We start from the raw sequence: 144,179 nt of genomic DNA on the forward strand, positions 1-144,179 counted from the left end.
CTTCTAAAAATATGTATATTTTAAAATAATAACTTAAGTGAGAAAAAGAGACAGGAATCCCATTTTCCTTCACAAATGGTCTGAGGGCTTCTCTCCCTATATAGTATATTTAATATGGAGGGATAACTGCAAAGTGGGGACACCACGATTCCCCACAGCTTCCATGGGGCACCCCAGGCCCAGCAGGGATGGGACAGAGCTTGGGGCCCTGATTTTGCTCCCTTGGCTTTTTTCTCATGAGCATCAGGACTTGCTTTCCCAGCATCTTGCAGCTGGCTCTTGCCACGCTCTCCTTGTTTGATTTGCTAAATCTCTGTTTCAGTTCACTGTTTCACACCCACACTGACAATCTGCCATCCCCCCAAGGCCCTGGGACATCTGCCAGGTAGTGAAATCAAATGTGAAGTTAAATACAACTCGGCTCCACGTCATATTCTCAGTTTCCCTCTTCCCTCCTCCTTCCTTCACAAGAATGCAGAGGCCCCAGGCAGTGGAGGGGAACCCCAGGCGGAGGGAGCCTTCCCCAAAATATTTATTCTGGAAATTTTACCCAAAAGTAGGGGACCTGATATAATGAACTCTTGTGTACCTGTCATCTGGCTTTAACAATGATCAGCGTTGTGTTGATTTTGTTTAACAAAATATATATATTTAATAATATATATATTTTCTCTGAAGTATTTTCAGACAAATCCCAGATATCATCGCATGTCACCCTAAACTACTTCAGTTTGAATGTCTAATGAATATGGAAGCATTTAAAAATAATTCATCACTAAGCCATTACCACAGCTAATACAATTGATGATAATTCCTTATCACAATCTAAAACAGAATCTATATTCAGTTTCCATCATTGTCTCAAAGCTGTCTGTTCAGTTGGTTTGGACCTATAGCTTTGATCTCAAAAAGAAAAAGTTTGTTGAGCAAATTAAGAGTGAGTAGAGCTGTGTTTACCTTCTCTCACAACCACATCAAAATTACAACTTATCTACAAAACAACCATTATTGAGAATCGCCTAAAATCAAGCTGAACTGAAGCCTTTCAACTAAGAACTTGCAGAAGTCACCTCCAGACTGGAAGGAAGGTCAGAGACATGGAATGGGCTGGTCCCACACCTGCGTGGGACCATTAACGATCAGGAGGGCTATTTCAGCTGCAGGGGTCCCCCCATCCCTTAAAGGAGCAAGAGATCCCAACCCCACCCCAGCCCAGGGCTCCAGTGCCGGGGAGAGAAGTCCCCATAATATTTGGCTGTGGAAACCAGTGGATATTATGACTGAGTGAGACTGAGTGCGGCTGCACTCCCAGGGACTCCTCTTAAAGGGACTGCGCGCGGACTTACCCACCAGTGGAATCACTCACTCCGAGCTCCAGTATTGGGGCAGCACTTGAAAGGCAGCAGGGACAAACGGTGGGGAATTGAGTTGTCTGGCTTGGGATGGGGGCTGGAGAGGCAGCTTTCTCCTGGATGGGGAAGCTGGTGGAGGCCAAAGTGTCTTTGTTGAGCCCTCCCCTTTCCCAGCGTGCAAACATAGGTGGCCTTCATTTCTGAGTCTCTGCTGTGCATTCGCCATGCCCTGGTGGTTTGAGACCTGGCCCCGCCCAACTTTCGGGCACACCCAGGAAGATTGTGCAGGCACCAGAGTCCTGCTGAGGCAGATCCTGCTCCGTAGGGTCAGCCCCTGCACAACAACTCTTCCACTGTAGTCAAGGCCAGTCCTCACAACCAGTGAGCCCAAGGGTCAGCCCCTCACACTGATGTGCAATTATTAACAAGGCTCAACTACAGAAGGAGGGCACACACAGCCCACACAAGGGATGCACCTGGAGCACGTGACTCAGGTGACCAGAAAGACTGTGCCACTGAACCCCACAGCACACCTACTACATAAGGCCACTCTACTAAGACCAGAAGACATAGCAGCCCTACCTAATACATAGAAACAAACACAGGAAGGCAGCCAAAATGGGGAGACAAAGAAACATCTCCTAAATAAAAGAACAGAACAAAGCTCCAGAAAAAGAACTAAGCAAAAAGGAGATAAGCAATCTGTCAGATGCAGAGTTCCAAACACTGGTTATAAGAATGTTCAATGATCTCAGGGAGAACTTCAACAGAGAGATAGGAAGCATAAAAATGGAGATGGAAACCATGAAAAAGAACCAGTCAGAAATAAAGGATACAATAATGGAAACAAAGAATATATTACAGGGAATCAACAGTAGATTAGATGAAGCAGAGGATCCAACAAGTGATGTAGAAGATAAGGTAGCAGAAAACACCCAATCAGAACAGCAAAAATAAAAAAGAATCCAAAAACTTGAGGAGAGTTTAAGGGGGCCTCTGGGACAATATCAAGCATTCCAACATTCACATTATAGGGGTACCAGAAGGAGAAGAGACAGAGCAAAGAATTGAAAGCCTATTTGAAGAAATAATGACAGAAAACTTCCCTAACCTGGTGAAGGAAATGGACATACTAGCCCAGGAAGCACAGAGAGTCCCAAACAAGATAAACCCAAAGAGGTCAATGTCAAGACACATTATAATTAAAATGTCAAAGGTTAAATACAAAGAGAGAATCTTAAAAGCAGCAAGAGAAAAGCAATTCGTTACCTACAAGGGAGCCCCCATAAGACTGTCAACTGATTTCTCAACAGAAACTTTGCAGGAAAGAAAGGAGTGGCAGGAAATATTCCAAGTGAAGAAAAGAAACGGCATACAACCAAGATTGCTCTACCCAGCAAGGCTGTCATTTACAATTGAAGGACTGATAAGGAGCTTCCCAGACAAGAAAAAGCTGAAGGAGTTCATCACCACCAAACCAGTACTACAAGGACTCTTAGAGGGAGTTCTTTAAGATGGGAGGGGGGTTAAGGATGGGTGAAAGGGGAAGGCATTAAGAAATATAAATTAATAGTTAATATAGTATGGGGAATATAATCAACAATGTTGTAAAGATCATGTAATGTGCCAGATGGACACTGGACTTATCAGGGGGATTATGTCATAGACTGTGTAGATGCCTGACCACTGCCCTACACACCTGAAGAGCTAAAGTACAATCATATTGAATGTCAACTCTAACTAAATATATAGGTAGATATAGTCACAGGATGTAAAGCACAGCATAGGGAAGACAGTCGATAGTATTGTAACAGCTACATAAGATGTCAGAGGGGTAGTGGATTGCGGGGTGGGTTATCACTTTATGAGGGGTTTAAATGTCTATTACGTTGCTTTGTACACCTGAAACTAATTTTAAAAAATAAATTAAAAAAAAACTCACCAGTTAAAAAAAAACAGTGCAATTTAAAAAAAATAGACTAGAAATTTGAACATACACTTCATCAAGGAAGTTATACAGATGGCAAAAAGCATATTAAAGAGTTCACCAAGAGAATGAAAAGACAAGCCACGAACTGGAGAAAATGTTTGTAAGAGACATCTAAAGGACTGTATTTCAGTCTGTTCAGGATGCTGTAACAAAAATACTATAACCTGGTGACTTATCAATAAACATTTTTCACAGTTGAAAAAAAAAAAGAGTGAGCAGAATTCTAACACGAAGTTTACCCTTTAATGGTTAGCATTGTTTTCAGGCTTTTCCCAGAATTTGCTTACATATAAATAATGGGCTTGTTGTACAAGAGTCTCAATTCCTTTGCTCACCAAATAAGAACAAAGGGCCTGCGTCGTGCCAGACACTGCAGCCAGGCGACACTACTGGTCGAGGTGACCCTGCCTGCAGAGGCTCACCGCCCAGGGTGGGAGGGGTGTGGTGGTGAAACCCCAACAGAAATGATTGCCTGTGAGCTCGTGCGCAGGAGCAAACAGGGGCTATGGGAGCTCAGTGGAAGGAAGAACTGCCAACATCAGGTCCCGTTATGGTAAAAAAAAAAATTTATGAGGAAAATATTCAATAAATGAGATTCCCTTTATTTGGCCTGAGCTTTTCTCCTGCCAGTTATCATAAGGTGAAGCCACAGGATGAATGTTTGTGTTCTTCCCAAATTCCTCGGTTAAATCCTAACATCCAGTGTGACCGTATTAGGAGGTGGGGCCTTTGGGAGGTGCTTAGGTCATGAGGGTGACGCCCTCCTTCTGCCATGTGAGGACACAACGCAAGATGTGGTGTATGAACAAGAAGTGGGGCCTCACCAGACATGGCATCTTCCTCTGGGACTTCCAACCTCCAGACTCTGAGAAAGAAATTTATGTTGTTTATAAGCCACCCAGAATACGGTATTCAATTATAGCAGCACGAACGCACTAAGATAGGTGATGTTTATATATGTTTTCTCTTTCACTTCCCTTTTCTTTTCTCTCTCCCTCCCTCCTTTTCCCCTTCCTTCCTTCTTTCCTTCCTAATCTTGTCATTCTTCCATTTTAATAGATTCTCTTCCTATTCTTCCTCTTTCCCACATCAAGCTTTCCTGAAGTGAATCCTCTTCCTCCTAAAGACCCGTCTTCTATTGTCTCTTAGGCCTCATTCCTTGGACGGGCCAGGGGTTCTCTGAGTTTTGGTGTGTGGCTCCTGCACCTCTCTAGAACCTTCCTTCACAGTTCTCCCAGCACCCAAATCCGTCTCATTTGCTTTGCAGTTGTCTTACTTTGGGTTCCTCCAAGAATAGCACCTGAGAAGAAGGTTCTGGTGTGGAAGGTATATTTAGGAGGTGACCCTAGGAAGCAGGAGTGAGCAGGGGGGAGAGTGAGACAGGGAAGGAGGAAACGCTACATTGATGTGGTTGCAGGTGTGGGCTCCTGGGGCTCAATCCAGGTAGAATGCACCTCAGACTTGCCCCTATGGAGTCTGGAAGGCTGGGGCATTTGCCCGCAGTGCCTTGTTCCCTACTGGTTGAGATTTGTTCCTTTGAGGCCTTCACCCTCCCCCTTGCTTTCAGGCTGCCCCCTGCGGGCTGAGGGGGCTCCGTGAGGCATCAGTGTGGCGAGATGCAGGGAGCACCGTGAAAGGGAACTGCATATCCCAGCTGCAGCTGACCTCAGAGGTGGTCGGGGCATCAGAGCATCTGCTACAGCAATTCCCATTCCTTTTGCTTCCTGACTTGTTAATACTAATAACGAAACATGATTTATCGAGTGCCTTTGTATATCAGTTATTGGGCTAACTGCTTCCTAAATGTTTTGTCATCGAATCTAAAGGCCTATGAAGAAGATACTATTATTATTCCTCCAGAGTACAGATGACAAACTGAGGCTAAGAGAGGTTACATAACCCGCCTAAGGGTTAAGCACCTCTGGGCTGGGAGCTGGGACTGAGGTGAGGGCTGGGCCTGGGGACTCCATTACCTTCTGTGCGTCCTTGAGTCTACCATTCTCGGGCCAGAGATGGTGAGTTCCTGGAGCGAGGACCGCCTGGGGCTGAGGACCACAGTGAATTTAGTCCAGCTGGATGGGTGCTGAGGAACCACCAGACATGGATCCTGATGGTGAAAGCATGGAATAAATGGCTCTGTCCTTTTGGAAAAATAGGGTGTAATTGGTTTTGTTGTTGTATGCTGTTATGCAGCAAGCTTCTGGGGTAGGGTCTTCTGAAAGGTCCTGCTAGGTTGACCTGATGCTTTTCTCACTAGATTCTGCAAAAGTCCTGACTTTGCAGGTTGAACGGGGACAGATGCTTCCCCCCAGACTGTGCCAGCTGTCAGGCAGATGGGAGCTGGTGCCTCAGGGGAGTGCCAGAGAATGCCTAAGGGTGGAAAAAGATCTGGAAGGACAATTTGAAGAACATGCCCTTCCATGCTGACCCTGGGAGTCACCTTCCAAAGGAGGCAATGACATGTGCAGGTCTCTTCTCAGAGACCCCTGTTACTGTGGGCTGGCCTCCCAAACCCCTTGGGGTGTGGTGGGGGGGCTTCTCAGGCTCATGACCGCTCAGAAACAAGACAGCTCAGACAGTCCCAGGTGACCACCAAAGGGGCAAACACGTCCTCCCCAAACCCCCGTTACCCACCTCAGGCAGATGGGAACTGGGCTGCACCATGGCACCAGCCCCTCCCAGGTCGCTGAGTACGAGTGCAGAGCAAAGTATTGTGAGACGGATCATGGCTTGGACTTCTCAGCAACGTGGGCCAATAAATCCTCTCTTTTTGAATTTAAGTTGGTTTCCTTGGGTTTCTGTCCCTGGCAACTAAAGGAGAATTGACAGGTACAGAGGCCAGCCACTTCCCCGAGCTGCCAAGTGACCCATGTAGGCTGCCCCAGCCACGTCTGACTTTCCCCCTTCTTGAGTCTCCCATCATTCAGGAGCTCGGTCCCTTCCTCCCTCCCCTACCTGAGCTAGCACACAGGAAAGGCTCTGCTGTCACCTACACCACAGGTGAGTCTGGGCCCATGTGTTCCTGGCCCTGGACCACTGATATGTAATGCCTGTTGCTAATTGAGGTGAAGGAAGGAGGTCCACTTATAGCTACGGTGAAACAGACGCTGTGCTAGGTCATTATCTCATTTAATCTCTAGAACAATGAGCAAGACTTTTTTTTCTGGGGGGTGTGAGGGGCGGGTCCTTGAAATCACCCCTAGAAATGATTTCCTTTGATGTGCACCCCCACCCTCCCCAGGACATGGGTTGAAACTGTTCAGTTCCTGCCAAAGAACAGCCCTGTGTCTTCCAGTCTGTGCACCTGTGTCATGCAGGGTGGCCTGCGGGGTCTCAGTTCCCGCTCCCCACATAAGAACGCAGGATGTGGCTAGGCCAAAAAGGAACACCCACGGAGTCATAGGTAGGGGAGTCATATCGCTATAGTCTCGCTGGCAGCTGGGTTGGAGACACAGGAAGCAGGAGCCACCTATCCGCAACCTGCTGTCCACTTCTCTGCAATCTGCAACCCGCACTCTGCCGTGCTAACTGCAATCCGCGCTTGCCAGCCCAGTCACCATCTTCTTGCTAGCCCCCATTTACTGCTAGCGTAGCCACGGCAGTTATATTAGTGGCCAATGGCTCACTGGTTACAGCTGACAGCCAACTAGCCACAGCTGATGACCATCCAATCACAGCTGATGGCCATTTACTACCTGAGCCAGCATCTTTCCACGTGAGGCCGAGAGCCTGGAAACTGCACTCCTGGTTCTGTCCCCACAACCTGGCTGGGTCTGTTATTGGGTTGCATGTTTTTGTTTGTTCGCTCACTTTTCTTTGGTTATTTATCTTTAATAACTTGGTGCTTCTCGAGGCTGATTTGCAGACCCACCCTGACTCTGGGGCCCCATGTGCTAGCATTGTCAGCCCTGTGCTTTGAGGGGGTCCTTTAACCTGAATACGTGGCGGCTGGCTGTGACCAAGCCCGGGCAGAACGGACACCCAGTGCTGGAGGGAGGCCAGCCTGGCCTGGCTGCATCAAACACAAACCGCTCTTCTGAAACCCCTCCACAAAAGGCAACAGAAAACAAAGACTAGGATGCAAAGGTTATTTATTTGGATTGTTTTAAGTTACAAAAAAATCCAATCATGTACATTTTGGAAGTTTCACACTCTGGGAATGAGTCATAATGCCAGGTCTTGTGAGTGAAAGGCTTTAAAACACCCCAGAATTATCTAGGTCATATTTTTCAGAGCAGGTCGGACTCTATCCAACACCAAATGAGTCTCTGCTCTAGAACTTGACGCTGAACCCTTTCAATAGCAAACTTCTTGGCCTCTTCAACATGTCCCTTTTCCTCCCATCTTTCCTTTCTCTGTGTTTTTTTGTAACTTGCTGTTCAGACCTTCATCTTGGTGTCCCAGCACACAAAGCTACAAACAAAAGTCTCCTCTTTCCAGGCAATTCACTTCCCTGACCTGCAAATCGGCCTCGAATCTCCTCTTCCAGGGAGCACTCCTGGCCTGCCCTGCCCAACGCTGTTTGCACCTCCAGAGAGCATTGCTTGGCTCAGGAGGCACTCTGGAATCAGAGGATCTGGGCTCTAGTCTGGTCCTGGCCACCTGTCCGCTCTTAGGATCTTAGGTGTTTTCTTATTTTTTAATTCTTAGCTGTCCTGCTTAAAAGAGATGTGGTACATAGTAATAGAGGCTGACATGCCCCCAAAAGTGAAAATGCTACCAAGTGCAAGCAGGGTGAGTCTGGGGGCCCCTGGGCACTGCCACCCTCAGCTCAGCATTTCCCACCTGCTGAGGGCTGCACTGTGTTGCCATGGTGAGACACCCGCCTCTGCGTGCAGGTGAGTGGGATTTTTACCATCTGGAATGTCAGGTCCCTGAAGGCAGGATTCTAGTGTGTATTTGGTGAGCTTCTGTAGCCCATAGCACCAGTCAGGTCTGAGTATGAAGCAGGCGCTCAGTCTTCAAGTTGGTGGCTTTGATCCAAATTCCCTCAGGCAGGTCTACCATCTGTAATGTCATGGCAGCATCATGGTGGCAGGATGGTGAAAAACACACGCCTCTTTGTCCTCCTGAATGTGACCTCTAGTGGGAAGGGTGCACCTAGCAGCCTCACCTGGGTTCCTGGCACTCAGTCAGCAGTGCTGGCCCAGGTCTTGGGACCATGCATTGAAGCCCACAGAGCCCCTATGAATTTCGCCTTCCCACTGGAATAAAAATCCTCCCCGAATGGGTGGGAAACAGAGCCTTTCTCTGGGTGAGAGGCAAACCCCAAAAAGGGACACTGCCATGTTGTAAATCCAGTGTGGGATCAACCCGGACCATTCAGAGGGCCACACCAAGAACTCCTGCTCTGGAGTCACTGTCCCCAGGGCCAGCCCCTCACTCCCTGATGAGACCTCTCTCTAGCAGAGAAGGCCAGAGCTCACCATGGCCCCAACAAACAGCTTTCATCTCCCTCCCTCTGTGAGTGGCTGGCACAATCCCACAATCTGACTGAAGGAGTCACCTCTTTTGTTATTTTCATGAAAACCACACTAAGTGGTTGCAGATGAGAAAATGAGCCCATACAGAGAGTGCATCAAACAAATTTATTCAGAAAATGCGTATTCTGGATCCTTCCCCCTCCCACCAACACATTCCCCACCTCCGGGTGCATACACTGTATATTACACTTGACAAAATTCATCTTCTTCTTTTAAAAATAACCTGACCCTTGGAGATCTGCTCAGAGCAATGCCATTGCAAACACTGTAATTTAAAAATCAGTCACAGCAGGAACAAAGCCAGTTACAAGAGAGGTAACTGGAGTGCCCTCAAGTCACTCGAAATGGGTTTGCCTCGGCCAGGCCCATCGATGGGACTGGAAACAGAGATTCCTGGAGCTCATCCAGCAAATAGAGCGATGATGGGACCTGGGCTTCTCACAGGAGCATCCCTGGCCCCAGATGACCCCAAAGAGCCTGGAACAGTCCATGTTTTGCCTGAAATCCATGCAGAATAAAAGGGGTAATAAATAAATAAGTGCTTCTGACTTGTGTTGCTGGGAGCTTCCAGCTGTGTGTGGATGTAGCCTTCATGATGCTCCCCAGAATTCTCAGATGGAACCTTGATCTGATGGTCCAAGGGCTTTGCGACCCGCCTCCTGAAATCACCCCGGGTCACACTAAAACATGCAGTGAGAGGGGAGACAGAACAGGGACGGAGATTCGTGAGAAGCCCAGATCCAGTCCTCCCTGTTTGCTGGATGGGCCCCATTCCCAGTGAGCATGGACTCGTGTATTTCTATCTTTGGTTTTGTGCCTTGGAGTTGCATGCCTTTGGAAGGGTAGCGTGGAGGTGTGAGAGACAGTGGACCAGAGGCCTGGATAAAGTATGTACACACAACCTCTCTTCTCCTGGAGACTCCTGGAAGCCCAGGTTTCTTCTCTCGACTTTGAAGAGAGGCATCCAAGGCTTCAGCACTCAGGGTTGAACTCCAGCTGCCGCAGCATGGTCTGCAGGAACGCCTTCAGCCCGTTCAGGACCACCACCTCTGTGGAGTAGAGCGAAGCTTCCAGGATGCTGCCCTTCAGGGACTGCAAGCCCTCGGCCTGGTGGAAGTGACAGCCCTTGGAGGAGGCCAGCAGTTGGAGAAGGTGTTGGAGGTTCTCCATGTCATTAGATATTTGCATCAAATTTCTGGAAGGCAGATTGATGAGGATCTTTTGGTAGGTCTCCAATAGCTCGTTCATCATGGACAAACCCAGGACAGACTGGAACCCAGGCAGGAAGTCCAAACCAGTAACCATGTATTTGGAGACCGACTGCTGTGTAGAAAGAAGAGGGAGATCAAGAGCTCAGCAAGATGGGAGAGATGTCAATTCTCTAAAGCCCTCTGCCTGTCCACTGAGTGTGGTGGTTTGTTCCTTTCGTTGCTTCTTTTTCCCTTTCCGCACCATCCTGACTGAGGCCCTTATTTCTCGAGCCTAGGTGGCAGCCCAGCCGCTAAGCTGGTCTGTTGGATTTCTGTCCTCCTGCACTTCCCAAACCACCCTGCCCTCCACTGCTACACCAACCTTTGCAGGTTGTTCCCTTCTCCCAGTGGCCTCTACTATAGAACCAGCCACAACTCCCTAGTTCTTAATTGGTTAAGTCAGACCCCAGGCACTGAGGTCCTCCGTATGCGTCCTCCCCCCAGCCATCCTCATTCCCTTCCATCCTCAGCGACTCCGTCCCAGTCAAGTTCTCCACAGTCTCACCGACATAGGGATCAAGGCTGTCCCCAATGGGTGTCCTGCCTCCCTCCTCTTCTCCAGTAACTCTGGTTACCAGGAGGAGTTCCCTTTCCTGACTGCCCACGGCACTCACCCCCTGCACCACACAAGCGGGACACTCTGGGTCTGTCATGTGCAGCCTTGTGAAACGACTATTTTGAAAGCAATGAGACTTAAGGATTTCTCTTTATGAAACGCCTAAGACTCTATGTAGTTCTGAGCTATTCCTGCTTCTGGCCACCTAACTTCTCCCTGCCCGAGGCCAATGTCAGACCTCCACAAGAGACATGGAGGTCTCCAGATTGCTCCACGCAGGGCGAACGAGCAGGCTTTTAAGGCTGGGGGCCACCAAACCCCACAGCTGCGAACCTTTAATGAAGGCACACTTGGTTTTGGTTCTGCGGGGAGGGTGGGAAGGTCACTTGCTTTCCCTAATTTAATCTCATAATGACCTTGTGAAGACTACATGATAGTCCCGTTACCTACATGATAAAACCAAGGCTTAAAGACATTGAGCAACTAGCTTAAGATTTTAGAGATAGAGAACAAAAGTGAGAAGGTTCATATTTAGTCTTCCTAATTCCAAATATAGGCCTCATCCGGGCAATGGCTGGAGGTCCAGGCCGGAGCAAAGACCCAGGGGGCATTGATAGTTGTTTGCAAATATGTAGAGGGTTGTGTGTAAAAGAGGGTAGCCTCGCTCTTCTGTGTGGCCTTGGCAGGCAGGCCTAGCAGTAACACAAGGCCAGAGCTCAGCTACACCTAGGAAGAACGCTCACTGAAGAGCAGATTCTGGAGATAGACGGAGGCCCAGAGGGGATGCCGCTGGGGTATGGACACCTGCCAAGCCTCCCTCTTGTCCTAGGCACTAGGATTCCAGACAGGGAGGAAGGACAGTAAGGAGGCGGGAGACGGACGGGAGAAGGGAAGAGGCAGCTGTTGGTGCAGAGGGAGGAGTCAAGACCACCGGGCCCGCTGAGGTCCCAGCTTCCCCATGGCCGGCCCCCCTTCTCTTCCTTCTCCCCAGACCGTCACTACCATGTGCGAGATGCCATTGATCCTGGTGATAATCGTCTTGATGAGCACTTTGGTGTCATCCTGGATTTTTTGCATGGGCACAGCTTCAACGCAGGACAGACAGAGCCAAAGGCACAGGAACTGGCACAGGGGTCCGCCACGCATCTTGCTTCCCAGGTGTGCTTCTTGGGCCTGAAAATGAAAGGAACCACACACTTCAGGTTGCTGGTAGCTCAGGAAACATCATACGCCCTGTTAGCAACCATCTTACCGGATGCGGGTAAAAATGAGATTTGCTTTCTGCCCCGGCTAGCGTCTCAGCGTCAAAGACAATTCATTATATAGAAATATATTCATAAAATGCATTCCCTTGGGGAGAGGCAAGGCCCGGTCAATAAAAACACAAGGAGGTGTGCTGCAGGCTGCAGAGCAATAGGCCAGGGCTTGAGCAAATGGACATGGAGGTGACGATGTGACTTCATGTGCTTCAAGGAAGAGGGTGGGCTTTTAAGGTCCGGCTTAAATCCCACCATGTACTAGCTTCAGGACTTCAGGCAAATCACATAAGTGCTATAAACTCTACCTTTTATCCCCTGCAATATACCTATCTCCAAGCTTTAATAGGATCAAATTAGATAATGCATGCGAAAGAGCTTTAAAGGTATCGTGAAATGCACTTTATTACTACCCCGTTATTAGCGATGATGTTACTTGTCCTCCCATTATTCTCACAGCAGCCTCCTGATAACTCTGGGAAGGCATTTATCACTGGCTTTATTACTTCCTCTCTCTCCCACTGGGATCCTGAATCCAACCAGCACTTACAGAAGGTCTGATGATATGTTACAGGCAATTCTAGGCACCAATGCTACAATACTGAGTGACAGATGTTCTCTACCCTCAAGTTGCTTGCAGTTTGATAAACAGATAAACAGGCCATTCCAATTTAGGAAGAGCTTTGCAAGACGGACAAATACAAGATATCACAGCAGTGAAAAGGGGCTTCCTGGAAGAGGTGTCAGCTGAGCAGGATATTAAAGGCCGAGCAGGGGTTAGTAAGAGTAGAAAGTGGCTCTTACTTTCTTACAAGAAAGCACCAGGTGCAAAGCTAGGGAGGCAGGAGAGAATACATAACACGTTCCCCTAGAATATTTGAAACTTTCAACATCATGGAACCATGAATTCTAAAATTAACAATATACAGATCCTTGATTAAGCCACAAGTTTTAATGAGATGCATGAGGCAAAAACTAATAAAGTTAAATGTTTTGCGAGTATGTAGCCAATGACCCATGCAAAGTATATGTGGATGAGCCTGAAATAATAATTAAACGTAAATAAATTTTACATGAAGTTTCTGGAGATGGCAAAAAAGTTAATCTCCATTTTCAGTGTTCTGCCTCATCTGGGTCTTGATAAAAACAGATAATACATTTTCTGTCCATAGGTGGCATTATTAGTAAAATTCATGTCTTGGCAATGTAATAGAAATCAGTTTATATGCTATTCATAATGCTTGATCAAATGTATGGGTTTTTTTAATCTGAATTTTATAGTAGGGGAAAAAATGAGGCTCAAGGAGATGCATTCACTTGCCCAAAATCAAACAGGTAAGTGGCAGAGCCAGGATACACACTCAGGGCTGCCTCCTCCAGAAAGGCTGGGGTCCTTTCTACCCCACTCCCCAGTTTCTCCAGCCTTTAAAGAAAAGCCCAAATAACAAACCACCCCAATTCCCAGCCAAGGGCAGCTCCTGGGACCTTGGCACTCGGGAACAAATAGCCTGCTCTAGGATGAAGCTCTGAGATTGTACTGTTATATCAACTTCAAATATGAAAAATACTAAGTAATTTGGGAGGGGGCACTCCAGATATTTTTGTGCTTGTTTTGTCTCTTAAAAAGTTAAAATTCCCTCTACTAACTACTTATTAGCTGAGTAAACATTTCCATCAAATCTTTGTGGAACAGTTAAATAGTGCTAATCTCCCCGTATGAGTCCATGGGACCCTTGCACAGGTGGACAGCGTCGTGTTCAGGCCCTGCGACTTCAGCTGTGGGCTCTGCCCCGATAGCCGTGCATCTCTGGGCAAGATACTTAACCTCTCTAAAGCATCCGTTCCCATCTGTAAAATGGAACTAACACCACCTGGCTCAAAGGGTAAATGAGATGAACCTGTAAAGCTCGTGTGTGTGTGTGTGTGTGTGTGTGTGTGTGTGTGTGGTGAAGGGTGAGGGGTGGGGGAGCAAATGCCAACTTTTCTGAATTGTGTAATTATTGAGCAGGGTTTGAAATGCTTGGGCAACACTACCTATAGCCAACCCTGAATCAAGCATTTGGCCTGTTGCCTCCCCTGGGCCACCTCAACAGGCTGCCTGGTGATTCTGGGTCTTTCTCCTGCTGCACAAGATTGACTCCTATCCTTTTCTATGGTTTATGTCATAATGACACCCTCCTTCCCAAGAGAATTTATTGCCAGATTAATCTGGTCATCGTCACTCTCACATGATGGCCAGCCTGTAATACCTGGGTAGGAAAACAGTTTTACAAGCTCCCTCTATCACCACTGGTAATATGTTTCAGTGGATGCTGAAAATAAATTACAGTTCCTTGAAACGTGGAATTGAGAAGCTGCTGCTAAGTCTGCCTAAGAGGAGAGGCCTGATTTAGGGGAGCTGCATAGGGACTGCAGAGAAAACTGGTAACAGGTCCATCTGAGATCAAAGTGATGGAGAGAACCTGGCCTGCTAGCACACAACACATAACACACATGCTCGCACACCACACACACACACACACACACACACACACACACACACACGAGCCCAGCCAGTAGACAAGAGACCTAGAATGCTCTTCTCTGCTCCCTTTCCTCTTCCAACCCCCGATTGGGTCAATTAGTGCCTCTCCCAGGAATTTAAAACAGGGCTTCGGAGGGCCCCGTTTATCTCAGAAGCTGTGGGGAAGCCACGGTTGTCCTCGAGTGCATGGAGTAGCTGAGAAAGACCAGGTCCAGCCAGCCACGGACAGGTGGCTGTGGTCACTGCCTACGCTCTCTCCTGACCTTCCTCCTGGTGTCTGACTGTTGGTTCTGGGCCCTCACAAGGCTCGCTGGCCTTCCCTGTTCTTGGTCTCCCGTATGAGATACTCTTTTCCACATAAACTCACTTGAGTAACTTCCAACTTTCTGAATATATTTTTCATCCAGGAGACATATAGATACACACATATAAGAGAAACAAGTATCAAGAAATAAAATTCACCCGTATTCTGGGTGTACTGTCGAGAGTCTCTGTTGTTGTTTTTTAAATGTTTGTGGCAATATAGAATTTGAAAAGCACTGAGCTAGCCTGAGTGGTTTTCTCTTATTTGTAACCAAGAGCCTCATTTGAGAAATCATGTTAACATCATTAGCGAGTAGACAGGGTGTGGGTGAGGGTATATGCTTCCTATTCGTCAGGAGCTGCCCTTAGATCTGATCCCACCAGGGGTAACAAATAATGTTAATTCCTGTGTTAACTCTGATCAATTGTTAGTGGCTCCCTTGGAGCACTGTGTGGAGCGGGATCTGAAGCTCTATCCAGACTCAGAGGGAGAGGGTGCCACGATCAATCAGGGATATTTGCCAGGCACCAGAGTGGTGGGCATGCCACTTGTTCCAGCATCTCCCAAGGGCCTGGCACAGAGCAGATGCTCATTACATATTTGTTGAATGAATAAATATTTCCCAGCCCTGATCTTCATTGTCTAACCAGGTGAACCTCCCTCTACAGTGGTTCACCTGTCCCCATCTAAGTGTCACATCCTAGAATTCACTTTTTCCCAGCAGGAATTCCTAAAGGCTTTCTTCATGAAGACAGGAACTAGCACCACGTGGGCCTTCAGCTTTCTGAGTTCTGCTCCACCTTGACTGTCACCCCAGGTGCTCCCTGCCTTGGTCACCATCATCAGCCCGGCTCCGGCTCCCGTGCTCTGGGCCTCTCGCCCTTCTCAGAGACCTCTGCTCTGCCCTGTGGCTTCTCCCCTCTTCTTGGCACTCCCAACCTGGGGCTCCTGAGTACAAATGCAATACGTGCACAGATGGGAACGAAAGTTTCTATGGGGTGAGATGTTGGCATCGACACTAATCATGGATTCAGTTCCTGAGAGCTGATAAACTGAGTAGGAAAGCCTGTAAAATGCAGTCTTTTGCAGTTTGCTGAGAAGCAAATGAAGTAAGTGTGAAGGATTGTTACACATGAAGTAAGAGCAAAGGATTCCATGGGCCCAGGCACCACGTATGTTGCTTTTAAGCCCAAACAACCTCTCTTTCTATTCTCTGAGACAACTGTGTAGACAAAAGAATGTCAAGGCTCTTGGCTGGCAGTCCAGGACTGAGCTGCTGCCACTGGAATCCTACCACTGGCGGGGATAGGGCCTACTGATTGCCTGATTGCAGGAAAATGTGGCTCATTTTTCTTTAAATCACAGGCATGCTGTTCAGGATGCATACACCACGCGATTCTACCTCCCTGGAGCCCCTTCTCTCTCCCTGACCCCTATGCTCCCCTGGGTGGCATCTAGGCTGGCGTGGGGACAATGACCCAGGTTCTGCGAGGCAAGCTCTCCCATGTGGCCACTTCCACACCCTGCATGGGGCCCTCAGACACAGCAGGCATCTGCCTGGGGCAGACTGGCAGAAATTAATTGCAATTTCCCTGGCTCTGTCCTTGGTGCTTGGAGCCGTTTCCTGGAACAGAGGGGGAGGAAAATATTTCCCCCAAATACCAAGAAGAGTTATTTTGGGCATGAGAGATACAAAATATGAGAAGGACTCCTTTGGCCAACATGGAAACATTCCCCTCAGCCTAATGTCCTCAATTGCTTGAAAAAGAAAGAACCTAAAAGCATCCACTGTTTTTCTGTTGCCTTCTCCCCCTACCGAAGAGAGAAATGGTCAGCTTGGCCATTCTGTTCCCTGGACTTTAGAATGGGAATGACAATGGTTCTGCAGACTAAGGAGATTGGGTCCCTTCTCTCCCACCAGTCCCAGAGGCCTGCTGCTCACCGCAGAACTCTATAGAACAAACACAAGGGAGCTGAGACAGGTCAATTCCGACAATGGGGCATCATGGAACCAGTGCTCCTGGGGTGGTGCCGTCAAGGGGCTGCCCTCGGCCCCACCTCCCCCGAAGACCACCTTTCCAGCAGAAAGTAGTCATCTTGTCTCTATAAGCTGCCATTCTCACATGACACCCAGGCCGCTCGTCACACTCAGGTCTACTATAACTATATTTAAGGAGTTACTTTTCCAAAGTGCCAACATCTTTAAGCTATAGAACTAGAGTGCAAAGGCGACCATACCCACAGTGAAATCTCACCCGAGCCAGGAGAGAAGGCAGGTTATAGGAGGACCTGGTAGGTCTCATCTGGGGCCCACCTGCCAGGAGTGTGTATTTGGCGATTTTGGCTGGAGAAGTGGTAATGGTGAGAAACGTGAGTAACAGACCTTTCCCATGACTTGTTGTTCTGTCTCCCCAGAGAAACCCTATTTTATACATCATGGAGACGGTCATTTGCACAGCTTTGAGAGCAGAAGTGGTGAGTCCCAGCACAATTTCTCTGGGAGATTTGGGTTCTTCCTGATTCTTATTCTCCCCACCTCTACTCCACCACAGTCCTGAGCCTGGGCCTGGGCCTTGTATGGCCCCTCCAATTCAGAGGTCAGGACTCCTGCTGGAAAAGTATGCCTGATTTCTTATTCACAGAGCAAGGCTATATCTAGTTTTCAGAAACTGAACCTGGTTTCTGTGTCCCCTGACCTTCAACTTTATCTCCCTACCCCCAAATAGGAGCAGGGTACCCTGATCTTTGGTAAAGTGTTGAAAGCAATTTGCAAAGCATCTCAACAGCGAGCTGGCGGCTCTGTCTCCTGGGGCCCTGGCTGGCTCCCTGAGCAAAGATTCCTGCCCCGTGGGCACAGGCACAGCCCAGCCCAGCCCAGCTCAGCCCAGTCCAGTTCCCGGCCCACCAACAGCTTTCCCTCTGGTTAGATAGATCACTGTGCAAAGCTATCACGGTCCAGAATCAAGCCCTCCAGCCTGCCCTTCTCCTGTCTCAGTTTCCCCAAGGGCCCGGGGTGAGGTGGGCAGCTGCGGCCTGCCAGAGCGAGCTGTAGAGAAGGAAAAAGGAGAGTGCTGGGGGCTTACCTCGAAACTGCTCCACCGCAATCGCTGCGGAGCTCCATGCCTGCTCGCCTGTCTTATAGTCTCGCAGGCACAACTTGCGCAACTGCCGGGCAGGCCTGGGCGCACCCAGAGCGCCAGCTCCCGCCCCACCCCGTGGGCAGCGCTGAGCCGGGCAGATGCGGGCTCCGGGCCTCGAGAGAGGGCTTCTGCTGTGCCAGGAGTCACGCGCACACCCTCGGGTATGCCAGCAAGTTTGGGGACCGCTGGCAGGAGCGAGAAATCCTCGAGGTCCCGACAGAAGCTCAGGCATGGCTTCGCACCGGCCTCTCGGGACGGGTGTCTGTGGGGGGGCTTCTGTCAGCTAGTTGGGGCGCGGACCGCACCCTCGCTGGCCCGTGGAGCAGATAGCAAGGCCCGCATAGCCAGCTCTGCCGGGCGCAGGGCTGCGCTACCCCCAACGGGTCTCTGCAGCCAACGCGGTGCTCAGACCCGACGGCCGTGGGCGCCTGGAGAGCCGTGAGCCCAGCGCCCCCACCTGGAATGAAAGGGTTTGCTTTCTTTCCCTCTACCCTGTTGTGGTTCGCCCGGAAGCCAGCTTCCACGGCTCAGGGCAGGTGGTCTTAGGCTGGCATGCCCTGGAGACAGCGTCCCCTGGATATGAGGAGTCTGCCCCAAGGTGCGTTCGCTTTGGAGGCCTGATACTCTGGGTGTGCAGTCCTTCCCCAATCCAGGGTTTCCTGTGTGGAAAGGACAGTGTCCCAGACAGCAATATGTTCCTCAGCCTGTGAGTTGGGTGGTATCATCCCCGGGCTTCAGGGACGAGGATACTGAGGTCCAGGGAAATTAAGTGACTTTTCTCGGAACTCCCAGCTGGTATGGAGTGGCAACCCAGGAATGCAGCGTTCCCAGGAACCCAGATGCCAACAAGTACATCAGGCCCATTTCGATCACCACAGCAAAAAGCAGCTCTGAAAAGAACCTGTTCAGTTAAGAACCAGCCCATTATATAAGGTGGGGTGGAGGTGGCAGACTCTACAGGGGGCCAAATCCTACCACCCACTGTTTTGGTATGGTCCAAGACCATTTTTAAATAATTTTTAAAAATCAAAAGAAGAAAAAGCTAAGACATGAAAAATGTAGGAAATTTACATTTCGGTGTCCACAAATAAAGTTTTAAATTTTGTCCAAAGAATTGTGGGAATTTTCCTCTCTTATACTTACATGACAGCCCTGATGTTGCCCCTTGGCCTGCAAAGTCTAAAGTTACTATCTGGCCCTTTAAAAAGAAAGTTTGCCAACCCCTGAACTAGGGAATACATTGGCATTGGCCCCTCTGGGTCTTTATTCCTGCCAGTCCTGGATGGGCACGGGGGACTTCCATCCGTTTCCCGCATTCCACTGGGGTCTCTCTCTCTCTCTCTCTCTCTCTCATTGAAGAAGCTTGTCCTGTTCTCCCTTCCAGGCAACTCCCCTCCCTCCAGCTGGCTTGGGGGACCTGTTCTACTTCCTCCCCTAGGTTGTAAGGGGAAGACGGGGGCTGGGCCACCCATTTTTAAAGTCCTGGTACCTTCACAGCGCCAGGCACACATGAGTGCCCAGGAAAAGTTTGCTGAAATGAAGTTTGCTATGCGTCACATAGCTGATTTTGGACATGTGCTATCATTGCACCAGCATTTGGGGATACCTATAGACTCAAGGCCATTGGGAGTGTAGATTTTCAAAACTTGTGAAAACATCCCTGCGGTGCTGGTGGTGTGTAGGGGACAACGAAAGCCTGACTCACACAGGTCCTCACCAGTCACATTGCACTGGAGATTCCCTGATGTAAACATGCTCCCCAATGGCTATGTATTCATCCAGGATGGCAGGGTCTGTTTTGTTCACTGCTATGACCTCCATTCATAGCCCAGTGCCTCGCACAAAGTATTTCATTTTTAAGATATATTTTTAAGTGGAAATTTCAAACATATGGAAAAGTAGGTAACATATCCATGGTTTAGATTGAACAATTATTAGTTTTCCATATTTGCCTCATTTATTTTTTGGCTATAATATTTTAAAGCACATTACAAACACCATAACATTTTCTCTTCAGTGTGTAGCTCTGAAAAATAAGGAAGCATTTCTACATAACTGCAATATCACACAACAGTAATTCCTTAACATCACGAAAGAGCCAATTTATATATTCAAATTTCCCAAAATATCTCAAAAATGTCTTTTATAGTTGCTTTGTCTGAGCCTCGTTGTTTTGCTTCTAATTAATAACTATTTATTGAAGGAAGGAAGAAAGGAAATTGAGCTATATATCTGTGGAAGTCAGAAAATGTTAGCATTGACTATGATTTATAATTATACTGCTACCAAAAATGTGGGAAACCAACTAAATGTCCAACATAAGAAATTGGTAAGATGATTGAAAAGACATATGAAAGCGATAAGCACACATTTAAAAAAAAATCTGTTGTAAAATAATATTTAATGAGGTAGGAAAATAATTATATTTTATGAACTAAAAAGTCAGATTACAAAATGGTATGTGTTTTCAGATTATAATACATATGTTGACACACACACATTCACACCAAGATATATTGTCACTACAGGAGTGAGATTAGGAATTATTTTTAAGCTCTTTGTGCTTTTCTGCTTTTCAAAAGTGTCTGCAATGGAATTACGTGTTAAAGAGAAATCTTGTACCTCCCACGGAAATGGGGTTTTGTGTTGTTTTTCACATACAGGCGGTAGCACTCACTACAATCAAGTTTTCCTTGTCCCCAACATCTTTGTAACTTGGTTATAAGTAAGGACTTAGCTTATTTGCAGAGACCTTGGCAGCCTCGGGTTAATTGTGGCAGCATCAGCTTTTTTAGGGTCGTGGGGTGGATTTGGACCAGAGTTATTGCAAGAACATCAAGCAGTGCTTGAGACCACATTGTGGACATACATACTGCTCTCTATCCATCACCTACCTAGTTTTGCATTTGGTTGACTAATAAATTATTATTTTATTTTTAAAGAAAATATTATTGTATAATAAAATATTCTATTTTTAAGAAAATTCAGAAGGGACAAAAAGACATGAAAATTCAAGTCTCCACCCCCCTTCTCTTCCTAGATGTAATAGTTGTTACCAGTTTCTGGTGTGTTCGTCCATGGATATTCCTTTTCTAGTCTTCATATATCTATTTTCTTTAAACACACACACACACACACACACACACACACACACACAAATGATATCATACTAGTCACACTACTGTTCCTGCCCCTTGCCTTTAATTTCTTTTTATTTTGGAAATTTTCAAATCTCCAAAATACATTTAGAAGAAAAAGCGGCATAACAAATCTCCATGCACCCATCATCCAGCTTCAGCCATTATTGAGCTCTTCTTTCACTAACTGTACCTAGAATACAATTTCTTACCAATATACATAGAGCTGTGCCAATCTTTTAAAAGTCAGCTTATTTCACTTTATGGATGCACCACAATCAATCTAACCAGATTGTTACATACATAATGTTGTAATTAATAAGTTTAAATCTACTCATTTGAGCATTGTGTGACTACTGTGTTTCCCCGAAAATAAGACCTAGCCGGACAATCAGCTTTAATGTGTCTTTTGGAGCAAAAATTAATATAAGATCTGGTCTTATTTTACTGTAATATAAGGCCAAGTCTATAATATAATATAATATAATATAGTATAGTATAGTATAGTATAGTATAGTATTATAATATAATATAATATAATAATATAATATAATATAATATAATATAATATAATACAGGGTCTTATTTTACTATAATATAAGACCGGGTCTTATATTAATTTTTGCTCCAAAAGACACATTAGAGCTGATTGTCCGGCTAGGTCTTATTTTCAGGGAAACAGGATATATCTGTGGGAGAAATTCTGATAAATAGAATTGTTGAGTCAGAAGATAGGCACTTTCAAAATAGAAATATACTGCCAAATTACATTCCTTAGAGATTGCGCCAATTACATGCACAGTTGGCTACAAGTGACAGTGACTTAAGCATTAACAGTGCTTAGTTACCCAGAAGCCTGGAGGAAGGCAGGGGCAATACTTGGTGGCATCACTGAGAATCCTCCTCCTTCTGATCTTATTTTCTTCCGTTGTGTACTGTGCTTATTACCTCACAGTTGCAACATGGATGCTATCCCTTCAGTCATCATGTCCTTACACCAGTGCCCAGTAGGAAAGGCAGGGAAGAAGCAAAAGGTTGTGTCTTCTTGAAATTCTGGGTCAAGTTGAGGAAGGGAAGTCAGATTTCCCCTTATTTCTCATTGACCAGAACTGGGACATGTGCCCGCCCCTAGACCAATCACTGGCAAAAATGGAATGTGATTGCCATGACTGATTTAGACCAATCATAATCCTTCCTCTGGGGCTGGGGTAGATCAAGGTAGATGAAGCAAACTCTGTCCTTACCAGAAAGAATTGGGGTTCCGTAAGATTGGAAGAAGGTGAGAAGAAATAGCTCTTTGGTGACATTCCCCAGGAAGGATCCATGTTGGTTATGTAACGTTGTCTTTTCTTTTTCTCCTTTCCTCTCTTGTCTTTTCCTTGTCTCCTTTTCTCCTACCCCCTTTCCTTCCTCCACTTAAACAGAATAATAAAAAATAAACTAAAATTTTTAGGGTGTGTTTTCAAACTCCCATCAGGATGTGTGTAGTTACATCTGAGGAGTGTCAAAAGGTGGTCTTCACAGTCTATTCAATAAATGGTGCTGGGAAATCTGGACAGACATATGCAAAAAAATGAGGCTAGACAACCTCCTCACGCCATATACAAGAATAAATTCAAAATGGGTTAAAGACTTAAATGTAAGATCTGCAATCACAAAACTCCTAGAAGAAAATATAGGAAGTAAGCTTGCAGACATTACCCTTAGTAATATTTTTACTGATATATAGCCTTGGGCAAGGGAAGTAAGAGAAAAAATAAACATGGGATTATATCAAACTAAAAAGTTTTTTTACAACAAAGGAAATCATCAACAAAACAAAAAGGCATCCTACTGAATAGGAGAAGATATTTGTCAATGATACATCTAATAAGGGGTTAATATCCAAAATTTATATAAAAAAAACCAAACCCTCATTCAACTCAACACCAAAAAAACAAACAACCTAATTAGAAAATGGGCAGAGGACATGAAGAGACATTTTTCTCAATAGCCAACAGACATATGAAAAAATGCTCAATCTCACTAAGCATTAGAGAAATGCAAATAAAAAGCACAATGAGATACCACCTCACTCTGGTCAGAATGGCTATCATCAATAAATCAACAAACAACAAGTGCAGGCGAAGATGTGGAGAAAAGGGAACCCTTGTGCACTATTGGTGGGATTGCAGATTGGTGCAGCCACTATGGAAAACAGTATGGAGGTATCTCAAAAAACTGGAAAGGGAACTACCTTATGACCCAGCAATTCCACTCTTAGGTATCTATCCAGAGAAATCCAAAATACTAATTCAAAAAAATATATGTTTATTGCAGCGCTATTCACAATAGCCAAGACATGGAAACAACCGAAATGCACATCGGTAGACGACTGGATTAAGAAACTGTGGTACATTTATACAATGGAGTATTACACAGCCATAAAGAAGAAAGAAATCTTACCATTTGCAACAACATGGATGGACCTAGAGAACATTATGTTAAGTGAAATAAGTCAGACAGAGAAAGACAAATACCATATGATCTCACTTATTTGTGTAATCTAAAGAATAGAATAAATGAGCAAACTAATCAGAAACAGTCTCAGGGATACAGAGAAAAAACTGAGGGTTGCTAGATGAGAGGGGGGTAGGGATGAGGGAGAAGGTGAGGGGATTAGAAAGCACAAATTGGTAACCACAAGATTGCCACGGGGATACAAAAGACAGTTTGGGGAATATAATCAATACATGTTGTAAAGATTTTGTAAGGTATCCGATGGACACTTGTCTTATTAGGGAGACCACTTCTGGGATGGTATAGGTGCCTGACCACTGCAGTGTATACCTGAGGCTGAAGCTGAACAATAATGAATGTCAACTATATAAATATATAGTCACAGGATGTGGAGTACAGCATAGGGAATAGAATCAATGGAATTGTAACAGCTGCATATGATGTCACAGGGTAGTAGATTGGGGGAGGGGGTATCACTTTGTGGAGGTGTAAATGTCTAACTATTACATTGTTTTGTAAACCTGTAACTAATACAAAAAATTTTTTAAAAAAAAGAACATTGGGAAAAAAAAAAGGTGATCTTCATAGCATGCTTCCTCCAGTCAACAGACACAGTCTTACAGATTCAGTGAGCATACGCCAAACTATCCCTAAAACTTAGTGGCTTAAAGCAACAACCATTTATTTAGCTCATAATTCTGTGGGACAGCAGTTTGGGCTGGGTTCAGCTGGGTGGTTCTTCTGCTAGTCTTGGTGGGGCTCCCTCATTGCACAGTCAGCTGGAGGTCAGTGGGGGCCTGTGGCCTGGCTATGTCTGGTGGGTGACTGGCTGTCAGCTGAAATGATGAGGGTAACTGGGTTAGCCCTGGTTAGTTTACCTGGTGACAGTTGCTGGGTTCCCAACTTGCAAGCCCTTTTCAAGTCTCTGCCAATGCATGTTTACTGTTTTCTCCTTGATCAAAGTAAGTCACATGGCCATGCCCAGAGTCACTGTGGGAGAAGATTATAATAAAGAGAGGCATGAACACATTAGAACCGTTACTGCAATTGGTCCATCATAGGAGAGGACACCACTCTGAACTCATGAAAAAAAACTAGTCAATAGTAAGCATCAACATAGGAGGCCAAGCTGTCAAGCAGAGAAGAACACGGGGTGACTAGACAGGGCCACAGGAGAGGGTGTCCTGCACAAGGTCCATGAGAGGGTCCTGAGAGGCCAGGTCAGCTGGCGGTGGGGTCCTCAGGGAGCAAGAGAATAAATTCTTTACAAGGTAAAGTAAAGAGGGGGGACTTTTGAAGGTTTTGACAGAAAATAAGTGCCATTCAAGAAGGGATTCACATGGTCAAATCACCATTTTGGGATATTCAACTAGCAGAGAAACATAGGGAGGATTGCAGCGAAAAACAAAACCATCAAGGAGACAAATTGTAAAAGATTGTTTTTTCACCCATTTGTTCATTCATTTCCTGAATCAAGAAGCATAGAGTGTGGGCATACTGTGTGCTGGGCACTGTGCTAGACCCTGGAGACACAAAAAAGAAAGCTAGTCCTGGACCTCAGCGATGGTTCAGGAGCAAGAGTGAGGGGCTAGTGGAGAGACAAAGGAAGACCCAGGAGGCATTTTGAAGAAAAGAATACCTGCCTTGTTAACTGAATGGCCGACCCTAGGAGGAAAAAGCAGTCATAGTTTATCGAAAAAGTCATTCCATAAACTTCCCTGCCTAGAACTCAATGGTCGCGCTGCTGGCTAAGAGAAGACACTGGGAGGTGACTGATGTGGAAAGGAGTGAGAAGGGTGGGACTAAGATACTTGCTGTCAATATGGTTGTTTTGGGTTACACTGTCCAGCAGCTCATTGAGGCTGAAATCCAGGTGACGGACCAAGGATAGAGAAGCGGTTCCAGGCATCATCTTCCAAGACAGGAAAGATGACATCTCATGAAATCAGGCTTGTGGGGACCAGCCGGCTCAGGCCTGTGAAACACTGTGAAATGTGCAAGGTTTTGAGTAGATTAGTGTGTAGTGGAGGGTGTGAAAGAAGAGGGTGGGGATGAAGATTTGCTGGTGTGACGGTCAGAAGGAGCTGTGGGAAAGCCACATGAAATCGAGGGCAGCTTGGAGCTTAGCGGTCTACAGGAGGCTGGGGAAGGAGCCGTGGGAAGAATAGCGCAAGAACAGTGACTTCCCCTCCGTTTAGTTATTTAATTGCCCAAATATTATGTTCACTGCAGAAAATTAGAAAACGCCAAGAAGCGAAACCATGAAGAAAGTCATCTCTAATCCCACCACGCTGCGATAACCGCTGGTAACGTGGTTGTGCTGCTTTGCCCAGACTTGGTAACAGCCTCTTACATCCTGGGCTGGAATGCAGCCTGGAAACTCTGAAGAAAGAAATGACAGCCAAGAGGTTAACACCAACAGGCTCACCCTCTGGGCTGCATGCTGTTCTGTCCCCTAATCTCCCTTCCCTGTTGGAGTGGAAGGACTTGGGGCACGATCCTTGGTGGAGCTGGACCCCCCCCAGGTACCTGGGGGCTGAACAGGTCTTTGGGAAGACACTGTGGAGAAGCAGCAAGAAGCCTTCAATCCCACAGTAAGGCTGAGATGTAACATCCTGAGGCTTCCAGAGTCTCCAGCCCAGTATCTGTCCATAACAGAGGTGTTTTACCAGACTGTTTGCTGGAATCACCTGTAGACGCGCCTCACCACAGGATACACCCATTTCTCCTGCAGTCAGAGGAGTAAAGAAGGTGGGCCTCGGGTTCCTAGGCCTCACGTCACCCAGGACGTGCTGTATACCCAGCACTGTACTGGATGCTGTGTGGCACCAAAGAAGTGAAAGGCACAACTCCTACTCTCGAGGAATTCATAGTCTTCCAGGAAAATGCTGGGGAACAACAAAATCACCATGGAAACATGACGGTGACATCAACTGTCTGCCAGAGAGGCTGTGTGGCATGGTGTCTCTGTGGGTTGGCCTTGGGGCCGCACTGACTGGGTTTGAATCCCCGCGGTGCCATTGATTAGTATGTGATTTTGTGTGAGTTACTCACGCTCTCTCTGCCTCAGTTTCCTTATTTGTAATGAGAGCATTACTGTACCACCTCACAGGGTTGTTGTGAGGATAATTTGGGTTATTACAAGTACAGCACTCGGTAGCCACTCGACCAATGTTAATTATTAATTAGAGCAAAGGCATTCAGAGCGCAATGCATGGTGGGGTGAGTCTGGAAGGCTCCTTGAAGAAGGTGTCTGGTCTGTGTGTGCTGAGCAGTCAGGGAGGGAAGGAGTTCAAAGGGGCCTGCTCAGCTGAGTGCAACCAGAAAAGCCACTCGTCCTGTTTTTATGTACCCATAGGACCCGAATCCTGGCTTGTCCCATCATGGCCTGGAATGGGGCAGAGGAATGGGAAGATCTGTATACTCAGGGCTGAGGCAGGGCGGCCAAGGGCATTTCTCGGTGGCACGTTGCATAACCGGGGTTGCGGCATGGCTGCCTGCATGGCGGAGCAGCGTGACCCAGCCCCCAGGGGCTCTGCAGACCTTCCTGGGCCAGGCCTGCTCCCAGCAGCATGGTTTTCCAGCACCCAGCACCCAGCACCCAGCTCCTGCCCAGGTATGTCTCAGATTTCACTTAAAAAATATATAGTATTTTTTATTCTGACTAGACTGGTAATGAATATTTCTTGTAAAAAAAATCCGAAGAAGAAAATTTAAATTTCTTATGATGCCACTACCCTGAAATAATTAATGCTTTATTTAATATAATCACTTATTTTTTATGCACAACTTTTGTCTCTTCCTGTGTCTGCCTATGGGTGTATGTACTTTTTTTCTATCATAAATAGGGTCAAACAGTACTTACTGTTTTGCAATGTGGTATTTCCAATTGTTTCCAACTTTCTTGTCATGTTATCAAATATTCTTCCATGATGTAATTTATAATGCCGGCATTGTACGATCATGCCATTAATTATTTAACTAATCCCTACGGTTGAAAATTTAGATCATTTTCAATGACTTTTTCTTTTTCTCATAAACAATATTCTTACACATAATCTTGTAGATAAATCTGCAAATATTTATGCTTACTTCCTTCAGATCATTTCTAAAAGCATATTGAAGGCCTGGCTGCCTCTTGCAAAGGCGTCCTGGATAAGACCCCCCAGGGCCCACCTTCCTGCCTGCAAGCCTGAGAAGGCCCAGCTATACCATTTGGAGGAAGCTGGGCAGATACCCGACCAAGCACCTTGGGAAGTCCCTCAAGGTTGAAGGACAGGGGCTGCGACAGGGATTGTGGCAGCAAGTGGAGTGAGCTGACGTGCAGCTGGGAAATTTCGCTTTCCCTTGGAGAGCCAGGTAACCTGGGGAGAACTGGAGGAACCATGTAAATACCTCTCCTCGGAGGAGGTGAGTGACGTGCCTCCAAGAGGAAGAACCTAGAAAGGACAGACTCTTTGGAGCTCAAAAACCTACCTGCTTGTAGCTTTCAGGGAGCCCCGGTTTACCCACGGCGCTGCACTGTGGGCTGTCTGTCCCACCAGACGGAGTGCCCCGAGGGCAGGGCTGTGTCTGTTCATCTCGGCACCCCACACCCAGCCCAGGGACGAGTACATATTTGTTGAACTGACACAACAACCTTCACCCCAATTCACTGTCCCCGCACTTCCTCATTCTGCATTTTTAAGTCCAGGCTGCTGGCATCTTACTGCCCTCATAGTACCTGCACGATGGAGCGTCCTTTCGAGAGGCCACTTGAACAATAAACACCAAAGGCCTTAATATATGCATCCCTTTCGACCAGTGATTTCACCTCTAGGAATAGCCTAAAGCAATCCAAGACCCCCAGGAACGGCCTGTCTCTCCCATCTGCTTCCCATAGCTTCCTTTTATGCCCCCTTCCCTCAAAGCACTTCATTCACATCCTGGGCTCTTTGGCATCCTTGCCACTGGGGCAAAGGTATTTCCTGCTCCATTACCTTGACTCTGCTTCTCCTCAAAGCACAGTCAATACACCACGTCTTCTAGCAAGCCCTCCCCGACAACCGCTGGACCTTGTTTTGACTGTATGTTTAGTTAGTTACATGCATGACTTACCTGAACCTCCAGACCATGATCTACTTGAGGGCAGGCTGGCAGTCTTTCCACCTGGCAGAAGGCAATGCAAACAACAGCGTGAGAATGTTTGGCAGCTGGGTACAGTAGGGAAAAGGGGGTCCTTTCAATCCCTCTGGACCACCCCCTGCAGCGTGAAGCTGCCTCCTTCTGTCTGCGTGACTGAATCAATTACTGCATCCGGCATGAGCTATAGAATCCCACACCCTCCGTAGGAGCAGCAGCATTTTCAACCCCATTTGTCAGAATCTCCATCTAAAATTCAGTTGAGCAAATTGTCCGGGACCCATGCGATGAGATTTCCGTCCGAGGCTCATTTCCTGAGGCAAGTTGCTACGAATTTATATTGTGATACCAGTGTGATTATTTCTAACAGAAAAGAATTTGTTTCTTCACAATGAGATCTAGTATGCAGGACATTAAATATATACAAAGAGTTCCCCTAAGTCAACTTCAGAGAGGGTTTAATGAACTGAAATTTGAATCAAAAGTGTCAGAGCCCTGAAATGGGGTTTCACGAGATAAGGAGCGGCTGCCACTACACTTCCCAAAGATTGGCAGGATGGCATCCTCTTTTCCTCATGCCCCAAAGCAGCACCTTTTTATTGACAAAACCCGAACTTTTATTGGTTGCACAGTTAATTATTGATCATAAATGTGCACGGGGAGAGTGATTGAGATGTTTAAGCCACCCATGCTGTGCAGGGAGGATGGAGGAAGTCCTCGTGCGTTGACTGCAGTCAACCCTGCAAGGTGGGTAACAACACCATTCCAATGTTGGAAATAAAGTTGAGGCTCAGAGAGATTAATTAACCGGCTCAAAGTCACCCAGCAGAGCCCTGATTCTAGTCCTGGTCAGTCTGGCTGAAAAGTCAGGGCTTTCCCCTCTCCAGGGGTCCTCACCCTGGCTGGCCACCAGAGGTGCCCAGGCCTCACCCCAGACTAATAAAATCAGAATTGCTAGCCATCAGAATTGTGCCAGGCATCAGTATTTTTTAAGAGCTCCCCAGGTGTTTAATGAGCAGCCTGGTAGAGAAGGTCTGAGCTGTGCTGCGCTGCCTCTCAGCCATCACGCCGAGTGAGGCTTCTGAACTCACTGGAGGGACCTGATAGAAGGGACACAGGCTCCCACCCCACTCACCTTCGAATCGCCCGGGTGTTTTTAAGACCCAACAGCTGCCCTGGATGCTGCCACAGATGAAGTGAGGCAGAAACTCTGGGGGCCAGATATGCACATTAGCATAAATACTTTTAAAGCTGCCAGGTGATAAAGCGCAGCCAGTGTGGAGAATTAGACCCCAGAGGCTTGAACCAAATGGCCTCTCCAGGCCATGCCCTCAGGCAGCTGATGGCCTCAACCTGACTGGGGCAGAGTCCAGGTGTCTGGGGCCTGTCCTTTGCTGGCTTCTCAGCTATCTGTGGGGAGGGAGGATGAAGGAGAAAGAGAATTACCATCCAATAATCCAGTATGCAAAGATGTCATTAAATGCTCAAAAACAATTCCTGCTCTCAAGTCAATGAAACGCTTCCCAGCAAATTCGTTAACGAATTTGCTTGACATAATCTGTCTTCAGAAAAAGCAAAGCACTTGAGTCTTTGCTTAGAAAAGTGATGAAAAAAATTGTCACGAACGAGGCTCCCTGTGGGAAAAAAAGGGGACTGGCAGACAGGGAGAAACTGAACCTTCTCGAACCTCTGCACCTCTCCGCTGTGCATCTATTATTGGCGGGTTTTGTATGCAAAGTGGAAAAGAACTGCAGAATAGTTCTACCCTGAAGGGAAACAAAAGAAGTTTAATAATGAAAGCAAGAAAGAGAGCAAGGTGGGGTGCCGGAGGGGCGAATCCCTGGGAGTGGGGAACTCTAGCTCTGGACCAAGAAGGTCCTAAGATTCACGAAGGAAAGAATTCAAACCTGAACCTATAGAGAGTTTAAAGTGAAAATCAGTTTATTTAGCAGAGAGTAAGTAAGAAAAGGCCACCCCACAGACAGAATGGCGGTCTCTAATCGCTAATGGAAGAGAGACCCCCTCCGCCCTTTCGGGTAGGGTTCACATGTGTATGTGGTTTTTTTCGCCATGGAAAATTTCTTGGTATGAGGAAAGGAGGGAAGAAGCAAGGTACAAGAAGAATAGGGGCAGGTTTATCTCTAACTTTTGTAAGGTACAGCCTGTGGCTAGTTGGTAAGAGGTTTAATTACAGGAATGGTCTTTACAGATGGAATCTCTGCTCAAAAGGCTGCGGATGGCCTGTTCTGTGTGATGGATTAACATCTGCCTAAGTGCTGTACCTTGGGGCACGTAGGAAGCAGGCTTGGAATCCAACCTGCTGGTTCTTTCTTTTGTACAAAAAAACAACAACAAAAAAAGTCCTCATGCCCCTTCCCTATATTATCCAGGGCAGAGAGCTCTCTGAGGAGGGCAGGCTGGGGGCTGGGGGACCCGGGCCAGCTGCTGAGGGCCCCCCAGTTCAGGGTGGAGAAGAGTCTTCTTCCTCCAGGTGACACACAGGCTCCGCGATCCCTGCAGGATCTGACCTTGACAGGACCTGAAAATTACCCGCCTCTCCCCCCACACACACACACTCTGAGGCCTCCCTCCTCTTGAAGGGTCTGGGTAAGGCATTGCCACGTACTCTTTTTAGGAAAGGGTGGGAATAGCTGGGGAAATAGAATTTAAAACAAAATCTTCTCCCAACCCAGCAAATTTCTCCACAGAAGAAGAGAAGGAAAACAGTTTGCTACTGAAAGCATAATAACCCTTTTCTACAGACCAGCAGCTATGACTCACCAGGTAAGAGAAACTGACAACATCATTTGTCATGCATCGTTCATTCTACAGTCACCTGGTTATTGGGGTGGCCATCTGTGTTTGCTAATTGCCTTTATCCAAAGGAAAAACAAACTTCTCAACTCTTTAGGATAACTTGAGCAGAAGTTAGGGTCTCACCCTCCCTCAGAAGCAAGGCACGGATGATTACATTTCAAAGAAATGGTTGTGTGGGGGGGGGGTCCTTGAGGAAGACTCACCTGGGGTGTAAAGCTGGCCAGGGGCTTAGTTAGCGTCTGAAAAGATTGACATACATTTTAAAGAGACAGAGAAAGTACTTCCAATGACAAGTTTTCTAAGGTAAAAGCTCTAAGAAGGCAGTGGGATGGGGTGAGGGTGGGGAAGTCTCTCCCGTTATTTTCCACCACAGGGAGAATCAGTCTCTTATTTTTCATTGTTGGCCCTTACAGAACTCCACTTTGGCCCTCAAGTAGTGCCTGCTGGGGAAGGGATGTGAATGTGTGGCTCCTGGGTGGGCATTTGTCCTTGATATGAGACAGTCTGAGGGGTGGAGTAGACTTAGGCTGTATTTGATCTTGCAACCTGGGTTGATGCAGGATGGATGGAGCTCCTTTAAAAGTCTCCATTGCTTGGGGAGTTTTTGAATTTGCCTAGGATGTTAGCAGTGCTGTGTGGTCACTGGAACCAGATGCTCTCACCCCTGGGTCTTCCTGTGCCCTGTGTCACACCCTTCCATCCTTCCCTCACCGCCCCCCCACCTCGGTGTCGCTCAGCTCCCTGACAGGAGGAAGGGGTTTGGGGACCCTGACCTGGCATAGCTCCTGCCTTCCCTGGCCCTCCCCTGCACAGCTCCTGGCTTCTGCTCCACTCGAATTAGACTCTAACCCACTAGAAGCTACAGCCAATTCTGCGGAAAGTTCAAATCTTCAGGGACTTCATAAATTATCCTTTACAGCTAAGTGTTCTCCAGAAAAATAATTGGAGAGTTGGGGGTGGGGTGCAAAGCACAGCACTGCAGCTGCTGCTTCTTCCCAGACTCCTCGTGCTCATGTTGTGAACAACCCAGCAGATTGTTAGGGTCAGTGCAGGGAGAACAGACTGGCTGAGGGGGCATTAGGTGGCCCTTGGTGGGTGTGGGGGGGGATGGTGGGGGGAGGGGGATGGTGAGGCACAGGTGCTATGACAGCACTTGTACTGTGTTTAGCAAATTCTGAGTAAGACCTTGCATTCTCAGGGCAGGCACCCATGTATGTCTCTGAGCATGTTTTGCTATGTATCCGTGCCTGAGTGTCGCGTGCATGTGTGTGTCCTTGCATGCAGTGCAGACGGAAGAAGTTTCCATGGAGGCCAAGTCCCGCAGTTTCTTCGTCATAGGCAATGTCAGCAGAGAGCGAGGGCCTCTGTGGCTGGGATGATGTGACAGAGCCTGGCCCTCACAGAACCAAGGAGCAGGCTCCACCTGCCCCCCACATCTTCTGGGATGAACCCCTGTCCACTGTTCCTCATGCTCCCGGCCCAAAACTTTGCTGCCAGTGGCTGTGAGCCACAGCTCCAAACTCTCTCATACCCCTGTGCCTTTGAACCTGCTGGTCGCTCTGCTGGAACCCCCCTCTCCCCGTCCCATTTCTCCATCTGGCTAGGTTCTGCTCATCCTTCAGAGAAGTCCCCTCCTGCAGGAATCCCCCACCCCTCTAACATGAGGAAGGAGCCCCTCTCCCGTGCTCCTGCCTCACTCACCCTGGACAGGCCTCTATTACAGCACTCACCACACCCTCTTAGAATCGCGGGTTTCTTTAGCTGTCGTCCTCTCTAGACTGACAACTCCTTGAGAACAGATTGCATCTTTCATCCCTGGCTTTCTACCCCCAGCACAGTTCTGGGCAGAAAGTGTGCTTGTGAAATGAATGACTGTTGGGTCACAGCACCGCATATCTATCTGCACAGCACTTTCCACTCAGCAGGCACTTTTGCGTGCATTGTTCTCTCCATCAGCCCAATGTGGCGGGAGAGGCAGACAGGAGGACCCTGAGGTTAGACTGGGGTTAGACTGGCTAACAACTTGCCCACGTCGCCCAGTCACCTAAGTCCCTGCTTCCCAGGCCAGGAGCAGTCGTCACTGTGGGGTCAGGGTCACAGAGCAAAGATGGTTGTGACTTGGGGTCAGCAGGCTGGGGTTGCGAGCGATGGAGGAGGGGTGAAGAGGGGAGAGAATAGTGTTGTAGAAAGTGGATGGAGAGGCCAGCACATGGATCTGGATTCCTGGTTCCTTTGAGATGCTCCGGGCTTGCTTCCCAACCCCTCCCCACACTCGGGCTCAGGGCTCCCCTCTACTTTTCCCAGGGCAAGTGTATTAATCAGGGTTCTCCAGAGAAACACAACCAATAGGATACATTAAGGAATTGGCTCATGTGGTTTTAGAGGCTGACAAACCCAGAACCTGCAGGGTGGGCTGGCAGGCTGGAGACCCGGAAGGGGGATGATCCTGTTCAAGTTCAAGGACGCCTGCTGGAGAATTCTGTCTCATTCAGGGAAGGACAGGTCTTTTTGTTCTATCAATGTCTTCACCTGATTAGACGAGGACCACCCACATTATAGAGGGCGATCTGTTTTACTCAAAGCCCACTCATTTAAATGTTAATCTCATCTAAAAACACCCTCACAGAAATGCCCAGCGTAAGATCTGACCAATTATCTGGGAACCGTGACCCACTCCAGTAGACATATAAAATTAGCCATCACAAGAAAGGATAGCAGGAATCTGTGAGGGCCTTTTCAGGATGCAGAGACGGGGAGGCAAACTGCTGAGTCCCAAACACTATTCCAACTGTCCCTGCTCCCTTTATAATGAAACAGGAGTAAAATGGGAGGATAGATGGATAAATAGGTAGATAGATGGGCAAATGGAGAGGCAGCTAGGTAGGGGAACAGGGAAAGACAGACACTAGTACTGGTAACTAGCTACTTTTGAGTCTGTATTAGACTGAAATTTTCAAAAATGCAAAACTCGAGAATGACAGAGTAGAAAGATCAACTTATGTAACTTTTAAATTTCCATCTGAGGAAAATGATACTCAGAGAAGAACAGTGACATCCTCAAGGTCCCACATGAGTCACTGCTAGAGGTTCTGTGGCCTCTCGATTGCGTGACACAGGAGTGGGTATGTATAATGTATCCACTGGATCAGACTAGGCTAAACTGCCGGGAAACAACAACTCTGAAATCTCAGGCTTTCCACCTCCCAGGCTCATCGTGTGCTCACGCAGTGTGCCCGACTCAGGGTGGCTGAGCAGCTCTGTTCCACGTCCTGTCCTGACTCCTCCACATGTGACCTCTGCGGCCCCTGAGGGAAGGAGAGAGTCTGCGTGTCAGGGCCAGTTTGCAGGGGCAGCTCTTCCATGCTCAGCTCAGAGCTGCACTTCCTGTCACTTCTGCTGTCAGCCACATGGCCCCCCACTGAGAAGAGGGCTGGCGATGTGGGATATTTAGTGAGAAATAAGTGTTTCTACCACAGGGTACTTTGCCACCTCTTTGTTGGGATCTCAGTGTTTCCTCCTTTTCTAAATCTTTGAGCTAAAGGATATCTCAGAACCCCAAAGATCTCCCTCGGGCTCTTGGAACCTCCAAGGTGTCTGACGTTACATTGCCCAGAATGCCTCCGCCTTCACTTTGAAGTGGCGCGTGTGTGTGCGTGCGCGTACACGGGGACCATTCCTTTCATCGCTTCCATTCCTTTCATCGCTTCCATTCCTTTCATCGCTTCCATCTACACAAATGAAGCCCGGGAGCAGGGTCTGCAGAAGTCCTGGGTCTCCCTCTGGCTGTACGTCCTCAACTGTTTGCTGCTGCTTTTGCCTAAAGCACAGCAGCATCTCCCCAGGGAAATGCCGAGTCTGAGCCCTCTCTCCGTTGTTCACTTATCATTGGGACATTGGCTTTTCGTCTTTTCAGGCTTTTAAATCATGTCCCTTCCAGGTTAGAGCTTACTAACAAGTACTGATCAAGCATCAGGACAATTACAAGTGCTTTATAGCTTCACATTGCTAGTCCCCCACAGACTGTTTATTTCCTGTGAGGTTGCTGCGAACAAACTGCCACCAGACAGCTGGGCTTGAACTACTTGGTTCCCCAGAGGCATTAGTCACCGAAGCACACTTTTCTAGTGGCACTGGTATTCTTTAAGTACATCAAAATAAAGAGTTTTATTAAAATAGCCAAGAACAAGGAATTAAAAATATTAATTTGCAATAGGACATGTAGTTGGAGTTAAGATCCAGAGACATGCAAGCACCTAAGTATAAACCAGTATCTTCATTGCCAGCGCTGTTGTTCTTTATTTAGTCTGATCATCCGGGTCCTCCTTAGGCTTGGGGAGAATTGAGTCTGAATCTTTCAGCCGTCTCAGGTGTGTGCCTAATCTGCTCAGATTTGTCAAGAGTCCTGCTCGGTAGCTGTTGTCCAGCCCTGACTGCCTATGTTTAATTAAGAATCTCCTCCTGATTCCTTCCAACTTCTCAGAAGAAGGCTTTCGTTCTTCTGGGTTTGTCTCAGCCTTGCTGCCTCTTGGTCTGCAGAGAGAAAGAGTAAATAATGATAGGAAGCTGTGATGTTTCCAGAAACTTGTGACTTTTTCTGAACCAGCAGGAGCAATTTCCTCCCCTGATTCTATTTCTCAGCCTCAGCTCTTTGCTGAGTTTGTTATTACTAATCTCCATTGAAAGGTCCCTTGGCAACCAGGTCCCTGATAAGGTTAGATTGTAAACTGGCCTCTCATGTCGCCTGACTCTGCAAAGCCCGCTGTCTTGCAGGTACAAAGCAGGCCATCCCAGAACATGGCCTTCAGTGTACTTTTAAGCAGAGGTGGCACAGAAACGCCAAGTGACTTCTATCTGAGCACCCTGTGTGGTCAGCGCGATCCCAGGGGAAGCAAAACTGGAAAGGTGCGGAAGGAGCTTTAGTCACTTTAGGGGGAACCCCTGGGGAGTCAGATAGGAAGCACCACATGGTCCAAATGTCACTGAGCTCATTGAGTTTCACTGGGTGAGGCAAACGTCCCTGGGCTCAGACCACCTATAAGTGGGGCCGTTTCCTACAGCTGAAGTCGAGGCTGCAGGTCTACCTCTCCTGGCCGGAGTCAGGGCAGGCGTTGGTTTCTGTTCCCTCCCAGGTCACAAGTGCTCATGCTCATGGTGGAGACACGAAAGCTGGGAGGAGAGTGTTGGAGTTCAGTGCAACCACAGCGCTGAGCCGACGTGGTGAGGAAGACCCGGACATGAGGAAGGCCCACCGCTGCGCTTTACTGCGTTCTGGTGTGTGTGTGTGGGGGGGTCTTTCTGGGGGGTGTTCAGCCTGCCCAATTCCGGGTGTTTGGGAAGGAGTTGGAGAAGCCCTGGGTATGAATGGGGCTCTTCCCCTTGGTAAAGCTGAACCCAGTTGGTTAATACAGTTACCCAATGCCGTTCCCATCTAAAGGGTCCAAATTATGTCTCAGTCCCATGGTCACAGCTGCACTGGGGGGAGGGGAACGAAAACTGCTCGGGGGAGGTGTGTAGATAGAAATTGTTAGCTTGCCGAAAGCCAGGCTCACTGTGAAACCTTTATTCATTTCCTTATTTCTTAAGACGCACATCTTTTCCAGAGCAAGACGGTCTCATCCTGTTTGGGAACAATCAGGAGAGAGAAGCATTCAACTGGGGGCAGGTCTTGGTGTCAAGAGGGGCTGTCCTCGGAAGATGACTTACTCCCCCATATTACAGGTCACCTGGAGAGGAAAGAACCTGCCTCTCAGGCACCCACCCCACCCACCACTGGTCCCCCCCCCCCCACCCCCAGCGCAGGCAGATTTGTCTCTGGCCCAGGTTGTACCTGGGCTGCCTTTGCTTCAGGGAGGAGCTAGCTGAGCACTATGCTGTGTACTTACCGTTATAGCCTCTAGTTTCAGCCTCACCAGAGTTCTGTGAGGGAGGGTAGTATTTTTGCCCCCATTTTACAGATGAGGACACTGAGGCACAGAAGGGATGAGGATTTACCTACAACGCAACAGCTGGGGGCTGACAGAGCAGAGTTCTCCCCATGTTCAAGCTTAGTCTCCCCGCTATGGTGACCTGCCAAGGTTCTGACTCAGTCTACATGGTTCCATCTGTTGGCTTCCCAGTTGGGTGACTGGGGCTATTGAGAAACTTAGGCAGAGTCAACAGGGTCTGTAGAATTGTGGGGAGGTGGTGTCTTATCCTGCAAAACTGATCAATAAACAGACAAAAACAGAAAACAAGCCATCTGCATCGTAGATTGTATTATTTGGCTCGGCCTGTCATAACAGAATAACCACAGACTGGGTGGCTTACATAACAGGAATGGATATTCTCACAATTCTGGAGGCTGGAAGTCTGAGATCAAGGTGCCAGCAGGGTAGGTGTCTGGCGAGAATCACAGATGGGTGCTTTTGCCCCGCGTCCTCACATTGCTTGGACTCTGTATGCGCATGTCCCTGGTGTCTCTTCCTCTTCTTGTAAGGACACAAATCCTGTTGGATTAGGCCTTTATTACCTTATTTGACTTCAATTACTTCCTTAAAGGCCCTGTCTCCAAATACAGTCGCATTGGGGGTTGGGGCTTCAACCTCTGGGTTTTGAGGGGAGACAATTCAGTCTCAGCATAGATTATTCGAAGCTCTGTGTCCCTCCGACAGCAGCCCCCACGGCATGGGGCACAGTTGGCGGAGTCCCAGGTGTACCTTCTCTGCAGGACTTCGGGGCCAGAGGCTGCTCCTGGAAGTCCTGTCAATGAGAGACCCCTGCTCCACTTAGAATTCAGTGATGGCTTTTCACGGAACATTATTACAGATGGCTGCAGTGCTCTAAAACCCAGCATTTACATGGAATTCTCACTTCAGCTGAAGCTTTACATTTATCATCTCAGCACAAGGACTAAAGCCATAGCACCCTGTCTGGTAAAAGTTTCTACCAGTATTACATTTTTCTTTCAGAGTCCTCATTGCTGTCTAAGGTTCCAGAGGGCTATGTGCTTCCCATGTGCAACACTGATTCCTCGGATCCTGGAATAGTATTTTCAATGAAATGAATGGCTTTGCAAGAAGCCATGCAAACCTTGGTAATGTAGCTTTACACAGACACACACACACACACACACACACACGCACACACACCCCCTGATGTGTAGAGTTTGCCAATTTCCACGGTGTAAATATCCCACCATAATAGACTTCAAGCTACCAATGGTTTAAAAGCTGGCTCAGAGTTCCTGAATATTTCACACTTGGTTCTCACGTGCCAGTATGAGTCTGTCCTGCAGACCACTGCTCGTCCCGATCATGCTCACGGAAGCCATTTAGTAGATTTTAACCTGGATTAGAGATACAATCTGAGGTCCTGATCAAAATTAGGTTGACGGGCCCCTCTTGCACGCAATCCCACAGGCTCATTGCTATTCTCAGCATCCTGTGCACCCTTGAGCACAAATCCAAGTACCTCTAACACATACTTCTGTTAAACCTTCCTAACTTGAAAGAGTCACCCATTTGCGGGAGATCAGCCGTGCCTCTGGCCATGGGAATTCTCATCGGGAATTGTCAAAACTTACAAGGAAAAGTAAAACATCAATCAAGAGCAAGTCAGGGTCTGATTGATGGCAGGTGTCAAAGCTGCACAAGCAAGCGGTGCTTTGTCTGGAACTGGACATTTCTTTATTGTCCATTCAACAGAGGCTGTGGATGTCTCCACCAGCATCTTCTTCCTGACCTACTACTGATGACAGGGTGGTCATGTTCTCCTTGGGCCCCAAGTAACTGCCTGCCCTGCATGTGTGTAAATATGACCAGGGAGTTTCCATCTCTCAGGTGGAATTGAGGAGCTCCATGGGGCAGGCCATCGAATGTTCCCAATTCCAAATTCATGGCCAAGATGTGGCATTTCAGAGGGAAACAGATCTGGGAGTAGGCCTTGGAGAAAACTGGGCTTGGAGGTAACATACTCCCCCAAATTAAATATAAGTGGAAATTGCAGCAAGCTTTGGCCCTGGAATGTGCTGGCTTCCAGAGGGATTGGTGTGGGGAGAGAGAGATGGGTCCCCTACTGCCTTCTGGGCAGTGTCCCCGCTGCTCTAGCCGGCCAGGCTTGGTGGGGAGGGAAGAAGATGCGGTGGGGAGCAGGAGGAGGGAAAGTCCCCCCTATGCCAGGCACGTTCTCCTCCTCTCTCCCTTCCTCTGTAGTTGCTCTCCACATTATTCCTGGGTCCCGGTGAGCCAACTGAAGTGGATGTGAGAATACTAATAAGCTGATTCGAGAGGAGAGTTTACCTCATGGGACCTTTGGGAAAAGCCTCGGCTGGCACTTTGCTTGATAAGATAACAAGCTTCAGTGGAACGAACCCACTCCACTGCCATGTTCGTATTTTATAAGCTGAAGGTGTCAATAATCACTCCTGTAAGTGGAGTCTGCCTTTCCTCCAGCAATAGAAAGACTAAATTATAAATGGTATCCTTGGGCCCTCCTCTCTGTCTAGAGCTTCTCTGAGCTCAGGGAGGGTGGGCTCAGATGGCTTCACATGTCCACTTACCCTTGGGTCTCTGGCCAGTGTATAATGGCATTTGAAACATCAATAATGAATTATCCTTTCTCTTATACTTTTAGGATCTCTGTTTATTCATGGGCCTATTTTAAGGAATAAGTGAAATTAAAATAATTGCAATTGAACATCTACTATGTGCCAAATCCTGTGCTAAGTATTTTATAAATACTGTTTCCAAACCTAATAACAATATCATGAGATAGGAATCATAACTATCATTTTATAGACGAAGAAGTTGAGACCCAGAGAAGTTACAAATTGCCCAAGGTCAGTAACTGTTAAGATTCCAGCCTTGGTCTTTTTGCCTCTAAAGTTCACATTTCCCCACTATGTTACTATGCTATGTAAAACTTTGCATCAGTCAGCACAAAATTAGGTTGTGCTGCAGTAATGAGCGACCCCAAAATCTAAGTGGCTTATAACAACCAAGTTTTCCTTCCTCCTCACATGCGATGTGATATTCACATGCATCACAGTTGACTGGGGGCTCTGCTCCATAGTCCCCCCAAATTCCAGCTCACGATGGAACAGCCACTGGACTGTGGCCAGTCCCCGTGGTGGAGGGAGAGGGAACTCTGGAAGATCCCAAACTAGTGATTACATTCCCTGGTACTGAACTGACACACGTCGCTTCTATTCACAACTCACTGGCCAAAATATTACATGAATTTTCCAAACCACAAAGGGGAGAAAGTAGGATCCCACTGGACAGCTGAGAACAGAAAGTACATGAAGAGTAGCATTCAAACCTGCCACAAGTGTCTGGCATAGGACTTGGCACCTAAGTGCTCAATCAACCCTATTTCCTGCCCCCTCCTCTTCTTCAACTATGGACAAATTACGGTGAAATAATGTTTTTTAGACCAAGAGACAGACATAATGACAGGCCCCTCATGTTGTACCCTGTTCAATACCTTCCTTCATTGGCTTGTGGCTGGATCATAGGAGGTCGGCAGCAGTCCACATTTGGATCAGATTGTTCCAGGGTGTCTGTCACTCATCCTCAGATGCCATGTTGCAGCTGACATTCACACGCATGACTCATGACACCCTCCCATGGGCATCCCCGGTAGGCTCAGGGTTACAGGCAATCCTGCCTGGCGGCTGTAACTCCACCCTTCTTCTGTACAGGGAGGCACATGGGAATGCAAGTGAGTGACAGGGCATTATAACAGGGATACACTGACTCTGTTCTGACTGATAAAAAGTTCATCAATCATTTGAAATCCTCAATAGCTTGTTATTGATAGTAAATTGCCTATGACACACCTTATAATTGCTCCCGACATGCTGCATGTCCGACACCCCTGTGGAGGAAGAACTGCTGTTCAAGATGATGCCAGAGCAGCCAGTTGTGAAATGAAGCATTGTGCCAGTGAGCGGGTGGTTTTATCTCCTCTGTGCCAAAGAATTGATTGGGGAGAACATTTTGTCCGCACTAACTGAACTGGCTAGTGGTCTTGGTGTTGTGTAGACCCAGCCTGGGTATTAAGACTGGGAGCATAGTCTCAGAATGTTAGACTGGAAAGAATCCCCAGAGACACTTTCCATACATTCCTGTCATGTCACGGATGGGGAAACTAAGATACAGGCGGGTTAAACGATGGGCTCAGGGACACGCACCACAGTGGTTAACTATTATGTTAGGAGAAGGGCCAGTGCAGGCTCATCTTTACCCGCAGCATTTTTAACATTTTCTGTCGCTATTTCAGAATCCAGATGCTCAACGGAAGGGCACTGCATACTTTCCAAAAGTAGACAAGAATTTGAGAAACATCCTATGGTGCAAGTGTTTGTTGCTTAAACTTGCTGCTGACTCATTTGCTTGCCACCAGCATGGTCGTGGCACCCCGTCACTTACATTGGCTCTTTTCCCCAACTGGCCCCGTCCTCCCGGCTGGGCTGGGAAAGCAGTGACGCCAGCCCCGCTCGTCCTCGTTGGCTCCGAGTGGGGCTCAGAGGTGAGGTCTCTGTTGGGACACCCTTGGCACGCGGGAGGCCTCCCGTCCTCCAGCCAGAGGTGGGTCACCTGTGGTCCATGAGGTCAGACTGTTCAGGGCCAAAAAGAGATTGTGGAACAAGGAAGTCAAAGGTTTCAGGCTTCATCTTTTTGAGAAAAGACAATCAATCAACGCCTGTTAGCCATACTTAAGGTGTTGGGGGGGAAAACGTCCCATCCAAAAATCGTCCTTGGATCAGAGCCTTCCATCCTCCCACTTGACTGTGAACTGTACTTTTTCATTCACTTTGGGTTCCTGCCTCTAGAAACGTCTTTAGTTTGAGACAGGCAATTTTGTGGTGGTCCTTTTCACGTACCCCCCTTTCTCAAATCTACTTCAGAAGACAGGAAGGCTCCTTGCTTCAGGGCCTAGAAAGGAAGGAACTCAGGGCAATTCTGCATGGTCCTGGGACAGGGTCAATGGCCGAACTCTAGGTTGTCCGCGGTCACTGCCTAGCCTCGGATTTTGGCCGCTCTCCCAACCCTACAGGGCCAGATGCAGGAGGCAGCCCTTGGCATGCACAGAGAGCTCTTAGGCTCAGGGCCCAAAAGTCAGCCCTTTCCCCCAGATGGAGCACGTGGGACAGCCCCCGCCCCCACCAGCACACCTCTTTCCTTCTCCTACCGGGTTAAGTGGCTTAGAGAAGGGTTTCGAGTTTGGTTGGGTAGGGGAGCTGAGAAGATGGAGCTGGGTGACATTCTGGGACAATTCTTCCCCTAACCCACACTAGAGAAGAGAAGGGGAGGAAAGGGACGAAAGCATGAGAGGGGTTCTGGGGCACACCGGCTACCTCCTGCTTTCCTGGTTTCGATGCACTGTAGAAAAGACATTGTAGAGAGGTTGTGCTTTCCAGCCTTTCTTCTCGCTGGCTTTGGTACAAAGTCACAGGCATAGACAGGACACAGAGGCACAGACACACAACACACATACCACTCACCTTATGACACACTGGTCATTCCTTCTTGGCCACTAGGTTCAGATTCTGGAAAACCTAACTGGTAGAAGAATTCATTGCTGAAGAATTTAAGGCTTTAAGGGAAAGGAGAGTTAGAAGAAAGGTCAGGAATGAACTGAAGAAAACCCTCAGAACTGGTTTACATTCAGGAAAGAACACAACCCAAGAGCACACTGAACAAAGGATCCTTTAGTACATATCATACCCACGCTGGTGGAGACGAGACCTGCTTCAGCCAAGCTAGTGAGCAATCTGGCAAAGTGTATAGAGCTGGAGACGCACTCTTTCAAGGACGGACAGCCCTACTTCTTGGCTACACGCTCGAGAAACACGTTCAGGGATGTCCACTGCAGTCATTTGTGACAGTGAAAAACTGGGAACAACTTAAACGTCTTCGGTAGATGAATGGATGGATTGTGATCCATTTGTACAATTTCATGTCATTTATCAGTTAAAGTGAATGGCCTGAATCTCTACCCATCGACATCGGTAGATCTCAGAAACACCGTTAGGAGAAAACCAGCAAATTCCAGAGTAACCCCACTTACGTAAATTCAGAAACACCCAAAGCACTGCTGGTATACTTCACAAGTAATTCCTACGTGGTGAAGTATGAACACATGTAGGAGAAGACGATCCATCCATTTCAGGATCGCTGCTGCATTTTGGAGGGAAGAAAGGGGGTACAAAGGGTCTTCCCATGTCTGTAAGGTTTTATTTAAAAATAATCACGATCTGACAAAAATGTGGCACCATGTTGACATTTGCTATTTCTGGTGGTGGGTACAAAGCTTTCGTTATATTACTCCTTGTATGTTTCTGTACGTTGGAAATATTTCAAAATTGGACAAAGGAAAAGAACATTGCCATGGCATTTTGCACACATTTACGTGAGTAGTCACGGGTATGAAACTGATTTTCCATTTTCATCTTGTTCCTGAAAGAAACTTTTCAGGATTTCCCTTCCTTGTAGCTCCAATGAAATGCTTGTAAATGTGTTTTGTTGTTGTTGCAGAAACATCATCGAAAGAAGCATTTTTCTAGCCAGTTAATCTGTGCCTTCCTGATCTCAGGAGTAATTGACTTTGTCTCTCTCATCAAGATACCTGGAAAAACCGAACACCAAGCAGGGTTCACTCAACCCCTCGGCACCTTTTCCCAGCCCTTGGAGCGGACCGTCCAGAGAGCTCCCTGCCAAATGCCTGCTGCCCCCGCTGCCCAGATGGAAGGCCAGGCTCTGGTTTACTTTCTCTCTCCTTTCTTTCCCAAAGTTTCTTTATACAACCCTACTTTTTGGCCACCCAAACGTCTCCCTTTTCTATCCCAACCCTTAGATGTCTTTCTTTCTTATGCCTCCAACACAGGTTCTTAAACTTGCATGTGAATCAGACTCACCTGGAAAGCTTATCAAAACACATTGCTGGGCCCCACCTCTAGAGCTGCGGATTCAAGAGGTCTAGATGGGGCCTGGTGATGAGCTGGAATCCGTTCTCCAAAAGAAAAATAAGCACTGATTTGTAGTGTTTGCCAATTTCCATGATGTAAATATTCCCACCAGGGCTGATTTCAAGCCCCCAACCTGTCAGTAAATGTGGAGTTGGGGTGGGGCTGTGCACAGTTTGCTCCCTCGAGGGGATGTAAACCATCTCAGTACCCCCTTGGCACTGGGACCTGAGAGTGTGCATTTCTAATACTATCTCAGGTGATGCTGAAGCTGCTGGTCCAGGGACCACAACCAGTGTCCTAGAAGGAGGGTGGAGTTGGGAAGGGATTCCTGGATGGTGAGAATGACCCTGCAACCTTGACCTTAAAAATCCCACTTCCTTAAAGGCCCCAGACGGAGACCTCTTGCTCCAACAACAAAGGCAACTTTCCATCCTGGGGACTAGCATGGGCTGTGCTGTAGAGAACCCAAGCCAGCGTCCACCCTCACATGGTGTGCTCGCCCCTCTCCTGAAAGCCCCCCGTCCACAGACCACCAACCATGCTGCTCCCACCTTCTGCTCCTACCTCCCACCTTCCCAGCCCCAGGCCCTGTTTCTGAGGAGCACAGCTCAGCAGGATGGGTACCACACTAACACCTGGGTCTCTCCAAGGAAAGAACCACGTCTGAGGGCATCCCTGGCAGATCAAGGCATAGATGCTGGGAAAGAAAGAAGGGAAGGAAATGGGAAAGGAGAAATGAGAGAAGGAAAGGCTAGAAAGGGAGGGTGGAAGGGAAGAGTGTGTGGAACAGAGAGATAGGGCTCAGCAACTTCCAGGGGACTTAGGCTACCCCCCAGATTAGGCAAAAATGAAAGTACCCATGACAACTGTCTATTCCTCTACGGGTGACATAACAGCTCTCTTCAGAGAGTGCTTTGGGCTCCCACTGTCACTTCCCCAGGCCCAGCCCAGATGAGGCCACCTGTGGGAAGGACAGAGAAGGCTCCGTGGGCTCTGCTGGGATGGGAAAGACCATCTCCCGGGAGGAGACAGGAGTCACTTGTGGCAGCGTGGCCATGTACACCTGTGATATTATCAAGTGGGTATACAGGATCGTATGTCATACAGACTATCATAACTCCAGGGGTGTTTGACATTTCTATTCAAATTGTACTTTGGGGAAACCTATAGGCTTTCACTGCTGGTAATTTCTCCGATTCCTTCCTCCCAGAGCCTGGCATTCCCATCTCAGCCTGCCCCTCCCCCTGCCTGGCAGGCCCACACCTTCCCTGCACCCTCACAGCTCCCGCCCTCAAGCACAGCTGCTGGGGTCAGTCCTCACATGCCTGGGAGGTTGGCCTGGGGGGAGGGGAGCAGCTGGCAGCTGGGAGAAGGAATCCAGCACATTCCACTCATGGCGCACGTGCAGAATCCCAGGGAAGGAAGGAGAGACTAGTACAAGGACACTGCATCTGCTTGGCCCAGCGTGGAGCAGAACACCTGGCTTAGGTGCTGCTGGGGGACGTCAGGGACCTGGAGAGACTCCCCACTTTGCCGTGCACTCTCCCTCGCTCTCCCCTTCCCTTCTAGGCTTCTCTTCATGCTGTCTGTGCCACCTGCCCCTCTCCCAAACAGCCCTCACTCCTCCAACTCGCTGTGCCCCCCTCCCTCTTTCCCCTCTTACTCCTGGGTCCTCATTGACTTGCTTCAACCCTCAGTGCTGACCACAGGAGCTCGGTCTCTCAGCACACCTCCGGTCTGTTTGGGTGGGTCAGGTAGGGGGCGTGGCTGGATTCAGGCAGACGACTCATTGCCCAATGGACACACACACACAAATGCAGAAAGACACAGCCACTCACAGGCAAGCAAGCAGATCCCTCCGCAGAGCCGACACCCTTAGACTTGGAGGCGAGGCCTTTCTTTCTGTAGTGATGACCACCCCTTGTACCGACTGTGACTCGTCTCCATGCTCCTGCAAGGCCAGCATTCTCATCCCGCTTTACAGATGGGGACACGGAAGTGCCGAGGGAAGGACGTTCCTGAGGTCACACAATCCAGGGAGGACGTGAGATTTGAGTCTAGATCTCATTGTTTCTGAAGTGCAGGCTCTTTCCATTAACATCGGAAACAGGAGCCTTTTCTGAGTCATGCCCTCTCCCCGGCCCCCTTTCCTTTCCTGAGAATAGGTCCCTTGGATTTGAACCATTGCAGGGACAAAAGTGAAGGACTAGGGGCAGTCAAATGCCTGGGACATGGACCCAGAGCCTACTCTGAAAGGGGACCTAGACCCAGGAGAGCGGGCTGGGGGGCAGACACCCTCACTGGGGGAAACTGCCCTCTAGCAACATTTCCCTCCCACTTTTAGCCCTTGAGCTCTCTCTAGCGCCTCACCACCATTCCTCTGAGGCTCTGCGCCCCTCAGGACTGTCCCTCACAGAAACTCTGGTTCCGGTAGGAAGATCTGCAGGCTTTGCCCTCCTAAAACAGTGCAGCACACAAATGTCTCAGCACTCGGGAAGTGACCTGTGAATGGAGCGCTTCAGAGGTTGTGGGGTGCACTACCCCACTATGACCACATGATGCCACCCTTGAGCTGCATGCACATACCCCACCAGGACGCCGCTGAGTGCGCAGGTGGCCTAGCAAGGCCAGCTTTGCAGCTGGGTGGTCGGGAGGTCACGGTAGCCGCAGGGGAAGGAGCTCCTGCAGTTAGTCAGCCCTTCAGCCTTTGTCTGTCACCATCCTGCCTCTCCCATTGATGTCTGGCTGCGTCCAGGTGGGGGCTCCATTTACTTCAGACATCTACAGTAATTGCTCCCAGCCCTCTTTCCTGAACCCCCACAGTGAACCCCACCCCACTCAGGATCCCTCAGCACTTTTGAAATCCATGTGGGCCACACACCAGCACCAGCGGCTTCTGCAGGGGCCTTGTTTCTTGCAGGCCGAGGCGCTGGTGTAGCTTGTAACAGGTAACAGGCTTGGGGAGGCCGGACACCTCGCCCCCACCTCGGGCAGCTCAGGCCCAGCTGCCCTCCAGGGCCAGATAAGGAGGGGCGCTGGAGCCTGGCCTATCCTGGGAGGAGAGCAGGGGCCGCTTTCAGTGGTAGAAAAGGAGAGGGAGACCTGTGTGGCCATCCCTGCCCTGCCGTGGCCTTGCTGCAGTTCCAGAAGCCAATTCCAGGCTTGTCCTGGGCAGGGGAAGGCAAAATGCCTGGAGTGACATTCCCGCGAGGAGTGCCACCGGGTGGGAAAGGCAATTCCCCACAAGGAGCCCAGAGGGAGACTGTCTGCAGCTAGAGGACAGGAAGCTGGAAGCCAAGCCGCCAACACAACGCCCAGCACATCTTTAATTGAGCTACTCCTGTTTTCTTCTCACGTTGTGGACCTTCCCACTAGACACTGCACACCAGTAAATGATTAAAAGGCACAGAGAGGTGCAGCACTTGTCCTAAAGCCACTCAGCAACTCTAAGGGAAAGTCAAGTTGATGGCTCCACTCCTTGCCCGTGGGTGTGGTGTTTGACTCACCTGGAGCCCTCGGGGTGACTCTCCTGTAGAGCAGGCCTCCCGCAGATACTTTTTGGGGTAAGGGCTTCCTGACTACTGTTGAGAGGAACAGCAAGCCCAGACCGCAAAAAGATCCAAAGGAGACAGCAGCCCTCCTTGGGCAGGAGGGAGGGTGCACCCCTCCAGGGCTGGCTTCCAGGGGCCAGGGCCTGGGGAGCGGGGAGGGGAGGAGGGAGCCCAGAGCCCCAGGAAGCAGGCAGGCAGCAGGAATCTAGTGTAACCACTCCCTCCACCCATCACACCACAATTCTTACCCGGTTCTTTTTGGTCCGGTTCTCTTTGGTCTGTTTTGGAGGGCAGGCGGGCAGAGCTGGGAGAACCGTGGTATGTGCACTCCTAGGCAAGGGGCTGTTTGAATCTGCATGTCTCCCCTTCGTGGTCCACAGCTCCCTGTTCTCTTTGACTTGGGAGTTTCTTAGTCTCCTGCTGTGCCTGGAGTCCAGTCAGACAGTCTGGTTTTGGGTGGGGTCTTCATGAGGCCTCTGTGCTTGCTGAGCTGGGGAGCTGGGCCCACATGGACCAGACCGCTGTCCTTGGTTCCACAGCTGAGTTGGCACTGGAGACTCTCCCAGTCCCAAAATGTCAAGAGCACCAAGAGGATGTGATTGGATGAGACTTCTGTGGACAGCGCCTTTGAACTTGGAGTCGAGGGCCCCTGGTCTGCTCTGACAATGCCCTCTGTCTGCAGCAGATGCAGTTGTTCTGGTGAAGGCAGGGCTCAAGTGCAAGGTGGGCTTAGCCTGATGAAACCTCTCCTGCTCATGTCAAATGAGCCGCTTCACAAAGGTGGCAGCTAAGCCCCCGTGCCGCAGTGGCCTCCTGCTTCCATAACGAGGCAAGGCAGCAACGCGTCCCAGAAGTCCCTGACTAGCCTGGCCCAGCTTTTACCTGCCTTACCTGGAGGACCCTCCAGAGGCCACAGCCCAGAGAAGTGAAGTAGACTGGTCAATGTGGCAGGTCTGCGGACTCGATGGCAATGCTTGCCGTCCACTGTGGAGCTCAGGATGGGATGGTTTGCCCTGTGATTTTCCTGAATGAGTCCAGCAGGCATCCGGGTCCTGCCGGAGAGAATGGGCCCTCGCTCTTCCCCAACCTCCAACACAGGCTTCTTAGCAAGGGCTGCCGAGAGACAGTGGCCCTGCTCTGTAGGCTGGTCCAGGGAAGAGACCAGAATGTGGGACCTGTAGCCGTAGCTGAGAGTGTGTGGCCACGGGGCAGGCTGCCGTGGAGAGCATAGGGCGGCACACACTCTCGGGATGTCCGTGAGGGAAATGCGTCCATGTTGACCCTACCCGGCTGGGCCTGGGCCTCACAGCAGCTCAGGACCTGAGCTTTCTCTCAGGAGGAAGAGGAAGAAGTCCATTCCTGCCCAGGGAGCAGGCCTCCCTTCCTAAATGCTTGTTCCCAGCCTGGGGAATCTGTACCTGGTGGTGACTCCAGGTGGGGGCAGCTGCATCGTGAAGATGGGCCTGCTGCCTGCTTCACGGTCTTCAGGAGGGGAGGATCACCCACAGCGGCTGCCAGGGTCCTGCTGGGGTCATCCCACCAGGATGGTTCCTTGGGATCTCATGGGACTCCATGCTCACATACCCCTCCTGCCCCTCTTTCCTGGCTGCAGCCTGGGCCAGAACCAGCATGGGGACGACATTGGGGGAAGTGCACTTGGTGGGTTTGTGCTCAGCCACACAGGCCTTGGTGCCTGGTCTCCAAGGCGGGGCTGGTGAGGGCCACCAGGGTGTAAGCTGGGCCCCTCCCCACTGGCACAGGGTCTCCCCCCCACACACACACACCCTCCAACCCCTGTGCTCTCTGTGGCATCAGCATGGCCTGCTCTGCGAAGGCTCCTCCCTCTGATGTCTGCACTCTCTGCAGCCAGCACAGCGCTGTCACTTTTCCTCACAGGCCCCACGGAGTAGGTACTGTTAACATCCTTCTTCCGGGGAGGGAGCTGAGACAACCTAGGCCACCTCCCGACTCTTGCTTTCTCCCACTCCCTGGCCAGGGGTGTTTCTGTTGCCTTTCACTCTCAGGCCAAGTTCCAGTTCCACCTAAAAGTGGGGACTTGACTTCCCTGCACTTCAGTTTCCTCATCTCTAAGGGGGCATCACATCCGGTGTCTGGGTAAAACAGAAATATCCTGTGCTCCTGCTACCAAGTCTGCACAGCTATACACACCTGCACCCACCCACCTGTACTCACCTGCATCCACCCACCTGTACTCACCTGCACCCACCCACCTGTACCTACCTGCACCCACCCACCTGTGCTCACCTGCACCCACCCACCTGTACTCACCTGCACCCACCCACCTGTACCCACCTGCACCCACCCACCTGTACTCACCTGCACCCACCCACCTGTACTCACCTGCACCCACCCACCTGTACCTACCTGCACCCACCCACCTGTGCTCACCTGCACCCACCCACCTGTGCTCACCTGCACCCACCCACCTGTACTCACCTGCACCCACCCACCTGTACCTACCTGCACCCACCCACCTGTGCTCACCTGCACCCACATACCTGTACTCACCTGCACCCACCCACCTGTACCCACCTGCACCCACCCACCTGTACCCACCTGCACCCACCCACCTGTACACACCTGCACCCACCCACCTGTACTCACCTGCACCCACCCACCTGTACTCACCTGCACCCACATACCTGTGCCCACCTGCACCCACCCACTTGTACCCACCTGCACCCACCCACCTGTACTCACCTGCACCCACCCACTTGTACCCACCTGCACCCACCCACCTGTACCCACCTGCACCCACCCACCTGTACTCACCTGCACCCACCCACCTGTGCCCACCTGCACCCACCCACCTGTGCTCACCTGCACCCACCCACCTGTACTCACCTGCACCCACCCACCTGTACTCACCTGCACCCACCCACCTGTGCTCACCTGCATCCACCCACCTGTACCCATCTGTACCCACCCACCTGTACCCACCTGCACCCTTGGACCGCTTCCCCTTCTGGTCTGTAGTGAGCAGTCCTGCTCTGATCTAAGGCCCACCCCTCCTCTGTGCCTGGATCCCACCGCTCTGGCCACCTCAGGGACAGAGGCCAGCATGCTCGCGCTCGCTCCTGAATGGTCAGTCCTCCCCTCCCATCATCCCACCCTATTAAGAACCGGGCCCTGGCCACCAAGCTACAGGGCTCTAGCGGCTGCCCATCTTGCAAGCAAAACTCAAGTCTATTTGCTACTCCACTTGCCCCTGTCCCAGTCTCTCCTGAATCCCCTACAGTCACTTTGGTCCCCAAAACCACTCCTGTCAAGGTCACCACGATATCCATGCTGCTAAGTCCAGTAGTTGGTTCTTAAAACTCATCTCACTCAACCTGTCAGCAGCCGTGGGCACAGGTGGGCACCCTGTGCGCAGGGAAACGCCTCCTTCCCTCGCTGGGCTCCAGGCCCACAGCTCCCCATTGCCCCTCCTCCCCCTGGGCTGTGCCTTCCCTCCCTTGAGGGCTGCATCCCGAGTGCCGACCCCCCAGTGCCAGAGTGACCCTGATGCAGTCCCGGAGCCTCCTCTCCTTTCCCTCTGCTCTCAGCCCTTCGTGGTCTCATCCAAGTCAATGTGATTCGCCGTCTGCACCTCCATTTCTGGTCTGTCCCAGGTTCCACCTCTAAAAGCCTTGCTGATTCCCACATCCTGAGCCCCCTCCCCCACCAGGATTGGCCCAGCTCTTCTGATCCGGGCCCCTCACCCCTCTGGTAACAAGCTGTGTACTTTGCCGAGCTGCTCACCATCCCAACGTCCCTCCTGGGATTTGGCAAAGCATGACAAATGAGATGGCGCACAGGAAGAGGTCCTCAGCTGCCCTCTCCTGCTGCAGCTCCTGGACCAGGTTCTCAGAAATGCTTTCCTCAGGCTACTCCCTGCTGATGGGAGGGGTGAGGGACCCACGTAGCATCTCTGAGGCTGGAGGTCTCTCTGTCCCCCAGCACTTCTGCCTGGCACATTGTCTGCCCTGACAGACCCCTTCATCGTCCAAGCCCAGCCCCAGACCTCTGCTTGTCCCAAGGAGGCTGCCCTCCCTCCCCCAGGATTGTCTCCTCTCCGTCTCCCAGGTGATCTTCACCATCACCCTCCCTCTTTTCCTGTCTGAACAATTCCCCACCCAGTCTCCGTCTGTTCCATCTCCTTCATGGGATTTCCCTTGGATTCCTTAACTCCGTTCCTGAATTCCTACAGTATGTTCCTCTGGACCAGTTTGCCCCCTCAATTGTTTACTTGGCAGATGTTAACTGAGGGCCTGCCACATACCAAGCCCTGTGCCAGGTACTGAGGATGCTGAGACACTGCCCTCCAGGAGCCCCTTCTTAGAAGGGAAGTGTAGACATGGCCCCCTAGACACCCCAAGCCCCTCAGACAAAACGCATCCTACACTAAGCTCATCATCCCCCCCAGGGCGCCCGATCCCCCTCCTGGGACCTCCAATGGCAAAAGCACAAACAAGGACGGGCAAGGAAGGCCTTGATGGGTGTGGAGAAGTGCCGCAGGGGTGCCCAGGAGAGGGAGACTCTTCCAGGCTGGGTGGGGGTGAGAATGGGGGCGCCTTGTGAGAGTTGCACTGGGCAAAGTGGGAGGGATTTGAACTTCTGGGACTGGGAGGCAGAGAGAAAGACTGGCAGAGCAAAGGCTCCACGTGGAAACCTGCTGGGGGTGGGGGCACTGGTTTCTAGGTGCAGGAAGGGGAGAAGTGAGAAATGGTGAGAGTCTACGGCCAAAGCTTGGCCTCTGGTGCCAGGTTGGGTTCCTCCACGGAGCAGTGAGCAACCTCTGAAGGTTTGTGAGCTGGAAAAATTTGTGAATTGACTGTAGGAGGGAGAAGCTGTGGTTGGGTAGGTGGGTGGGGGGAAGTTAGAGGCTTTGCAACAATTCTGATGAGAGTTAATGGGGGGACCTGACCTAGAAAGATGGAAAGAGGGCATGGATGCAGCAAATTTATGAGGGTATAACAGACAGGAGAGAACAGTGCACGGGGTCAGGGAGGCTGGGAGAGGGGCCCTAGAGGGGAGAACAGGGGGAAAGTGAAGCAGTGGGACCACATACAACATGCAGTCCAATTTAATAAACAGATGTGGAAGACTGACCACAGACAGGATTGCTTTCAGCTCGCATGGTGTAGGATTTGATAGTGACCATATGTGAAAGGCTGAAGGGACAGAGGGAGGCAGAAATAGAAGCTGGAGGCTGCGCACTGAGTTGAGACCAAGCAGGAGGAAGGGAGGCACCCATGTGGACACCCTCACTGGCTCCAGGCCTTGTGTGGAGGCCTCCCTGGCCCTGTCCCAGCAGGCCTGGCGGGGTGGAGGGGAGTCACCCGGCCAGCAGGGCTGGGGCTGCGGGACCTCCATTCCAGGAGGGAGCCCAGGCTGTGCAGGGCAGGTTGGACTGGGCGGTAGGTGGGATCCCCTGAGATGCAGGGTTCTGGATGCCCCCGCTCTAGAGCAGGGGAACTCAGGTAAAATCGGAGGTGAGCACCGCCCAGCAGTGGACACCTGGCACAGACAGAGCCCCTGGGTGCCAGTCCCAGCTCTGCCAATTGGCTGGGTGACCTTGAGGGTCTCACTGCCCCTCTAGCAAAGGCCAGCACTCATGCTTTTTACTTGTAAAACAGGAGAGTTTCAGACACACAAAGGAGCGTGCTAACACCTCAGTGGGCAGAACCTCCATCCTTCTCCTGGCTGCTCTGTCCAAGGGGCCACCTCAGGCCCCTCCACTTCTTCACCCCTCATTCTGAATATATCTCAAGTTCAAAGTTCTAAATGCATTTTGAACCCAGGCACTTGCTCCTCCCAGTCTACTGCCTCTGCTCTATAGAAGACCCCCCCCCACCCTCAAGGGCAAACTTGTACCACAGTGGTCTCCCACCTGGTCACTCCATAACCACTTGGCTCTTTGCAGCCACAATAATTAAAAAAAACACGCAAATCTGCTCATGTCCCACCCCTGCTAAAAAAAAAAAATCCTTAAATGGTTCTTACAACGCTTAAAATTAAATCCACGCGTGACCACCTGCCCCTGCCTAGCTCCCTGGGCTCCTCCAGCGTCAATCTTTCCTGACCTCCTGACACTCCAGCCATCTGGCATTCTTCCAGCTCTGGAACATACCCAGCTCACCTCGGGAACTTTGCCCTTGCTGTCCCCTCCGCCAGGAATGCCACCCTCCCCGCTCCACCTGGATTCCTCCCACTCAGCCTGCAGCAGGGGGCTTCGTTATCACCCCCTCAAAGAGACCTTCCCTGAGCACCCAAGTCAAATCCACTCTGTTAGTCTGTTGCATAGCACCCGGTACATCTTCCCAGCACTTAATCTCCTTTTGCAAATAGGTGTTTATTAGTGTGGCTTTTTTGTTTGCTTGTTTAATGGCTGCCTGTCCCCCTGGACTGTAAATCCATGAGGACAGAAATCTTGTCTGTTTTGTTAGCTGCTGTATACCCAGCAGCCATAGCTAGTGTTCACAGAAGAAAGAGAGGGAGGGAGGGAGAGAGGGAGGAAGGAGCCCATGTTTTCATGTTATCACTGTTACTACTCAGATGACCCCCCCCCTTCCCAGAGAGCGCAGGAAGCTAGATGGTCTCTTCCAATGTGCATCTAATCTATTCCTGTGTAATAGAACTCATGTGAACATTGGGTAATTTTGCATTGTGACTTCATCACCTGCTGAATCACCTTTGATATCTCTTTCTTCACTTTAGCTTCCGCGTTCTTGATTTGTGACATGTTGTGCCTTGTAATTTTTTCCACTTAGTATTCACATTTTCCTTTTTCATGTTAAAATAGAAATATTACTTATTCAAGTTTTACTCATTAAATTACAGGGCATTCTTTTTTTATCAGCTCAGTAATCATATTTTCCGGAGCTACTATAAGTTTTTATTGTTCTCATAGTTTCATTAACTACAAATTGACACTAAATAGAGTAACAGTTGTTTAACATCTGAATCTTGTTCTTGTTCAGGAAATAATTTAGATAAAAATAACCATTGTATACCCTGAATGGTGTTGTGAATGGAGGTACCACAGTTTATAGAATTTCATTTTATTAATAACTTCAAAGTTTCCTGATTTGTTTCTTTCTGATGCTAACAGAAATCCAACCTCCCACTCCCATCCACCCATCTGAACTCGCTGTATCTGGGAACTTGGATTCCGAGGAGAGGGCCTCAACATCTGAAAGCTGCCGTAATTCCCAGGGGCCCTCCAGGACCTTACCTCAAGGAGAAAGAGCCCTTCCCAAAGGTTAGATATTTATGTTTGCAGGGAGAACTCTCCTCCCATTTAAAGTGGACACCAGGTCTGAAAGCATCACCCTCTGAACTTAGGGGGAGCGAGAAGCAACATGAATGGCACAGCGGGGAGCATACTGCACCCCAGGAGGGGTTCATGGAGTTGTGCTACTGGCCCTGCCTGGAGAGAAGGTCTGGGGCCCAGAACTGTGGGCAAGGGCATGTCCAAGGAGCTGGGAGGCGGTTCTCAGCAAGTACCAGCAGAGCTGGTCCGGAGGGAGCCTGGGGACAGCGAAGCAGAGGCTTTGGGCAGGTTTTCCAGGCCTGTCCGGGGGGCAGCCCGGGGCTAGAGGAGGGAGGCCCATGCCTGCCTCACCTTCAGTCTCTGCCTGCCCTACTGTGACCTCATCCTGGGCTCCTGAGAAGTCCTCTGGGGACCAGCACAGCTTTCTGGGCTATGGCTCCTGATTCGGGGGCAGCTGCTGGGCAACAGTGTGCCAGGCCCCGGAAAGTTACCCCCAACCCCCTTCTTCCCACAGTCAAGGAATAAACCTGCCCCTGGTTTTCTCCACTAGCAGTGAGTCAGGCCCCTTGGCTCTGGCACCACCTGGAAGAATGGATGGCAAGTGGTGATCCTGACCCTGCAAAGATCGTATCCAGACTCAGGACCCAAAGCACAGGCCCTGTGAAGCCTGGAAGGAAAGCCAGCCACCACTCCTCCCTGCTCTGCTTCCTTTCCCTCCCTCCCACCTCTTCTGCTCTTTTCCTCCCTCCTTGCTTGTCTTCCCTTGGAGGATCCCTTCTCGAGGCCTCTGTCTTCCTCCTCTGTCCCCACCGTTCTCTGTCTTTCTGCCTGTTGCCCCATCCAATCTGCTTCCTGTGGAAATTTGGTTTTCCTCTTCCTGGGGCAATAAATAAAACCAAGGGAGAAAAAGGCAGGGAGAAAGGTGAAGGGGCAGGTGTGGGCCACCCAATCCCCATCCCAGGCCTACAGGGTGCAGAGACCAGGCAGTCCTGAGAAGGACGGTTGGGTGAGCAAAGCCAGCTACACCCGTCGTTGGCTGAGAGCCACAGCGTGACTGTGGATGAAGGAAAGGACACGGATTCTCCTAAACATGGGTAAGGGAAGTCTATTTGGCTTCATGAGTAATTTTGACCACGGACCTGAGGCAGAGAGGTTAAAAGCTGGTGCTGGACTTTTGCTGTCAGCCATGAGGACGAGACTTACCCTCCTGACTGGAACAACAAAACATATGAAGTGACTGTTTTCAGTCATTGGGTAACAGGCAGCATAGAACTGTGATTATTGAGAGAAAGGAAATATGTGATGTGAGGCCCACATTTACCTCAGATTTCTACCCAGGCACTTTCCAGATGGCAGACATCAGAGTCCTGGGCTGCTGAAGTGACCAAAATGTGAGAGGCAAGATAGCTGTTATGGGCCGAATTGTGTCTCCTCCCCCCACCCCAAATTCACATGTTGAAGCTCTAACCCCCAGTACCTCAGAATGTGACCGGCTGTATTTAGACATAGGCCCTTTAAAGAGGTGATTACATTAAAATAAGCCCATGCAGGTGGCTCCCTAATCCAATCTGACTGGTGTCCTTACAAGAAAAGGAAGTTTGGACACACAGACACCTTGATCTTATACTTCCAGACTCCATAACGATGAGAAATAATGGTGCTGTTAAAGCTGAACGAAGACTGTGGCTTCTCCAAGGGCTCCCATGGGTGCCTGGCTGAGTGCTGGGCTACTAGACTCCACAAATGCCCAGCAGAAAAGGCTGCGGTACAGAGTCACCATTGCAGGGCTTAGAGACAGAGTTCCATTCCAGCCAAAAGGAGGAAGACCTCAGTAAGGCCTCTGAGTATTCAGGAGTGATTTTACGCGTACTAACCATGGCTTTGAGTAAGTGCCATACTCTAAGGCCAAGAAAAAAAAAAAAAAAACCACAGCAAAGAAGAAAACTAGCCTGCCAGGATCAAAATGACCCACTTGTAATTTAATGTCTACCCAAACTCAGCACTGTTTAAAGGAAGAAAACACAAACTAGACTCCCTATGATGTCTCTTCCATAATGTCCAACACGCAACGACAAAAAAACATTTTAAACATGAGAAGAAGGAGGATAGTATGACCCGTAATCCAGAAAAATAGACCTGCAATAGTTTATTGTAAGCCAATACAAACAGGTCCTTAAATTACAGAAATATTAGAATTAGTAGATAGGAACTTTTAAACAGCTTTCATAAATATGTATGTTTAATGAACAGACGTAGAATTTTCAGCGGAAGAATGAAAACTATAGAAAAGAACCAAATGGAAATTTAAAAACTGAAAGCTAGAAGATCTAAAGCAAAAAATTCACTGGATAAACTTAACACCAGATTGGCGTCTGCAGAAAAAAGGGTCATTGTACTTGAGAATAGATCAATAGAAATTATCCAACCCGAAGACCACAGAGAAAAATGATTAAAAAAAAAAAAATGAACAGACTCACTGACCCATGGGACAATATCAGGTAATTTAACGTAAAAAGCGTAAGAAGGCAAGGGGGTAGAGAATTGAGCAGAAAAGAATATTTTCAGGAATAAAGGCTAAAAATTCCCCAAATTTGGTGAGAAACATCAACCGACCATTTAAGAAGCTACATATCTAAGAGCAATGCCCTGACTGGGGGCTGCGGACGAAGAGGAACTGGGCAGAAGTCAGAGAGGCGGAGAAGGCTGGTAATCTGGGGGTGGGAGACAGAGTGCAATGGACCCCAGGCAGGAAAGTGTGAGGGCAGAAAGGAAGGGGAGGGAGGAGAGGGGTTAGGGAGAGAAGAGGAGGGGGGGAAAAGGGGAAGGGGAGAAGGGGAGGGAGAGGGGAGAAGGGACTAGAGAGGGAGAGGATCAGCTGTGCCAGCCTGAGTTCAAAATGGTCTGTGAGGAAGGACACAAGCGGCCATGCCTGACCACCGAGAGCAGCTTCAGGGAAATGAACCCTGCAGAGCCCACAGTCGGCTGGCGCTGAGGAGTGGTTGGGAAAGGGGAAAGCTGGAAGGCAATGAGCCATAGGCATTTTATTGTTTCAAAGTTTCCTGGTCAACAGGAAGGGATGAAGACACAGGGTCACAGCTAAGGAGGGTGGTGGGTGAGGAAACCTGTGGTTTACAGGTTGTGGGAAGCAGGCGGCATAGGAGGAAATATTTAAAGACAGGAGACAAAGCAAGTAAGATTTTTCAGAGTCCAGTAGGTTTGGGGCCTAAGGCCTCAGGTGAATACCCTTGAAAATACCAACACATTTTGAGGAGACACAGAGAATATGGAGAGTGATGCTTCACATGGTGACAAAGGAGGTTGAAGGCGCTCAATTCCGAGAAGATGTGGTACAATCCATGATCCAGTCACACGACAGCTCACATTTACACAGCAGCAGGCACTGTTCCACACACATACATTAGCCCCACGGCTGCCTATGAGAGAGCGACTGTTATTTTGCCTGTTGGTACTGATAAACAAATGGAGCTAAATCACCCAAGCTTCCCCAGCTAGCAAGGGGCAGGGCTAGGATTTGAACCCAGGCAGGGAGGCTGGCACCCAAGCCTCCCTCTTAGCATTACACTGATAGCCAGGAAGGAATCTAGCTTGGCCACTGGCGAACTCTGTGGCCTCAGGGAGTTGGATTTGCCTGGAGGAATGCAGTCCCTGCTCTGCCCACCATCCAGCCTTGCTGTGAGAGCAGGGTGGGAACACCCTTTATGCACGAATGCCTAAGGCTTCCTCAGAGCTAACTTGGGGTCCTTATTGATCAGGAGTTTTCCTTAGGAGCAGGGAACCTGCGGAGGCCTCCAGCCTCTGTGTGGGCACCAGGAATGGCAGGGACAGAGGGAGACATCCAGCTGTGAGGCCCTGTGAGGGGAGCCCTTAAGTTGGAACCATCCTGGGTTTGAGGCATCAACCGCTGATGCTCAGAAATGCTAGGAAAGGCAGACTAGAACGGCAAAAGTCTGCTCGAATCACAGAAAGAAAATAATGATTTTGTTATGGATTACCTACTCTGTTCTACACATCAAGCAGAGCACTCCCCTAAACCATCTCATTTGATCCATCTTCAGAAGGTAGCTGTGGAGTAAGTGTAATTATTCCCATTCCGTTGGTGAGGAAGGTAAGGCTCACAGAGGTCAGGAAACTTGCTTGAGGTCATGCAGATGGTGAGCGGCAAGGGTAGGGTTTAAATCCAGATGTTTAATAACAGAGCCCATTTTAGGACTGGTATGACAGTTACAGGATTGGAGGACGGGGTTAGAGGAAGGGAATTGTGAGGTCGAGAGGGGCTTCCCAGGCTGAACAGCTGGGGAGAGGCAGGCTGTAGAATGGGGAGGTAAAGGAAACCCCTTCTGCACTTGGAATGTGACTCTAAAGTGATGGTTCCAAAAAACTGGGCTCATAGACCCCTTTGGGAAGCTGATCAAAGCGAGACTCTCACCTCAGAAAGGATGTCCACATTTTTCCATGATATTAAGGGTTCACCCAAATCAACTGACCCAGGTGGGGGCTGAGCCAAGACCTGGCTCTGCTGGCTGATGCTTTGGCCAGTCCACTCAGAGCCAAGCTCACGCTCATCTGCTTGAAGCCGTGATGACAATCAACATAGTTTGATAAATGCATTAGACGCACAGACCAGTTCTCTCTTTATAATGGAGGACTTATTCCCTCAGCTGCTGGGAATGCTGCCATCCTCACAGTTCCCATCGCTCTTCCAGAACTGTGCTTGACTGAAGAGGATCACCTTGCCCAGTCATGTCTCCTTCCCAAGGTAAAGAACATCAGTGAGACTGGGAACAACTCTGAAGGGCTCCCCCCTCCCCAGGTGTTGATCTTGGGAGCACTCCCTAAGACACCGCCCATATGCTGCTGTCCCTCGCAGGGCCAGCTTCTCCAAGAACCTGACCAGTGAGACATGGACTCTCTGCTTTAGTCACAACAGCAACTGACAAGGGTCCCGTAGGCTACAGATTCCCCTTTTTTTTGGCAGGTGAGAAGTCTAAAATTCAGAGAGACGATCACGTGCCCACGGTCACAGAGCTAACAATATTAGTCAGGATTTGAACCCCATTCATCAGAAGCCAAACTCCATTCTCATTACATCCCTCTTTCATCCGTAAGGTGGGGGCAGCCCCAAAAGAACAGGCCAGGAAGAGGAGGCAGGGCTTGGGCCACAGAGACATGGAGGCAGAACCCCTTGGTGCTAGAAGGGTGCTCCATCCCCGTGCTCCCCGGCTGTGTGGGCCTGTTCAGGGTTGGACACTTTCCCAAGCCACCTGAGGCTGCCTTCAGCAGGGAGGGGACAGATGGAGACCTCTGGGCTCACCTCTGACCAGGCCTCACAGGATGGGGAAGGCAGTGGCTGCAGCTCACACCTTCACCTGAAAGGCCATCTGCTGCCCCTCAGGCCGCCATGGACCTGCGTGTATATCCTAACCGTGGTGCTGTTGGCCAGGCGATCTGAATGGGTCACTCCCCTCCCTGGGCCTCATTCTTCTCCACAGGGCTGGTCTCGGGTTCAATGACAGGGCCCCGGGGTGGGGGTGGGGGTGGGGTGTCTGCATTCTTCTGGCTCCCCATTACAACTCTTAAAACATGCCTATCCATCCTCTGCAGGGCCTGCTTTCCAGCCACCCCCACGTCCCCCTCCTCAGGGCTGTCACCTTCCAACTCCCTGGACACTCCCTACACTCTCCAAGACTTACATCCCAGCTCGCTGTCTCCCCGTCCACTCGTGGCATCATTTGGAATGACCTCAAGATCCATGTAAAAGGCCTGTTCAACGAGCCAGCCTCGTGGACCTTGGACTTCCTCATCTCATGCCTTTCACCTCTAGCTCCCCTCAGGCTTGGCTCACTCCCAGCTGCCCTGTCCCCTCAAGTCCCCTTTCTCCCAGTCTGTCAGGAGCATCTTCACTCCCCTGCCCAGCCAGGCCTGCGTGCCTGACTCCCTGAACCACTCCCGTCAATGCCCAAACAGCCCAAAGTACCGAGCAGGGGCTCAGGTGGCCCTCACCCCCAATCCCAGTGTTTCCCTCGCATCAGAACACACTTCCTATTGTCCCAACATAATGTTCCAGGAGCACAGACTTTTTTTTTTGTATCTGACAAGAACGTGGCAGAGCATGAAATCAGTGATGGAAGTTATCTGGCTTAAGCCATAGCACATTCTGTTCGGTTAATGACAGGGCAAAAATGGAAAATTTTGCCTTGACGTGGAAATTAAAACAAACTATGAGAGCCATCTTACAGCGGGGCTGGCTGTGTCGTGTGTGTCTTCCCTGCTCATTACCATCACCATTGCCGACACGCGAGACCTGCTCAGCTCCTGCCCCACTGTCTGCTTTCCTCACTCACCCATCAAAGCCCCAGCCCTGCATTGGCCCACTGTTCTCTTCTGTTCCCACAGGGCTCCCAGAAGAAGGCTTGGAGACTGATGCCACAAAAAATCAAGGTCTTTTACCACAGCAGGACCTCAGCATCCGATGACAAGCCATTGATTTGTCCCCATTCCTCTCAGCAACTCTTCTCAACTTTTACGAGTTGTCTCAAGCCCTCACCCACCAACCCAGGAAGACAACCTTGCTTCCTAGACCTCATGACCTCTGAGGACTCCAACCATAATCCTCTCTTACCTGACCGGTCTCAGCAAGGGCTGACCCCCTTCCTGCTCATGGCCACCTGGCCACTGGTGTACAGACCCCTCCACTGGCACCTTGTTCCGTCAGCGACTCCCCCTTTCTCTTACATCTTCAAGTGCTTCCTTTCTCCTGGCTATGTCCCCAAAGCCTACTCAAAACACTTCCTTAATTCTGAGTCTCTCTAAAGCCTCGGTTCTCTCTTTCCTCTTCTTCCCAGTTAAGCTTTTTGAAAGAGTAATCTGTAGTCTCATACACCAACGCTAATGGGGAAAAAATGAGGTATTACCAATAGGATCCAGTAGAAGAGTAATAAAAGTAATAGTGTAAATGACAAAGGGAAGTTTATTCTAGGAATTTTATGACTGTCAACATTAAGAAATAGACTACTGCAATTTAGTTTATGAATAGATTGAAGGAGAAAATCATATGATCATTTGATAGAGGCCCAAAAAGCATTTGAGAAAAATCTAATATACATTTTTTAAAAACCCTCTTAGAAAACTAGGAATAGAGGGATAATTTCAAAGTGGGATAAAGAACAAATCAAACCAGGAGCTAATGTCATGCTTAAAGATGAAACATGACTCCATAAGTGCACAAGGATATTCTTGATTAGAGCTATCATAAAATATCATGTGGAAGTAAGTCCAGTCAAAGCAATCATAAAAGAAAAAGAAAAAGTGGTATAATTATTGGAAATGGAAAGTCAAAACCTAATGGACTCTATAGAAAACCTGAAGAGCAAGTGAAAATTATTATGACTAATCAGAGAATTTAATAGGGCAGGTAGTTACAAAAGAAATATTAAAAAAATGCATTAGCTTTTCTATGTAGTGCTAACAACCAGGTAAGAAACTATAATGGGAAAATGGATTACATTCACGGTAACAACCAAAATATAAACTATCAGGGGAGAATCTTAACAAGGAGAATGCAGGACCTCCTTAAGAAAAGCTCTCACATTCTACTGAACAATTCAAATAAATAGAGGGCCATACTTGGTTTCAAGATAAGAATCCTCGATATTATAAAAATGTCAATCTTCCCCAAATTCATCTACACATTTCCCATAATTGCAATCAAAATCTCAGTTGAGTTTTTGAGTTGAAATTGACAAAATAAATCTAACATTAACTGGGATGAATAAATGTGAGGAAATACATAAGAAAAACTTGGAGGAAAAAAGACAGATTTGGAGCTCCCCTGATGCTTATCATATGAAATATGAACAAATATATTTTAAACCTACCATAATTGCAGCAGTAAGGTATTGGTGTCTGACTATGCAGACAGATCAAAGGAACAGAGTAGAAAATCCAGCTGGCATTTCAAGTCAGTGGGAGAAAGAATGTGCTACTCAAGAAATGGTGCTGGGATTTCATGAAGACTATTTTCTGATTGGATTGGATTTCCTGAAACATTGAATATTTCTACATGTCAAAGACACTGTATAGCAAGTATTTACAGATAAAATGATGTGACGTCTGGGATTTGCTTCAAAATAAATGGGGGAAGGTGGTAGGGATATAGATGAAACAAAATTGTTATGTGCTGGTAATGTTTGAAGCTGGGTGATAGATATCCAGAGGTTTATAGTACTATTCTGCCTTCTTTTCTATATGTTTGAAATTTTCCATAATAAAAAACTTTAAACAGCTCATGAATTTAAAATCCAAACTGGGAAACTATTTGCAATATGATACACAAAGATAAATGTTTTTAATATGTAAATTGCTCTTAGAAAGCAATACAAATTTTGACCATTCCAATAGGAAAGTAAGCAAGGTTTATACATAGGCAATGATTGTATAAAAAGAAACTCAATTCTTCTTTTGTAGATGAGATATATTTTTCAACCTATGAAAATAGTAAAGAGAAAAAGTGATAATGCTTAGGGCAAGTGAAGGTTGGGAAATGGGCCCTCTCATATATGGGATGAAAGGTAAACTGTTTCAACTATTCTAAGAGCAATCTGACCACATATAACAGGGGCCTTCTATATACACTTATGCTTTGACTCAGCAATTCAATTTTTAAAGAATTTTTCTTATACATATACTCAAACAGGTTCACAAATATATTTTATACCTGTGTGTTTATCACATTATTGCTTATAACAGTGAAACATTAGAAATGTCTCAAAGGTTAGTCATTGGAGAACTTAAATGAATTATGATGCATCCACATATTAAAAATGATGATGTAGCTCTATATTTATGATGTGAAAAAAAGATGTTGTTGAGTGAGGAAAATCAGAATAAAAATAGTTGTACAAGATAAACTACCGTTTCAAAAAAAATGTATCAAGAAAAATATCTGGAAGAATGTATACCAAAATGTTAAGTGATTTTTCTAAGTGATGAGGCTAAAGGTGGTTTTGCTTTCTTTTCAACATCTTTCTATATTTCCAATAGGAAGGATCTTTTTATAAGAAACATATATTACTTTTATAATTAGAAAGACAAAATTAGTTCTACTTTTTAAAAAAAAGAAGGAAGAAAACAAGAAAGAAAGGAAGAGATGAGGGAAGGAAGAAAGGATTCCTGCATCTTGTGTGTTATTCCAAAGATGCTCTATATCTATACAAAATATATGTGCTTTTTAAAAAAAAAAAATGCAAGTGGTAGGTAGCGTGCCCTACACCTTGTTCTGGGCTTGCCTTTCCACTTGACAATTGATCTCAGTTATACCAACTTAGTCTCCCATCAGTGATGGATCTTGCCAATACACTATGCTATTTTTTTTTTTTACTGAGTTTTGATTGATGAAAAATGACATCTTATTGTGATTTTAATTTGCACTTCCCTCATTACAAGTGAGGTTGAACATCTTTTCATACCTGCAAGAGCAATGGATTTTTCTGTGAACTTTATTCACATCCTTTGCTAATTTTTCAGTTGAATTTTTCTTATTGCTTTGTAGTGGCTCTCTATATAGAAAAAAGTGGGCATTTGTCTGCCATATATGTTTGCAATATCTTTTCATAATTTATCATTTGCTGTTTGGTCTTGTTTATTTCTATGTTATTTTTGTATGGTTGATTTAATCAGTCTTGAAGTGTGGCTTCATGAGCAAACAGTGTTCCCCTACTCCAAGATTTTATATATAGATAGATATGTAAATGATATATATATAAATAGAATTTATAAATTTATATAATTTATAGATATATTATTTTTATATGTAAATTATATCCACCAACTTATCTATCTATATACACTTTTTAAAATGCTCCATGTTTTCTTCTAGTACTTTTATGGCTTCAGTTTCAACTTTAATATATTTGCTCCATTATTTTGATGTAAAGAGTGAACTAGGAATCAACTTTTCCCCCAGATATGTCCCCAGCCCTATTTATTGAATAATTTATCTTTTTCTCTCTGATAGGAAATGTCATTTTACGACATACTAAATTCCCATTTATGGTATACTAAACATGGGCCTATTTCTGAGCTCTTGATTCTGTTCTATTGATCTGACTAAACACTCTTGGTGTCTCTCCACTTTAATGGTGTTTTCACATGGGATAGAGCTGATCTTGTTTCATGACTCCTCTTTATGAGAATTTCCTGGCTATTCATGCAGGTTTATTTTCCATATGAGCTTGAGAATAAGCTGGTCTGGTTTCAAGAAAAAAAATTGTCAAGATCTTACCTAGGTATTTAGGTGTAAAGCATAATTTAGGAAGAATGAACGTCTTCATAATACTTAGGGTCAACATTTTCCAATCCAATCTCTATCTGGTGAGTTCAACTATTGTGTCCCTCAACAATGTTTTAAAATTCTTCATATAGACTTTGTCCTTTATTGCTATTACAATTGTGTTTTCCTTTCCATTGCATTTTAAACCTTCTGGTTGTTTTATATAGGAATGCTATTAACTTGCCATATTCTTTTTGCATCAGCAATCCCATAGAATTCTTACTATTTGTATTTTGTTCCATTGATTTTTTTAGGTTTTCAAGTTATGCAATCACACCATTTTACATCAATGATACAATTTTGCTTCCAGTTCTCTAATTTGGTGCCTCATTTCTTTCTCTTATTGAACTGCTTTAGTTAATACTTGCTTTAACTGAGCCTTAGTCTACTGGGATTCATTCTATAGTTTTGTCATCAAGCGAGTTGATGGATTTGATTTGAAATAAATAGAAAAATAATCGACACATAAAATAGGTATTTCACAGAAGAGGAAATAAGAACGGCTCATGCATATCGAAAAAGATGCCCAACCTTATTTAGAGCATTATCAGCCTGTCCTTTAAATACTAAAACCCAGATTTTTGTCCCTGGTCCACTGCTTTTCTCACTGGATGCTTTCTTTGGGCCATCGCCCCTATAGTCCACCACACGCTGATGTCCCCTAAGTCCTTGTCCCAGAGCATTCTATGGAATATTCAGTGGCTTCTTAGACACCCCACTTGGGTTTCCTGCAAGCCCCTCAAATCAACACATTCAAAACTGAACCAATCATCTGGACCACCAAACCTCAGCCCCGTCTTAGCAAGAAGAGCCATCATTTGCCCACTTCTCCCTCGTAAAGCCTCCTCCTTCTTCCTCAACCTGCCCTTCAGTCACATTTACTTTCTAAACATTTGTTTTGATTTGCCTCCCCCTGCCCCCACCCACCGTCCTGGTTCAGGTCCCCATATATTCCTCACCTGGGCTACCGCTGTGGCCTCCTAAAGGGATTTTCCTTCTCCATTCCTCACTCTCTTAGACCCAGCTTCCAGAGTTATTGCTGTCAAGGTGTGCTTCCAAAACACAAATTCAACCATGTCACTGTCCTTCTTAAAATAAATGGCTCTCCATTGCTACCAAGATGAAGTTCAAGGTCCTGATGGCGTCTCTAGGGCTCCTGTTGCCTGGCCCCACCCAGCCTTCCTCAGTTTCCCCACAGCTCATCTTGGACGCTCTGTTCTCTTTACCTGGTGTTTTACTTTCATGGTTTCAGTTTCCCACAGTCAACTGTGGTCCAAAAATATTAAATGGAAAATTCCAGAAATAAACAATTGATCAATTTTAAATTGTGTGCTGTTCTGAGAAGTGTGATGAAATGTCTCACTGTCCCACTTTGGTCTGCCTGGGACATGAATCATCCCTTTGTCCAGCGTCTCTGCACTATATACGTTACCTGCCTGTTAGTCACTCAGTAGCCATCTTGGTTATCAGACGCTCTGTCATAGCTTTACAGAGCTTGTGTACAAGTCACCCTTATTTTACCTAATAATGCCAGATTCACGTAACTTGTATTACAGTATATTGTTACAATTGTTCTACTTTATTATTAGTTATTATTGTTACTCTCTTACTGTGCCTAATTTACAAGTTAAACATTATAATAAATATCATAGGTATGTATGAGTATGTACAGAAAAAAATAGTATATATAGGGCTCGAGACTATCCAAGTTTCAGGCATTCATGGGGGGTCTTGGAACGTATTCCCCTTGGATAAGGGGGGGACTACCTGGTCATCCTAACCACCCCAAACCTCCGGGTCTAGCTTGCGTGCATCTTCACTCAAGCATGCTGCTTACCACATTTTTATTTGAGGTTTTGGATGGATAGATATAGAGTGTGTGTTTATCAAACCAATATATGCACATGGTTAAAAAAATCAAATTCTATCAAAAGGCTGATAATGAATAAAAACCAGCCCACGGCCACCTCTCACATCCCGTCTCACTTCCTCACTACCTCTTTCAGCCATTTCTTCTGGTAGTGCCTTTCATATCTCTACATACATATTTATAAAATCAGTTTTTAATAAAGTCATTTTTTGATTTATCAAATTTATACATCATTTTTACTTCTTCGATAACAGAAGAAGGTTCATTCTATTATATTGCCCACAATCTGTCTCTCCCATTCTATCACCCTTCTTGGTTAAATAGTGTTTACATGATTGTGACCATGGAAACATGGCCATTGAAGTGTTAATTAGGGTACAAGGATTAAATTTTATTTGTATGTGTAGATTTTTGGTTTTCCAGGCATTTCTGTCTTTATTTTATTTTTGTCACCATCCCCTTTAAATACTTCTCCAAGCTTGATTCAGAAGCTCTGGCAGTTCAGGTACTTTATTGTGTCTCCCTTCTTTCAGGAGACCCCTGGCCATGGGTCTTCTGTCCCTGGGCTCAGTGCACAGCTATCAGCCTGGGACTTCTCCCCACTACTCTCCAGATTGGAGTCACTGTTTCTGGATTTTTCTGTCTGTCTTTCTTGGCTTACGCCTTTATTTTGCTGGAGCACAATATTAATTACTTCCTTAAATGGGGTGTGGCATCCTTACTTATCTCAAAAATGTTTTTATTCTACTCTGATGGTTGATGATAATTTATCTGGGTATTGAATTCTGGGTTGAAATTACTTTCCTTCTGAATTTTGAAGGTCTGTTACCTCTGCAATCCAGGGTCTGGTGTTGCCATTCAGAATTCTCATGCCCCTGGAACGTTCAGTTGGATTTTCTCTCTCAACAGTTTTTTGGTTATTCTCTTTGTCCCTGATATATTTTAGGTTGACATGCACTGCTGTGGATCTATTTTTATTGTTTGTCCTGGGATGGACTCAGTGAACTCTGTGAAGACCTCTAAACTTCAGGGTCATGAATTTTCCTGCGTTATTGATGTAATAGCTTCCTCCACTCAATGTTCTCTGTTCTCTCTCTCTGGAACTCCTATTACCCTGTTTCCCTGAAAATAAGACTTAGCCGGACAATCAGCTCTAATGTGTCTTTTGGAGCAAAAATTAATATAAGACATATTATATTATATTATATTGTATTATATTATAATTATATAAGACCCGGTCTTATATTATAGTAAAATAAGACTGGGTCTTATATTAATTTTTGCTCCAAAAGACGCATTAGAGCTGATTGTCCTGCTAGGTCTTATTTTCGGGGAAACACGGTAGTGCAATTTGGACCTACCAAATTGACTCTCTTTTCATTTTTACCGTTTTTTCCATTGGTCTTGTTATTCTGCTTCCTGGGGCATTTTTAAAACTTCATTTTCCAATTCTATTGAATGTTTATGTTCTATTTTCTGGGAGATCTCCTTAATCTTAGTTAGCGTCAATTCTATTGAATGTTTTATTTTGGCAGCCATTTTTAAATTGTTTAAATTTCCGAAGAGCACTCTCTTGTCCTCTGAGTTTTCCATTTTGGTGCTGTCTCCGTGGACATTAATTAGAGGATGTGTTTGTTTTGTTTGAATTTTTTTCTGTTCCTTCCATTATTTCCGTGTCCTTAGGGGTCTTTTTGCTCTCTGTGTTTCCCTCAGTCTCATTACGTTGGAGACTTGCCTTGGGGTGGATTAGCTTTGGCTCTATTCATTCACATATTTAAGAATAAGACACGGAAATGTCATTTGGAAGCTGTGTGTCTGTGGATGGGGTTTTCTCAGTGGCTGAGTTTGGCTTTCGGGTTCTTAGTGGGAGCTGGTTGTTATGTGGGGACCCTTACATGTCTGTTTTCTGGGACTACTCAATTTTCCTGAGAAGAACTACATCTTCAATCTCCTGGTTGGGGGTAGAGTCCTGGCTGTAAATATTTTGTTTGGTCGTAGGGGTCGACTCTTATTTAAGTGGACTTCCAAATAATCTCTATATTCTGGTACAGGTCTCATTCTTGCCTGCTACCACACCCAGCTCTTTGGGGGCCAGTTCTCAGGGGTGCTCCAGGGGCAAATAAGCCCCTTCTCTCTTACCTCCTCTTCTTTGAACACTAAACTGCTGCTTTCTGCACTCTTCTATCTAACTATTCCATACTTCAACCAGCTTTTAATTTTCTGGAATTTTGTGGAAACCTCTCAGATGCTGATGGCCTCTCCTCATCGTGTGTTAATGTTTTTTTAAAGAAAATCCCCTTCCCATAAGTCTAGAGGGGTCCTGGGAGAGAAGGGAGATACAACTATGTTCAAACTGCCATTTCTGGTGACTGTGTTTCCACTGGCTGAGCTCCCAGGGACAACAGCTGTTTCTCAATCATGTCTGTGTCCCCAGAGCTGCACACAGTGAATGGCATAGGTCAGCAGTCTGTAAAATAGCCAATGAATGAAATGGAACCTACTGGTCTCTCTGAATCCCTCATGCTTAGTACAGTACCTCTTGGCCAGGATAACAAAGGGGCACAAAAATCGTGTCACATTCAGGGGGGTGAGGGGCCTGCAGACATTTTGTCTGGAGAAGAGAAGACAACGTGTGGGGGGCAGGGTGGATAGAGGACGTGTATGGGGTTTCTAGCCACCTACAAATATCAGAGAAGAGATATATTTTCAAGCAGAAGGATTGACGCCTTTGATGTGGCCTCAGAGGACATGAATAGGGCTACGAGAGGGTGAAAGATACTCAGTGACAGCTCAGCTCCTTACATGCAATCACTTCACCTCTTAGCTCAGCCAGCTCCCAGGTGATCACGCAGACTACTCATAGAGGTAATGAGTTCCCTACCCTGGAAATATTTAAGAAGAGCTGGACACCAGCTATTGGAGCTGCTGTAGAGAGAGTTCAACTAACTGGCTGAGAAATTAGAGCGGATTCTTTTTTTAACTCCTACTAGAGTTAAAACACCTCCTTTTATAATAAAAGTTTGATAACATCCATTTTATTATTATACTGAAATAAAATAATAGAAAGTAAAACCTACTTAAAAACAAACACATTTTGGGGCAGCCGAATGGCTCAGTTGGTTAGAGCGCGAGCTCTCAACAAGGTTGCCAGTTCAATTCCCACAAAGGATGGTGGGCTGCGCCCCCTACAACTAAAGAGATTGAAAACGGCGACTGGACTTGGAGCTGAGCTGCGCGCTCCACAACTAGATTGAAGGACAACAACTTGGAGCTGATGGGCCCTGGAGAAACACACTGCTCCCCAATATTCCCCAATAAAAAACAAACAAACCAACAAAACCCCCACATTTTTAAAAACAATACAATTCCCTAAGAGATATATAAAAACAAAAATGACAATTATAATATAAGAATATGTGTCTTAACATATAAACGTTCAGCCATGATGACGTCTAATAGAATGAAATAATGAGAAGTTGCACCCATATGTACAAAAAGCGTGAACGCAATGGTGCAAATGCAGATTGGTACAGGTATGTTGTGTCAACGACTCAAATTCTGGGGGGAGCTCTGCCTTCAGAGACGTGGTTTTCCAAAGTAACACACAATCTTAATGAAGTTCTGAAGTACGCACAAGTTCTCCTCGATTTATATACAGAAGCGTTCCTAGCAAACTCAACTGTGTTTGTGGGTAAGCCTGAGTTCAAAGATAATTATGAGGCGAGACAACCAAGATGGCGCAGTAGGTAAACGCTGTGCTTACCTTCTCTCACAACCACGTCAAAACTACAACCAATCTACAAAACAACCATTATTGAGAATCGCCTAAAGTCAAGCTGAACTTTCAACTAAGGACACGCAGAAGCAGCAACCTCCAGACCGGGGTACCAGCGGGAGGAGAGAGAGAACAAGGAACTGAAAACCTGTTTGAAGAAATAATGACAGAAAACTTCCCTAACCTGGTGAAGGAAATGGACATGCAAGCCCAGGAAGCACAGAGAGTCCCAAACAAGATGAAGCCCAAGAGGCCAACACCAAGACACATCATAATTAAAATGCCAAAGGTTAAAGACAAAGAGAGAATCTTAAAAGTAGCAAGAGAAAAGCAGTTAGTTACCTGCAAGGGAGCCCCCATAAAACTGGCAGCTCATTTCTCAACACAAACTTTGCAGGCAAGAAGGGACTGGCAGGAAATATTCCAAGTAATGAAAAGCAACGACATACAACCAACATTACTCTATCCAGCAAGGTTGTCGTTTAGAATTGAAGGACAGACAAGGTGATTCCCAGACAAGAAAAAGCTGAAGGAGTTCATCACCACCAAACAATTATTACAAGGAATCACAGAGGGAGTTCTTTAAGATGAGAGGGGGGTTAAGGATGGGTGAAAGGGGAAGGGATTAAGAAGTACAAATTGGGTGTCACACAGTAGTCATGGGGATGTAGGGTATAGAGTAAGGAATATAGTCAATAATATTGGTACTAGACCTATCAGCGTGATAGATGGGAGTGGGGTTGGGGGCAGGGTGAAAAGGTGAAGGCATTAAGAAACACAAATTGATAGTTAATACAGTCTGAGGAATATAATCAACAATGTTGTAAAGATCATGTAAGGTGCCAGATGGGCACTGGACTTATCAAGGGGATCATGTCATAGACTATGTAGATGTCTGACCAATGTGCTGTACATCTGAAGCTGAAGTAGGATAATACTGAATGTCAACTGTAACTAATATATAGGTAGATATAGTCACGGGATGTGGAGTACAGCATAGGGAAGATGATCGATGGTATTGTAACAGCTATATAAGATGTCAGACAGGTAGTAGCTTGGGGGGTGGGTTATCACTTTATGAGGGGTTTAAATGTCTAATTATTACGATGCTTTGTACACATGAAACTAATTTTTTTTTAAAAACCTAAATAAAAAACAAAAACAAAAAAACAAACAAAAAAGATAATTATGAACAGGTTTCTACTGCTTGACAGACATTTGAAAGCCACTGAGATGTGGGATAAACCTTTTCTGTGCAGGACTGTCTTGTGATTGCATGAGGACAGGCATAGTTGTCCTTTACCTACTAAGTGACACTTAGTAGGACACTAGAGGAATACTTAGTAGCATTCCTCTAATCATTGTGACAATAAAAAACGCCTCCCCTTCCATATTTCCAAAATGCCCCCAGGAGTCACTGCTGCTGCGCCACTGGATTAGATGATCGCTAAGGTTCCTTCTAATCCTAGGATCCCCTGATTCCCTCAGGAGCTGGAGATGCAGCAGGAGGGCAGGTAAGTGTGGCATTCCGCCGTCCCTAGAGCCACCTGGACCGGCGGACACAGAGCAGCTCCTGCCTTTGGCATCTGTGGGGGCGTCCTCTTTCCAAATCAATCCGGCTCAAACAAGGTATCCTCAGCCACGTTAGCCCCACCCCCATGAAGGAGGTTCACTGAATGGGTGTGACTGCCCCTGCACTTGAGCTTCCTGAGAAGGGCAAGCAAATCTGACCCTTAAAATGACGGCATCAACAGTGTTCTCCACAGCGCCCTGGAGGCTCTTCCTTACTTGCTCTCAGGCTAACCAATCCAGATCTGAAGGCAACCAGCCACTCTTATTCTTCTCACCTCCTGAGCCACTGTGATTGGAACAACAACGCAGAGCTGTGCAGGGTGCTGGCGCCATAGCAGGCGCGGATCTCCTACCTGGCTGGATCCATCTCTTCTCTCCTGCTCTCCAGGACCTCTCGTGTCTCCTGAGGCTGCCCACCACTTCCTCCAAGCTGTCAGCAGATGACGTGCCCCTGGTCAGAGAACCGTAGACAACACTGATGGGAACTACTTTAACACCCCTCTTCTCCCCAAGATGAATTCTCTCTGTTCCGAATCACACCTCCTCCCAGTGCCTCGGAGATCCACTCTGTAGTTGTTTTCTCTTCCTCTGAACCTTTAACCACTTTTAATTCTTTCCTCTCAGCTCAGAAACGGGCTCGTCTTCTCCAACTTAAGCAGGAAACAGAAAGCCCTTTGCCCTACTTCTCTTTCAAATGACCGCTACTTCTCCCCCTCGCTCTTTCCACCAATGCTGGAGATTAATCGACACTTTCTGTGTCCTCTTTCTCAATAACCTTGACCCACTGCAATCTGGGTCCTCTTCCCACCACAACACGGCAACTGCTGGCTCACGAATGACCTAATTATCAAATCCTGTCTGTCTTCATCTAAATTCTCTGTAGCATTTTGCTCTGTGAACTATGCTTTTTCCTGAGGGTTCTTTTCCTGTTTCTGATCCATTCTTTCCAGTCTGCCTTTGCTGGATCCTTCCCACTTCTCCACCTTCTTTCCTTCCTCTCTTTCTTTTCTCCTCCCCCAATCTCGCCTTAAATAGTAGGGCCCCGGTGTCCTATCCCCCTCCTCTTCCTGTCTGTCTCTAAATCACCTCACCCACGATCGTGGCTTCAACAAGCCTTGGATGTTGACTCCTAGATCTATAGTCAGCCTGGAATTCTCTCCTTAGCTCCAGTCCCACACACACACAGCTGCTTCACAGCCGGACCAAACTTGCTCTGTGTCCCAGGTTCTTTATCCCACTGAATGGTGCCACCTCCACCTGGTTGCCTAGACTGCACACCTGAGAGTCATACTCAACTTCTCTGCTTCTCACCGCTTATGCATCTGCTCCTGAATCCTGTGGCTTGTCTCACAGAACCATCTCCCAAACCTGGCCGCCCTCTCCATCTCCTCTGCCACGCCCCTCATCATTAAGCCTCTTTCTAAGAGTCCCGTGACCACCAGGTCTCTCTATTCCAGTTCTTCTGCTTAATCTTCTATAGTTCTCTTTGGAAGACTCATCAGAGTCATGACATCCTTCTCCGTCTTACCTGAAGCCTCCATAGGCATCTCATGATCCACAGCTAAAGCGGAGGCTTCTCAGAAGGGCACAGAACACCCTTCCCCACCCTGCCTGCCCACCTCTACAACAGCTGTCCTGAGCCTCTGTAACCCCTGAACACACCTGCCCTGCAAGACGAGCCCTTCCCCCGCAACAGTGATGGACACCATTCCCTGTATACGCTTCTAGAGGTGGTCTTGCCCCTGGGATCTGACAGCTGTGTTCTTGCCTCACCCTTCACCTTATCATCTTTGAATAAGCAGTACTAGCATAATGCGAGCAAACATAATAGCAGTGCTCTGTGATTATTAGTCTAATGACCAAATAAGTGATGAGCAGATTGATTGATTAAAAAATTATACCCTTGTCTGCCTCTTCATCGTATCTTCCCTTCGGCCAAACTTAAACATGCATCCCAATTACCTGGAAACCTTGTTAAAAACGCAGATTCTGATTCAACAGGTCCAGAGCGTGGCCTGAGATTCTGCATTTCCAACACACTCCCAGGTTCTTGATGCTGGAAGACCACACTGGAAGAGCAAGGCCTTATCCCATGCCAATGGTTTCCAAACTTTACTGAATATTAGAATCACCTGGAGAGCTTTAAAAAAACCCCAATGCCCAGGGTGCATTCTATACTAAATCAGAATATCTGGGGGAAGGAGCCTAGCAGCAGTATTTTTAAAGATTCCCAGATGATTCCATGTGCAGTAAAGTTGGGGAACCCCTGCCTTATGCCATCTCTTCTTTCATCAGTAATGATGCTCAACCCTCGTTAAAATCACCTGGGGGAGTTTTAACAACTACTGATGCTTGGGACCCACCCAGATCAATTAAAGCAGAATCTCTGGGCTTTGGACCTATGTGTTTTAAAGCTCCTGGGTGATCCTAATAATGCAGCCGAGGTTGAGAACTATCATTTTCAGGCTCTGACTCCAAGGAATGGCTGCAGATTTGAAGAATCATGAGTCCAGGGAATCATGAGAGCAGGTGTGACGTCAAACCCAGGCCTGGCTTTTCAGTTACACACTGTATAATCTTGGAGAAGTGAAGTTAGCCTCATCACTAAAATGAGATTGCAAATACATGCCTTCCCTACCCCAATTTTAGTAAAGTCTTCTAGAATGGAATTGGGAAAAGCATTCGCACAGGAGCCTGTCTTCACCTCTCTAATATGAGGTCACCACTTGTGTCCCCACCTATCTATCAGGTTGGCTTCCGAGCCCCATCACGGGGAGAAGTCTGTCATTCATGAGCCCCCAGCTGCAGGCCCAGCTAGGGAGCAGATGGTTCAGGAGCGGCCCAGGCCACCAGAGGGGAAGTCACGAGGAATTGCATTTGTAGGCAGACTGAGAGGTGGAATCAAACACAGCCCCTGCCAAGCAGTCTGGCCCACAGCCTGGATGCTGCACGGTGGGCTGGTCGGCCCCAAGCTGGGACAGGGCACACCCGCTGTGCTCTGCACACACCGCAATGCTGCCACCTGACCCACAGCAAGGAGCCCACGGGTTTGCACCAGATTCCTCTTTTATGAGCAATCTCTGCAAATCTGTGCTGCTGGTGCTGTGGGAAAGGCACAAAATAAACACAAAACACAGCTTCAAATCGTTCCTGCTCGCCCAGCTGCATGAGCTTAGACTCGGTTTCCTTGGCTGCTGTTACTAATATTTTCCATTTTCTTAGCAGCATCTATACATATACAAAGACCCAGGACCAAGCTGGCTCACTGCTGTCCCTGGAGGCAGCACAAACCCAGAGCCTTGAGGCTGGGGGCCGGTTCTGGGTCCTCAGCACCAGGGAAATCCTGAGACATATTTATTTTTGAACACTTTCTGTATTTTTCTGAAATTAAAATGTAACTGGGTATCCTGTATAATTATTTGCTAAATCAGCAACCCTTCAGGAGGCGAAGGGAGGAGTTAAAAGGAGTAGGATGTGCTCCTGGGAGGAGACAGGCCTGGGGTGGGGGGTCTGCCTGGCCTGAGCTGGGTCTGGGCTCTGGGTGTCGGGGCTCTCAGACGGCAAAACTATATAAACTTTTGTGTCCCCAGAGCCTCTTCTGGAAACTCAGCCAGCAAAGCCCAGCCAATTCCTGGAGGCAGGTAAGGAAATGGCTGGGCTGGGGGCTGGGGGAGGGTCTTGACTCATATTCCCAGCATCCTACTGTCTCATCCCAAGGGACTAAGTCGATAGGACTCTCCCCAGCTCTACAAGAACAAAAATGTCCCTGCCACCTGCCTTCAGATGTCTCCACCTGAGTGAAGGAGGCCCTGCATCCCGCACTTAGTCCTTAAGGGTCACAGAGCAGCAGAGCAGAGAGAGCCTTCCACTTCAACCAGCCCCTCCAGTTCCTGCTGAGAAGTCTGAGCCCAGAGAAGCATGAGTTTGCCCAAAGCCACACAGCGAGTGAGGAGCTGGGCTGGGATGCAGGTCTCCTGCCAGTCTGCTTGGCTCATCCCATGCCCTGTCCCTACCCAGACCATCAGAATAGAAATGCCTATGACTCCATTTGCAGGCCCACTCACCAACTCCACAATCTAGCGTCAAGAGGAGCCAAAGAGGGCCTTTGGTTCTCTCTAGTTACAACCCAACTAGAAGCAAAACTGCAGAGAATCTTGTCCTGAAAAGGGAAAAAGAATTTCCCGGGGTATCTGGAGATGGTCAGCTGCCTGGGGCCAGCCCCACTCACTGTGTCTGCTTTGAGAAGGTGCCTCATTGAAGGTCAGCATAGAGAGCATGACCCCATGGAGCCAGGAGGTCTGGCACAAAGCCTGATCTGATTGGTTTTGGCTAATTACCCAGCTTCGTTTTTCATCTGTGAAATGTAACTATATCACGAGGTGTTGTGAAGATGACCTGGAATCAGGCACAGGACCTAAGGCATTTTATTTTATTATAAGGCCTAAAATTTCAGGTGCTGCCCTGACGTCTTTGAGTTCCAAAGGCCTAACTGAATTGTCCGGCTCTTTCTAGATCTGCTCCCCACTCAGCCAGAAAGGGTCCCCACTCAGCTAGTTCCCGTAGCTGCACCCCACTGGTCTTCAACCTAATGGGGTTCAACACCCTGCCAGCCCAAGAACTTATTGAAACGAACCAATCAAACTCTCCCACCCTCTTGTCACTACAAAGCCTGTTCTCACAGCCCCTGCTGGCTCACTCTGTCCCAAGTGCAACTCCTGAGTGCTACCCCCATGGGGTCCTGTACGGCATGTGGTGTCCTCCTCCCCCAGGCTGCGAGTGTATGTGACTAATAAACTGCTGCCAATCTCATCTGTCCGTTGTCAGGTGTCGTATGTTCAACCATCTAGTGCTGCTTGGGGCAGGGAGCTCTCTTTCACCAACAAGGTCAATAGGAAGTGGCCAGAACAGGGAGCTTGGTAAGACAGTGGACAGTGATGCCTGACGGACACTCTACATCTCTCTCCTTCTGGGAGAGAGGTTTATTTCTTCCTAGATGGTGGTGCTGGGCTCCCATGCACAGGGAGAGCCTGAGACCCTGACAACAGACGTCAGCCAGACCGCATTTGGGGACACAGTACTTTGGGGTCTTCTCAGGCTTTTAGGGTCAACAGTCCCCTACCCCCCGGGCACACTGGTCTTCCCTGTATCTTGTCAGACTAACTGCTGGCTGTGAAGGGTCATGGCAGATGTTGCATCTCTGTTTTTATACTATGTAGAGAAACAACTAGTCCAAGGTCACACAGACAGGAGAGCTAGGACTCAGTCAACCCCTCCCCCCAGCCCACCGTCTGCACCAACCCGGGGACCCACAGCCTCTAAGGAAGCAAAGCCCTGTGTGGTGTTTATTCCCTGTGTGGAGGCAACACCCGCCCGGTCTCACCTCTGTGAGGGCTGCAGAATGAATTGCACAGGTTGGCCTTGGTAATGAGACACGTGTCCCCTGGGAAGCTCTGCCTGGGGAAGACATCACAGTGACCTTGTCTCAGTCCCCACTGGACCCAGGGGTCCCACTGATGGACAGAGAGGTGATCAGGAGGCTTCTATGTGATGCCTTGCAGGTGGGAATACCCTGAGCTTCTTGGCCTTGAGAGCAAACTTGAGGACTATTTCCATTTAGCTCTCCTGTCCTTTGTCTGGGGGAACAGGAGCTGCTGGCTGGAGCCCTGAGCTGGGGGTGACAGCAGCATGGCTTTGGCCAGCCTGGAGCTGTTTCTCAAACATGCTTACCTTGGGCACCTTTCTAAGAGCAGTGAGTCCCTGATTTCAGAATGATGGACCCTGGGCTTCCATCTAAAGGCAGAGGCTGAGACCCTGGCCAGGACGCAGTGAAGTTAGCATTGGACCTGTGGTCGGCCTTGCCCATGCCCCAAATTACCCTGGGCATCTCAGGAACCCAGATCATTTAGGAGCTAGCTCCCTTGGCTATCATTGATTTCAGGTGCTAATGGATGCTCAGGCACCCTCAGAACAAGTTCACTCTCAAGCTGTCAGGACCGTCCACACTTCAGCTAATCCCATTATGCAGATGGAGAAAACGAGGCTCCTTAAAAGGACTTGCTTAAACAATCAGCATGGGACTGAAAGAAGAATTTTCCCCCTGGTGCTGGGAATGGGTGCTGAGCCAGGACAGCTCCCTGTTGAGCACCTGACCTGGGGGAGTGGGACCGGAAGCTCTTTTGGCCCATGGTACCTGTGGTCAGGCAAGGACAACTTCCGAGACCTGGGCTCTCCCCCATAAGCAGTGCAATGTCACATGCGGGCTTCCTGCATGATGGGGCCCTCACCTTCCCTGGCTCTCCTCCCCGGGTCCCTGCTCTGCACAATCAGAGGAGAAGCCAGGCTCTACTGAGCAAACAGCCCTCTATCTGCCTGACCTTGGCCAGCCTTCCTGTGAGGCCATAGACAGATGTTACCCAGATGAGCACAGAAGGAGGCCAGGGAGTAAGGGAAGCTTAGAAAGCAGCCAGGAGTGGGGCTAGGCGATGGTAGAAGCTTTACTGCTCCCGGAGGACCAAATTTTGGCTGCAAAGACCCTGGGGGCCACTGTCCTTTAGTGGAAGGCACATCCCCTCGCTGTTCGCATGTTTCGCCCACACCGCTACCTCCTTAAGCAAGTTACACAGAGCTCGGGCATGAAAATTAATTCTTTTGGGAGAACAGCCGTTTTCTGACTCCCCTTGAGACTTGTGAACACTCCAAGGTTATCACAGTATCTGGGCTTTGGCTTCTACCCTGTGAGAAGGAAGTGTCACCAGACTGTGGTGACTGTCTCTCTTTCGCTTATCCCCAGCCTGGGAGCTTTTTCTGTCCTCCCTCTGATATCTCAGCAGCAAGCAGAACAATGGATTTTTCAGTGAAAAAGCCATTTCCTGCTGACTGACAGTGTGTATGCCTCACTCCAGGTGCCAGAGCCTCTGTAAAGAGGCTCTTTCCTCCCCAAGCCCAGACCTCCTCTAGCTCTGTGGGCTCATAGGACAAAGACAACACCTGGCTCTGCCCCTAGATCAGATATGACAAGTCTGAGAGGAGAATATCTAGGGAGGGACAATGTTCTGATTCCTGGGGAGAGAAAGGGGCCCATGGCCTCCAGCTTGCCGAAGGTTCTACAAGAGTAGGGCAGGATGGAGACAGGTGACCTCTTGGTTTCCTTCACCCACTCCTGAATCAGCTAGGACATCATGCAGACCCTTTCTGCTTTTCCTGGAGGAGCTGGGATGACAGTAAGTTCTAGAGGGGTGTCTGGGACAATATTCCAGCACCATCTCTGGTGCTCTCATCAGCCGAAAGAACCCAGGAGTGGAAAGAGCCACAGATAGATCTACTGTGTCCTGGATTCAATTTGGGGTGGGGTACAGGGTAGGGGCTATCTCAGAGGTCTCTGTGTGACTGTAGCCCAATGAGTCACCACAAAAATTACCTCTGGGGGCCTCTTGGGCAGACCAGGGCACAGTTCCGGTGAGAACTCACGCAGATATTACCCCATCCAGAGCCCAGAAAGCCACGACGTTCACTGAACCCTCTCTGACTGCTGGGGGAGGTAGAGAAGTGGACAGGATTCTTACCCACCCTACTCCCTCCACTACATGAGGCCTGGATTTAGGAAAAGAGGAATGGGCGGGGCTGCGAGGATGCCTGCAAGGGGACATCAGGGGCCACTCACTGCGTTTCTAGAATGCAGAAAATTCTGGACCCCTCCAACGCCTTCTGAAGGCTGGCTTGCCTTTTGGGGAAGGAATCTGGCTTTATTTACTTATTTTAATGAACTGAGATAGAAAGAGGAGATTGTGGCAGGGCCTTAGCAGCCTCTGTTCAGAGTCACAACCTCTTTCAGGAAGCCAGGCCCCAACACTGTGACCCCGGCCATTCAGCTTCAGAAATTTCCAAGGCTTGTTTTGCCCCTCCAAGCTCCAGGCCGCCCGACAGAGGTCTGGGATGAAAAGGAAAGGACTGCCCTTGTGTGTGTGTGTTGGGAGTCTGGGTGGGGAGGGTCTAGGATCAGATTCAGGAGTTAGTTAGAAGCCAGAAAGGCTGGGGCATGGGGTGCTCACTCCCAGGCCCGGTGGAGGGGCGGGACAGGCATGGAGCTGTCCGGACCCTAGTGCTGAAAGTGGAGCCGGGGTGCGGCAGAGCTGAGCCTTTGCCCCTGGTGAGAGGGGGCATATGGAAAGGGATTCTCTTCTACTCAAGTTGCAAGGAGGGAAGGGCACAAGTGAGTTGGGGCGAGAAGGCAGGTTGAGCTTTGAGAACTGTGCAGCCCCTGGAAGCTGCGGCCAGCATGGTGAAAGCAGGCCACCACCCAGCTGGGGGTAGGTTGAATCTGGGCCAGCTGTGGGAGACGAGCAAAGCAAAGACCCTGGACCTGGGTTGGTACTCTGGCTACAGGTCAAGGAGGGGTGCATGAGGTGTTCTCGTATGTATGACACTGACACACCCGCACAGCAGACTTCCATGAGTGCACACATACACACTCCATGAACACATGGGGTAGGCACACATCAAGGACACGCGAGCAGTCCCATACGCACACTCTGAAAACGGGCACCGGTTCCCCGTCCAGGTCGCTCAGGCTCGCACTCCAGCCTCGCATCCCCACAGCCGGTCTGGCCTGGATGTCCCTTCCACTTAGCTTCCCTTCGTCAGATGGCGCCTCAAAGGGAGGCACAGCCAGTAGGAAGCCCCAGTTCTAGTATGCGACCCGCGAAGGTGTCGGAGAGGGGCAGACAGGCAACTCTTAGCCTCAAAAAAGGGGTGGGTAGACAGGCAGAGTGGACAAATCTCAGAAACCACTTCTCCTTTCCCCAAACTCCCAGTCATGGTGCCAGAATACGAGAGGAGTGTGGACAGGGGCGAGTGTCTCCCTCCCCCATGCTGGGGACACCCCGAGAACCTGAGCGTACCTGTGAGTGGGGGGCCCCGCGTGGAGTCCCCTCAGCGATCCCGGACCTGCTGGCTCCTCTGGCTCTCCCTGAATAAAAGTGGGGTGGGTGGGAGTGGGGGTTACCCCGCTTGCCCTCCACGCCGCCTCATATCCGTGGGCAACGGAGAAACTCCGTCCCGGGAGGCGGGAAGTTACCTGGGTCCCGGCGCTGGGAAGGGACGCTCTCTGGTCCTCGGGCCTTGCCGGGGTTCCCGCGCCCCCAGGCCCGCCGCCCCCGCCACCTCGCCTGCGCCCTCCCGCCAGTAGACTGCGCGGAGCCTGAAAGCCGGGAGGCTGCCCGCCCTCCCGGAGAGTCTGCCGCTGACCTGCATTGACGTCATTGCGTCATTAGGTTTCCCCTGGAAACACTGGCGCGCCCAAAATAGTAACATATTAATTCAGGCCGGGGGAGCAGGGAGAGACTGTTTGTAACCCTGCAGCTAACTCAGCGTGCGCCAGCCAGCGCGCAAGGCCCCCACCCCTTCTGAGCGCAGCGCGCTCGCCGACTATTTTGAGAACAAAGGGAGGCAAAATATAGAACCTCGGAGACAGGGTGCGGGGGACGCCGAGACCCTCTCGCCTTGCACGCTCGCACACCCACACACACCCACACATACACACACGTGCGCGCGCTTGTGAACATCACACCTGGGTCTGTCTACCTTCTGGCAGGCGCTCCCTGCATTCGGGCTCTTTCAGGGACTAGATCCTCGGGCACAAGGACAGGTCCAGGTGAGGCCCTTCTGCCCTGCTGGGGTTGAAGGAGGAATCCTCCCCACTTGGACCCCGCTTGGTGGGCAGGCAGGGCGCCCTCCCTCCACGCGCCCATCCCTACCCACCCATGGGAACCCCAACAAGAGGGGCTCCTCTCGCAGGCGGCAGGTGCAGCCCTGCGCTTTCTCCTGCGGCGGTGCCGGATCCCGCTTGTAGGGGAAACCCTGCAGGGATCCAGCCAGCTGCCAGTGGCTGCCCCTGCCCGCGGAGTGGCGGGGTGGCGGGGTGGCGGGGTGGGGGATGGTCCAAGCCACACTTCCGTGCCCGCTTACTGTCTGGCATCCAGGGAGAACTGCTTTCGGACAGAAGGACTGGGGGCCAGGGTTTCTGTCACAGACTCCATAATCGTTTGTGCTGGAGAGTGACCGACTTGCCCTCCCGCTCTCTGCGCTCCGCGCAAAGATGGATGTTGCTGAAACGCGAGCACGGGCTTCAGAGGCTCTTTACTCGTTCCCGTCCTGCCTAGCCTGGGTCCTTGACTCGCCTCTCTGAGCGCGAGGAGAACGCTTCTCCGGATCAAACTAGCAAGTGCTTAGCCTTGGGCTGTCGGACGAGGAGCGGAGGTGGCGCTCGAAACTCTGAGCCAAGAGAAGGGTGCTGTGCGGGCTGAGCGGAGCGGCTCCCGCGCGCACGTGAGTGGAAGTGCAGGGAGCAGGGGGTGGGGGTGTCATATGAGAGGGCTCAGCCTTCCCCTTCCTCCCAGAGGCCGCTCAGCAGCCCAGGGAAGGGTACAGAGAGGTCTCACCTTCATCCCGCCCTGGGCCAGGGAGGGGACGTGCCTGGGATTTGGGAACATGTCTCTGTGAGTGTGCGCAGAGCTCACGGCCGTGACTCGGTTCACACAGCACCCACTCCCGTAGCAAGGAAAAAGGATGCTTGTCACACAGGGCCCTGACCACAGGTATTGCCTCTTGGCCTTTGTTCCTGTTAACCAAGCACAGAGGTGATAAGCAAGCAACCACGTGCTGACCTTCCTGGACAAACCCAGCTGTCCCCATCAGGCAGGGAGCAGACCAAAGAGCAGGCTTGGGAGAAGACAAGCCCGTCCTTCCCATGTCTGAGCTGTGTGACCTCTCTGCATGTGCCTTTCCCTCCCTGAGCTGCAGTGGCCTCCTCTGTATAACTGGGTCATGAAGCCCACTCCACAGGCTGTTGTGAAGATGATAAAAGATGGTCCCTAGAATGTACTAGAGAAATGACATGCCCTAGTCCTGCCCCTGCCCCCCTGTAGGTGGTTGTCTCAGCAGTGAGGGAACCCACACTCCTCCACATATACACACTCCCTAGCGACATCTCTGGAGAACACTGAGGAGATACTGGGGAAACAGTGACAAGTGTCCTAGACCCAAGAGGATGGCATCTGTGCTCATTTCCTCCACATCACTGGCCTCTGATCTAATGCCTTCAGATTCAAGTTCAGTCCAGTGGTAGAGGTAGTGGGGCCCGTGGTCGGGCTCTTCGTCCCTCTGTAGGCTTATTTCCCAACAGGACATGCATCCAGGCTACATGGTCTGGGCTCCCATCACTACAGCTCCTGTCCCACTGAGCCACCACCATCATCTACCTGCCTGTCTCCTCTCTGGACCATGGCAGGGATCGTGTGGCATTCTGTTCCCCCAGCAACTCCCAGCACCGTGCTTGGCAGAGCAGCTGACATTCACTGTTGGCAAACCAAAGACTGACAGTCCCTCTTTTGGTAACCTCTTGCCCCAGTGCCACTATTGCCACCAATGTCTGCATGTCAATGTCCATGCAGTCCCTGGGTCACATGTGACTGCTCCACACAGGCCTTCCTGGTCCCCAGTGAGACGAGCTCACTCACCCTTAGTCCCCGGGTCACTTGGAAGAGCTCTCACGGTTTCATCAAGTTCTGCCCTGAATTGCCGTTCTCTGTATAAGTTGTACATCTCCCTGCTGGGTTGTAACTTCTCAGAGCTGCCATTGGGCCTTGCCCATCTCTGTGTGCCCCACATAGCTCTGGCATGCGGCGGATGCTTAGGAGATGTTTCCTGAACTGAACTCTGCAGGTCTGCTCACCATCTCTCAGTCAAGGACCTGGCCTTAGATGGGCAGTGATGCCGACGTGATTTCTGTGGACCTGGGCTAAGAGAGACTGTGGCAATGTCAGTCTAGAAATGCCCCTCTCCACTCTGCCCTGGGGGAGCATCCTTCCAACTGGGCCAAAGTGCAGAGTATGCCTGGCTGCTTGGGAAGATGAGGGAAGGAATAGACCCATCAGGGTCAAAGCCATGATCTGCTCAGTCAGCTGTTTGGCAGGAAAGCCAACATCTTATAATCAAGGGACAGACCCTGGTCTCATCCTGGCCCACAGCAGCGTCTGTTACTCAATGAACAACAAATAGCTGGAGACTCAGAGCAAGGCAGGGGCTCTGTCCCAGCCAGTAAAAACGTGGCAGCCACCAGTCCCTCCACAGACCGTCTCAGCTAAGCATCCCAGGCCTGTCAGCACAGCGATGTCAGCCTGTGGGTCCCAAGGGGCCTGCTGGGTCTCCTACTGTAACACTCTGTCTTCAACGTGGGGCGTAGAGGACTTCTCTGTGCAGGGAGGGGTCAGTGACACCCCACTTTGCTCCCAAGATGCACTTCCCTATGAGCGTGTCTTTATGGCCACTGCAGGGGCCTTTTGATAACAGAGACTCACTCAACCTGCCGCAGGTCACTGGTTGTGAGGGCACAGGCAGTCAGGATATTCTGGGTACGTTCATACTTGATGGAGGGGGATGCAAGGGGGTCCTGGAAGTCTGTTTGGGACCCAGGGGCTCTGTTGGCTGCCTGGCTGTCCTACAGCCCTGAGGCAGCAGAAGCTGCAAGGTTCCAGGCTGGCATGCTGCCTCAAAGTCTGCTCAGCAACTCACTTGTCCCTGCTTCCTTCTGGCTTTCTTCCCACAGCTCCAGTTCAAATGACTAAGGAGAGAATCTGATGATCCAGCTAAGTCCCAGGGTCCCTGGTTAGCCAGAGCCACCTCTACATTCCTGGGACATCCAGAGATCTAGGTCAGACGTCCCCCATTGGCTGGGTCAGCGGGGCTGCAGTGGGAGCCCCTGGGGGTGGGGAATGACCAGAGCGGGAGAGGTCATGGCTCCTCTCAGCAGAGCTACAGGAATGGCAAGTTCCTTGGAAAGATTCCTTTGATGTGTTGAGCACCTTGGCTGGCCTGTCCAATGCAATCATACTCTGGAATTGACCTTGACCTCTCCTTGCAACCCCAGCCTGGGAAGGTCAGGATATTGTTGATTACATGGGCAGCAGGTTCCATTACTGAACTGATCTTCATGCCAGGCCCCCCATGGGGCCCAGAAGGCAGTAGCTGATGTCACTGTGTGACGCTGATGGCAATGGGACCAGAAGAGCAGTGAATGAGGGAGGAGTCCCCAGAGGTGGCTCAGAGTCCCACTCAGCCCCACTTAGTTTGCAAGAACAGGCACAGTCAGAAGAGACCTGGGATCTCCCACTGAACACAGATCGGCCAGGAGGAGAGCCCCCAGCACCCCTACCACCGCGGGAGGCATTGTTCTGAGCCCTACAAAAGCAGTGACTAACCTGGCAACACAATCAAGGAAAAAGAGCCCTGGGCTGGGAATGAGGAGACTGGCTTCTAATCCAAGTATGGCCATTAGGTCACCATGTAACTCAAGACAAGTGAAAGCCCTTCTTTTCATCGCCTGCTTCGTATACTGGTGGAATGATACAACAAGCAGATTTATCAGCACAGACATGGAGACTCTGTCACACCCTTGACTTCAGTGGAAATCGGCCTGCCCAACAGGAGTCTTGTGACCCTTGAACCTGGGGGCAGTCGGTAGGCAGGTAGCAGGGTAGGCTGCTCTCGGGACCGGGCCTCTGGCGGCCGTAGCCCTCTCCTCCCCAGTAGGCCCTCCAAGTGACAACTTCTTAGTCTCGCTTGTCTGGCAGCCTCCTGTACCAAAAAAGGATGCCACAGCCCCCTAAACTCTTCCTAACAACGCAGGTGGAGACCCACTTATTCAGTCATTCCACAGCTTCAGTTGGTCCAATGCTACTTTTGCTGGAATTGTTCCCCTCTCAGTTCCTGTTCCTTGACCACCAAATTTTATCGCAGGCCTTGCCTAAGCTTTGCTCTCAGCATTTCCCAGTCTGCACGTCTAACCTGTCTCCTGGAGACGCCATTACCCCTATCATCATCCCGCCAACCTCCAGATCTGCAGCTGAGAGTTCTGGAAAGCCCTCGTCCACCTTCCTCTCGTCCACTGCCTACACTCCTGGCTTCCAGTCCCTGGGAGGGGAGTGCTGAGCCAAGGTTATGACCCAGACGAACCCTAAGTTCAGGTCTTGCTTCTGATAGAGGCGCAGTTGTGTTTTTGCTCTTGTGGGCAGAGGTGGAGGTAGCTGAGCAGCAAAGGATTAAATGTGGAAAATCTGCCAAGGATCCAGTGGCATTAAGCCAAGAGCTGGTTTCAAACTGAGAGGTACAATAGGTGCCAGCTCAGCTGGTGTGGACAAGTTTTGCAACCAACGTTCAGAAACAGGAGCACTCAGGCTGGCAAAAGCTGGCCAGCTCCACAAAGGGAGGTGACACTTAGATTGAACCCCAAAAGATACGTAGGACCTGGGGTGTGGAGAGGGCATGAGAGGAAGACAGCTAGGTGGGAGCGTCTGTGTAACCAGGGGTCTCAGCCCCTGTTGCCCCTTAGAATTACCTTGGGAGAAACCTGAGCTCTTCCTAAAGATGATACAAAGATGCTCAGACCCCACGCCCAAGACATTCAGATTCCACTGGTCTGGAGTGAGGACCAGGCACCGTATTCTTAAATTTTTCATTTGTACTCTGTGATTTATTAACAATTAATTATGTGCCATGCTACTGGAAATTATCTTTAATTTGTAATAATCTGTGATTTAGTTTAAGGGATGACACAGTAGTAGTTTGGAGGCAGCGCTTTCTGTTGGAATCCTCGCTGCCACTCACTGACCAGGCATGACGCCCTGAGCTTGCAAGGTTCTCAGTTTTCTCATCTGTAGAATGGCAACAACGGGAGTGCCTGCGTTGCAGGGGGCGGCCTTGTGGCCGACATGACGTAATGCCTTTGTGTGTTGAGCACTAACACACTGGGCACTGGTCATGTTCGCTGGTTCTAGATGATTCTATCATGCAGCTAGGGCAGACGACCTCTGTCATAAAGTGAAGGACAAAATGAGCTGCTTGGGGGGCTCTCCTAGAGATTGGGGAAGATCTGAATCAGAGGGGGGAGAAGCAGAAAAGGTTGGGCTCTGTTACGGTTTAATGGTTTAATGACGGGGTGAAATGTTGGGGTTCCCTCCAATTAAGCACAACAGGATCCCAGGTTTGGGGTTTGAGGCTAAGGAGTGACATGATGAATGTGAGACCTCGGGAATCTGGGGGTTGTGTAGCCTCGAACAGAAGCAGGGAGATGGAGTCAAGAGCATAGTTTAGGATCAAAACAGGCAGAGGAAATTGAAAAGAGAGGATGAGTGTGAGGTGAAGCGCAAAGGAAGAATCAACAGGATTTAGGACCTTGTTGGACAAAAGAGCTTAGAGGGATTGAGGGGAGAAAAATAAATTTAAGCTTTCAAGTCTAGTGGGACTAAGGAAATAACCCCTGTGTTGGTTAGGATTATATTTAACTCTGAGTATCAGACAATGCAAATCAATAAGGGCTTAAACAAAATAGAAGTGTATTTCTCTACCATTTGCAAGTCCAGAGGTATAAAGTTCAAAGCTGGGAAGGCATCTCTCTCTGTTCCCAGAATCCTTGGAGGACCAGGCTCCAGACAGCTCATTCATCTGCCATTCTCATGGTCTTTGTTCCCATGGTACATGCTGGCAGACCTTGGGTTTCAGCATCCATACGGAGAAAGGAATGAAAAACTGGCAAAAGGCAAAGAGCCTCAATGTCTTGCAGGAGAGTCCTTGTGCTGTCACTTATATTCTATTGTCCAAAAATTGGTCTCCTGGCCACACCTAGTTGCAAGGAAGCTAAGAAGTGCTGCCTTTATTTCCTAAGTGGCTTGTACCCAGCTGAAAATTCTACGACATCCCTATGGTAGAAGTGGATTCTGTTTCTGTAAAAAAAGAATTCGGATACTGGAGGAAAGCTAACAGTCTCTACCATTGCCTCATTTCCTTCAGCGGTGAAGTTGAGACACGGAGTCAATTTGGGAAAATACTTAATTTCGAATATATAGAATTTGAAAGAGGGGATAGTAGGGTACAGATTTATGGGCTGTGGTAAGCAGAATTCTAAGATGCCCCAAGATTTCTGACCCCTCTGGAATACACACCCCAAATATATACCCCCCTCCCCACGGATGGGACTTGTGTATATGATGGCAGCTTCTAAGAGAAAATTTAGAGTGGCATGAGGGATGCAAGTCAAGCTGTGGGAAGTTACTGAGGAAATGGCTGATGAGAAAGGGGAGGCAGCGTGCACACTGAAAAGCTTTAGCACAGCACACAAAATCCTCCGTGAGCCAGCCACCATCTCCCCCTCCAGACTCTTCTTCTACCAGTCTCTTCAGAGGATGACCCTTAGGCTTCTGATTCAAGAAACTAGGTGGACACAATAGAAAACACTGGCAAAAGCATGAATTTGAGCAAGCCAAGGAGGTTAGTTTGAGTTTGAGGTGTCCATGAGAATACCAAACGGAGAGACCCAGAAATAGCTGGAACATTCAGAGAGATGGGAAGAGACAAATGCTGATGGACTTGAAGGATCGTTTTCCTTTTTTTTTGGGTAAATGAGCAGTTTGCTGACTCAGCAGGTCTGAACCAGCTCATGGGAAGAAGGGGTGTGTCCCAGCACTGAGCCCGAAGTGCCCCTGCCTTGACCAGGGAGCTGCCACTGTCGTGGGTTGCATGGATGTGTCTGTCCTCCCCATCTCTATAAATAGGTAGAGTTAAGAGAACAGAGGCCCTCTCCACCAAGTGGTTCCAGTTTCATCTTTAGATGTCACCATTAATATCTGTGAAACAGACTCTAGGAAAAAGACTAAAAAAGCGATCTTTATTTAGCCTGGAGAAGAGAGGGAGGGAGAGCTGTGATGTTGCTAGGAATAAACTGCTGCTTTTAGCTTTTTGTCCTCAAGGAGGCCAGAGGAGGTGGACTTGGGATACAGTTACAGCATTTATTCTCAAGGGGGTGGCGAATGGAGATTTCTGCCTCCTCTCACCCCCAACAACCAAGGGACATTTGACAAAGTCTGGAGACATTTTTGGTTATCATAATGGGTGGGGGGTGGGGGGACAGTGCTACTGGCATCTAATGGGTAGAAGCCAGGGATTCTGCTCAATATCCTACAACACATAGGACAGGCTCCTCCCCCACAACAGAAAATTGTCTGGCCCCAAATGTCAATAGTGCCCAGACTGAGAAACTCTGAATTAGAGGAATTTTAGTATTTAATTTCTTTCGAAGCAAAGAACAAATAGTCACTCAGTCAACCTTAAAGAAAAGGGTACTTTATTTGCTTGTTCGTTTAAGGATATACCAGGGTGCCCAAAAATGTATACAAGTGGACACTTTGGTCAGCATTGCTCAAGCAGTAGTTCGTCGTTATCAGAAGTGTCTGGATGCTGATGGTAACCACTCTGAGCCCCTCTTGTCATTGCAGAAGTCAAACGGACTTGTATTCATCTTTTGTTATCGGTATATATCGAGTATTACAATTTTAATAGCTTTTTCCTTTCTTAAAATGTGTGTACATGTTTTTTGCACCCTCTGTATATGGTTGGGAAGTGGGATCAGAACAGGACAACTGTCAGGAATCATAGTGCCTTTGTTTCCCTCTGTTTGCCTGCTCCCGCCTCCTCTCACTGCTGATTGGCCAAAACTTAAAATTCCAAGGGAAGCAGCCTGATATGCTTAGCCAATCACCACTGCTGCTTCAGAGACTCCACACAGGCCAACTTCCTGGGCTCTGGCCAGTCTGTGGATGGAGAATGCCTTTTGGTCAGTGGTCCACCCCCTACTCTCATCCAATCAGAGGCCTCTCTTATACATGGAACAGTCTAGACATCTTCCCCGAATAGGAGACTGTGAGCAGGGCCCTATGAGTCAGAAGGAGATATGGGAATCAAACACACCATGACTGCCATTTATATGGCTGTTTTTTCCGGTTGTTCTTTTGACACACTGCTGTCTTTTTCTTGGTGTAGCAAAGGTAGGGGCTGAACACAAAGCTGCGCTGTCCAATGCAGCAGGTCACTAGCCACGTGTGGCCATTCAAATTTAAATTATTAAAATTATTCAGTGAAATAAGTCAGACAGAGAAAGACAAATACCATATGATCTCACTACAGGTGGACTCTAAAGAACAAAATGAATGAAGAAACAAAACAGAAAGAGACTCAGATACAGAGAACAAACAGATGGTTACCAGATGGGAGGGGGCTGAGTGAAAAAGGGGAAGGGATTAAGAAGTATAAACTGGTAGTTATAAAACAGTCATGGGGATGTAAAGTACAGCATAGGGAATATAGTCAATAATATGGTAATAACTATGTACAGTGCCAGGTGGGTACTAGACTTACCCGGGATCACTTCATGAATTCTATAAATGTCTAACCACTATGTTGTACACCTGAAACTAATACAATATTGAATGTCAGCTGTAATTGAAAAATAAATAAATAAACAAATCATTTTCAATTTCATAAAGCAAAAAGTCCAGTGCCTCAGACGTATTAGCCACACTTCCGGGGCTCAGTAGCCACATGTAGCTGATGGCTACCATAATGGACAGCGCAGACAGAAAGCATTTCCGTCCATGCAGAAAGTTCTGTCGGACACCACTGCTCCCAAGGAAGATTCTGACTGAACTAAAAAGGGTGGGATCTAAATGGAAAACACATTTTAGGGTCTGCCCTAAAGAGAAATCTGAGTCATCTTTTATCAATTCGTCCTGACTGTGAGGTGTGTGTGAAATACTGCGTGGAACTGTGCTGGTGACACATGCTTGGGTTTGGTGTGTCCCCCACGGGTTATAAGGCTCTGCTCACAGAAGCGAGAGCTTGGAGAATAATTCCACCTGAGGAGGATTGCTGGAACTCACCCATTCGGAAAGGTGCTATAAATGCTTAAGAGTAAAGACGAGTTGAAACGCTCTGAATAGTGCATCACCAGCTTTTCAAACACCACGACAAAAGGTGACACGCAGAAATGTGCAGCTCAGCTGAACGAGGAAGTGTGAGCAGAGATGTTTGGCTCACTGACATGCCTTGAGGACCTCTGAGGCCTTTTCTGCTCGGCTCCCATTTTTCTTGTCCTCTCCCCTCTGCCCCGGGTCTGATGTGGCCTCTAAAGAGAACAAATTTTCTTCCCCCCAAGTTGTCGTCATTACTGCTGTTCATCAGATACTCCCAAACCTCTGCCCTCCAGGTGCGGGAGAGGATTGTACTTCCTGCCTCTAGTGACTGGGGATGGAGCCCATGGGATTAGTTTTGGCCGGTGCGTGGAAGAGCATTTGAGCTCTCTTTTTGGCACTGCAACCAGCAGCCTTCAAGCTGGCAGCTGCTCCACCATCCTGGTTCCCTGAGTGACCACCATGTGCCATGGTCCCTGTCATCCCATGGTGGGGGTGCAATGTGAGCAGGGCATAAAACTGTGTGGTTTTCAGACTCTGAGATTTGAGGATGTTTTTAAATTGTGGCATAACCTAGTCAATCCATCTTGGTCACTGTACTTTTCATATATTCATACCTTCAGGCTGTGCATGACATTGCAATTTGCTGCAGTCATTAGCTGAAGTTGTTTCCAGTTACTTAGGAAAAAAAAGTGAGTTGCAACTTTTTATACCAACATTTTGTGCCAATCACCAAACTCGGATGTTTACATGACTAATCTTTTCTATGGATTAGGGCTCTTTAGAGTAGAAGAAGAGGCCTCCTTACCTACTGAAAAGGGAAGACATTTCTTCCTTAAACTGGTTAACACGTTGCGTACGGCGGGGTTTAAATCCCTCATACACCTCTGTTCCAGCAGGTTTTTAAAAGAAACTACTTTAAAATGCACTCTTCTCTTTAAAGTGTACATGCTTCTATGTCATTTATTATTTTTCTATGGAATTTTTTAGGATTTACTCACCTATGATGTTAGTAATCCCTCCTGGTGTGATACTGCAGAAAGCAGCTTCCTTTGTTATTAACGAAACACAAATAATTCAATAAAATGTGCAAAGTAAAAAGAGTCAACAGTAAAAACAAGAATTCTCGTTATCCGTCCTTAACGCATGGCTCAGAAAAAAACGAAGATTCTCGTGATCCGTACGCAACGTGTTAAGTACCAGCTCTCTGAAGAAACCAGCTGTGGTTCCTTACATGATAACCTTACGGCTAACAAATTCTTTGAAAAAGAGACTCAAGTGTCTAATAACAGCAATGGGTCCAAGAAGAAAATAAAACACTGAGAGGAGTTGATAGGAATGACTTCAACCCAGGAGACAGAAGTCACCCGCTAGGGAAATGGACACACAGCTCCTGGAACAAGAAAGGCCTCACATTCATTCATTCATTCATTCACTCATTCATTCATTAGCAAATAATCATTGAACATCTGATATGTGCTCTGCTCCGATGAAGCTTATTTCCTGGTGGTGGTGGGGGTGGTGGTGACAAGAAAATAAACAAGTAGACAAAAGAGCCATGAAAGAAATGAACAGGAATGAGATGGACTAATGAGGGCAAGTGTGGATAGGGAAGGCCTTTCTGAAGACGTGACTCTTAAGCTGACACCCAGAGAAAAAGGAGTCAGTCATGCAATGGGCAGAAGAGCATTCCAGACAGAGGAAGGGCAGTGAAGACCATAGACAACATGAGTGGGGTGTGATGATGGTGAGAGGAGATGAGTCAGAGAGGCAGGGAGGGGCCTTTGGGCCCGAGTAAGTGCTTTGGGTTTCACTCTGAGAGAACAAGGAAGCCCGTGAGGAGATTGGGAAAGGGATGAGGTTCAGCAAACTTTTTCTGAAGTCCCTGATAGTAAATATTTTATTCTTTGTAGGCCATACAATCTCTGTTGCAACGATTCAGCTCTGTGAAAGCAGCCACAGACAATATATAAACGAATGAGGGTGGCTGAATTCCAGTAACACTGCTTATGGACAATAAAATCTGAATTTTACATTTTCATGTGTCACAAAATATTATTCGTTGGATTTTTTCTGACCACTTAATAATGTAAAAATCATTTTTAGCTTATGGACCATACAAAACTAGGCAGCAGCCCCGATGTGGCCTGTGGGCCCATAGTTGGCCGACCCTTGGTTTGGATCAGTCAGGCTGGATGACCGCTGAAGCAGAGAAACTGTTTCAGTCTTTTATGAAATGATCCATCAGTAAGTGACGAAGGCTTGACTTGGATGGTGATGGTCGTGATCGGAAGGATTCGAGATGTATTTGGGGGGTTGGGGCACAGGATGTGCTGACGTACAAGGTGTGGGGGTGAGAGAAAGACTGGTCAGCAGTTCCCCAGTTGGTTAGATACCTATTAATATCACTCGCTTATCCAGTGTCTGGAGGAAAGCATTTTTGCTCTAATCTAGTGGACACCTGCTATGTGCTAGAAAGTGCATGGTCTCAGTTCCTTTTGCTGCACGTGTGAGAGTTCAGACCCTCTTCCTTTTCTTTGCTGCTCTGGAAGGGTAGGAGGCCTCGGCATTCCCAGAGAGGGAACTATTTTTAGGTTGACTCATGCTCTAGGTTAATGAGCGATCAAATGTTATTATGAAATAAAAGAGGAGGGAGGAGTGTTCTGAGGACAGTTTCCTAAAAAGAGGCAGGGCCTTGCCTGAAGAGCTCAGGGGTTACACTTGGCCAAAGACCCCTGCAAGGAGGTTATTTGAAACCCCAGCACCCAATGGAAGCTGAGTCATTGCCTGGGAGCACCTCCTCTTCATTCTAACAGATTTGCCTCCACCTACGTCCAGGAATCCTGTCGCCGTCCTTTCTGCCAGTGTTCAGCTTGGCCTGATGACTGCCAACAGGGGCAATGCTCTGTGCAAGCCACCGTTTGGCTTTCTGCGTTGAGAAACACAGCCCCTCCCCATCCGCCAACATTTTCTGGTTTTGTGTTTTTTTTTTAATTTATTGGGGTGACAATTGTTATTAAATTACATAGATTTCAGGTGTACAATTCTGTATTGCATCATCTATAAATCCCATTGTGTTCACCACCCAGAGTCAGTTCTCCTTCCATCACCATATATTTGATCCCCCTTACCCTCATCTCCCATCCCCCATCCCCCTTACCCTCTGGTAACCACTAAACTATTGTCTGTGTCTATGAGTTTTTGTTTCTCATTTGTTTGTCTTGTTCTTTTGTTGTTTTTGGTTTATATACCACATATCAGTGAAATCATATGGTTCTCTGCTTTTTCTGTCTGACTTATTTTGCTTAGCATTATACTCTCAAGATCCATCCATGTTGTCACAAATGTTCCTATATCATCTTTTCTTACCGCCGAATAGTATTCCATTGTGTATATATACCACAACTTCTTTATCCATTCATCTATCGAAGGACATTTTGGTTGTTTCCATGTCTTGGCCACCGTAAATAAAGCTGCAATGAACATTGGAGCACATGTGTCTTTATGGATAAATGTTTTCAGATTTTTTGGGTAGATACCCAGGAGAGGGATTGCTGGGTCATATGGTAATTCTATTCGTAATTTTTTGAGGAACCTCCACACTGCCTTCCATAGCGGCTGCACCAGTCTGCATTCCCACCAACAGTGTATGAGGGTTCCTTTTTCTCCACAGCCTCTCCAACACTTGTTACTACTTGTCTTGTTGATGATAGCCATTCAAAATGGGGTGAGGTGATATCTCATTGTGGTTTTTATTTGCATTTCTCTGATGATTAGTAATGTTGAGCATTTTTTCATATGTCTATTTGCCATTTGTATGTCCTCTTTGGAGAAATGTCTCTTCAGGTCGTCTGCCCATTTTTCAATTGGGTTGTTTGTTTTTTTGTTGTTGAGTTTCATGAGTTCCTTGTATATTTTAGATATTAGCCCCTTATCGGGGGCACTGTTTGCAAATATCTTCTCCCTGCCAACTTTTTCATGCTACCCAAACCCCAGAAAAGAGGGGTGGGATACTGAAGTCTTAATGGGATGGGAATGGGAGGGGTGGGTATTTGGAGGACCGAACTCAAGGTCTGTAGGGCTGAGTCTGTGATTACTAGCACCTATGCAAGGTAAGCATTATTACCCCTTTTCACAGAGGAGAAAACTGAGGCTCAGGCAGCTTAAGTGAGATGCCTGACATGTATATAGTTACTTGGAGGCAGAGTAAGAAATTGAACCCAAGTGGGTCTTACTCAAAAGTCTGGGTTTTTGACAACAGTCAACCCCATTCCTACCCCACTGAGGTGCCAGCACCCACCTCCCCAGCAGGACCAGTGTGTGCTCCACTTGTCAGCAAGACCTCTGCGAAACAGTTGTCACAGCTTCTTTATCACCAAATCAGCAAGTTTGTATTGGGCCTTTAGTCTTATCATGCACTACGCAGTCCACAGGACAGCTTCTATGTAATACTTCCTTTGCTCTTCATAACCTCCCTGAATGGCAAACAGTTAAAGTTTTGAAGTAAAATAATACCAAAAAAAAGTACAAAGATAAAGATGCCTTTGTCTATACTGAGAACCCCAAGAAATAAGCTCTGTGTAACAGTTTGGCATTTTTTGCTTTGCTGCCTCGCATTTCAAGTTTACGCTTTTAAAAAGTATAGAAATAATATACGAGTACAGTGTCCCTTACCAAAAAACTTTGGGCATAATGAATAAGGCTAACGTCTCCCATAACCTCCATCACTGCCCCATCCTAATCCCCTTCCACCACCAGGAGAAACACTTTATGAATTTGGTGAGTCCTTCTGATTGTTAAAGATGCATTTGTTGTACAGAATTGTGTCCACGGAAAATACGGAACTTTGTTTTACGGTTTTTATTTAGAGAAACCAGTGTTGTGCTGCACGTATCATTCAGTGCCTCGCTTTCTTAACTCACTATTATTATTTGAGATCTACTCATGTTGATACATATTGGTCCAACTCGTTTCTTCTTCTTTTTTTCTTTTTTAGCCATGGGAGAAGTTTTAATAACCTCAAAGTGAAGAAGGGCTTTTAAAGTACGAAACAAAACCTAGATGCCATTTTAAAAAGTTGATAAATTCATCTATGTAGAGATAAAAAAAAAAAAATGTCTGTAAGGCAAGAGCCACCATAAGCAGAGTCAAGTGACAAATGACTATACACAGGTATTTGCATTTCATATCATAGGAAAAAGGATAATTTTTTCAGCTTCGTTGACGTGCAATTGACAAAACTGTAATTTAAAGTGTACATCATGGTTTAACGTACGTACACATTGTGAAAGGATTGCTCTCATCTAGTTAATTAACATATCCTTGCCTCACATACTTATCTTTTCTGTGTGTGAGAGAACATTTAAGTTCTACTCTCTTAGCAAATTTCAATTATGCAACACAGTGTTAGCAACTATTGTCACCATGTTTTACATTAGATCTTCAGACCTCCTTATTCATCTTTTAGCTGAAAGTTTGTGCCCTGTTACCAACCTCTCTCTATTTCTCCACCCCCCAGCTCCTGGGAACCACTTTTCTACTCTCCATTTCTATCTTTTTTTTTCAGATTCCACATATATGTGAAATCATATGGTATTTGTCTTTCTCTGTCTGACTTATTTTACTTAGCATAATGCTTTCGAGGTCCATCCATGCTGTTGAAAATGGCTGGGTAACAGACTATTTATTGTATGAATACACCACATCTCCTTTACTCATTCATCTGTTGATGGACACTTAGGTTGTCTCCTTATCGTGGCTATTGTGAATAATGCTGCAATAAACATGGAGTGCACATAGTGCTTTGATAACCTGCTTTCATTTCCTTTGGATAAATACCTAGAAGTGGGATTGCTGGATCATATGATAGTTCTATTTGTAATTTTGTGGAGGAACCTCCATACTGTTTGCCATAGTGGCTGCACCAATTTACATTCCCACCAACTTACATTCCCACCAACAGTGCACAAGCCTACCCTTTTCTCCACATCATCACCAATACTAATGTTGTCTTTTTAATGATGGCCATCCTCACAGGTATGAGGTGATACCCATTGTGGTTTTGATTTGCATTTCCCTGACGACTGGTGGTGTTGAGCACCTTTTCATGAACCTGTTGGCCACTGGTATATCTTCTTTGGAAAAATGTCTATGTCTGCCCATTTTTTAATTTGATATTTTTGGCTGTTAAGTTGTATGAGTTCTTTATATGTTTTGGATATTAACCCCTTATCAGATATATGATTTGCAAATATTTCCTCCCATTCTGTAGGTTGCCTTTTTGTTTTGTTGATGGTTTCCTGTGCTGTGCAGAACTCCTCAAGATTTCAAGCCATCAGTCTAGCAAAGACCTAAGGCAGGTATCATAAGATTCCAGCCAATATATTTACACTGCCTACTTCTCCATCCTTCTCTGGTGGGACACTGGGATTACTGCCATATTGAATGCCCTTGCACGGATCTCCCTGCACAGGGGTTTGACCCACCTGATTGTCAACAAAGCCACTGAACCAATTTACACCCAGGCCAGCACTGTGTGAGGCACTATTCCCCATCTTCAGTGACAACCCTCGAAATTGTCAGACTTTAAAATTTTTACTTAGTCTCCCCCATTCACATACTTGTTCAAAACAAAGCAACAACAAAACCACATGCAGAAGGAGAAATCTAAAACCCATCCTTTCGCCCCATCTCTCCACAGCCCCTTCACCCAGCCACCACCACCTCATTCCCACCACTGCAAAGACTACCAACAGGTCTTGCCACCTTCTAACCCATCCCCCACACAGCTGTGAGTGCTTTTTTAAAAAATGAAATATTTCAAAAATTGAGATGAGAATAAAACACCCATGTACCCATGTGCCCATTTTATCAAATACTCAGCTTTATCACTTTTTAAAATTTTGTTGTATTTACTTCCCATCCATGTTTTTATACTTTTCCTACAAATTTATGTAGTAACTATAATCATAACCAATCAATAGAATTGTTTTGTATGTTTTGAAATGTTTTATAAACGGCATCAGACAGTATGCATCCTTCTGCAAGTTGCTTGATTGGGACGCTGTGATTTTTAAAGGCATCACGTTGATATATGGAGTTCCTGCTCATTTAATCCAACTGCTGCACTGTATTTTGTTATAGCGCTACATCACAATTTAGCCATTCTCCTGTGATTCTGGGTTTTCATTATTACACAGTATGCATTCAGTGAGCATGCCCGTGAATTGTCTCCTTAGACATACGCATAATAACATCCCCAAGGAATATGCCTGTGAGTAGAATTGTTGGGTATAAGGATATACTCCTCAGCTCTAGATTTTGCCAAAGTTCTCTTAAACTGATTAAACTAGTAGACACTCCCCAAAGTGTAAATATGTATTAATATTAAATGTTTACTATGTAACAATGTCTTGATGTGTATTTAATGTGCAAATTCCCGATTACTTTTGATAGCAACCAGTTTTTCGGATTAGTTTATTGACCATTTGGTCTTCCATGTCTCTAAAATGACTGTTTGCAACATTTGCCATTTTAAAATATTGTGTCTTTAAAAAAAGATTGATTTGTAAGGCTTTTTAATGTATTCTAGATGCTAACTCATGGTTGCTTATTTGCATTGCAAGTAATTTCTTCAATCTATGTCTTGTCTTTAACTGTGTTCATTGTATCTTTTGTTGTACAAAAGTTCTACATTTTAATGAGGTCAAATTTATCAATTGTGTTCTATAATTGGGAGGTTTTGTGTCTGGTTTAAGAAATCCTTCCGCTCACTGCAGTGCACACCTGAAGCTGAAGCTGAATAATAATGAATGTCAATTTACATATATATATATGTATATATATTCACAGGATGTGGAATACAGCATAAGAAATAGAATCAATGGAATTGTAACAGCTGTATATATGATGTCAGAGGGATAATAGATTGGGGGAGGGTTATCACTTTGTGAGGGGTATAAATGTCTAACTACTACATTGTTTTGTACACCTGAAACTAATTAAAAAAAAAAAATCCTTCCTGTCCCAACTTGAGATTACAAAGATACTCTACTATATTTTCTTTTAAGAATTATAAAATTTTGCTTTTCACTTTAAAGTCTTTAATCCACATAGTATTTCTGTGGTATCTATGAAAATTGATTATTGCATAAAGATAATAATCTGTCCCAGCATCATTTTTTTAAAAAGTTCTTCTTGTCCCCACACATGTAAAGAAACCTCTCTCATATGTCAAGTTTCCAAATATAAGTGGGTTTATTTTCTGGACTGTAGTCTATTTTAATTCATGGGGCTACTTTTCTGTCCCTGTGCTAATATGACGCTGTCTTAGTTAGTATAACTTTATAATAAAGCTATTGTGTATAGGAAGTTCCCTTCAACACTTTTTATTCCTCTTCACAATTTTCATAGCTCTCGCTCTCTTTTTTTTTTTTTTTTTTCGGTCTTCAACATTAATATTAGAATAAGCTTGTCAAGTAACACAAAAAATTTCATAGGAAATTTCATTTGTACTACATTAGATTTATAGATTAAATTCAGAAGAACTGACATTTTTATGATAGTATCTTCCAACTCATAAATATTACGCTTGAACATTTAAAAATCTCTATTCAGATCTTTTTTTATGTCTTTCAATGATATTTTGTGATTTTTCTCCATAAAGATCTTACATCTTTTGTTAGATTTATTCCAAAGTGTCTTAAAGTTTACTGCAATTGTGAATGACATTTTTCTATTATATTTTTAATTGATTATTACTTGTGTATAGAAATAGCATGGATTTTCCTATTTGACGTCCTTCAGCAACTTTGCTGACTTCTCTTATTAGTTCTATTTGTTTTTCTGGACATTTTCATGGTAAAGAATTCCTGGCATGTGCACTTCTAGAAGTGGTGACCTAGATATTCTGAGAAGTCTTGTAGTCACAATCTATCCTGCTCAAAACATGGATCTGGGATTGCAGCAAGTAAGTGAAATCTCCCAGGGACCAAGTGAGCTGAAACCAAAGAGTGACATTATAAACATACAGGAAAGATTGGGTTGCCCTGAGTGCTAGTGTCCATGAATATAAGTGCAGCAAGATAAACTATGTAAGACTTTTGGACGGTAGCAAGAAGGAGCAGAACCCAAACCCCTGCAATAAGCTGGGACCCTCAAAGATGGTTAAAGCGGCTACAGTCCCAGGTTGGTAGATTCTTGGAATCCAAAAAAAAAAAAAGCAAATGCAAATCCTCTCTGGTGAAAGTCATCCACAAGTGAGGCCCAAAGATTTCCACAGATTAATATCTATCAATGTGAACTCACAGTAAAAGAATTTCCAAAGACACAAGAAACACACTCCCGTAAGTGAGGGTCAGGAAAAGCAACCTGCGACAGGCTTAGGTCCTTAAGGATATCAGATATTGGAATCATTAGATAGAGGGTATAAAATAATTGTGTAGGGGCTATGTAAAGAAATGAGAGATTAAATCACAAAAATGGGCTAGCAATGAAAGACTCTCAAAATTGGGAAGAACTGACAAACACTGATAAATGTATAGTATTTATAGAAATGAAAAACATAATTTTAAAGCGAAAAAGTCAGGATGGGATGAATAGCAGATTAGACCCAATTGAAGACATAGTTAAAGAGAGAATTAGAGAACTAGAAGATAAATCTGAAGATATTACCAATAATTCAGTACAGATTAAAACATAGAAATTATAAAAAAGGTTGAGATATGAAATAATCTGGTATATGTCTGATAAGAGTCCAAGAGAAGATGGAATAGAGGCGAATCAAGGAGATAATGGCTGAGAATTTTCTAAAATTGATGAAAGATACCAATCTTCATTTATCCAAAGCAGGATACACTAAAAAGAAAATTCAACCCTAATGTGGTAGGCAGAATATTCACGCATTCTTTGACACTTCTCCCTTCAACAGGTGGAGCCAACTCTCCTCCCCTTGTATGTGGGTCTGACTTGACTTCTACATCTCTCATTTTTGTTTTCTATTCCTTTGTCCTTTCCTTCTTCCTTCTTGGGGATTGTCTCAATCTGACCTTCCAATTCACTTCTCAACCTGTAATTACCATACTATTCTGTTGTTTATTTTAACTATTATATTTTCCATATCTAATATTATACTTCATCCATTACATTTTTCATACCCAATGCTGTGTTTCTGCTTAGTTCTTTTTTATGTTTTCTTATTTTGTTTCCTATTTTTAATATCTTCCTTTGTCTTTCTGTTTATGAGGCTAATTAGAACATTTTAGCCCATCTGCTCCAATATTTTTGCTTCTCATGGAATTTGAAACCCGATATGTTATTTTTCTTTTGAAATATTTGTACTCCTCAGTGCTCATTTCCCCAGGGCACTGGATACTCTGTCAGGCACACCAGGCCTTTTTGCTTGTCACTTCAAATTAGCTCTGTGGGGATGGGGATGGGACAGATGAGATTTAGGGTAGAGAGACCCAGATATCCAAAAACCTCAGTTCTCACCCCAAAGAACAACTTTTTGTGTCAGGGACACACACACACACACACACACACACACACACTCGTCCCTCTCCCCAGGGAAAGCTGCATTAGGGGGTGATACTTTCTAGATCATAATTTACCAGGCCTGGGGGTTTATAGAAAAAAGGGTGGGGAATACATAATACTATCCAATAAGAATTAGTCCCTATCTATTTTTCTCAGCTCCACACAAATATAGGGCTTCTAATTTTACTCCCACTAACCCATGGACCAGAGGTCTGACTCACAGCGACTATGCACAAAGCAGGCAGTATTTATCCCAAAGTGATGGCAGAGGAGAAGCAAGAGACAAACTCCAACAGTTTCCAGGGGTTCTTTAGAGCTTTCTTGGTGTTCTCCCTGTGTAGTTCCTTTGGCTTCGACCTCTAGAGAGGGAGCCAGAAGTTGTGCTAGTTCAGCATCTTGGTAAGAAATGGAACTGCATCCTGTACTTATTTCACAGATGCAAACTGTCCCTTGCCTCCGAGGGTATTTATGATAGCTCTATTGTTTGTGTTTGTTTTCTTCTGCTTTTATAGTCTTTTTCTGCTGGCTTGTTTTTTATGTTAGAGGCTTTCTTCAGACATTGATGACCATGGCTTGTCTCTTTCTGACCAAGAGAAAGAAGCCACAAAGCGGTTTGGAAGCTCTGAACCCATGGGAGTGTGGGCGGTGGTGGTGTCAACTCTGAGTTTCCTTGCAGAGTCCTCTGGATGGGCTGTTGAGTGTAGCCCAGTGTCAGTGCCTTTAGGTCTTTCTTCTTGAGAATCTAGTAGGAAAGGTTAGGCAGTTCCAGCATTCGTGAAGCATGTACTAACTTAAGTTCCTCTTCCGTGGGTATAGTCTTTATACCGGGTTTCCTTGGTCCTGAAAATAATCCCCTGGGAGGGGGCAAGGTTCAGCGGTGTGGAATAGGGGCAAGGTTTGAGATCTAGGGTCTAACCACTTTCTTAAAAGCTTTCAACCAATTATCCCTATTTATCCTACCCCAGCACACCAGTCTCAGCAGTGACAAGAGCTGTCAGTTCCTGAGTTCTTCGAGGATGAAGGGGAGCAGGGTAGAATAGGTGGTGCCCCGCCTAACCACTGTCAATTTGGGGGATGGCTTTCTTAGACCTGCTAAGTCAGCAACTTCTTGTCTACCTGCTTCCCAGTTTCTAACGTGTTATTGCTGTTCACTTCTCTTTTTCTCGTTCTTGTAGATTTATGTGTATTTTTTTAAAAAATCCTTTTACCATAGTTTTAGTGCCATATCAGGAGGGAGGAAAATTAGATTCATGGGCTCAATCCATCATCTTTACCGAAAGCCTAAACTTTTTATGTAGAAAATCATTACATCTTCTGCTAAGAACAGTGTTTTCTCTTTTATTCAATTCTTACAGCTTTTTTTCTTTTTCTTTTTCTTTTTTTGTCATTTCACATAGGCCCTCAGGTGCAATGCTGAATACAGATGCAGTAGTCGGAATCTTTGTCTTAGTTGTGACTTTTGTAGGAATGATTCTGAAGTGCCTCCCCTGCTGTGTTTGACATAAGTTTTTGACAGATCCCTCTAACAGTTTAAAGAAGTTTCCTTTTTTTTTATTACACAGGTTTATATATTACTATCAGGGACAGAAAATACCACAAAAAAGCAGCTTATACAAATTAGAAGTTTATTTCTCTGTCAGCAGTCCAACGCTTGGGGTGGTAGCTCCAAAGTCCTTAGGGACCCAGACTCCCTCCATTCTTTCATTTCCACCTTCCATGTGACTTATATCTTACAGTCCTGCTTCTCTAGGTTTAGACAGCTAGTCTGCATTCCAGAAAGTAGGAAAGAGGAAAAGGAAAGGGCATGCCCCCTCCCTTTAAGGACTCATATCAGCAGTTTACACATCATTTCTATTTACATCCCATTGGTCATAACTGATTCTGGGGCCATATCTAATTGAAAGGAAGTCTGGGAGATGTAGTTCTTTATTTTAGACTGTTATGCGCTTGACTAATTTGATGAGTTTTTAGTGTTTCCTATATTTGCAGTAATACTAATACCATTTTTATTTCTTAATATAATTTGTGCATTTTCTCTTATTTCTCATCTAGTTATTTTATTGATTTCCTCTATTATTTGTTTTCTATTTGACAAGTTTCCACTCTTGTTTTTATCATTTCCATTTATTTTTTTGTTTTTCCAGCTCTTTGAAGTAAATGTTTACTTTAATTATTACTACTCTTTCTTTCTTCTTAATAAAATTATTTAAGACTTTAAATTTATCATTAAGTACCATTTTAACTTCATTCCCATATGTTTTGATGTGTAGTATATCATTGTTATTCAGTTTTAAATACTTTGTACTTTCCATTTGATATTCTCTTCAGACCCTAGAAGTTTTCTTCTTGAAAACATGTAAGTTTTCAAAAACACGAAGATTACGTTTGTTGATTTGGCTTGGTTATTTTTACTACATTTTAAAGCATTTTAAAATTTTATTTGCACTGTGGTCAGGGAAAGTGCTCTGCAGGATATCAATTTTTTGTGATTCACTTAAATGACTCTTGTGCTTTTGAAAAGAGTGTATATTTCTCTTTGCTTGGTACAGAGTTCTAAATATAGTTGATGGATCCTCCTTTTAATTTGATGATTTGATCTATCAGTTCCTACAGGAGATATGTTAAAATCCTAGGATTATGGTTTCATTAATTCCTCCTGGTAATTCTCTCAGTTTTTGCTTTATATAGTATATTTAGGCTATGTAGCAAGGTACAAACGTGAATTTTAAATCTTTGTGGATTCTCCCTTTATTGTTATGTGATGTCTGTGATGTCCCCCTTTATCCCTATTAATAGGACTGCATTAAAATCTACTTTGTCTGACATTAGTATTGCAAAATCGATTTTCTTAGGTTAGTATTTTTACAATATATTTTTTCCATGTTTTAAATTTCAATCTTAATATATGGTTTTATGTTAAATGTGTCCACTCTAAGCAACATAGAGCTGGATTTTAAAAAAATTTAATCTAGTGAACTTATTCAGTACATTTAATTTGATTACTGATGTGTTTGAACTTCTTTCTACCCCCTTATTTTGTCATTATGTGTACATTCTTTTTCCCCCCCTCTTTTCTTGCCTTCTCTTAAATTGATTGAGTTTTCTACATGTCTTCTGATGATTTGGAAGTGTTTATGAACTGAATTGTGCCCCATCAAAATTCAAATGTTAATACCCTGCCCCTCACTGTGACTATACTTGGAGATGGGCCATTGAGGAGGTAATTAAGGTTAAAAGAGGTCAGAAGGGTGCGGCCCTAATCCAACAGGCCTTGTAAGAAGAGGAAGAGACACCAGAAATCTCTCTTTCTGCCTGAGCACAGAGGAAAGGCCATTTGAGGACACAGTAACAAAACAGTTGTCTGAAAGCTGAGGAAATATGTGTGGGTCTCACCAGAACCCAACTGTATTGGCACCTTGATCTTGGATTCTCAGGCTCCAGAACTGTGAGAAAATAAATTGCTGGTGTTTCAGACACCCAGTCTGTGGTGTTTTGTTATGGCAGCTGGAGCAGACTAACACAATAAGGATTGCATTTCTGTTCTTTCAGTAATTACGTTTACATTTTTAATATGTATGCTTACCTATAAATTATTCTAGCAGTGTCAAAAATTTAGTATTTCTATTCTCCTTCCAAACATAAGCCCATTAGTTTATTTTAAACCTCCAACTGAACACCACAACTTCCCTATGATTTTATTGTCTTTTTAGAGTTTGTTTCACCTCTTTTAAGTCACAAAACTTTCTTTTTAAAGTTGGTAGTTAATTAAATTTACTAACATATTTTATCAATGTCTGTGGTCAGCACTGTAAACGGCATCCCGCATCTTCCTTCTGGGTTCATTTCTCGTCTTTCTGAATTACTTTTTCTTGTGGTAAACATCTGTGGGAGGTAAATTCCCTTTGTATGTCTGAAAATACTTTGTCTTTGTTTCTTCATGATAATTGGCTGTGTATAAACTCAGGGCTTTAAAGATACTACTCCATTGTCTTCTGGCAGCTGTTGTTGCTTATGGGAAGTCAGTTGACAGTCTAATGGACATGCTTCTACGTGTAGTTTATCTTTTCTTTATAATAGCTGCTATGGTCTGAGTATTTGGGTGCCCCTAAAATTGATATGTTGAAATTCTAACCCCCACAGGTGATGGTATTTGGAGGTTGGCTTTTGGGAGGTGCTTAACTCATGAGGGCAGAACCCTCATGAGTGGGATTAGTGTCTTTATAAAAGTAAGACCTCAGGCAGATCCCTCGCCCCCTTCCACCATGTAAGGATAGGACAAGAAGTCAGTGACATGGACGAGGGCCCTCACCCAACCATTCTGGCACCCTGATCTCAGACTTCCAGCTTCCAGAACTGTGAGAAATATATTTCTGTTGTATATAAGCCACCCAGTCTGTGGTATAGGGTTACAGCAGCCCGAATAGACTAAGACAATAGCTTTTTTGATTGTCTTGTTATCTTTCAGCTTCTACAGTTTCAGGACAGTGTGTCTTGAGTGTAGACATTTTTATTTACTTTGCTTGAGTGCCCTTGTAATCAAAGAATTCATGTCCTCTTCAATCCAGGAAATTCTCAGCTTTATCTCTCCAAATATTACTTCTCCCTTCTCATCTTCTGAGACTCCCATTGTCATATGTTGGAGCCTCTTTCAACCATTCATGGGTCTCCATTAGCCCTTATTTTAATTTCTTCATCTCTTTGTGCTGCATTCTAGGCTAATTCTTTGTACTATCTTCAAATTCACCAATTGTACCCCTTGTTTCAATTGTGGAATCTATCCTATCACATTTTTAAATGGCTAATATTTTTCTCATTTCCAAGATCTCTACTTCTTGGCTCATTTTTGCTTATTTGAATGTCTTGTTCTTTTTCCAAAAAAAAATTTTTTTTAATTTAATAAAAGTTATTCTTTCAGTCATCTCCTTGAGCTCCCTAAACACATTTATTCAAAAATGTTTGTCAGACTATTCTATAAAACTAATGCCATCTGCAGTGTCTTTTGATTGTAGATTTTTTCTGTCTTAGCATTAGAATTCCTCATGTGTTTTACAATTTCAGTGGGAAGTTCCATTGGTTCAGGGTTGCTTTTCTCTCTTTCTTTCCTTGGCATTTTTTGTTGTAGTCTCTACCTGGCACCCCCAGGACCCCCACCCAGAATAAAATCTTTTAATAAATCATTGCCCCTGCCTTTGTGGGGTTTAAATGTTAATGGGGAAGGATGGACAATAAACAAACAAATCTCTAATATGTCAGGTGGCAATAAGTGCGACGGAAAAAGTAAAGGAGGATATGGGGAGAAAGACTGCAAAGGTGGGGGGACATTTGAGCAGAGACCATTACGCTCCTAGCACATAGGTAGAAACCAGGCTGCCAGAGTGCTGGAAAGTGGGGTCTGTTCCAAGCGGCTCTCACCCCCAGGAAATAACGTCTGTATAATATTTTGGCATTTTTGTTTTTCTGCCTTGCATTTTATGCTTATTAAAAGTATATAAATAATATATGAATACAGTATCCCTTACCAAAAAAGTTGAGGCATAATGAATAAAGCAATGTCTCCCCTGCCCTCCATCACCACCATATCCTAATGGCCTCCCACCACCAGGAGAAACACTATTACGAATTTGGCTCAGCCCTCCCCTACTCTGTCACCAAACCTCTAGCAACAGACTTCAGTGGAGAAACACGAGCGCTTCAGAGAGTACAGGGAGCAGAAAACCAAGTCCTCCACAGGATTCACTTTAAAATGGAGCAAAGGGTCAGCAGTGGAGCCTGGGTGAGGTGAGGCAGGTGACAAGGGAGCAGCCCTCCTGGGTATGGCTTCCCTGCTGGGACCGTCTGTCTGCAGAGACCAGGAGCTGCTAGCTGGGCTGGGACACAAGAGCTGATGGAGACGGACGAGCTGCTGGGCTCCAGGCAGTGCAGCTGGCTTGGAGCAGGGGAGAGAGGGGAGATGGAAGAGACCATTCCTAGGACTTGAGCAGGGACCCATAGAGCCTGTGGGGAGGGGAGTGGGCAGAAGCTGTAAGAGGTTGGGCCCTGTCAGCTTGGGCCCAGGTAGAATACACCGGCTCCAGTGCGCATGTCCTGAGGCGAGCACTGGTACACAGGGGCACATTCCAGATGAATGACACAGCTACTTCCCTTGAAGGGCTTACATCCACTGGGGAGGAAACAGCGACCTGCTCTACTGTGAAAAAAAATGACTACAGCAGCCCCAGCGGAGGTTAGTCAGGATGTGCCAGTCCGGTTCTAAAGACTTAACAGAGCGTCTCATTTAATCCTCACGGCTACTCTTGTAGCAGGTGCCTTAAGTGATCAGCTTTCTTTCTCAGCGTAACTGGGAAGAAAAAGAGGGTTGGATTAAGTCACTTGTCCCAAATCACCCAGCTGCTTAACTGGGATTTGAACTTGGGTCAGTGGAACTGTAAGCCCTGCGCTTTTATCACGAGAGAGGACGGTATCAGGAGGAGCGGGTTGAGAACTCCTCCTGGAGAAGCGACGCGAAGAGGACAGAGGGGTGTGCAGTCAGTGAGGCTGTTTCTGAGCCAGGAAGGATGGGGACACGTCCTGGGGGAGGAGAGCCCCTGGGCGGGCTTAGCCGTGTCCAGGCACGAGCTCATCTTGCCTCTGGCCCTGAGTTGTCCTTCACCTGAAACTGTCCCAGGAAACTGGCCCTGGAGCCTAGAGCTGTGTCTATGAGTGGAAACAAGTGACAGGCCCGTGAGACGGCTGCTGTCCCAGGCCACCCACCCTTCGGTCATTTCTCCTCCAAATGGATGGCAGAAAGCCATCGGGGCATGCTCTGCCCAGGTACTTCCAGCGGGTTTCTTTTAATATGTAAGTACCTGGGGAATGGAACAGGGCGGGATATAACAAGCTAAACCTTGAATTTTTCAGTGTCACCGGGTTGAGAACGCATTCGTTCAATCAACAAAAACTTGTTACGGGCCTGCTGTGCTTCGAGGTACAGTCCATCGTCCTGAGGCGCGTGGTTTGCTGGGGTCGCGCCGCGCGGGGGCACAACCCGGTCGCCTGTGCGATGCTTCCGCAGCCCCGCGCCCCCGCAGACGCTGAGCTCGCGCGCCCCCTGCTGGAGCCCGGCCGCGGCTCACCCCAGGCAGGAGGGGTAAGCTTCCTCCAGAGCCAGGAGTCCTCCCGCCTATATCGCTGCCCAAGGGCCCTTCCCACGCTCTAGCCCCCTCAGCCCACCCAGGAAGGGGGTGGCAAACCCCTTCGATGCCTGCCAACAGGCCACTCTTCTTCACGTCCAGCCCACAGCTCACTCTCTCCCCGGGTCGCTCTATCCTGGTCTCCCCTTGAACTGGTCTCCAAATGGTGCAGGCCGGAGATGGACACAAGAGGCGCATGGTCCACGGCCCCCCCAGACCCCTCCCCACCCCTGACCCGTTTCAGAGTTAACATCTCAGAGGTTCCATGAGGAGCTTGTGCTGCCTCTGAAGACGGGGCTTTTCCAAATATGACCCCAGTAGCTTTCAGGGCCCCCCCTCTTTCCCACCCCTTCTCCCTCCCCCCCACACACCCTCCCCAGTTACAGAAAAAGGCTTTCCTCCTAGGGGCCCACAAAAATGGAAGAAGAGCGATGACAGACTACACTCGCTGAAAGCATGATCTCCCAGGAAATGGGGCTTATGGGACCGTCATCGGGCCTATAGGACGCACATGAAGTACAACCAAGCCTTGTCAGTCAAACTTTCCTTAGGAGGATGGTTGTTTATGTAGCAGGGATCCCCTTGGTCCCTACCCCGCCCCAGTACCTGTTGCATGCAGGGTTACATGAGGGCCGAGACACCTTCTAAAGCGAATTAACTGGACTGTGTCCATGCCGGGTGCCCAGGCTGGGCAGGGGCAGCTGCGGGGAGACCACACAGTACGCAGGGACTGTGGGGGCCTGTGCACAGATCTCTCTAGGAGAGAAGGAGACCTGGAAGCCAGATCAGCCATGGGTGTGAGCTCCAGAAGGGAGCTGTGTGGCAGCTTGTGCTAGAACTGACCTCGCTTCATCCACATGGGAGTGTGTGAGCCCCGGAGAAAACTAGGGCTTTGGAATGAGTTGTTCACTGCCTCGGTAACTCCTCAGAACCCAAGCCTCCTTGCCCTACCTCAGTGTACCCTCCAGCCAGGGAGCACTCTCCTCCCACCCCCAAAGCCTCCCTGGGTCTATGAGGGGTGATCCCCAGCACCATGGTTGCTGCAGCTCCGCCGGGGGAGCAGCTCTGCATAGCTGTCAGGCCAGCAGCAGCAGAACCCGGCATCACCAGCAGGGACAGTGGAGACAGTGACAGTTGTCTGCATGAAACAGAAGCAGCAGTGACAGAAGCTGTGGCTGAGGGGGTAGGGCTGTGGCTGGATTCAGAGCAAAGACAAAGTGATGGCTAAGGCTGATTTAAACCCAGGAAAGATTCACAAGTGCACACAGGACACTCCTTGGTGAGTCTAGAAATGCCTAGGGAAGGGATCTTTACAAATGATAAAAATTCCTGTGTGAACAGGTGTAAATCCTCCAGTCTTCCACTGATGAGGTTTATGAATAAATAGTCATGTGAACACATTTCACACTTACATTGGTGCTGTTTGGGTCCTTGAAAGTCACATTTTTTAAAAAACACACAAAAAGATTTATTTTGCTTTCTAAGATTCCCTTACTAGTTAAATCTGGTCCAGGATCTAGTGGGACACTGAAATACTAGCAATCTTCAATAAGATGTTAAGGGAATCCGATAAATAGCCCCTCTCTTTTCTGACTAGGTTCTCAAGAAATTGAAAAATAAGATGAGAACAAGGAGATGGAGAAATAAAATGTCACCTTTCTTGCCAACCAAGCCTAAATTGCAGGACGTAGCTCAGTGTGAGAATAAAAAGACTTGCTAACTGGACCCCAGAGGGAGGCCGACTCACCTCCTCATCCTGGGCTGGGGTGACCTCAGGCTCAAAAGGAAAGGTAAATAAAGGGGTGTTGAAAAGCCAGGAGATACACCTATGGAGGCTTCTTTGCGTGGAATGGAAATACCAGGAGTGTGGATGAGTGTTTCTTCTAATCAGGGGGATAATGTCCCATTGTCCTTTTATATGTTTTATATCTTTTATATGTTGCTCCTTCTTTGGAATTTAGAATGCATTTCTTCCATACAAACTGCCCTCCAAAGTCTGTTACCTATAAAGGAATGGGATTCTAGTACCAACTTAAGCTCTGGGCCAGGGGAGAGAACCACGCAGAGGGAAGAGGATAGAAGAAGCTATCCCAGTGTCCTCATTCCAGCCTAAATGCCCAGCTGAGATGCTCTATTTTGTAACATGTTTCCTTTCCACTCCATCAATCCAACTCCTATTACTCAGGATGGGAGTCTTCTACTTGGAGATTAGAGAGAGTCTTACCTGTTAAACAATTTCACATTAGCCAATAGTAACTGGCAAACCGTCCTCCATATATATATATATTATATTTAATTTTGAAGCACACAAAATCTTACTAACTCAAATGAATTTCTAATACAATTAGTAAAAATTAGAAAGAGTGAAAAAGTGAAATTCAAGCTGTAAAAAGAAAAGTCCTCTGACAGCATATGAGGAGGGAAAGCAGATGCAGCCCACAAGACTGAGTGTGAAATAGATGAGAACAGGGAAGCCCTGCATTGGAAGAAATTAAAGAAGGCCTAAGTAAATGGTAACACATCTGTATTCATTAATTGAAAGATTTAGTATTGTTACGATGACAATATTCTTCAGATGGTCTACAGATTTAATATAATCTCTATCAAAATCCCAATGGCCTTTTTTTCAGAAATGGAAAAGCTGATCCTAGAACTCACACAGGATTGCAAGAGACCCCAGTGAGCCAAAACAATCTTGGAAAGGAACTAAAAAGTTGGAAGACTCAGACTTCTGATTTTAAAACTTACTGCAAAGCTACAATATTCAAAACTGTGTGGAAATGGCATAAGGGTAGACATATAGACCAATGGATTAGACTTGAGAATCCAGAAATAAACCCATATAGCTATGATCAATTAATTTTTGACAAGGTGCCATGGCTATTCAATGAAGAAATAATAGTTTCTTCAGCAAATGGTACTGAAGAACTGAAAATCTACAAGCAAAAGAATGAAATTTACCCTTACCTCATACTATATATAAAAATTAACTTAAATGGATCAAAGAGCTAAACATAAGAATTAAAACTTTTAAACTCATAGAAAACATAAAGATAAATCTTCATGACCTGGGATTTGGCAATAGTTTATTATGTATGACACCAAAAGTATCAGCAACAACAACAAAGACAGATAAATTGGACTGCATCAAAATTAAAAACTCTTATGGATCAAAGGACACTATCAAGAAAGTGAAAAGAATCCACAGAATGGGAGAAAATGTTTGCAAACCATATATTTGAAAAAGGTCTAATATACAAAATATATAAGAACCCTTATAACTCAACAACAAAAAGACAAATAACCCAATTTAAAAATGGGAAAAGGACTGAAATAGATATTTCTGAGAAGAAGCTATACAAATGGCCAACAAGCATATGAAAAGATGTTCAGGGGCGGCCGGATGGCTCAGTTGGTTAGAGCGCGAGCTCTCAACAACAAGGTTGCCGGTTCAATTTCCGCATGGGATGGTGGGCAGTGCCCCTGCAACTAAAGATTGAAAACGGCGACTGGACTTGGAGCTGAACTGCGCCCTCCACAACTAGATTGAAGGACAACGACTTGGAGCTGATGGACCCTGGAGAAACACACTGTTCCCCAATATTCCTCAATAAAATTTATCCAAAAAAAAAAAAAAAAGAAAAAGAAAGAAAAAGATGCTCAACATCATTAGTTAGGGAAATGCAAATTCAAACCACAATGACCACAATGAGAAACCACTTCATGCCTACTAAAATGCCTATAACCAAAACAAAAAACAACAAGTGTTATTGAGGATATGAAGAAATTGGAACCCTATATAATATACAACTGGTGGGAATATAAAATGGTACAGTCGCTATGGAAAACAATTTGGTGGTATCTCAACTAGTTAAACATAGAACTACCATGTGATTCAGCAATTCTACTCCCATGCATAAATCCAAGAAAACTGAAAACATTTCCACATGAAACCTTGTACATGGATACTCATAGCAGCATTATTTATAATATTCAAAAATAGAAACAATCCAAATTCATCAACTGATGAATGGCTAAACAAAATGTGGCATATCCACACAACAGAATATTATTCATCCATTAAAAAAATGAAGTACTGAGGAGACCCAAAATGGCAGAGAAGATAAACACGGTGCCTGCTTCCTTCCATGAACAAATTAAAATTACAACTAAATTACAGAACAATCAACCTGGAGAACCATCTGAAGTCTGGCTGAACAGAAGTTTTATAACTAAGGCTATAAAGAAGCCACACTGAGACTGGTAGGAGGGTGGAGACACAGAACTGGCTAGCCCCAAACCTCCGTGTGGAGGTTGAGAACTGGGAGGGATATCTTGGCCAGGGAGGTTCCCCCAAGAGGAGTGAGGGACCCCAGCCCCACACTGGCCTCCCAGCCCTGAGTACTGTTGCCGGGAAGAGGAGGTCCCACAACACCTGGCTGTGAAAAACAGTGGGGATTCTAACCATCTTGGTGGGATAGAAGGCAACCCAAACCCAGGGCCTCCTGAACAGCCCGGCCTGCACACAGACTCTCTCACTCCCAGGCACTCACCTTGGGCTCCAGCAGAAGGACAGTAACTCCGGAGGGTTGCTGGAGACATACGGGGAGCAGACTGAGTTGTGCTGCTTCAGGTCAAGGGCTAGAGGACAGTCACCATTTCCCTGTAAGGAGAGCCTTCTCTTTGCAGACAGCAGTGGGCGCCATCTTTCCTATGTTGAGTCCGCCCCCTACGCTTACGTCCAAATCTGAATCTGATTGGCCTGGTGAGCTCTGCAGCTCCGCCCTGCAACTCCCCCAACAGCGAAGGCACTTTCTCAGCAAGTAGCCAGCCCCACATGCAGTGCACTCTTTCTTGGAAAACTATGGGAGTCCGACAGACTCCAGGCTGGCACAAAATATTCAACATGATGTAAAGCAAGGACGTACAACCAAGATCACTCTACAGAGCAAAGCTATCATTTAGAATTGAAGGACAAAGAGCTTCCCAGACAAGAAGAAGCTAAAGGAATTCATCATCACCAAACCAGCATTACAATGAATCTTAGAGGGACTTCTTTAAGATGAGAAAAAAAAAAGATCAAAATTATGAATAATAAAATGGCAATAGCTACATATCTGTCAATAAGTATTTTCAATGTAAATAGATTACATGCTCCAATTAGGAGAGAGGATCTGAATGGATAAGAAAACAAGACCCTTACATATGCTGCCTACAAAAGACTCATTTCAGATCGAAAGACACACACAGACTGAGAGTAAAGGGAAGAAAAAAGATAGTTCAGAAAAATAATGGATATAAAAAAACAAACAAAAAAGCTGGGGTAGCAATACTTACACCAGACAAAATAGACTTGAAAACAAAGGCTATAACAAGAAACAAAGTAGGACCCAGTAATCCCACTTCAGGGTATTTATCTGAAGAAACCCAGACACTACTTCGTGTGTATCCATATGTTCATTGCAGCATTGTTTACAATGGCCAAGATGTGGAGGCAGCCTGGGTGTCTGTCAATGGAAGAATGGATAAAGAGGAGGTGGTACATATATACAATGGAATATTGCTCGGCCAGGGAAGGGAATGGGTTCTTGCCATCAGCGGCGGCATGGATGGACCTCGAGGGTATTGTGCTGAGTGGAGTGTCAGACAGAGAAAGACAGATGCAATGCAATTTCGCTTATACGTGGAATCTAAAGAACAAAATAAATGAACAAAACAAAAACAAACTCGTAGATACAGACAACATATTAATGGTTGCCAGATGGGAGAGGGATTCAGGGTGAGTGAAAAAGGGAACGGATTAAGAAGTACAAAGTGGTTGTTACACAGTAGTCATGGGGCTGTAGGGTACAGCATAAAGAATATAGTCAATAGTATTGTAATAACTATGTAGGGTGTCATATTGGTACCAGATTTGTTGGAATGATAGATGAGGGGTTGCGGGCAGGGTGAAAGAGGTGAAGGGATTACGTACAAACTGATGTTTACAAAATAGTGATGGGGATGTAAAGTAAAGCATAGGGAATATAGTCAATACTATGGTAATAATTATGCATCGTGCTAGGTGAGTACTAGACTAGTCAGGGAGATCATTTCTTAAATTATACAAATGTCTAATCACTATGCTGTACACTTGAAATTAATATAAAATATTGAATATCAACTTTAATTGAAAAATTAAAAAGCGGGGAGAAAGGTGAAGGGGAATAAGAGGTCCAAATTTCCAGATATAAAACAAATAAGTCATGGGGTTATAATGTACAGCATGGGGAATATAGTCAATAATATTGCGATCCCGTGGTACAGTGTCAGATGGTTGCTGGACTTACGGTGATCACTTCTTTAGACCTATAAATGAATAATTGTGGTGCACACCTGAAGCTAATATAATATTATATGTTAGCTATATTTTAATAAAAATCTTAAAAAAAAAGAATGAAGTGTTGATACCTGCTACATCGTGGATGAGCCTTGAAAAGATGCTAAGTAAAAGAAGCCAGACACAAAGGCCACATGTTGTATGTTTCCATTTACATGAAATATCCAGAAAAGGCTAATCCACAGAGCTAGAAAGCATATTACCATGTTTCCCCCCAAAAAAAGACCTAGCCAGACAATCAGCTTTAATGCGTATTTTGGAGCAAAAATTAATATAAGACCCGATCTTATTTTATTATAAGACAGGGTCTATAATATGATATAATATAATATAATATAATATAATATAATATAATACCGGGTCTTACATTAATTTTTGCTCCAAAAGACGCATTAGAGCTGATTGTCCGGTTAGGTCTTTTTTTTGGGAAAATAGGGTAGTGACTGCCAGGAGCTGAGGGGAAAAGAAATGGGCAGTGGATGCTTAATGGTTTGGGGGTTTCCTTTTGAGTAATGAAAATGTTCTGGAACTAGTTAGCGGTGATGCTTGCACACTCTTGTGAATGTGTGAACTACCACTGAATTGTACACCAGCATTAGAGAGAATTATTAGAAAGCTGTGGGGCCAACAATTAGAAAGTAGTGTTACCCCAAGAATTAGTAAGCAATCATGGAGATGGCACTGGAAGGAAGGGAACTCTCCATAGTAACCCAAATGGCAAAGTAGTGAACTTTAAACAACTCATAATTCAAGAATCTAGATATAAGGAGAGGTCCTGCCAGAAAAGGAGATAGGAGCACACAAAAAAGTATCAGCAGAAAGTGACTTAGAACAATCTCGTCTGAATGAAACTAACACAGTTCTCTTTGTCAAACTTGTTCAAGGTCTTCACCAGTTTTCAGTAAAATCGATGCCAGGCTTCCAGTTGAAATCATCAGACGCACACTTATCTCTGCCCCACCTGTGTCCTATTGATATGATGAAAGAAATCAAAGAAGACCCAGATACGTGGGGAGACATGTTGTGCTTGTAGATTGGAAGACTAAACACAGTGAAGATGTCAGTTCTCTTCAAATTGATCTACAGGTTTAATGCAATTTCTATCAAAATTCCAGCAAGATATTTGCAGAAACAGACAAGCTTATTCTGAAGTTTGTATGGAAATGCACAAGCCCTAGAAGAGCCAACACAATCTTGAAAAAGAATAATAAAGTGGGAGGAATCTCCCTACCCGATATTAAGTCTTAGTATATGAGATTGGACAATTAAGTTCGCAAACTTGTTTCAACGATGTTGCTAACCTTTTTTGATATCAGAGGGATTATTAATTATGAATTTGTACCAACTGGACAAACAGTTAAGTAAGTTTACTATTTGGAAGTGCTGAAAAGGCTGCGTGAAAAAGTTAGACAGCTCACTGTCTGTGAGGGAGTTTTTATCCAGTAAATAAATAACTGTATTGGAACACCCTCCCTACTCACCTGATCTGGCCCCCAAAGACTTCTTTCTTTACCAAAAGATGAGAGAAATGTTGAAAGGAAAACATTTTTAATGACATTCAGAACATTAGGGTAACATGACAACAGGTCTGATGGCCATTTCAGAAAAAGAGTTCCAAAACTGCTTTGAAGGGTAACTAGGCGCTGGTATCAATGCATAGCTTCCCAAGGGGAGTACTTCGAAGGTGATATTCGTAGTGACCGTAGTGATATTCGGCAATGAGGTATGTAGCACTTTTTCTAGGATGAGTTTGTGAACTTAATTGTCAAGCCCTGTATAGCTAAAGTATTCAATATTATGTAGTATTGCCAAAGGGATACACATATAAATCAATGGAACAGAATAGAGGACCCCCAAATTGACTTCACACAAAGATACCTGGCTGATTTTTGACAAATATGCAGAAACAATTCAATGGAAGGAAGACTGCCTTTTCAACAAATGGTGCTGAAGCAATTGGATGTGCACAGGCCCCAAAAATAAACCTTATACAAAAATTATCTCAAGATGGATCACAGATTTAATTGTAATGTACAAACTGTAAAACTTTTAGGAAAAGTGTAGGAAAAAAATCTACAGACCTTAGGGCTGGACAAAAATGTTTAGGCTTACCGTCACAAGGAGGAGCCATAAAAAAAAAAAATTGACAAATTGGATTTCTTCAAAATTAAAAACTCTTTGCAAAAGACCCTATTAAATGGATGAAAAGACAAACTACAGATTGGGAGAACATATCTGCAAACCATACATGTGACCCTCCAAAGGGGCTCACTCATTCCTGGCATTCCTTTCCTGTCCCCTGTTCAATACACTTTCCATTCTTCTAAAGGAACAGCTCATATTTTCTCTCCTCTCCTCTGATCTCCAACACTTCCTCACTTTCAGCTGGTGGAGTCCTTGCTTCCTGTTTCACTGAGGAAACAATCCACTGGGAGAGGATTTCCACACTCCCACAGGAGTGTCTGCCCAGCCCGTTTCGTCCTGTGAGGAGATATCATAATACTCCATTCCCACTTGCACCTCAAACTTTCTTCTGTAATCATCCCCTCTCCTCCACTGTACATCAAAATTTTCTTCCTACTGGATCCTTCCTATGAGCATACAAATATGCTATAAACACAGTCATTCTGAAAACAAAAAACAAAACAAAACTTCTTTGACCTTCTATCTCATGTCCATTTCTCCAATGTCTTCTGCAGCAAAAATCCTCAAAAGACCAATCTATGGTGGCTTTCTTCACTGACTCTTCTGCATTTATTTTTATTATGAAAAATTAAATGTTCACCTAAGTGACAGAATGGTATAATAAACTCCCATTTATACCCATTAGAGGTTGACTTGTATCCTCCCAAAATTCATATGTTGAAGTCCTAACCTCCAGTAGCTCAGAATGTTACCTTGTTTGGAAGTAGGGACTTAAGAGGTAATTACGGTAAAATGAGGTCATTTGTGGTCATAATTCAATATGACCGGTGTACTTATAAGAAGAGGAGATTAGGACACAGACAACAGAATCTGAGGGATGACCATGTGAGGACACAGGGGCCATCTTCAAGCCAAGGACAGAGGCCTGAGAAGAAATCGAACCTGAGGACACCTTGTCCTTGGATTTCTAGCCTCCTGAAAAGTGAGAAAATAAATTTCTGTTGTTTAAGCCTATGGCATTTTGTTATGGCAGCCTGAGCTTTCTGATATAATACTCATCACCCAGATTTAATAATTAGCAAAGGTTTTTCTCTACTTGACTGTCTATCCCCTTTTTCTGAAGTATTTTGAAGCCAATCCCAGACCTCATGTCATTTTGCTCCCCTGTCCTTCAGTGTGGATCTGGGGGGGATAAAAACACATTTTCTTACATAACTACAATGGCTTTTTCACACTTGGAATATTAGCAAGAATTATTTGGTAATATCTACTCTTCAGTTCTTATTCAGATTGCCCTGATTGACTTTAAAATGTCTTTTCTGGTTTGTTGGAATCAGGACGGACTCACACCAGTCTATTAAATCTCTTCTGTCTAGATTAGCCCCTCCCCCTAAATTATGCCCTTGGACTTCTCATCTCACTGACACATTGAAAAAAAACCTAGCCGATTGTACCGTACAACAATCCACTTTCTGGGTTTGTCTGTTGGCTTTCTCATTCATGTGGTTTTTTTCGTGTGTCTTGTTTGTTTTGTTTTTCTTTTTGTTTTCAAATACTTCAAACTTAAAGAAAATGTACGGGAACAGCATAAAAGCCTTTCTTTTCCTTGAATTGTGTGAATGTAAGTTGCAGGGATAGTGCCCCATTACCCAAGAATAGTTTAGTGTGCATTTCCTACAAACAAGGATATTCTCCTACAATACTCGAAAAATGAGGAAATTAACACGAGAACATTACCGTCACCTAATCTACACACTCCATACAAGTTTCACTGATCGTCTCAATGTCTTTTCTATCCAAAGGGTCCAATCCTACATCACGTGTTTCACTTAGTAGTTGTCATGTCTCCTTCAGTTTAGAATAGTTTCTCAGTCTTTCCTTCCCTGACAATTTTGAAGATTACAGCCCAGTTATTTTGTACAGTGTACAACTCAGATTTGTCTGCTGTTTCCTCATGATGGGATTCAGGTTATGTATTTTGGTGGGAATAATCACGGAAGTGATGCTGCATTCTTCTCCCTGAGTCCCGGCAGGTGGTACATGATTTCAATTTGTCCTATTACTGATGACGTTAACCTTGATTAGTTGACTGCGGTCGTGACTGCCAGGTTTCTCCACTGAAAGCCAGTTTTCCCTAATCAATAAGTATTTTGAAGCTCTGTAATATCCTGCTGCTCTTCAAACTTTCATTCACTAGTTTTAGTATCCATTGATGTTTCCTGGCTGAGTTCATTACTACTATGACGATTGCCAAATTTTCTAATTCTCCCATTCTTTATTTACTAGTTGGCATTCTACTATAAGGAAAAGGTTTCTCTCTCTCTCTCTCTCTCTCTCTCTCTCTCTCTCTCTCTCTCTCTCTCTTTCTCGGTATAGGATCATGGATTCCCACTTTATTCACCGAGTTATAATCTATTATTAGTACTTAATTTGATGCTCATATAGCCCCAGATTTGACAAATGAGAGTTCATTCAGGCTGGCTTCTGTGTTCCTTTGACATGTTTTGAGCATTTCCTTACTTTCTGGTACAAGATGGTCCAGGCTTATCTTGTATTTCTCTTGCCTCAGCCTTGGGACCAGTCATGTCTCCAAGGAACCCTGGTTCCTTTTAGGGGACAGTCGTATTCAGAAACAAAGATCTGGGCACTCAGTGTGCTCTTTGATTTTGGGTAGTGCTTCTCCTGGGCCCTCTCAGTGGACAGAGTTAGAAAATCTCTCTCTACACAAATTTTGAAAGACATTTTCAAAAATTTAAAAGTTTCTATATCTATATATTAAAAATCATTCGTTCATAACTGATAGGTCTAATTCCAGTCCAAAATCATAGGATTCTTTCTAATCTCCACCTGTTCATATTTATAACTTTTTTTCCACTGGTGAGAACTCTAAATCCCGTTATCCTCAATGTATTTGCTTATTTGATCAATCCTCATATGTAACCGTTTCCTGTTGATGCTATCGTCACAGCCTCACATCCCCAAAGAGGCCCTCGTTACCCCACTCAGGTTCTGACCCCCTGCACCAGGCGGTTCCCCACTCCCACCCATGATACCTACGTGCCCCAGCCCCACCTAATATTATAGCTTTGGACTGAATTATTCAGGAAGGGACGGAGGGAGGGAGGGAGGGAGGGAGGGAGGGAGGGAGGGAGGGAGGGAGGGAGGGAGGATGGATCCATTTATCCTCCAATGTACTCTAATCAGGAAATACTCCCAGGTCGCCAACTATTAACACTTTCCCATGGTCAGTCTCTCATCCTTGTCTTCCTGGCCCTCGCTCAGTATTCGACGCAGCTGTTTACACCCTCCTCATCCTCCCACCTCACCAGCTGTCTCTTCCCAGACTTCCACGCTGGCTGCTCCTCAGCCTCATGACCTCTAGACACTGGAGGGCACTAGGGCTCATGCTCAGACCTCTTTTCTCTCCTCCCTCATTTTCTAAGCGATTTCTTCCACTCCCAAGACTTTAAATACCATATGCTGAGGCCTTCCAAAGTTCTACCTCAAGCCCCAACCTCTTTTCACTCCGGACTCAAATATCCAATGGCCTGTTCTAATTGCATGTCTCATAAGAAGCCCAAAGTTAACACACCCAAAACCAAGCTCTTAATATTTCCTCTCAAAGTTGGCTCTCTAATTCTATATCTAATCCAACAGCATTCCGGCAGCTCTACCTTCAAAATCTATCTCAAGAGCAGTGCTTCTCACATTTTCCCTCTTTCCCCTCCATTCCAGGGCCCCAGACCCTCTGCTGTCGTCCCCTAACCGGCCTCCTTGATTCTCCTCTTGCTCCCATTCGCGTCATTCTCTCACACAGCAGCCAGAACGATCCTGGTAAAATGTAAATCCCACTTCCAGTTCCCACAATAGAAAATACAAAACCACTTCAGAATGCAAGACTAAATGACAAAGGGCACAAAGGACAATAGACACCATACAAATGAGAAAAGAAATAAAACAGAAATATTGAAAGTGATTTTAAAAGTTAGAGAGAAAATGACAAACGTATAAGGCAGATAAAGGTAGTCCAACATCACATAATTATAGTCCCCAGAGGAGACAATAAAAACAATAGAACAGAAAAAAAGTGCTTTAAAATATAATTAAAGAAAAAATAACTTGAAATAAGACAAGACTTAAATCTATCTATTGAAAGATTTAAACTGACAAATCGACTCAAAACAATTAACTAGGAAACATATCCGAGTGTGTCTCTAAGCATCAGAAGGAGATTCATGACCAGACGTGGTAAATCCCGGAAGGAAAGGATCCAGGAACAACTGACTGGGATTTGGTGGAAGATGCCAGGCGTGAATGCACAGGTGCGCACGTACACACACACACACACACACACACACACACACACACACACACACACACACCACGGTCAGGCAGCAATAATTTAGCTATTTGTCTCAGGGGAAAGACTGAGTGGGAGAGCTTAGGGCCACACCCCAGCCCTGCTGGTTGCGAGCAGCAGAGCAGCCACAGCAAGGGAAGACTAGTGACCTAGGAACCGTCTGGCTGATTAAGACACCCCCCCACCTCCATCCTCTCACCACTCACTAGAAACAATTGTACCCCTTCCTCAGGGCAGAAGGCTCACACAAATCTAGAAACATTTGAGGACAGCCACAGTCATTGATTATAAGAACAAACTGAAGAATTTTACCTGAGGAAACGGTTAATAGAGTAGGTAGAAGCGAATTTTGAAATAAATATTGAAAATATCTTCAGAGGGATAAAAGGATATGGCATCCATGCAACCAAAAGTTTATTTTGAAAACTGTTCAATAAAAAAGTATAGAAATTAAAAATATACCACTTGAAGGTAAGAGGGAAGAGCAGAATGGACTCCGTTAAGAGCAAATTAATGACCTGGAAGATGGAGGTGAAGTAGAAATGGAAAGGTGGGCAGTGACTAAATTTAAGAAGTCCCAGACCCAGGCAATATTTCAGGTGAGTTCTACCAAACTTTTAGTTTACTGAAGAAGACCCATCTCATATAAACTTTCCAGAGCACAGACAAAGATGGAAAAGTCTCAGTCTCATTTTCTGAAGCTAAGGTCCCCCTAGCCCTACACATAGACAGCACAAAGGAGAAAACCATAGGCCCCTCCCACTTATAAACACAGAGACAAAAATGTGACTCAATCAGCGACCAAGTAGGGTTGTTCCAGAAGAATATGCAAGAAAAGAACCGAATAAACAAAAGCTATACCAATTTCATGGGTGGGAAGATTCCATATGAGTCTTGGACATTTTTTTTCAGTTTCTCCTAGTTCCTTCAGAAAGAGCTGGAGGGGGATCCTTACACACCTTGACCTGACAAGGTGTGTTGTAAGCAGCTACACAACTTCTGGGCATCCTGTGAGAGCTGGCTTTCCTAACCTGTCTTGATTTCTACAGCTCACATCCCTAAATTCTCTCTGCCAAATTTCTCCTGCGTTAATCACTGTGTCTAGGGCCTCATTTGTAAGTATAGGAGCTGGAGGCCCTGCCTGCAGGTTCAGGATTAATATTCTTAGTCCCCTGGTTCCTATTCCAGTTGTCTGTTCTATACCAAACATCCTAAATCTGTCACAGCTCTTCCCTGCTGCTGCTGCTGCTTCCATAGAGAGGGCGCCCGGCTGGGCTTGGGGGTGGACTGCATGATCTCTGCTGGGCCTGTTCTAGTGCCAGCTTGGAAGGGTCCGGCACCACGGCCACAGGGGGTCATGGCTGCCTGGAGGCCCTGGAGGCCTCAGAAGGCTGGGTGGTGGTTGTGCTGAGTGGCAGCAGGGGCCGCATCTCAGAGGCCCTGTATCCCCTTCACAGCTGTTTCATGCCAGCCAGGAGCACAGGTCACCCAAGCACCACCCCTGTCCCATCTTTTCCACGGTGCCCTCCCCCACCCCTAGCTCTAGTACCCAAAGAGGAGCAAGGGCCTGGGGAAAGGAAGACAGCAAACAGGAAAGCAGGCGTGTGGAGAGGAGGGAGGCAGGTGGGTGGGATGCTTCTCGGCTGTGAGCCCCGGGAGGGGTGCACCACTTGTTTCTCTCCAGCTCTGGGTACAGGCCTGACACACCCAACATGTATTTGTTGACTGATGAAATGAGGGAAGAGGGCACAGAACGCAGGGGTGCTCCACAGAGGGGCACCCCTCACAGAATGAAAAGCACAGGAACAAAAGAAGCTCTGCTCTGCCTCTAGCTCCTAATTCTCCCCATTACTCAGGGAAGTAAACTGAGAACAGGAGGTCTATCCCTGAGTGAGACTCAGAGGCTGGAGATGGCGACCCTCTGGGGGTCATGGTTCTGCCCGTTCCCTGCCTCTCTGAGGGCAGGCTCAGTCATGTGACCATGCAGCTAGCAGACTCTGGCCCTCACCCACCCACCCTCTCACATCTCCCTCTACAGGGCCCCAGGCTTAGCCCCTTGTTTCCTCTTCCCTCTTTGAGCCCATCCCTGGCAGGCTTCATTAACTTCCTGGGTGATGGGAGTTATAAAATGGCAAAATCTGATTAAAAATAATAATGAGAATGCTCGTTAGTGTGTGCCTGAGCCCTTAATGAGGATTAATTAATTAATCAGCCTCCTTGCAGCCTGGGAAGAGGGCAAGGGTTATCTGCACCCTCTTAGAAGTGGAGGGGGCCAGTGAGAGGTGATGGATGCTAAGTGCTGGGGAGAAAGGCTTTGCTTATCTCACCTTGGACCTTTCTAGCTGCTGAGTCACCAGAAAGGCCTGGGGCTGGACCTGTGAAATCACCCCTCTACTGCGGTGTGTGACTTGGGGAGGTGGCTTCCCCCTCCCTGGGCCACACTTTCCTTATATATAAAATTTAGAGATTGGAATGATTGCGTTGCAGGACTCCTTCCAACATTGGGGACAATCCAGGTGGCCAGAGGGCTGTACCTACTGCCACCTCCCTGGGGAGCAGGGCAGGGTCGAGATCTTCTTCAGGGAAAGGAGGGTCAGCTCCTGCCCCTGCCCTGCAGTGATACCCTGGCTTGTTAACCTCTCTGGCCCCCTGACACTTTTTTGTTTTTTTCAGTCGTGGCAAAATATACATGACATAAATTTTAACATCTTATGCATTTTTAACTGTATAGTACGGTGATATTAGGTTATTCACACTATTGTGCCCTCCGTCTCCCAAACATTTGCATCTTGCAAATCTGAGACTGTGTACACGTGAAACAATAGCTCTCCATTCCCTCTTCCCCCTTCCCTTGGCAACCGCCCTTCTACTCTCTGTCTCTATGAAACTGACTAACCTAAGTACCTCATATGAATGGATCATTCAGCATTTGTCCTTTTGTGTCTGGCTTATTTCACTTAGCATAATGTCTTCAGGTTTATGCACATTGTAAATGCCCTTGATTTTGACTGGGGCTTTTCCCACCTTCTAGGATTCCAGCCTGGGATGGTGGTGGGGGTGCAGATGGGCCTTGCGGCTAATTCTCACACAGAGGCTGCCAGACCTCGTGCCAGGGACTTCTGGAAGATCCAGGATAAAGGGCACAGCCTCCGGGCACGTCAGTTTTTGTCACTGGTAAATATAGTAAAACATTACACATTAAAATAAACATGAATCTATCATGAGAGAATGCAAAAGGCACATGAATTTTTCACTCAAAATGGGTATTTTATTTTATTTTTTTCAGTTTCAAAAACTGCTTGTGGCAGGTTTTTCTTCCACCCTTGGACCCTGGGGATTGGCTGGGAAGCTGAAGGAAACACAGGTTCACAAACCCCTGGCGTTGCCTGGAATCTGGTTGGCTTTGGCCTGAAGTGCTAGGGCGGCCAGGGAGGGAAGGAGCACTGGGGGGCCTTCAGGGCAGCTGGGCTCCACCACAGCCCAGAAACCCAAGGGCCAAGTGGGTACTCTAAGCCCCACTGCTGCCAATCAGCAATACCTCCTCCAGCCCAGGGACTTGGAGCTGAGGGTCGTGTGTCTTGGATTCAAGTCTCACCTTTACGTGGGACCTAATGAAGGCAGGCAGCATGAAGGAAGCAGAGGTAGGCATGGCCAGCTTTGAGCCTCCCCGCAGGACCTCCAACCAGGAGAAGCTGTCAGAAGTAGCAGCCATGGGAGGCCAGGTGGGCGCTGAAGGTCACCCTGCACCGCAGGCCTCTAGGGAGCTGCCAGGAAGCACATTAGAATCCACCCCGGGCCATCTCCTTTGCAGCCAGAATGCTCCACAATAATTTGGCCTGAGAGATGAGTGCCGGAAAGTTGCCCATTTAATTTAATTTATTTCAATTTAATTTTCATTTAAACTAATCTACATTTGCTCCCCCAGCTATCTTTTTTCTGCTCCTGAGGTTGTTAAAGTAATGTAAGTCATGAAGAAAGGAAAAATGGAAAATGTGCAGAGCCCAGAGGAATCCACCCCCAAGCCCGAGATACCTCCCCACCCCGTGCCCTGCCACAAGGGTCCCATGTGTCCTCCCAGAGCCCTCAAGTTCCGACTGAGGGGAGGACACGGGGTTGCCACCTCTATCCGACCTAGAGCTGCATTTCCCACCCCCTGAGTGAAAACAGTAATAATACTAACGATTTCTGAGCATCTGCTTTGTGCCAAGTCCCCTTAGCTCATTTACTTTCCACCACCCCCAGCTAGGTAGAGTGCATTCTTCTCGTCTCTCAAGGGGGCACCCTGAGGCTCCGAGGCCAAGTTGTTTGGCCAAAGACACGGCCTGTAAATGCAGAGCCTCAGACAGAGGGACTGGCTGTGTGTTCTTGGGCGTGGGAACTTCCCTCTCTGAACCTTGGTGCACAAATTGCAAAATGGGGTGACAATCATCGTTCCTAAAAGGCTTTCACCAGTACACTGGCCTCAAAAAATTAAATAAGTACAAAGAGGTTGTCAGGAAGATGGGACTTCAAATTGGGGAATGTTAGAAAGATTGTTCTTTTTGGATTAAAAGCAACTCCTGCCTTGGACTTGTCTTTGGGACCAGCCTTCCCTTTGTTCTGAAATGAACCCTCTGGGGAGCTGTTTAGTTGTGTGGGGGGAGACAAAGACCTGCTCCCTATTGGGGGGTCAGAGTGGGCGATGTCTGCTGACCTGAAGGCCTAACCCCAAAGTGGAAGCTTGGATGCCGCCGTCTAAGCCTCGCTCTGGTCATACGTGGAAGAACCTGCCCTTGCAGCGGTGAGAGACCTTTTCTAAGAGTGTAAAACCTAGAAGACATCTTTGTTTTTGTCCAAAACTTCAGGGCCCAAACCACTGGTTGCTCCTTCTGCCCAGAACATTTTCCCCCAGATGTTCACATGGTAGGCTCTCTCCTGTACTTCAAGATTTTGCATAAATGTCGTCTTCTCAGGGAGGCCTTCCCTGACCAACCTATTTAAAATTGCAGCCCAAGCCCCCTCTCCCCCGTCCTTTCCCTGGTTTAGTACCGGCCCCATCCCATAGCACTGGGCGCCTCCTAATACACAATCTAATGTATGTATGTAGTGTCTTGTGTGTCTCTCTCACAACAATGTAAGGACCACGAGGGCAGGGATTTTATCTGGTTTACTACTGACTTGCCAGTGCCTAGAATAGCAACTGGACTATAATAGGTGCTCAACAAATGTTGTAGGACTGACTTAAATGGAAGCATTTGCTCACAGGCGATGAGGAGATGAAATGGGAATATGGGGTCCCATGCATTGATCAGGCTCCGGAAGGACACTGGGATGGTCTTGTCAGGACAGGCCCAACAACACCTTCTCAGGTGGCCTTTAAAAGGGCGAGTCCCATAGGAAAGGAGGCAAGTCTGCTCTGAGAATCAGGTTTGTGTTGAGCCAGTCTTGGCTCTGTGTGGCACATTCTCAGGGTGGCCGTGAGCTGGTCTCTGCCACATGGAGGCGAGCTGTGCTAGTCAGGGAGTCAGGCCACCGAGAGCAGGGGGTCTCGGTCTGTGGGCTCCAAGGGCAGACACTTCTAATGACACTTGGCAAAACTGTCCCAGGCTTCAGAGGAGGAGCCAAAGGGGAGGGCGTGACCCCTTCCCTAGGCTGGAGTGACGGCCTCAGCCACAGTCTCCAGCAGAAGAGCGCGACTGGAAGGAGAGGCAATAACATGTCAGAAGATGAAATCTGAGCCGGAAGAGCCAGAGAAACCTCCTCCAGAGTGAATGCATGGAATGTGCGTCAGCTGTATTATTTAAGAATATTCAAGTCTGATATAAAACACAGGAGAACCTACTTAGACAAGCAAACAACTGGTGAACCTGTTAAATATACCGTGTTTCCCCGAAAAGAAGACCTAGCTGGACAATCAGCTCTAATGCATCTTTTGAAGCAAAAATTAATATAAGACCTGGTCTTATTTTACTATAAGACCGGGTCCTATATAACATATAATATAATATAATACAATATAATAATATAATATAATATAATATAATATAATATAATATAATATAATATATACCGGGTCTTATATTAATTTTTGTTCCAAAAGACGCATTAGAGCTGATTGTCTGGCTAGGTCTTATTTTCGGGAAAACATGGTAGATTCAAGTATATAGCATATATGTACGTCGAACAGAGAGACAAAGAATGGGACAAATAAGAGTATTGCCGATAGATAAGGATGAGAAATAGGGACCAAGTATCCATGATACACTGAATATGCACGGGGCACTCACACAGCCAATTTTCACAAGTCACAGATCAACTCCCATGGGCGACACTCCTTCTTGCCCCACTGTCCTATGTCCAAGAAAATTCGTAAGTTCTTCACTTCAAACATCCTAGATGCTAACTTTTATTAAGTCTTACTGTGGACAATGCCTTTGATAATCTAAAGGATTCCCTGCTCTTCAAAAGTTCATGTTACACCACTTCACGTTTATGAAAAGACCTGTGTTAGTACCTGTTTTCGCTCACCGAAAGAAATCCGGAGAGGATTTTCGCTTTTATGAAAAAAGGTGAAAAGCGAGAATAGCATTTAGCATTTGTTGTGCACGAGCCGTTACAGAGGCAGCTGCACCCCCAGCAGCTAGTGTGGCCCCACCAGGCGCCTTCCCGGGAACCATGCTCAGCATCTCAGCATCAAGAGCTTTGAACTGTGTCTGTGAGCATCTGTGCTTTATCTTGATTTATTCTGTTCATCCCTTAGCAAGATGTGTCCTAAGGTGATTACTTCTTTGCTTTGCACCATTTCGGCTTATGAAAGGTTCCAGGGGAATGCTCTATTTTCGGATACCAGGGGCCACCTGTACCAAATGGGTCTGAATCTTTAAACAAAACGAATAGCTGCTCTGCAGGCTAAGTGGTGAGCCCGAGATGCCCGGCACCTCTCTGACAGAGCAAGTGTGTTGGCTCTGGGCACTGGCTGTCAGCTGAGCCCCTTTGCTCACGCTGACCTGGTCCTCTGGTCACTATGAGTGACCAGACAGGCGAAGTAGGCAGAGACCGGACATGTGGACATTGGCACCCAAGATTCGGTGGTGTGCTGCTTCCACCCTCGGGCACCCACCTAGGTTCGTTAAGTTACCCTCTCTCTCCCTTGCTTCTCGCTGTGTGTTTTTAATTGAATTAATAAGCCACGTAATTCAAGAATCTTTATCTGGTCTGTGAGCCTTTCTGTCCCATGAACTCTGGGACAGCTGGCCGGGCCGTGCACAGAGGTAATTTCTGACATGACCATGTGACATGGAGTATCTTTGGGACACCCCCAGATATATCTGGGGGAGGGAGGGCTTTTGGTGGGGGGGGCTCAGGTCGTGATATATTGGACATAAAAGGGAGAGCTGCCTCATGTTGTGGACAAACTCTGGTGTGGCAGGCTGCCATTTTTCAAGTGGCTGTATCACTTCCTCTCATCCCAGAAGCTCTGCTTATCGAATGGGGGAGTCGATGTTCCCTGTTCCTGACCCTGGGTGCACGTTTGTGGCTGGTGAGGCTAAGGATGGTGTGTGACTTCCAAGGCTTCAGCCTCATTGGCTGAAATGAGTTCTTTTGCTGGAAGCCACGCCATCAGTCTGACTGCGCTCAGGCCGCCATGCTGTGAAGAAGCCCAAACTGCCCCACAGGCAGCGGCCGTACAAAAAGGCTACATGTGCTACTGCCAAGATCTCAGCCACAGCCGGACACTGGAGTGAGTGAGCCCCGGAGCCTGCAGCCCCCATGTCCCAGTCTGCTGAGGCCAGGACACACCGACTGAGAAGTGGCAGGATGCCGTGTCTGGTGTGCCCCTGGTGCTGCTCTGCCTCTCCTTGCCCAAGCCGCCTCTGCCAGCTCAGCACCGCTGGCATGGAAGGAGCAGTCACACCCCGGCAGTGTCCCTTCATGAGAGGCAGCTGGAAGCCCCACTGCAGGAGGGCCTGGTCGGCTCCCCCACTGCAGTCAGTGGCTCTCACCTAGAGCATCACGACACGTGTCCAACACTTGAGCCCTCCCGCGCAGGCTGTGTGCCTCCCCTCAAGGTTGCTGTCAGTTCCATGAGAGCACAGAGCCGGCTGAATGAGGCAAGGAGAGCCCAGGCCTCTCCTGACTGCAGTCCATTTGCTGTTTCCTATCAATCTGTCTCTCTGGGGTCCTTCTCTTCCCTTCTCTTCAAAATAATCTTTAAAAGAGCAGCTTCCAGCATCATCTCTGGCTAGTCATTTGCTCTCAGTTCCATGTCCATCTCTTGATTTCAGTCTATGTAGTTTGCCTTCATGTATCTCTCCTTTCCCTGTTCTCCACCCCTGCCCCTGCCCCAAGTTATTCTGGGGGATCCGACTGAGCCTCGTACAGAGAAAACAGCTTCATCATGACCCTGGGGGCCTTGCCCCATCTCGATCTTCCCAGTTCTGAGCTAAAGAGTTGTTCAGACAATCCCCAGGATTTACTGAGGAGCTCTGAGGGGCAGAAGCAGTATAAGAGATGGGGTATAAACATGGCCAAGTCCAAATCTGACCTCCCTGTTCACCAGCTGTGTGACCTTGGGCAAGTTACTCAACCTCTCTGTGCTTTAGCCGCCTCATCTGCAAAATGGGGTGTAATGGAACCTGCCTCATAGGGTAAATGAGCAAGTGCATATGACTACAGCAGGACTCAGCACATAGTGAATGCTGTTCTTATTATGCTAGTCTCTGTTATTAGTATGCTGCCAATGGGGTAAGGGGTACAGATGGGGTTAGGGGATCTTGCTTCCCCCTGGAGGGAGCCATGTGCCTGGAATTCTTTCTGGAAGAGGAAGAAGCTGCTCTGCCTCAAATCCACCATAAACAACCTTCCACCTCCTCCACTCTCACCCTCCACTGTATTTCCCATCCTAGTCTTTCTCGGTCATTGCTCTGACCCCCTGGTGAAAGGAACATGTGGTACCCTGCTTTTCTAGATGGGGCAGAGGCCTGCTCCAGGTTAGCAAGTTCAGTCAGCTCAGGCCTCCGTGCTCCACCCTCCCCACGCAACATTCTTCTAACCCATCTTTCTGCCATTGTCACTCCTTCTGCTGTGGCCAAGTTGGGGCCAGGAGTCTGGAGAGCCGTGAGCCCTTCCGTTCAAGCCAGCACCGGACCCAGGAGACACCAGATGCCTAGAAGAGTTGTTTCCTCCCCCGTCCTTTATTTCTGGTTTTGGGATGCTGGGAGCCCTGGGAAATGGCAGCCCAGGAGAGGGGCTCTCTGATTGTAGACTATTTCCAGCAGAGCCCAGAAGGAGGCTGCTGGTAAGGCCTGGCCCCCTCCTGAGAAGAGCTGGTGAGGGAACAGCTGCTACGGCGGCAGTGAAACAGTCGCGGCGTTCCACACAGGGAAGGTCGTTCAGAGAGGGGTAGCAGCGCGCCCAGGGTGCCCAGGGTGCCCAGTCCCCTTTGCCTCCATTTATCCAAGCTCTTGCCATCTTTCCAGCCCTCTAGATGCTCCCTGTCGTCCCTTCTCCATGAGATCTGCTGTGGGTGGCTTTGAGAGTCCTGTGTGGATGTGATGCTGTGACGTGCTCAGCTATTTCCTGTGTCCCTCTGGCCACCCCAGCCAGACTGGAAGCTTCTGGAAAGCAGGGCCTGTGCTAGATTCTGAATGCCCACAGTCCCTGCTTCCTTGGGAGGTGGTAGGATGCGGAGGAGGTGACCTTGGAAACTTCAAGATTCTTAAAGCTGGGGGTCCTGGTGACATGACTCACAAGAGCCAGGAAGAGGAAGTTATCACCTTCGGTGCCACCCGCCACCCCCTGCTGCTGTCGAGCCCTGCCTTCTGAGCTGTGACTTACTCTCTCTCCATGCTCTGCGAGAGGAGCTGGAGCCATGCTCGGTGCTGCAGGAAGACGGCAGAGGCAGCTGCCAGCCCCTCCAAGTTCAAGGGGAACCATGGCAAACAAAAAGAGGAAAACAGCTTCCCTCCCGTGGAGCTCCTCTCAGCAGACACAGCACGCTGTGTAGAACAGCGCAGGGAGCAGGCAAGGGGGACCCAGGGAAGGAGGAGCAGAGGCTGAGTGTTCCTAATTAGTCACCATCGTGAACCGCGAACACACGTGGAGCCTCACCGCGTGCCTTGTCTTCATGACAGCCCCACCAGACAGAGCCTTTAGTATCGTCCTCATTTTATAGATGAGGAAAATGAGTCACTCGCCCCAGAGAGGCACACACAGCAGCGAGTGGCAGAACCGGAACTTGAATCTGGATGGTCTGACTCTATCACCACAGTAAGAGCAACCGCACCCCACACCTACCAGCAGCACTCATCACTCACAAGCCTACGGAATAGCTTCCTGCCAATGCTGCCTGCTCAGTTCCTTTGCCTCCCTAGTCTCTCTGGAGCCATTTGTCTCAGTCAGCTCTGAGCATAATCATGCTGTGTAATAAACCACCCTCAAAAATCTCAGTGGCTTGGAACAAAAAACCACGTGTGCCCTGGGTCTGCAGGTCAACTGCAGGTTGGCTGCATTTATTAGATGTCTGGTCTGTGTTAGGTACTATTGTCAGTCAGGCCATCAGGGTCTAGCCACCCACCAGGAGCCATCTACAAGACAATAACTGTAATGAGAAATGTAGGTTCTGTGATAGAAGCTGTCCAAAGCGCTAGGGGGTACAAGGGGAGGGACCAATTTTGGCCTGGGATGAATTGGGGATAGAACTAACAATGTGAGCTGGGCTTTGAAAAATTAGTAGGACTGCAAGAGAGAGCAAAGATGGAGAAGCGTGTTCTAGGAAGAGGCAAGTGGCTTTAGTGAAGGCACAGGGGGATGCTGGGATGGCAGTGTTTTGTTTGCTGGACGCAGGATGCACGGGCAGGCTCAGGTGAAGGAACAGGTCAGCCGCAGGTAGGGTAGGGTCAGGCTAACCAGCGTGAGAAGCCCTTGACATTTTTTAAGCTGCAGAACGGACTTATAGAGGGCAGTGGGTTGAAGGCAGGAAGGTGGCTGGAAGACTCTGGCAGTTCTCCAGGTAAGACATGTCGGGAACCAGGGGACTCCTGGACCCTGTGGGTGGGCAGGTGGGAGCTACGTGTCCGTGATCCCAAGGGATAGAAGGGCTCCATGCAGCGTGGGACCAAAGAGCAACCTAAGGAACATTTTTGCGAGCCTCATAGTCTCACTCTGCTTCCAAGGAGGCATTGTTGCAAAGTGTGTTCCATCTACGGTGGTATATAATGAGGATAAATCCACGTCCTACCTCCTAGCCCCAGGGGATGGTTGCAGAACCCTCACTCACCCAATTCCTTACTAAAATGTTCATTCTTTGTTTGAAACTAAAAAAGCAACTCATTCTTTTAGAGGCACACGTGTACACAGTTTGGACCCTGCTAGAGGCTCTTGGAATAGCCAGCTGGCAGCCCAGTGCCCACCCTGGGGTCTCCTCTGCGTGGGTCACTGACTGTGTTCAATGAGCACCAATGAGGTGAGGGGTCTGCAGGTGCCTCCCTGCCAAGTGCACACAGACGGGCCCCTGGGGTTTCATCTTTGGGCTCCTTAGGTGTCCAGCTCCAACGCGGGTGCTCAGAAAGCATCCTTCACTAGTGACAGCTGGATGTTCAGAGCTGAATCTGTGGCCCTTCCCCTTCTCATCCCTCTGCCCTTGGCCCCCTGACTCCCCACACCTTGGCCACCCCAGCAAGGCCTGAGGTTGTGCAGCAGACACCTTCCTGGAGATGAGAAACCTATGGGGCCAGCCCGGCCGCACAGGGAAGGAAGGGTCCTGCTGCAGCCGAGAAAGGCTGCTTGTTTTTAGCCCGCTTATTGGCTGGGGCTTTGCAGATGGAGACGGGGCTCCTGCTCCACGCTGATGCTGTGATTTCTCCCCACCAGGGCTGGGAATTGATTTATTTTCCAGGCAGCCACCTCAGCATCACCTCCTGTAGTGACAGGTCCCGGGCAGTTGCTGTGTGTCTATTATTTTTGATTGCCCGTGTGATGGGGCATGAAATCACCACGGGGGAAGTGGGCTCAGCACTGCCTGTGTCTTCCCAGGGCACAGCAGAGGGGCAGCAGCAGGGTGATGGCTCTCGCACTGCTCAGGGGGTCTCTTGGGGGCTCATAGAGGCTCTCACATGCCTCTGCACTTGACACCCTCTGGCCCCTGGGGGCACTGGGAAAGGCCGGCACCGCAAAGCCAAGGGAAGGCTTCAGAGGAGGGCATGGCACCTGGCTTCAGCCCCGCCTCTGCCCTGGCTGGTGCTTCTGTGGGTCACCCCTTCATGCCCAAGAAGAGCTGAGGCGGCTCGGTGCCTCAGTTTCCCTTTTTTGGCAAAGTCCTGAGGCCCTTGCTCCCTCTAGGGAAAAGTTCCGGGGGCAAACTCCTGCCTCTCTGGTGGCTCCTGGAGCTCCTTGGTTGGCATTAGCACGACTCCAGTGGCTGCCTGCCTGCCCCCCCAAGGGTAGCAGAACTCACTCCCCCAAAATGTGACTGTAGGAGTTTGGGACCCAAAATATGCTGCTGGGGTTTACTGAGTTTTTAAACTGTAGGCACTTGAAAAATGGCAAAATCAGGGAAAGGCTTTCTGTGAACTTCCCTCACCCGCCTGAGACAGAGCCTCGCAAAGGAATTCTTGTCATCGATCCCATTCCTGGGAGTTTCACCAGCCAGGGAAGATTGACTCTCACCCAGGACAGGAGACTAGCAGTGACACCACATTCAGACAAGCCTGTCACAACCATCAGACCTCACACCTCTTCTTTTAAGGGCCCATTCATCTTTCCTAACAATGATTTTGTCCCCTTAAGAGGCCTACTGTCCCCCTCTCCTTCCCTGTGAAGCTAGCATTTAAGCCTGAAATCAAAGCCATTTCGGGGAGTTACTCATTTCCCCCAGGTCTCTCTCAGGTACACACAGGTGTACATGTTAATAAACTTGTTTGTTTTTCCTGTTAATCTTTTATTGCAGGAGTCTCAGCGAAGAACTCAGAAGGATGAGGGGATTTTCCTCTCCTACACTGCCTTCGTCAACAGTCTTCTATGTCTCTGTCTCAAATCTCCCTTTCCTTTCTCTACAAGTCATTGGATTGAGGGCCCACCCTGAATCCAGATGAGCTCATTCCCAAATCCTTCCTTAATTCAGGCATTAATTTGATTACATCTGCAAAGACCCATTTCCAAGAAGGTCGTACTCACAGGTACCAGGGGCTAGGACTTGGGCATATTCTTGGAGGGAAAACTAGTCAATCCCCTGCAGTCAAGTACTGGTAGGGATGTTTCTGATTTCTTTCTCCGAGCGAGCGGCAGTGCGACAAACTCAGAGGGCCTGAGGCTGCTGGAAGGAACCGTTTGCCTGGGAGCTGCTTCTGTGCTGGCCTGCTCACTTATCTCCTGGCCCTGGTGCACATGAGAAGTTTGGCTAATACCTGACTCCTGAGCACAGAGTAAAGGCTTGCAGCAAGCCCTCCTCCTTCCCACTGTCAGAAAAGCCAGAAAAATGGAAGAAATAGGAAGAAAGGGGACTGAGTCAAAGAAAACCAAGCCTTATAGAATATGTGGTCACCTGGGTAGAGAAGGGAGGGAATAAAAGAAGGTGGCACATGCTGAGACCCCCAGGCACAGACTTTCCCCTACCTGGATGAGGAGCTGGAGGGGTCAAGTGTGAGCTGATACCTTGGGACCCCTGGGCAGCTCCAGGCAAAACTCATGCTTGTCTCTACTTCTCCTGCCTTCATGTTGGATACTTTTCAAAATGAGTTGCCTTCTCTGGAGAACCCAGGTCCCCCACTGTAGCTTCCCACCCACCTCGAGTGGTTTCCCTCCATGATCACACACCCCAGAAGCTCATTCCCCTTTTTCCCATCAAATGTAGCAGGCACATGGCTCATTCCCTTAGGCTATTTTTTCTCAGTTTTTTTTCAGGTGATAGGGATCTAATCCTATAAACAAATTCAAATCAACTTGGGAGTTAATGACTGAAACTGTTAATGGCTGCTAACAACAAAATGGGCTGGAGGGGGCATATTTTGCATTTTAGTGGAGAAGAGGCTTTGAGTCGAAAAAGGAATCCCTATGGATATGTTTCAGGAGATTCCGTCAAGATGGCAAAGTAGGTAAATGTTGTGCTTATCTTCTCTCACAGCTGCATCAAAATTACAACTAAACTACAAAACAACCGTCGTTGAGGGTCACCTGAAATCTTGCTGAACCAAAGCCCTACAACTAAGGACATATAGAAGAAGCCACCTCGAGACTGGTAGGAGGGGCAGAGACGCAGAACAAGCTGGTCCAACACCCGCATGTGACCATTAAAAATAAGGAGGGATATTTCGGCTGCAGAGGTCCCCCCCGAAAAAGCAAGGGATCCCAGCACCACACCAGGCTCCCCTGCCCAGGACTCCAATGCCAGTGAGAGAAGGCCCCATAACTTCTGGTTATGAAAACCAACAGAGATTGTGGCTGAGTGGGACAGAGGGTGGCTGGAGTCCCAGGTGCTGCTCTTAAAGGAACTGCGCATGGACTTACCGATGGAATCACTGGCTCTGAGCTCCAGCTTGAGAAGCAACAGGGACATACGGTGGTGGTGGTGGGGAAACTGAGTTGTCTGGCTTCAGGAGGAGGGCTGGAGGGGCAGCACTCTCCTGGATGGAGGAGCTGGCAGAAGCCGTAGTTCCTTTGTTGGGTCTCCTGCCCCTTCCACGTGTGCCGATGCAGCCAGCTGCCATATCTGAGTCTCCATCAATTGGCTGACCCCATTCATGCACCACACCCTGGTGATTCTGTGACCCTGCCCCACCCAACTTTCAGGCACACCCAAACTGCTTCCAGTGGCTTTTTCGTACAAGCTGCCTGCTTTGGCTCATGCTGCAGACTTTCCTAGGGTCTCTCGAAAGTTTGAAGAACAAAGACAAGCAGCATCTGGCTTGAGCATGACCCGTATCTCTGGGTGAGCAGCCCTGGGCCCAGCACTAACAACAGCCAGCCTTGGTTCATGGCTTGGCCTCTTGCGTGGCACAGGCATTGGCCATCTGCAGATTGCCTTGTGGCTCCTGCCAAGTGGCCCTAAGTGAAGCACAGGCTGTGGCTGAACTTGACCTGCAGTGGATCCCCACTCAAGTGGCCCTGGGGCTGGCCTGCCCAGTGGCCATCTTCAAAATGAGCTGGAGCCTCACCCAGCTGCCTCCAGGCCAACACCCAAGGGGGATACTGGGCAGGCACCAGAGCTCTGCTGAGGCAGATCCTGCCTTGTAGGGTCAGCCCCTGCACCACAACTCCTCCACTGTAGTTACAGCTAGTTCTTACAGCCAATGAGCTGAGGGTCAATCTCTACCAATGACGTGCAAACAGCAACCAACGCTCAACTACAACCCACAGAAAGGACAAACCCAGAGTGCATGGTTTAGGTGACCAAGAAGACTGTTGCACTGAGCCCCACAACACATCTACTACATAAGGTCACTCTACTAAGACTGGGAGACATAGCAGCCCTACCTAATAGATAGAAATAAGCACAAGGAGGCAGCCAAAGGGGGGAGAAAGAGAAATATGTCCCCCAAAAAGAACAGAACAAAGCTCCAGAAAAAGAACTAAACAAAATGGAGACACGCAATCTACCAGATGCAGAATTCAAAACACTGGATCTAAAGATGCTCAATAATCTCAGGGAGAACTTCAACAAAGAGATAGGAAACATAAAAATGGAGATAGAAAACATAAAAAATAAAAAAAGAACCAGTCAGAAATAAAGAATACAATAATGGAAGTGAAGAATATATTACAGGGAATCAACAGTAGATTAGATGAAGCAGAGGATCGAACCAGTGATTTAGAAGATAAGGTCAAAAAAACACCCAATCAGAACTGCAAAAAGACTCAAAAAAAAAATGAGGAGAGTTTAAGGGGCCTGTGGGACAACATCAAGCATACCAACATTCGCATTATAGGGGTGTCAGAAGGAGAAGAGAGCAAGGAATTGAAAATCTACTTGAAGAAATAATGATGAACACTTACATAACCTGGTGAAGGAAGTGGATATACAAGCCCAGGAAGCACAGAGAGTCCCAAACAAGATAAATCAAAACAGGCCCACACCACGACACATCATAATTAAAATGCCAAAGGTTAAAGACAAAGAGAGAATCTTAAAAGCAGCAAGAGAAAAACAGTTAGTTACCTACAAGGGAGCCCCCATAAGATTGTCAGATGATTTCTCAACAGAAACTTTGCAGGCCAGAAGGGATTGGCAGTAAATATTCAAAGTGATGAACAGCAAGGACCAACAACCAAGATTACTCTACCTAGTGAAGCTATCATTTAGAATCTAAGGACAGATAAAGAGCTTCCCAGACAAGAAAAAGCTAAAGGAGTTCATCACCACCAAACCAGTATTATCATATTACAAGGAATCTTAGAGGGACTACTTTAAGACCAATAAAATAAAATAAAATAAAAATATGAATAATAAAATGGCAATAACTACACGCTTATCAACAATTACTTTCAATGTAAATGTATGAAATGCTCCAATCAAAAGATAGGGGTTCTGAGTCAAAATGGCTATCATCAATAAATCAACAAACAACAAGTGCTGGCGCGATGTGGAGAAAAGGGAACGCTTGTGCACTGTTGGTGGGATTGCAGATTGGTGCAGCCACTATGGAAAACAATACGGAGGTATCTCAAAAATCTGAAAATGGAACTACCTTATGATCCAGCAATTCCACTCCTAGGTATCTATCTGGAAAAATCCAAAACTCTAATTCAAAAAACTTTATGCACCCCTATGTTTATTGCAGCACTATACACAATAGCCAAGACATGGAAACAACCGAAATGCCCATCCGGAGATGACTGGATTAAGAAACTGTAGTACATTTATACAATGGAGTATTACGCAGCCATAAAGAAGAATGAAATCTTACCATTTGCAACAACATGGATGGACCTAGAGAACATTATGTTAAGTGAAATAAGTCAGACAGAGAAAGACAAATACCATATGATCTCACATATATGTGGAATCTAAAGAAAAGAATAAATGAATGAACTAATCAGAAACAGTTTCAGAGACATAGAGGAAAAACTGAGGGTTGCTAGATGGGAGGTGGGATAAGGGGAAGGTGAGGGGATATCCCTAGAAAGCACAATCGGTAACCACAAAATTGCCACGGGGATACTAAAGTCATTTTGGGGAATGTAATAAATAATGTGGTAAAGATTTTGTAGGGTATCCGATGGACACTTGTCCCATTAGGGAGACCACCTCAAGGAAGATGTAGATGCCTGATCACTGCACTGACACCTGAAGCTGAAGCCGACAATGAATGTCAACTACAAGTTTATATATGTATATGTGTGTGTGTGTGTGTGTGTGTGTCTATATATATAAATATATATATATATATATATATATATATATATATATATACATATATATTATGTATATAGTTACAAGAAGCGGAGTACAGCATTAGGAATAGAGACAGTGGAAATGTAATGGCTGTGTGCGATGTCAGAGGGCTAGTGGATGGGGGAGGGGGGTTGACACAGTGTGAGGGATATAAATGATAAATGTTTAACTATTACTTTGTTTTGTGCACCTGAAACTAATTTAAAAATAAATAAATAAATAAATAAATAAATAAATAAATAAATAAATAAGATAGGGGTTCTGAATGGATAAGAAAAAAAGATGCTTATATATGCTGCCTACAAGAGAATCACTTCAGATCAAATGACACACACAGACTGCAAGTAAAGGGATGGAAAAAGATAGTTCATGAAAAGGGAAACAAACAAACAAACAAACAAAACAACTGGGGTAGCAATACTTATACCAGACAAAATAGACTTTAAAACAAAGACTATAAGAGACAAAAAAGGACCCAGTAAGTCCACTTCTGGGTATTTATCCAAAGAACCCAAAATGCTACTTCGAGGGGACGTATGCATCCATCTGTTCACTGCAGCATCGTTTACAATGGCCAAGATGTGAAGCCCACCTGGGTGTCCCTGAATGGATGAGTGGATAAAGAAGAGGTGGTACATATATACAGTGGAATATTACTCAGTCGTAAAAAAGAATGACATCTTGCCGTCTGCGACAACATGGATGGACTTAGAGGGTATGGTACTGGGTGGAGTAAGTTAGACAGTGAAAAACAAATGTCATGTGATTTCACTTATAAGTGGAATCTAAAGAACAAAATAAATAAACAAATGAAACAGAAACAAACTCATAGATACAGAGAACATTTTGATGGTTGCCAGATGGGTGGGTGAAAAAGGGGAAGGGATTAAGAAATACAAGTTGCTAGTTATAAAATAGTCATGCGGATGTAAAGCACAGGGAATATAGTCAATAATAGGGTAATAACTATGCATAGTGCCAGGTGGGTACTAGTCAGGGGCATCCCTTCATAAATTATATAAATGTCTAACCACTGTGCTGTTCACCTGAAACATAAAATAATATTGAACGTCCAAAAAAAAAGGAAAGGGAAAGGAATCCCTATGGGGGCTTGTCAGTCCTGCGACAGGCGACAGGCGGTGAGACATAATTTGGGTTTGAGGAGCTCACCCTTAGGGCAGAGAGTAGATCTGGACATGCAAACGGAAGACATCCATCACTGGTACATATTGAAATTATTGGCCAGTCTGGTAATTTGGCAAAAATGTAACAGTACATCAATGACCATGATGCCGTCTGGGCAGCACCCACGGGCCCCCTTGATCCCTGGCTTCTGGTTGGGGGTGGCCATTGAGAGGCAAGCAGTGGGGAGAAGAATGAAGTTGGGTTTTCCTCTGGCTCCTTTCTCCCATCAAAACCTGTCTCATTCCTTAGGCCTTCTTTTCTCAGCTTTTCAGGCCTAGAGGTGGCAACAACACCCTTCTCTTACTAGCCCTGGGGTCCTGCACCATCTCTTGTAGATTTCCCTAAACTCTGCCCATCCACCTTTGTGCATATGCCTTTACTGAAAGGGACGTGTCACCTGTTTCCTGATGGGATCCTGACTGCTGAGAGAGTGTCTGACGTTTTAAAATAATACATAAAATATTGGGTTACAGCAAATGATGCTGAAGGAAATTCAGCACTCTGCACCGGAGGACAGCAACCACATCCTCTCCTCTGCCTGTCTCAGTGCCCCAATCACAGACCTTGCCTGGGCTGGGGCCCGCCCTCTGGGGCACACTTACTTTATACCTTCACCCATCTCACTTGCCTTGCTCCCAGATAGAGGCGTCAGGTCAGTGCCAGCCCACCCCAGTCTCCTCCTTTGTGTCCCTTCAGCTCCCTGGGTTTATCTGCCATAGCTTTCATCTGCCTGCCTGCATCATGACGCACAAGATTGTGAGCCATCCAAGCCCGGCATGAGGGCCCAGGTTCCTAGTTTCTTAGTACAGTGCTTGGCCTGTAGCAGACCCTCAGTGACTGTGGAGTGCTTGCTGGCCCTGTGGTCTTTCCTCTAAGCACTGGGATCCTTTCTGGCCCAGTGGAGACAGTGGTCAGCAGCTGGCCCCTCCACTGTCCTGTACCCACGGCCTGTCACATCTTTGGGAAGAAGCTGGAAGATGTCGTTGGGGGATCATGAGAGGATGGAGGGCTGACAATTTAATTGCACGATTATTTCCTCTATACCAATGGTGCTGGGAAGACGAGGCCTGCTGCCTGCAGGATGAATGGTGTGGGGACGGGTGAGTTATATTTTCCCAGATAAAAGCACTGATTGCCTATAAACTCTGATTCTGCCTGATGTAAAAGCCACTTTATTGCACATCCAGAAATTACTACCCGTATAAAAGCACATTATTGTGATGTAAAAATAGATTTTTATATAATTTTTTCATGCTACCACCTTGTAATTCCTCATTTCTAAGCACCCCGAGATTGCACTGAGGTTTATTTTTCTCTTTTAATTGTTTGCCATGACATGCCAATTTATGATGAGATATTCTCCTTGAGATCGGAGCAGGGCCCCGGGCATAAATAACAGCCATCACTTCATGACAGGCAGGGTTCGGGGGCCCTGAAAATGCCATCAAAGAACATCAGGGTCCATGTGAGGCTACAATTTGGAGGGTGTGTGTGTGTGTGGGAGTGTGTGTGTGCGGTTCCCTGTCATTTGAAGCCCCTCTGGAAGGCAGGGAATAGGGAGGGGCTCCATCCCTCACACCTCTCTGGCCCCTGCCTGCTGGAATGAAGCCAAGAAAAACTGGCTCTGGGCTGGGTTTAAGCCCTGCTGGCCTGTCCATGTGGCTCATGGCTCTGTCGCTCCCCTTGTTCCCTCATTGTATGGGGACTCCACCACCCCATAAAGCTGCCCCTGCAGAACTTTGATATTTTCCACATTCAGTCCCTTGGCCTGGGTGCCCTCCCAGATGGACAGGCCCTGGGAGCGCTGGCTTCGGGAGATAAATGACTGCCCGCCTTTGCAGAAAACCCTGGTTTCCCCCTTAGCCAGGCTGCCTCCTCTCTGCGAAGTTGGCAAGACTCTGGGCTCTCCAGAGGCTGTCCTTGTTTGCCAAGGGTCACTTCCCTGTCCTCATAGCTTCGATGGTAGGTGCTGGGAGTGCAGCACCAAGGCAAACCTGGGCAGCGTCTTCAACCTGGGGAGGGGAGCCCTTAGCAGCCATTCACTTCCCTCCTGGCCTGGACCTGGGGCCTCCTCTTCCGCTGCTGCTCCCCTTGTCTGCACTGGACCAAGCAGGAGTGCCGTTTGGGTCTTACCCACTGAGCACCTAAAAGCTAGACAACATCTTCCCGACGGTCAGCGGGTAACACATTGATGCTTGGGTGCGGCTCCTTCACTGGTGGGGCTGCGCAGCGGGGTGAGGAATGAATAAACGAAGGAACGTTTAGATCAGCGGCTCTCAGACTTTGGCTGCAGCACAATCCCCTGCTGAGCTCCACAGTTTGTTTCAATAGGTCTGAGGTGGGGGCCTGAGCATTTGCATTTTTAACAAGTTCCCAAGCGATGCTGATGCTGCTGATTCTGGAAGCATATTTTTAGAACCACTCAGATTATTTGTGTCTCTGTCACCCTGATGGATGGGAGGGCCTATTAAGAGCTGGGCGTCAGAAGATAGAGAGCAATTGGATGCCTGCGTCACAGTTCCTGGGCCGGGGTGGAGAATGTGGGGGAGAAGCGAGGGCAAGAACAATGATAGGAAATGCCCAGGGGCCCGTGGGAGCGGGACCGGTAGAGGGACCAGGCGACGGCGGGTCTCTCGCTTGGCCACCCCAGGGAGTGGCGGCTTCCCCAGCCGGCGGCTGCTCTCCGGGTCTCTGGGCCCCGGCATCTCGGAGCCGCGCGGGACAGCAGAGGGGCCGGGCCTCCCGCACCGCGCGCCCAGGTGGCCAAGCGGCCGCCACACTTGATTGGGCGGGTCGGGCCCACTGTTCCGGGCCTGCAAACCCGACGCACCCGCCCCGAGACCCGAGGCCGCGGCCGTTCCCGCCCCCGCCCCCACCCCCGCCGTCGTGCGGGGCGAGGTGTCCAGCCCGGTCTAGCGCCCGGGCACCGCGCTCCTCCACAGCTCCTCCGGGCGCGCGCTCAGAACCACCGCGAACCACTGGCCCGGCGCGCACTGCCCTCTGAATGACACTTCCCTCTCGTTAGCGTGCGCGGGCCGAGGGGGAGCCCCACTTGCGTGGGGACTGGGGGGAGGGGCGGCCGTGGAGAGGCGACAAGGTTGGAACGCGAGCGGTGGCCCCACCCGGACAGGCAGTGAACGAGTTCTGGGACCTTGGCCAAGTCGTTTCCTCACCTCGGTTCTGTTTCTTCATCTGTAAAATGGGGTGATGATGATTTCTGGTTCTGAGGCTCTACGGAATTGTGGTGTGGAAGGCACAGAGAAGCTCCTGCACAAACCAGGCCAGTGATTTATCTAACCTTTGTGAGCAGCAGATGTCCTCGGGAGAACCGCCACGCATGGCCTCCCTCCAAGGCGGCTCATCACAACAGGGCACAGACTACCAGCTGCAACGGGTCTTGTCCCCCGGCTGCCTCTCGTTTCCCCTGCCACCTCGCCTTAGCCCCTAGGGGGCGCTGACTCCTGAGCATGGGCGTGGGC

At 47.2% G+C, this 144,179-nt stretch overlaps 1 protein-coding gene, 2 long non-coding RNA genes and 1 other non-coding gene across 18 annotated transcripts; 2 read left to right on the forward strand and 2 right to left on the reverse strand.

Moving 5' to 3' along the window:
* Positions 1 to 8,918: 8,918 nt before the first annotated feature.
* LEP (leptin) lies at positions 8,919 to 17,857 on the reverse strand. Of its 2 annotated transcripts, none has more exons than XM_019757141.2 (3): positions 17,799 to 17,857; positions 11,634 to 11,804; positions 8,919 to 10,148 (listed from the first exon to the last, which is right to left on the reverse strand). In XM_019757141.2, exons 2-3 carry the CDS (start codon positions 11,775 to 11,777, stop codon positions 9,798 to 9,800), a joined length of 495 nt encoding a protein of 164 aa, XP_019612700.1. In that variant the 5' UTR covers positions 11,778 to 11,804; positions 17,799 to 17,857; the 3' UTR covers positions 8,919 to 9,797. The 2 variants fall into 2 exon arrangements, with proteins under 2 accessions (XP_019612700.1, XP_074172284.1); XM_074316183.1 differs by having other exon boundaries at positions 8,950 to 10,145.
* Positions 17,858 to 26,617: 8,760 nt separating this feature from the next.
* Positions 26,618 to 37,168, forward strand: LOC141567625 (uncharacterized). 2 transcript variants are annotated; one of them, XR_012490461.1, is made up of 5 exons: positions 26,618 to 27,107; positions 27,593 to 27,850; positions 31,306 to 31,396; positions 36,559 to 36,700; positions 37,013 to 37,148. It is a non-coding gene; the product is annotated as an uncharacterized LOC141567625 (long non-coding RNA). The 2 variants fall into 2 exon arrangements; XR_012490462.1 differs by having other exon boundaries at positions 26,619 to 27,107; positions 37,030 to 37,168.
* On the reverse strand, positions 35,566 to 81,981 carry LOC109461152 (uncharacterized). Of its 13 annotated transcripts, none has more exons than XR_012490458.1 (9): positions 81,844 to 81,981; positions 81,668 to 81,735; positions 73,124 to 73,221; positions 48,178 to 48,981; positions 42,915 to 46,396; positions 41,839 to 42,026; positions 41,247 to 41,284; positions 36,511 to 41,100; positions 35,566 to 35,959 (listed from the first exon to the last, which is right to left on the reverse strand). It is a non-coding gene; the product is annotated as an uncharacterized LOC109461152 (transcript). The 13 variants fall into 13 exon arrangements; XR_012490460.1 differs by having other exon boundaries at positions 36,511 to 37,914; positions 38,125 to 38,167; positions 40,892 to 42,026; XR_012490452.1 differs by having other exon boundaries at positions 36,511 to 42,026; positions 42,915 to 43,006; positions 46,217 to 46,396.
* Positions 81,982 to 82,031: 50 nt separating this feature from the next.
* Positions 82,032 to 99,355, forward strand: LOC141567624 (uncharacterized). The gene is made up of 3 exons (XR_012490447.1): positions 82,032 to 82,419; positions 82,928 to 83,093; positions 97,833 to 99,355. It is a non-coding gene; the product is annotated as an uncharacterized LOC141567624 (long non-coding RNA).
* The last annotated feature ends 44,824 nt before the right edge of the window (positions 99,356 to 144,179 follow it).

This window comes from Rhinolophus sinicus, linkage group LG11, assembly GCF_036562045.2.
Source record: "Rhinolophus sinicus isolate RSC01 linkage group LG11, ASM3656204v1, whole genome shotgun sequence".
NCBI lineage: Eukaryota > Metazoa > Chordata > Mammalia > Chiroptera > Rhinolophidae > Rhinolophus > Rhinolophus sinicus.

What these genes read in the sequence shown, in the direction of transcription:
- LEP (XM_019757141.2), bottom strand. Translation starts at nt 11,777, where the DNA reads ATGCGTGGCGGACCCCTGTGCCAGTTCCTGTGCCTTTGGCTCTGTCTG. An exon ending in TCAATGGCATCTCGCACATG is followed by an intron (nt 10,149 to 11,633) that starts GTAGTGACGGTC and finishes CTTTCTACACAG; the next exon opens with CAGTCGGTCTCCAAATACAT.